Genomic DNA, 122,669 nt, shown 5'->3' on the forward strand with positions numbered 1-122,669 from the left:
CTTCAGCTCTTGAGCCTTGAGGAAACCTGTGACATTCTCTACATGCAAAATCAAAGCGCCAGGATTTCTTGTTTCACCTCAACCGCTAATGAGGAAGCATACAAATCTTCATGGATTGCAGAAGAGAAGGCCACCTAGCTTAAATGGCCTTCTGTCTATTTTTTTAAAGATCCATGGAGGTAGCATCACAACTTTTAGCTTTACATCATAGCTGAAAGACCTGCTCATTTAGGAAACCACGGGTTAGGAAAGCATCAGGCAGGAGGTGATGGGAAAACCGCAGTGTGAGACCCCAGCAAGCCACTGCTGCTCTGAGTAGACAGTATTGACTTGGATGGGCCAACTGCATATATATATATATATATATATAGTCTCAAGTGTACATTTCTTGGGCAGTAATGGCTGGGAGGGTATTCTTGGAAGAACATGAGTCATGCCGACCAGGGTCGGAGTAGACCATACTGGCCTTTATAGACCCAGGGTCTGAGTAGACCATACTGCCCTGATAGACCAAAGGTCTGAGTAGACCATATTGGCCCTGATAGACCCAGAATCTGAGCAGACCATACTGGCCTTGATAGGCCCAGGGTCTGAGTACACCAAACTGGCCTTGATAGACCCAGGGTCTGAGTAGACCATACTGGCCTCGATAGACCCAGGGTCTGAGTAGACCATACTGGCCTTGATAGACCCAGGGTCTGAGTAGACCATACTGGCCTCGATAGACCCAGGGTCTGAGTAGACCATACTGGCCTCGATAGACCCAGGGTCTGAGTAGACCATATTAGCCCTGATGGACAAGGCAGCTTTCCGGTGTGTTTGCTCACAATCCTGTTGAATATGACAGCAGAGCAGAGAAAGTTCACCGTGCTGTCTTGTAGTTTCACACTCATTTTAAAAAGCAAGACACTGATTATGGCGACCAAGGAATCGCTTAAAAGAATTTGGGCAAATCTACAAAGGTCTCACAAGCCAGAGAGTTGCATGACCTAGGTTTCCAGGGATTGGGATAATAGGTTTCAGTGCCTTTAACATTACCTCCTCTGTCACCCCCATTAAACCAGAATAAGGCAGGGAACATGGCGCACATGCAAAATTATGCAAATGAGCATAATCCACATACTAGTATACAGTCGCAGAATTTAGCTTAACCTGGCGCAGAATATGGATTTAAGGAGAGCACAGTCCTTGCTTGAGGGGGAAAGAATTATGGGAAATGAACAGAACCTTTGAATACAAGGCAGTTCCGTCCCATGGTTCAAAAACGGCTGGATTTCAGAAGGCAGGCAGATTTTTCACAAAGGGAAGCACTCCGCTCCAATCTCAGCTTCCTGCTCTCAGCCTGGAAGGACTGCGGGGCTAATAGATTCCGACGACAAAACAGCCAAGGCCAAGATCCTTCCAGCCCACCGCTTGCAAAACGGATTAATCTTCGCCACAAAACCCCCGTCCGCCTTTTACCGCCAATCACCATTACAATAATCATTGCTCCTGGCAGAGGCTCAGCATCGCCTCCTTTATGTTTTTGCATTTTAATCACCTGGTTCCTTAGCACTCACCCAGAGTTAAACACAATTAAAGAGCACTCGCCCATTTCTGCTTCCCGACTGGCTTTTTGTTCTCTCGGATCCGTAATATTTCAAAAAGAAAGAGAGCCAAGGATGTTCTAGTCCAAGGCTTACCTGATGAATAACTGAAAAGACACGGTCGCCGCTAAACCGCTGTCGTTTTGCCAAAGCCTCGTAAAGCCCTTAAATGGAATATCCAACGAGTAATTGTTTAACTTCCAGAGAACGGAAAGTGCTGGGTGGAGAATTCTCAACATGCGCTTCTTCTAATGGAATCTCTCGCGCACCGCCGTGACTCGATGCCGTCAGCAGCTCCACTTGCGTGCCGACAGCCAGGATCCCGTGGAGGTCAGAATGGCAGTGCGGTAGAAACGGACCACCACGGCTAGCAGGAAAGCAGGGCTGGCCAAAATGCCTCTCTCCAGAGGTCCACGGACTACAATTCCCATGAGCCCCTGCCAGCATTGGTCGTTTGGCCACTCCTGGAGAAGAAGAGTTGGTTCTTATATGCTGCTTTTCTCTACCCGAAGGAGTCTCAGAGTGGCTTCCTATCGCCTTCCCTTTCCTCTCCCCACAACAGACACCCTGTGAGGGAGGGGAGGCTGAGAAAGCCCTGAGATTACTGAAGGAGAGTTGGTTCTTAGATGCCGCTTTTTGCTACCCAAAGGAGTCTCAAAGCGGCTAACAGTAGCCTTCCCTTTCCCCTTCCCACAACAGACACCCTGTGAGGTAGGTGAGGCTAAGAGAGCTCTGACAAAACTCCCCTGCAACAATAGCTCTAATGGGACAGTGACTAGGCCAAGGTCACCCAACTGCCTGCATGTGAAGGAGTGGAATCAAACCCGACTCGATAGACGAGAAGTCCGCACTCCTAACCACTACACCTATCTGGCTCTTAACCAAGTAGAGCAATCGCCATTCTCAGGATGACATCGCCCCTGATTGGCGGAACAAGACACTGGTTGCATGTGAGGGAGCGCGGAATCAAACCCGGCTCACCATATTAGAAGTCCGTGCTCCTAACCACTACACCTATCTGGCTCTTAACCAAGTAGAGCAATCGCCATTCTCAGGATGACATCGCCCCTGATTGGCGGAACAAGACACTGGTTGCATGTGAGGGAGCGCGGAATCAAACCGGCTCACCATATTAGAAGTCCGCGCTCCTAACCGCTACAGCAAGCTGGCTCCTTTAACAAAATTAAAGTTGTTCTTATTCAGTAATATCGGAGCTCTCTCACCTCCCTCACAGGGTGTCTTTTGTGGGGAGAGGAAAGGGAAGGCAAATGTAAGCCGTTTTGAGATTTCTTTGGGTAGAGAAAAGCGGCATATGTTCTTCTTCTAATTCTGGGTATAAGTTTTACCCAGAACTAAATTTTGTTGATTGTAAAGTTACCACCAGACTTGAACTCTGTTCTACTGCTTCAAACCAACGCCTGAATCCAAGTTCTCCAGTAGGACCAACAGGCCTAAGAATTGCAGGGCAAGATTCGGCGCTGGTAACGGGGTTACAAGGACGATGCAGTAGGAACCTGCAAGGAGCAGCCGAGAGCAGGAAAGAAGCTTCACTTCCGCCGCACTTTCCGCAATAGTCAGAGAAGGAAGACCACCGGACCCCATTCAATGAACATCTCCATGTTTTATTAGTTACGGAAGTGCGCTTCGTACAAGGGATCGCTTTCGAAACTGTAGGAAGCTGGTTGATCTAGCCGGCGCCCAGTCGGAGAGTGAAATGACTTCCGCTTTCTTTAACCGAATTCCGCACAAACTAAAGATACAGGCCGGTTTTCCAATCCATCCTTTTCCTTCCAACTTTTCACGGGAACACAGAACGGGAAAACAGCCACAACGAGGTGAGGGGGGCAGAGAAGAAAAGGAAGGAAGTTTACGGGGAAAACAAAAAAGAGAGAGAGAGGTTCTAGTGGCTGCTGTTACGGCATCGGGGTTGGGCTGTTTTTGTACATTCAAAGCATTATTTATTGCATCAGGGAAAAAAAAAACAAAAAAACAGGGACCATGCACTTTTTCGTTTCTCGAATGTTCCGACAGAAAACTTTTTCAAGAGAGAGAGCTTCAACCTGCATTATTCTCGTCATTTCTAGCTACACTCCAAAGGTGCACCGATTCTACAGTTTTTCTTTTTTTTTTTAATATTTCTCTTTTAGTCGCATGCTTCTGCCTACGCGCATGCGTTTAGATAATAAATATTAAATACAGGAAAGAACGTTAGAGGGGGGGGGGAGAAACTAAACTGACGCTGGGAATTACTTTTCGTGGCCGGGCTGGCCGGTGAAGGAGCATGTCCGGGGGGGAAATAAAGTCTGAGGTAATTACGTTGGCCGCACCGGTTCGGCCCAAGACGCGCTCGAAATCCAGGGAAGTTCCGGGTTTTTTGTTGTTCTTTCGAAACAGAAAAGGAAACACAAAAATTCAAGTACACGAGTTGTTAAGCCGGGGCGCTACCGAATGCCAAAGGAGTCGTGGTGGTTTCCGGTGCTTGCCGTCGGGTTCGCTGCTGGCCTTGTCTCCTCTCCTCCCCCCTCCCCCTCCTGCAGTTAGTCTATTAGCCGGCATTCGCAGAGCTCCTTGTAGATCCGCTTTCGCACCCGGGGCATGTCTTCCTGGGAGAACTGAAAAGGCTGGTCTAGGGCGAGGCACTTGCAGTACTGCGGAAAGACAGGGAAACGTTAGGGGCGTCGGTCGCCGGGGGGCGGCTTGTCTTCAGGCGACAGAGAGTAGGTCTACCTGGAGAAAACAGCCACTTTACGAGCTGGACTCGATGATAGGGAAGCCAAAGTCTGGCTCTCCAGATGTCCGTGGACTACAATTACTGTGAGCCCCTGCCATGCTGGCAGGGGCTCACGGTAATTGTAGTCCACGGACATCTGGAGAGCCATGTTTTGGCCAGCCCTGATCTAGGCCTTGTTGTGCCCTCCAGCTCTACGCCCAAAATCTCCAGGTATTTCCCAAACTGGGATGTGCCAACCTTAAAGAACATACGTTTTATACAATCATAGAATCATATAGAGGGAAGGGACCTCCTGGGTCATCTACTCCAAACACTCTGTACTATGCAGGACACTCACAACCCTATTGCTCATCTACTGTAACTTGCCACCCCCTTGCCTTGAGCCTTCACAAAATCAGCCTCTCCATCAGATGGCTATCCAGCCTCTGTTTAAAAATCTCCAAACCCACCACCTCCTGAGGAAGCCTGTTCCACTGAGGAACCGCTCTAACTGCCAGGAACTTCTTCCGGATGTTGAGACGGAATTTCTTTTGAATTAATTTCATTGGTTCTGGTCCGTCCCTCTGGAGAGCAGGCATTTCACAGTCAAACTCTAACGGAAAGGGGAAGGGGACCAAAGAGAGAGCCTCGCTCCCCTGCTCCTTACCTGGAGAACGAAGACTCCACAGTCGCTATCGTTTTTCTGTTGCGGAATGCACTAGAAGGAAGGAAACGCAGAGAGAGTTAGCCGAGAATGGCCGCAAGCTTCCAGGGACTCCGACCTAAACAGGTAACAGGAACCGCGTTCCCTGTAAGCTCTTCTTCGACGATTCATACCAGGCACTGCTACATTTGCCTCCTGCCGTTCAATCATAACAGACGGGGAGGCAGAGCATTTGCTTGACGTGCGGAGGGTTGCGGGTACAATCCCCGGTATCCCTTGAGCTGGAAATGCTAGAGTCCTCTGCCCGAGACCCTGGAGAGCCACCACCAGCCTTAGAAAATGCTGATCTTGTTGGACCAAGAATCTGAACTAGCATATGCAGGACCTTGTCCAAATTAAGCCCAATGCCTCTGAAGCACGCGGGGGAGATCAAAGTGCGTCTGCACCGCATGGCCGGGGGCTCTGTGTTCAAAGGCCCTCCGACCTCCGCTGTTGATTGGTCGGGGTAATTGAATGTGGTGACATCTTTTTAGAACAGAAAATCGATTATGTCCTCCGAACCCAAGTGGCCCAATTTTAATGACTGACAGCGCCGGCGCAGAGTGGTAAGGCAGCGATATGCTGTCTGAATCTGTCTGCCCATGAGGTTGGGAGTTCAATCCCAGCAGCCGGCTCAAGGTTGACTCAGCCTTCCATCCTTCCGAGGTCGGTAAAATGAGTACCCAGCTTGCTGGGGGGTAAATGGTAATGACTGGGGAAGGCACTGGCAAACCACCCCGTATTGAGTCTGCCAAGAAAACGCTAGAGGGCGTCACCCCAAGGGTCAGACATGACTCGGTGCTTGCACAGGGGATACCTTTACCTTTACCTTTATCTGCTGTACGCGGGAATAATTTGTTCCGTGCGCGCCAGGGCAGGACGTGGCGACACAGAGCAATGTTCGTTTCCAGGCTCCCGGGTTTCAAGGTTGTTGGTTGTTGTTGTTCTAGGACAGGGGTGGCTAAACGGCTGCTCTCCAGATGGCCGTGGACTACAAGGACCATGAGCCCCTGCCAGGCAGGGGCTCATGGTCCTTGTAGTCCACGGCCATCTGGAGCGCCGCCCGTTTGGCCACCCTTAGGGCATACCTAAAAATTTAACGTGCGCCCTGACTCTCATTGTGAGCAGGAAGCTGTTGGGGAGACACTTGGATACTCAATGACCCGCTTTATGTCTTCCACGCTATTTCAGGAGAAAGTTTAGCATCTCCACAAAAAGCTGCCCTCTCTGCGCTTCGCACAAGATGTTCCTTTTCATCATGGCCGGTTGACAGCCGGCTGTAAGTAGCAGCTGCGTTGGGAGTGATGGCTCAGACTCCCGTCGCCCCAGAGGGGGAAAAGCCATCCTTCCGGTTTTTAGATCACCTCTCCAAAACGCAGCTCCTCTACTCGTAGAACACGTCGCCGTCTCAGAGCACGGGCTTTGGCGGTCAGGCGCGGGTCAGCCTATTATTTCTTATTACTATTATTAACCTGATTTATAGAAAGCCCTATCAAGTCAGGATCGGGGCGGCGTTCTACAATTGTCATACAAAATTCTGATGAAACCAATACAAGTATGAAACAAGATGCCAAGCGCTCCGTTGGAGTTCGTTTCCTGGGCCTTGTTTGTATCTCCGTCTTTCCAGCCAGCATCTGTGGGGGAAACTGGAGAGGGGAGCAGCCCTTGATTTTACCTCCTTGCCCCTGGTCTCAACCATGTGCCTGGGGGAAGGGTGCTGTTTTGCAGGCCCTGCAGGACTTTGATAGCTCTGTCAATCTGAGCTTCTGCCGGAAGCTTATTCCACCAGGCTGGGGCCACAGCCGAAAAGGCCCTGACCTCAGTTGAGGCCAGGTGCACTTGTTTAGGGCCGGGGGCCACCGACTTATCAGTATTCAATGATGTTAATGTTTTTCTGGGGGTGTTCGGGGAGAGGCGGTCCCTAAGATATGAAGGGCCCAGACCTCCATGATTCCTCTCTGCCTCTTCTTCCTCTCACCTTTACAGCAGCAGATAAGTAGATGGTTTTACTGTACAGAGGCAGGGAGCCCACGATCCACCAGGCACTAATGCAGTTTCTATGAGACCCTGTTCATTTTTTTTTTATTTCTTAATTTATATACCTCCCCTCTCGGTTACCCGTCTCCGGGTGGTTTACACAGTCTAAAAGACTCAATAAAACAATAGTGTATGACAGGGGTAGTCAACCTGTGGTCCTCCATGGACTACAATTCCCATGAGCCCCTGCCAGCGTTCGCTGGCAGGGGCTCATGGGAATTGCAGTCCATGAACAGCTGGAGGACCACAGGTTGACTGCCCCTGGTGTATGGGATAAAACCCCATTAAAATAAATTCAAATAAAATAAAACCCGATTAAAACAGACAGCTGCGAGGGTCCTTGCTAGGACACCTTGGAGGACCCATATTCAGCCTATGCTGAAATCAATGCACTGGTTACCAGCTTGTCTCCGGATCAAGTTCAAGGTTCTGGTTCTGACCTTCAAGGCCTTACAAGGCTTGGGTCCTACCTATCTGCGGGACCGCCTGTCTGCCTATGTCCCCCGTAGAGCACTCCGCTCTGTGGGCATGAACCTACTGTCCGTCCTGGGCCCTCGGGAAATCTGCCTGGCCTCGACCCTGGCCGTGGGGGTTTCTTGACGGCCTTGGAAGGGTTTCCTGAATGGGTGGAAGTTAATTAAATGTTTATATATTTTTAAAATTTGTTAAACGTTTTATCAGATGATATGACCATACATGGGGATGGGGGAACGAAGAGAGTTCCCTGGCCCGAAAACGCAGACTTATCCTTGCAGAGGCTGCAGCAGGTCTTTTTGGGGCAGGGGAAAGAGCTGGCAGGAGTGCTGCCAGTCGAGGGCGGTGGGACAGGTTCCTGCCACCACTCTCCCTGCCCTGAAAATGCCTGCCGCAGCCTCTCCAAGACTCAGTGTCTGTTTTGGGGGCAGGGGGGAGTCCTGGAGGGAACTCCATGGCTCCCCCCCAGCCCGAGAACGCCTACCACGCCTTTTGGGGGCAGGGGGATGACCTGCCAGGGTGGGGAGAAACGAGGATACTAGCAGCCGTTGTACTTAAACATACAACGGGCTTTAAAGCTAGCAATCATTATAACCATTCTAATAAATATTTGGATTTTAAACTAAAAACTTTCTTTTTGCAGTTCAACCATTAGGGAATGGGACCGTCAGCCTGTCGAAGTGAGTTTCTCTCTACTCAGACCAGCAGTGGGTCTTTCGCATCATCTCCTATCGGACCCTTTTTTAAACTGGAGATGCCGGAGATTGAACCCGGGGCCTTCCGTATGCCAAGCAGGTGCTCTGTCGCTGAACCACTCTCAGGGAAGCTGCTAAGACAGACCACCTAAATCCCCCCTCCCCCACCAATACTTACCTTTGTAACAGCCGTCTGCCAACCCTGAAGAAACTCAGGCTGATTCTTCTCTTTAGCTTCTGTCAGCAAGTATTTCCGGATGTTCTTTAGAAGGATAAAAAGAAAAAAGCGTCAGTCACCGTTGTCACACCGAGGGGCTTCAAAGGGAGAATCCAACATGAAAGTGTTGAAACCAAGGCTCATCGAAAGCACCAGTCCCATCTCTTCCCCCCCCCCCCCCCAAGGTCTGAACAAAGACTTGGCTTTGTGACAAAGTGGCATTGCGATTCTGGATGGCTTTCAGGTGGGGAGGGGTTGATGTTAAAATATTGGAAAATATGGGGTGCCTTCCATGGGGACAGAGCAAGACACACAGCTGTACGAGCCTGATTGGAGCAGTAGAAAAGAGAAAGGGTCCAGGAGTCCCTTAAAGCAGGGGTAGTCAGCCTGTGGTCCTCCAGAGGGTCATGGACTACAATTCCCATGAGCCCCTGCCAGCTGGCAGGGGCTCATGGGAATTGTAGTCCATGAACCTCTGGAGGACCACAGGTTGACTACCCCTGCCTTAAAGAGTAACCAAATTGGTGGCAGGGCAGGAGCTTTGCTCACTGCTGATCTGAAGAAGCTGCATCTTTAGTACCTGAAGAAGTGAGCGGTGACTCCCAAAAGCTCACACCCTGCCACAAATGTTATTAGTCTTTAAGGTGCCATGGGCTCTTTTCAACCATTTGAAAACGTGGTTACCTAAGTGCAATTACCTCCACTACATCTTGCTCACTGATTCTGGCTTAATTGAAAGAAGGCCTTTTGCCCCTTCTGAACATGGCATCAACAGCATTTATAAACAGGAAACTGCTGGCCTGGAAGCGGGAGAAGGGTTTGCTGCATTAAATATTCATTCAGAAATTCAGAACAATGGACCCTCCAGGGCTGAACAGGAATCTAGGGTTCCTATCTCACTGCAGATACCAATTGGCTGGCCCTAAACTTTTCTCTGAATCATGACTCCGGTGTCCCTTGTTGCTCTGCCATCCCTCTGCTAGCCAGGGCCGACCCTGCTTGACTTCAGAGATCTGATGGGGTCTAGCAAGATTGAGCAATCTATCCCAGGGCCTTTACGGTGCGATCAGATTCAAATATTGCTTGGGAGGGGTGGGGTGCCACTCAGTTCTAGCTGATCAGTTAAAGAGAACTGACAAACTGCTTCTAGTAAGGAGGGCCCTGAGAGTCACAGCTCAAAAACCCACAAAACTTGTAGCCGGCAGTCCCATAAATTGAGGGAGCGACTCAGCTTTGTGTTATGAAGTGTTTAAGAACAGAATGGTACAATGGTTAAGAGAAGCGGCTTCTAATATGATGAGGAGGGTTTGCTTTCCTTTTCCTCTGTCTATAGCCAGCAGGGTGACCTTAGACTAGTCACAGTCCTGTTAGAACTTCTCTTGCAGGGCAGTTCCCTCAGAACTCTCTCAGCCCCACCTACTTCACAGGGCGTCTGTTGTGGGGAGAGGAAAGGAAGGGGATGGTAAACCATATGTATATATATATAGTGTGTGTGTGTGAGAACAGACCTCTTACCTCTACGCAGAACTTAAAATGAATGCCTTGAGAGTCGTAAAACGAAATAATGCGGTTCGGGAGATTCACAGTAATGAGGGACCAGTGGACTTCCAGATGTATGGGAATTAACAAGAGAGTCTTTTTGAAGAGGTCCACCTGAGAGAGAAGGGGGGGGGGGAAGGTCAGCCCAATAATTACTTCATTAATTGGATCGTGCATATGAAGCTATACTTTAACAGTCCCAGTTCTCTCAAGAGCTCTCTCAGCCTCACCTACTTCGCAGGGCGTCTGTTGTGGGGGAGTGGAAGGGGAGGTGACCTTAAGGTGCTTTGAGACTCCTTCGGGTAGAAAAAAGTAGAGTACAAAAAAACAGCTCCTTTGACAGACTTATTCTCCAATCCCCTTAAAAGCTGCTAATTCCTTTGGCAGCGAATTCCACATTTTCATCCCTCCCTGTAAAGTGGTGTTTCCTTTTGTCCATCCTGAACCTACTGCCCGTCAGCTTCACTGGATACAGTTTCTAGTATACACTTCTACTTGCAATATAAGACACAATCCCTTTCTGAGTAGTGTGCTTCAAAACAGGGGCAGTCAACCTGTGGTCCTCCAGATGTCCATGGACTACAATTCCCATGAGCCCCTGCCAGCATTTGCTGGCAGGGGCTCATGGGAATTGTAATCCATGGACATCTGGAGGACCACAGGTTGACTACCCCTGCCCTACTCGACTCAGTTCTCCAAACTCAGCATTTTGGACGCCGAGTTACATAGCGGTGCCGGGTTTTACGTGCAAAATTAGCATTTCTGAAAGACCCACATGCAGCAAAAGCCGGCGAAGTAACACCATTCAGCGTCTACCCCACCGGGCAAGAACTGGGAGGCAGATGGAGAGCCGGAAACAGCCTAGGGCAAGCAACGCGGAAGGCTGGCAGCTTAATGGGAAGGGACACACATTTATTGCGAGGCAGGCTGCCTGCGTCTTTAATACTTAATGCTGCACACAGGAACTGCCGGAGAAGGCAGAGAGGACTGCCGGGACACAGTCAAAATGGGCCACAACTCTGAAGGAAGCAACCAGTTCTTCTGGCCCGCGCATGGCATGCATTACTGCACAGAGCACTTAGGTTGTTGAGCAGGGAATTTGGTAGCAATGACGCCCCTGGCTTTTAGCTGTCACGTCTGCAGAGAGAAAGAAGACGGGGCAGAAAAACAGCAAAAACTGAGCCGGGTTTAGTTTGTCATCGGCGTTCGTTGTTGGCAAGCCAAGCAGTGGAGGAACAGAACCTAAGTTTTCCCTGACCTCGTCTAAAGCTGACATTCTGAGGCACCTGTGCAATTTAAGACATCAAATGCACTGGGCGGCACATGGATTGTCTTCATCTTACCCCCAGAGGGGGGGAGAGGGAGATCAGGGGAACATTAGCTGTGACTCTGAACAAATCAGGATTCGGCCTTTCCTATAGCCCTGCCGTCCTTGCCAGAATTTTCCTCCCGACCATGAGGACTAGAAACCCCCCAGTACTTCTGGACAAGTAGAAATTGGCAGCACTTTTTCCTGGAATGCTTTACCTTGGGCAGTACTGCCAATTTGTAGGTTCTGCCTCTTTCCTGAGATAATTCACGGCAGGCAAGGATTCAAGAGCTGTACTGGCTGTAGCCAAGTTCAGTTTTACCCCCTCAACTAAATTCAAAGGACCACAAGCACGGTAACTGGTATTATTATTATTATTATCATCATCATTCGATTTATTCCCCGCCACTCTCTTGCGGCTCGTGGCGGGTTACAACATCTTAAAACCCCATTAAAATCCATTAAAACCACGACTACAATTCGACATTATTAGTTAACTAACTAGCATGGCAAGATCGGCTAATCACTTCCCCTCCCACTACTGACAGTCCCAATCCCGATCCCAGATCCCGGGGGGGGGGGGGGGGGGGCATAGGTGTTAGCCTTGGCCTCAACCGTAGACCTGGTGGAAGAGCTCCGTCTTGTAGGCCCTGCGGAACGATGGAAGATCCCGCAGGGCCTGCAGCTCTCCCGGGAGCTCATTCCACCAGGCAGGGGCCAGGACCGAAGAAGCCCTGGCCCTGGTCGAGGCCAGGCGTGCTTCCCTAGGGCCGGGAACAACCAACAGATTCAAGTACTGGGGCGTGTGGGGTTTTAGGCTAAATTGGCAGTAGGTAGGTAGGTAGGTAGGTAGGTAGGTAGGTAGGTAGGTAGGAAGGAAGGAAGGAAGGAAGGAAGGAAGGAAGGAAGGAAGGAAGGAAGGAAGGAAAAGAGGTCCCAACTCTCTCCTTTTCCCCACAGAATGAGAATAAAAGGCAATGGGAACTTTGACCACAGAGGAGCATTTAGGTTTTTTTATATCACCCGGCCTACCAAAGAGCTCTGGAGCACCTGAAAACGTGCACAGTTGATTGGTGTTACAATTCTCACCTTCAAGCCAACAAAGTTCCTTCAAACACATGGTGACGGTTCAACAACAGTGAGGAAAAACAACCCTACAATGGCTCAGTGGGAGAACACCTAGGTCCCGCATTCAATCCCTGGCATCTCTTAATTCAAAGTGCTAGGTAGCAGGGGAGGTGCTAGGTAGCAGGGACCTCTGCCTAAAACCTTGGAGATGTCAGTCTGAACTGACAGCAATGGATTTGATTCAGAACACGGCCTGCATACACACTCAGCGACACGCCAGTAACTAAGCAATATTACAACTCGGGTGCATGGGGAATGGTACGTAAGAAACGCAGGGAGATTATGAATGCCCACCTAAAGGAAATTCACCTGGGCCCTTGGCTGGCTTTTCAGCTCCAGGTGACAGGAGTCTTCCGTGAACTTTTGGGATTTGTGACCAACAAAATTATCCCCCCCCCCCCACAAAAAAAATGTATCTGCTGTCTTTGCATTTGCGGGTTTCTCGCTCCATTAATTCATTGAAATGGCTGTACACTACTCTGTATTCAAGGAACAAGGAGGAGAAACTGACACTCCTCGTGCGCTGGTTAATTGCATTTTAATGGGTTTGTATTGTTAATCGACTCCATGTATGTTAATGGGCTGGTACTGCAAAATGTCCCCTTGTCCCCGCTTGCCGAACAGCCGTGTCGTTTGAAAAGAACAAGTGCCGCAGATTTTGTCCTTGGGATGAAACCGAACACGTGTGGCATCGTCGCATGGAGAGCGCTGTGCCCCAGCGTACCACTGAGCAGGGCATGGACCGTTCACAGCTTGCCCCCAAGGCAGGAGGACAGAAAACTACGGGCATTCATCTAAAGCAGGGGTAGTCAACTTGTGGTCCTCCAGATGTCCATGGACTACAATTCCCATGAGCCCCTGCCAGCATTTGCTGGCAGGGGCTCATGGGAACTGTAGTCCATAGACATCTGGAGGACCACAGGTTGACTACTTCTGCTTTATAGAACCCTGCAAAATGGCGCTCTTCCACTGAGCATCTGATTGAGGTTCAGGCCGCAACGCCATTATTTATTAATTAAATATTTAATTTATTTATTAAATTTCTAGCCCGCCACTCCCAAAAGGCTTGTGGCGGGTTGCAAAAAGTGCATAAATCCCCCCATAAAATTACCCCCTAAAACAATCCCATAATCTATAAAATGCACAACAATCTATATAGAAAGAGTCCAAGACATAACGGTGCAGAAAAATACAACCAAATCCCCCCAAACTATCACCCCCCCGGGGGGTGGACAGGGGGTGCTGATCTTAATCTGCCAACAGAGTGACCCGGGGGGGGGGGGTCTAGATCTTCATCACTGTCGGGGCCTCCTGCCTACCCCAACCTTGGGGGTTACAGTTAGATGGGTATCCCTTCATCGGGCCATGCCTTTTGATACATATATTCCACCTTGTTTACCTGGCTCATTGGCATGTCCCTGTCCAGAACAAAGCAGGACAGCACGAGTAAAGGGAATAGGTTTGAGCCTAATTTGTAGAATTCTATCTAGATTTCTATGTCTATCGTATTTGGTATTTTACTGATGCCCTGAGACCCAGATTGGAGAGGGGCAGGTTAGGAGGAAAGGAAGGAAGCCGATACAAAAAAAAGGTTAAGCCAGGATCGAATTAAGAGACAGGAGATGCAAGCTCGGTCTCCAGGTCGCCTTGGCTACGAATTGCGGGTCCCAGCAAAATCCACGGCTCCGTGCTTCATGCAGAAAAGGCGGGGCAAATGATAGCACGGGCTCTTTTTTAAAAGACTTTCATGGCGCACCACGTGCATTACCATGGTGCCATCTTATAACAAGTAGGTCAAGTATTATCCTTTGCAGCGGGGAGGTGGAGGGGGGGGGGTCCAAGGCCGAGAGGTATGCCAGGGGCTGCCCAGGCAAGATCATGAGAGCCTCAGGTCCGGTCTCTGCCACCCCGTTATACGAAGACTGTAGAAACCAAACCAAAAAAGGTCACGCTGCCAAAGAACCAAAGCTTGCGGATGAAGCTTTATCCAGGGGGTGGGGAGAGAATGTTCCTATTCTGGGTTTCTTTTTTCTTAAAAAAAATAATAATAACAAGCATATGCCCCCGAAGTTTAATTAAAACCCAGTCGGGTGAAACACACATTTGTAGCTGAATTCGGGAGCCCTGACACAAGGCAGGGGAAAGCACAGAGCGATGTTTGAGCACGCGAGCCAAGTAACAAAAAACCCAATTTAATCTCCCGTTCCGCGCAGCAGAACTGTACCCTTTCCAACTGCGAAGCCCTGTTTTAACGGACGCTTACAAAGGAGGAAAGACTGCTGCTTTTTTCTTTTTTTAATCTCAAAAAGATTTGAAGACGGCCTAAGCGAGTAACCGGGGCGAGTTTCGCGGGAGCTGAGGAAGGCCAGACCTCGAAGGGGCCGGGGAGCCGGGTGCAAGAGCATCACTCCCACATTTCGGCATGCCTTAAACCCAGGCATGCGTAAGCGATGGGGCTGTTCAGATGCAGCCGGGGCTCCGGCAAAGCCTTTCGGTCAGCAAAGGCTGCAACACCCAGGACTTTGCTTGTGGTTTCAAAATCCACACAAAAATATCGGGAAGTCTGGCGTCAAAAGCCTCCCTATGCCGTTCCAAGGTTTGTGGGTACCTTTTTAGAGCCGCACCGATCACAGGACACAAAAAACGAGGCTGATAGTGCAAAATCAGGTAAAAACTTATCTTGGTACTATGTTAAATTTCCAGAAATTCCCTACGTGTTTCTCCAACAGGCTTCGTCTGGGAATCTCCATCTGGCAGCCATTTTTTCAATAAGAGTAAAAGACTGTGTACGTTCCACAAGGGACTTCTGGTAGGTTTTCCCCAACACCTTCTGCCCCAGCCGATTCTTTGGACTGGAGATGCCGGGAATGTACCCTGATACCTTTTGCACCCAAAACGCATCTTTCCCTAACAATCAGGTCCTCTCGGTTTATTATTCAACTGGAGCAGTATTATGCAAACTTCATTCGGCCTGCTTATACAGGTTGCAGAAGTCAGCTGTTCTTCTGATGAGAAATGCAGCGTGAATGACAGCATCAACCCTAGATAGCAGCGGGTGTGGGGTGTGGAGGGAATCAGAAATGTTTCTGTAAGACCTCGGGGCTTACGGAGAACATCCTGCATCCCTGTAGTTCCTCTTCAGCTGCCACAAAAAAGGGTAATGTTTGTGACGTGCAAGAAAATTACCAAATGGTACCTCCTTGGAGGTTAAGGGTAGGCGGGGGGGGGGTATTTTTTTAGTATTTTTCAAGTCTGGGTATACTGAACTCCCCCCCCCCCACAAAATAATTATTTTCCGATAGTCCCAAATCAAATTACTGGTATGGTATTTGTATTTGGTTTTTTTCGGGGAAATTCCAAATTTTTTCAGCTCCGTTATAACCAAAGGGGACCATTATAGTCCATGGTTCTGATGGGACTATAATGGACAATCAAACCGGGGAGCTGCGTGGGCTGTTTATTGAGGTAGAAACACCAAATTTACAACAAATTTACAACAAAGCTGCTGGTGCCGCTCTTCAAAGAACTCCCCCCACCCCAAGTTTGAAAAAGAATAGACCAGGGATGTCCAATTCTATGGACCCCCAAAGAAGGGGATTCCCGTCTTCCATCGGTTTCAATGGAAGGGGGAGAAAGGTTTAAAGAGACTTTTCCAAGAAGGAGGTCAACCTGGCACGTGTTTAAAGGGGCTGCAATCTCTTTAAACAGCCTTTAACTTCAACTATGTGCTGATTCCCGGAAAATCCCAAATATTTTCAGGATTGGCCATATCAGATAACTGAAAAATACGGGAAAGCTATTTTTTTCAGCTCGGATATAGCCGAATGCAGCACCCTATTGGAGACAGGTCAAGATGGGTGGCTGCGTCAGTCTGTTTGCAGCAGCAGAAAAAACCCGAGACTGGTAGCACCTGAAAGACTGACCAAATTTGTGGCAGGGTAGAAACCTCTGCCACAAGTTTTGTTAGTCTCCAAGGTGCCGCCAGACTCCTGCTTCCCCGTTCTTGGTTTCAAATTCATTTTTAAAAACGGTCCCAAACGTTTCTCACACACTTTAAATCTCTAGCCCCGAGAGTGCGTACCTTTTTAGTCCATCGTTTAACCCCGTTATATCCTTTGGTTACCAGCTGTCTGTGAAAAAAGCTGTTGAAGAAATGAACCTGCAAAGACAAGGTGAGAAATGACCACACTGATCCGACAAGGCAGAAGGACCATTTATGCACTGGAGGTTTCATGCCAGGCTGCAGGTTGGAGTTTTAGTTGTGGCAGGTTGCCCCACCTCTTCCTGCACCCACATGGGGGAGCATTTGGCCTGGTGCCCCTCACCTGCCCCCTATTTGTGCTCCTGCACAGGAGGTGGGGCAGTGAAGTTCCCAGGACATAAACGGTCGAAGTGACTCAGATCCCCAATCAGGGCCTTCGGTGCTGAATGGCATTCAGAAGGAATACCGGCGTTAACAGTCTCATAAAATAATTTTTACAGTTGCACGTGCTCCTTCCACTGCCTCAGCTGGGTGCTGGACTTTCCTACGGAGCCTTATGTCATTCCGGAGGAGCTCGGAGGGCTGGACACTGGCCCTCTTCTCCTCCTTGCAGCGTGGCAGGCAAACAGTGACTCAGCAAACTTCAGGGATGCGTGGGGCTTTAACTCGGGCTGCTCATGATCCTTGTCCAACATGCTGAATGCTGCAGCAGGTGAGACCTGCATACCAGCAGACAAGCCTGGATGTTGAAGGAGGGTCTGGGAGGGCCAGGTTCATATCCCCATGCGTGCCGTCAACACTCAGTGGGTAACCTTAGGCTGTCCACAGGGTGGTGGTGAGGAGACATGGAAGTGAGGAGAACGATACGAGTAGGGCTGCCCGCTCTGGGTTGGGAAGCCCCTGGAGACTTGGGGTGGGGGTGCAGCTGGGAGTGGCTGGAATTTGGGGAGGGAGTCTAATGCGAGGGAGTCCACCCTGTGGAGAAGCCATTTTCTCCAGGGGAACTGATCTCTTTAGTCTGATAATGACCTATAATTCCAAGGGATTCCCAGGTCCCACTTGGGGACTGGCAGCTCTAGATGTAAACTACTTTTGGGGCCCCACTGGGGAGAAAGGTGGAATATAAATTAATTAAATAAAGGGCAAAGACAGAGAAGAACAACAGATGGGCGTTTTATACCCCACTTTTTACTAGACAAAGGCGTCTCAAAGTGGCATAAAATCACCTTCCATCTCCCTGCAACAGACACCCTGTGAGGTACGTGAGGCTGAGAGAGCTCTGAGAGAACGATGAGTGGTCTAAGTTCACACCCTTTGGCTGCATGTGGAGGAACAAGGAATCAAATCCAGAATGGTGCTTGGTGGGGCTCATGGTATTTGTAGTCCATGGACATCTGGAGAACCACAGTTTTAACCACCCCCGCTGTGGGTTTTTCGAGGCAAGAGATGGACAGAGGTGGTTGGCCACTGCCTGCTTCTACAGAAGAACTCCATTTTGGGTTGGTCTCTCCATCCCAATAGGAACCAGGGCTTGACCCTGCTTAGTTTCTGAGATCTGACAAGATCAAGCTAGACTAGGTCAGAGGTAGGCAAACTGTGGCTCTCCAGATGTCCATGGACTACAATTCCCATGAGCCCCTGCCAGTAAATTCTGTGAAGATTCAAGGGAGTGTCAGGTGACAGTGGATGAGTGAGAGGGTTGTGAGTGTCCTGCATAGTGCAGGGGGTTGGACTAGATGACCCAGGAGGTCCCTTCCAACTCTAGGATTCTATGATTCTAACAGTCTTCAGGAACAGGACAAGTATGGGGTAGGGGTTAAGAGTGGTAGCTTCTAATCTGGCGAGCCGGGTTCAATTCCCCACTCCTCCACATGCAGCCAGCTGGGTGACCTTGGTCTAGTCACAGTCCTGTTAGAGCTGTTCTCACAAAGAAGTCCTTGTCAGGGCTTTCTCAGCCTCACCTGCCTCCCAGGGCGTCCACTGTGTGGAGGGGAAGGGAAGGCGAATGTAAGCTGCTCTGACACTCTTTCAGGTACAGAAAAACGGGGGGATCAAAATCAACTCCTCCATCAAAAGCAAAATTGTGAAGCTACGACTGACCACATTTCCAAATTCGCAGGACTCCCTTCCATGAATCACCAGACTAGAGGTAACTAGTTAGAATGATCCCGCAAGCCCTTTTCTCCGTCCGCAAGGTGATGTGCTAAAGCTCTTGACTCTGTACTTTGCAAAGATGGTAAAATTGTCCCGCCCGAGAAGGGGAAGGGGAGGGAGATCAGAACATCCGTTTTTGTTTTTTATTAATGGTAATGGGCAGCTCAAAGGACCCCAAAAAGCATTCTCCAAGAGGCTTGGATTTGCACGTCAGACTCTAAGAACAGATTCAAATGCAGCATATTTAATTGAGGCGGAATAAGCTCTCTTGGGACAAGGGTATCATCTCAGATTGTACGGATAACAAAGCACCATTTGAAGACTAAAAGATCGCGGAGGTGGCAGTAAATAACAGCAGCCCCCAAATCCCTTTGCTCCCTCAAAAGACGCCCGCCAATTAAAACACCCTCCAAAGCCCTGGCAAACAGGCAGCCTGCTGAAGAATGACAGGGAGGAGCCCCCTCACCTCTTTACAGCCCCTCCCACAATGGAAAAGATGGGCCACCCGAACTGGTAACTAGATGGTGGCCTGACAAACTGCAGTTGTTTCAGAGGGACACATGGGAGAAGACGTTTTCCAAATGCATGGGCCCCTGGTCGTGACCAGCTGGAGGCTCTCAAGCTTCCCCGCATGGAAATTATGCACACCCAAGCAGCCCTCCCGCTCTGCTCCCATAAACAGTGCCAATGTACTGTCCCCTCTGCTGTGGCACTTGAAGCAGTTTGACTGTGGATCGCGGGCCAAACAGGGGCCGGGCTGATCTCTACGGAAGCGCCTGTGGCTGAGCAAGGAGAATACATCACCGTGGGCAACGGAGTGACTGGCAGACAGCAGATTTTCTTCCACAGGCATGATTCTTAATAGCATGTTTCCAATTAAGGCAAATGCCATGCTCCGGTGAAAGGGACATCAGCGTTGTCAGACCTGCACTATTTCTTGTATTTCAGTGAGTACGTACATGAAATAAACTCGCTGGCAAGGTGTAGAGCCAGCGTGGGGTAGAGGTTAAGAGCAGCGGCTTCTAATCTGACAAGCCGGGTTCGATTTGCCGCTCCTCCACATGCAGCCAGCTGGGCGACCTTGGGCTCGTCACAGCCCTGATGGTGCTGTTCTCAGAGCAGTTCTGTCAGAGCTCTCTCCGCCCCACTCTACCTCATGGGGTGTCTGTGGTGGGGAGAGGAAGGGAAGGCGGTTGTAAGCCGCTTTGAGACTCCTTCAGCTATTGAAAGGCAGGGTATAATAACGAACTCTTATGAAAAGATGGGAATATGTTCTGTGCCCATTTTGTTCATTCTGCTGAAGTTGACACCACTTTTTCCTACCCCTACAGGCAGTGTGTGTTTTGTTTTTGTTTTTAAAGCGTGTTTACCTTTTCAGGAACTGCATCCATTATTAGCTCGCCATACATGTTGATGATCTGGAAAAAAACAAACAAACCAAGAATGCTTTATTAGGGAGAAAAGAGCACAAGAAAGGTTCGGCAGAAAGAACACAATGGTCCCCCCCCAGGAATTTTGCCATGGCAAGCGACTATTTGAGTCAGGAACTCAAAAGTTATAAAACAACATAAAATTTTAACAATTATTTATTAAAGTGCACCAATATTAGGTCAAAAACAAAGTAAAAACTATATTTAAAAAACTATACATCTCTAACTGCACATGAACAGACCTAACCCGCTTCGATCCTACTGGGTCTTCCTCAATTCCTTTAGTAATAAGCTAAGTGACTTCATAGATGGTCCCCTTAGAAATACCCTGACCTGAATGACCTAGACCAGGGGTAGGCAAACTGTGGCCCTCCAGATGTCCATGGACTACAATTCCCATGAGCCCCCCCAACACCCTTCTGGCATGGGCTCATGGCAATTGTAGTCCATGAACATCTGGAGAGCCACAGTTTGGCCACCCTTCCCTCCAGGGTCAGGGTGAGCCAGCTGAGACCTGAGGGTGCTTTCAGCCACATTCCTACTCTGTAACTAAGCACCTCCAATCGCATCTAAGCATTTTGAGTCAGCATGTGACCTGCTCTTCTGTGCCACAATGGAATGGAAATGCTTCCCTCCTATGACCCAAGGTTGGGCCCAGGATCTCCATGAACGGAAGGGTATTTCCATCAGCGGAACAGGACTTTCCTGCCTATTAGCTATTCATACGCTATTGCCAAAATTCCACAGACCCAGACTAGTTGCTATAACAGGATTTACATATTGCTTAAGTACACACAAGCAAGCTCCCATCTCCAGAGAATTTCACTTCTTGTTTTCGGTAATGGATGCAGACCATCCTGTAATGCAGCCACCGAAAGTAATAAAGACGTTATAATTATCGCTTTGCAGTTTTGTCTCATTTTACTTCTGCCACTGACTTTGCATTTGCAGGCTGCGTTCTCTCATTCTGTTGAGCAAAACTGTTGACACAGGAGGCCTTAATCCTAATAGGATTACATTTTTTCAGTTCTAAGACTTAGATCTTCATTCTCTTACTTGCCGCCATGGCAAAAGGCGGATCTCATTCGGTGCAGTCCAAGCCCTTTCCTTAACCCTGTGACAACCCAAGTATTCATTCACTGGCAGTCTTCAAGCAAAGGTTGGATGCACACTTTTCTTGGATGCTTTAGGATGCTTAGGGCTGATCCTGCGTAGAGCAGGGGGTTGGACTAGATGGCCTGTATGGCCCCTTCCAACTCTTTGATTCTATGATTCCCTGAACTAAAACCCATATAAATCAGTGCCATCACCAGAACCAATGGGATGAAATTAATTCAAAAGAAATTCCATCTAAACATCCGGACGAAGTTCCTGACAGTGAGAGCGGTTCCTCAGTGGAACAGACTTCCACGGGAGGCAGTGGGTTCTCCATCTTTGGACATTTTTAAAGAGGCTGTTCTGGCCCTGCTAGTAGACTTCCTGAGGGCACCCGGGTTTTGGCCTATGTAGCCTAGAGCAGGGGTAGTCAACCTGTGGTCCTCCAGATGTCCATGGACTACAATTCCCATGAGCCCCTGCCAGCATTTGTGGCAGGGGATCGTGGGAATTGTAGTCCATGGACATCTGGAGGACCACAGGTTGACCACCCCTGGCCTACAGTGTTAACTGGATGGGCCACTGGCCTGATCCAACATGGCTTCTCTTATGTTCTGATTTCTCTCCAGGCTTCGGGAACCAATGACGATTTCTCAAGATGACTAAACAGAAACTGTTAGAAAACTCTCACGCGCACCCTGGTATTATGCTGTGGTGACAACCGCCCAATGACTCCCTTCTTCCCTACCGGTAGTCTTAAGACGAACATCTTAAATGAGGCTTCAGTCAACCTAAGACAGGGATGAGCAAACTGTGGCCCTCCAGATGTCCACAGACTACAATTCCCATAAGCCCATCAGCATTTGCTGGCAGGGGCTCATGGGAATTGTAGCCCGTGGACATTTGCAGCATGCTCATCCCGCTCCCTTCTAAATTCTACTGTCCAATTTATACAACAAAGGCATAAGTGATAGACGGGGTACAGAGGCGTAATTTCCGCTGGACCCAAGAAACACTGCATGATGCCAACCAGCCAGCCAACCAAGGCACTGTATCATAAAGGTAAAATGTTGAAAGTGTGCTCTGGCCCTCTCCCTCTCTGAAGCAGCTCTGCAAAGCCTCCGTGAACTCTCACCTGGTCATTCAGCCAGTTCTGACCATCTAGCGTCGTCAGATCATCCATATCGAGCATGTGCTTATTGTAGAAGACCCGGAAACTGCAAGTGGAAGATTTGGGATGCCTCGTTTGATATTTCATGATTTCCTTCGTGATAAATGGCTTTCTGGAACAGAATTAAGGTGGCTGAGAGAGACAGATAATGCCGAGTTATCCCTCCCCAGCACACCCAAGATACATTTGAGTGTTTTAGCCCAGAGGTCTCCAACCCCCGGTCTGCGGCCCGGTATCGGGCCGCCAAGGCCATGGTACCGGGCTGCTAGTGGCCACGCCTGCCTTCCCCTCCCCCCCGCAGCGAGAGGGGGAAGAGGCAGGCGAGGCTGCTGGCACGCCAGCGACGCAAAGGCTCTTGCGCGGAGCCGCCGTGCATGCGTGTTTGCGCCCCCTGCTGGCAAAAACACACACGTGCAGCTGTTCTGTGCATGCGCGTTAGCGCCACCTAGTGGCCAAAACGTGCATGTGCGGCAACTGCGCGTGCGCGTTTACGTGCAGCTGCTGTGGCCGGGCCGCCGGCTCTCTCCCACCCTCGGAGGCGGTCCCCGACTAAAAGAAGGTTGGGGACCGCTGTTTTAGCCCACAACTATTGGAATGCTGGGATTGACTGAGCGACAGAAATACGCTTTCTTCCTTTCATCTTAAAATACATGCATAAATCGCTACCAACCTATGGGAGAAATCTTCGTTAAAGACTTCCTTTAATCTTCCCATGACGTCCTTTTCACAAAGGGGAACTAAGCTGCCGTATTTCTTCATGACTTCATCTAGGAATCCTTGAAAACACAGCAAAGTTAAAAAGATGCAGTTCGCCCCGTCCTGCTTCAAGGCGGCTGACATTCCAATGGATCGGTTCCCACAACTCGCCTCCCCCATCCCAGGAAAAGAAGAAGCGGCACAAGGTTAACGTGCAGGATCAACAGGTGGCAGCCAAGGCAGTGGAATGAGAAGACTGGGTTCAAAAGAAACTAGGAATCACTTCCTGGAGTTACCACACGCTGCAAGAGCAAACCCGGGATGGGCTCCATCTGCTTCTTTTGCAATTAAATCGCCCACCCCCAGCTCTTTACAACTGTAAAAGACAAGCGCCTAGGGAAGGGCACATCAAGGACCCAACCAAGGGGGTTGCACAAGGTGTGGATATGACTCAACAGACCTGAAATCTCTGTGCAGAACACTCAAATGTTTACAAAAACATAATTTTCAAATGCTAAAAGCGCGTGTGAATTCTACAACATTGCTGTTAATTGCTTATTTCAGAGGTCATTCTGCTGTCCACAGGAAGATCCAGATGAAGCTTCGGTTTGCCAGGTTCTTGTTTTTCCAGTGGGCTCGCAGAATTAACGTACGGACCAATACAATACAGCAGCCATTCTCAACTTTTTTACCATTGAGAAAGCCCTGAAACATTCTCCAGGCTTTGAGAAACCCCACAAGTGGCGCGATGGTGCAGAATACGGTTGGGAAGCAGAGCTGTGGACACGCCCACCCAGAGCCCCTCCCCTTCCCACCCCCTCCAGGCTCATCATTGGCCATTTTGGGACGGGGGGCGGGTCAACATGACCTATATCAAAATTAACTAACTCGGAAAACCCTTCAAGGGCCCAGAGTTCCACAAAACCCTTGTTGAGAAAGCCTGCGAAAGAGTTACAATAATAAAGTACAATATTTGGTACAAATACTGTGCTACGATTATGATTCGTAACAGTTTCTGTACTTCATCGTCCCGCTGTTGTAAGTCTATTGTGCCGCTCACCGTGTTCGTTTTGTGAGACAGCCGAAGAGGTGAGAACTTGGCGAAACGAAACGGATACAAGGGCACGGGGAAACGGCTGACCCGAAAGCATTTCTGAATTCAAAGCCAATGAATAAGGGAACGTGATTTCAGAGCGGACCGAAGCTCCCGTCTCAATATCCTAGCCTCAAAGAAACAATGAGAGGTCATAGAGCTATTGTGCCTGATTGCACCCCTGCTGTGCAGTATTTCCAGGCAGACGCACTAGATTCCAATCAGCACAACATTCACTGGTTTGGGAGGAGGAGATCACAACGCTTCTGACATCTGAATAAAAATGGGAGGTCCTGTTCACAGGCCGATACGTAAAAGGAAATTCAAAGGACCGGAGCGCAAATTGATTGCAATCTGGCCATATTCTTTAAAGGCTGGGAGATTATTGCAAGGGGGAGGGGGAAAGAAAGCATATAAAATTAATGACTTGCAAGAAGGAAGGTCAGATGATGGGCAGTTTCTCAGGATATAATGCTACGAGCTAGGATCCTGAAGAAAAAGTTTTTTTTTTAAACCCTGCTTTTCACTACCTGAAGGAGTCTCAAAGTGGCTTACAATCGCCTTCCCTTCCTCTCACCCAACAACAGACACACAAGTCTAACAGGACTATGACTAGCCCAAGGTCATTCAGCTGGCTGCATGTGAAGAATGAGTAGGGAATCAAACTTGGCTCTCCAGATTAGAGGACAGTGCTCTTAACCATGATGCCTAGTTGATCTCAAGTAAGTGTTTTCATCAGCTTCCCCCACATTGCCACGCATCTCAAAGGCCAGCTGGTTATCATGCTCATGGACTGGTTACAGCTACAAAGCCATCCACAAGACTTTTATGTGTAACTGTAACATCTGTAATCTGTAACATATATAAAACGCAAAAGGGGTTGTGGGAGGAGTTTTCGGACTCATCACCTACCTGATTGGCCGTTTGTTGACCAATCAGCCAATCAGGTAGGCTGTCCCGCCCCTGGCCACCTCCCCCTCCAACTGCTTCCACAAGGAAGACTAGCCACCAGCTCTACTGGCCTGCCTCCAGACAGTAAGCCTGCCAGAGACTGAGGGCTCAGAGGCTGGGACAACCTGGCTCGGTCCCAGCCTTGGCACCACCCACTGGCAGGGGGCATGAAGGCCCCGAAGGTCAACGGCCCTACAAATGCCATATGCTAGCCCAACTGGGGCAGCATCAGGCATACAGTTTTTACAGGGCCTCTAAGAGGCTGTAAACGAGCTGGCTGAGCAAGGAGAGAGGAAGGGAGGGAGAGCGTGACCTCTAAGGCTGTCCATGGCCCAAGATATGCCTGCCCCCTAACCTGGACAGCTTACCTTGCCCTCCACTTCCTGTCCGGGCCCAGTGCCGTCAGTGATGCCGGGGGGGGGGGGGGTGCTGACCTCCCCAGTCTCATGTGGGGCCAGAACCACCAGAGGCCTCCCTGCACCCTCAAGAGCGGGGCCGCCTCCCAGCCCAGCACTGTCAGGGTAGTTGAAGGGGTTGCCAGCCTCACCAACCCTACATGGGGCCAGGGCCGCCAGAGGCTTCCATGCCACCTCCCAATCGCTTCGGAAGCAGGGCTGGCACCAAGCCAGGGGCACTGCTCACTTCCAGCCCAGTCCCGGGCAGGATACGAGGCGAGGCCCTCTCTAAAAGACGTGCAGGATCAACCGGTGCAGGATCAAAAAGACACTCACAGCACAATCCGCTTTCTATGCACTGACTCCAGCTGTGAAACAATCAAGGCAGCACAACCGAACAATGTAACATTAGAAACCATTTACACAGCAAAGGGTGCAGCATCTGTTGTGTTCAAACAAAACCACCTGCTTTGCTTCTTGGAAAGAGAGGGACCTGGCCTCAATACCTGCATTCAGGGAGCAATGCTTAGATTCCAACGAAAGGATACGAGATTCTAAAAAAAAATGTCACGGTGGATCATGCACAAGATTAGCTAGCAAGTCGTATCTACCCAGGGGCGGAGAAGCGACTGGTGGAACATGGGCAAGCCACATGAATGACCCAGTCCACCAATGGCCGACGCACATGTGCCCATAACAACCCTATAAATGCAAGGTGTCCAAACCAGAATCAGCTCTGATCTAATCAAGTCGGCACGGATCGATCAATTTCAGAGAGCTCTTTTTAAAAAGCAAACCTGTAAAAATCGGGCAGTCTAAAACTCCACAGTGTCGTCCCCCCCCCCCGGGAGCTAAAACTGGCCTTGACCAGGGGCGGGGCCTTTTCAGCTTTGGCCCCGGCCTCGCAGAATGCTCTACCTGAGGAAATCAGGGCTCTCCGGGATCTTGCACCATTTCGGAGGGTGGGCAAAACTGAGCTGCCAGGTTGAGGCCAGGCCCAAAAATGCTGCCTTCTTCAGGTGAAACATACACCAATGGAGACCCCTCCAACTACTGAGAAGCCCTATAGGAAATTCAATTGTAGGTGGGGGGGGGGGCGGGTGTTTAATTGCAATATTGTATAGTTTTATTACATAATCATAGAGATGGAAGGGACCTCCAGGGTCATCTAGTCCAACCCCCAGCAGAGTTCACAGAATTCACAGCTACATGCCCACCCACAGTGCCCCCAATTCCATGCCCAGATGATGCCCCGTCCCCCAACCTTCGCCTAAGCTCATAAAAATCATCATTTCTGTTGTGGGGCTCTCTAACCTCTGCTTAAAAACTTCCAAGGAAGGAGCACCCACCACCTCCCGAGGAAGCTTGTTCCACTGAGAAACCACTCTGTCAGGAACTTCTTCCGGATGTTTAGCCAAAAGTTCCTTTTGAATTAATTTCACCCCATTGGCTCTGATCCGACCGTAAGATTTTACACTGTTGTGAACTGCCTCGTGTGGATAGGATGGGGCAGCCCAGAAACAAAATATTTATTAATTTATTTATTAAGAAAGAAAAACGGCCCCTGCCTTCTTTTCATAATCCACGCTTCTAATACTGGCAAGCCTTCATTTACTTTACACTTCATGCATTCTTGGTACGACGTCTATCCCCAAGCGGTAAGGAACAGGGACACGTTTCCGAAAGCAGCTATTTTCCCCCGTCTCTCTAGCCGCATCCCTGCATTGTGACCACATCGGAGACGCTACTAACTGGAACGAGTCACGAGGACTCGGGTTCCGCAGTGTCGCCACAAGGTGCCCTCTGCAGCCGGCACCCCACTGGAGCCGAAGCCAAATCAGCCACCCGTGAATTACGGCCAGCCAGGAAGGGGACCAAAACCGGAGGAATGAGCTACCTCCACGTAAAGGTGGCCAAGCGAAATAAGCTCCCCCCGCCCTCCATCCTGCTGCTGCAAGCACCAAATCCCATCTTCGTACAAATATAGCGGAGTACAGCAACCGAGAGGAGAGCAGCTGTGGGCCGGTCTTGAAGCGAAACCTGTAATAAGCATGGAATGAGCATATATACCACAAAGCCACACCGCCAATTGCTCGTCGCTGACGCAAGAAGCTCTCTGACTGCTCCTTTTGCCGCTCTTTTGGGTCCCTGGTTTCTGTCCTGTGCTTTCTCTGCGCGGCTCGTCGAGGGGGCTTTTGCAATACGGGTGGTCTAAGAGCTCTGCGCCAAAAACATCCGCGCTCCCGGGCCCTTCGACTTCCATCTGGCTGCAACTGTCCTCGTTCTGAACCAGCTCCGCAGACCCGGGCCCGTTGGCAAAGCTGTCCGGCGGCCCGGGATTCGTCTTGCAGGGCTCCAGAACTAACTCGTCGGCACCCATGACCCCGTGAGAATCCCCGTCGTCCGGGCCCGAAACGGAAATCTCTTTTTCCGACACGGAGATGACGACGTCGCCGGGACAGCCGTCCAGCGAGGAGGGGGCCTCCCCCATCTCCTCCTTGTGCGCTGCCACCTCCAGCCCACAAGAGGCCGCTCTGAGCGACTGAGGCACGCAGAGCTCGGCGACGCCATTTTGGTCCCTGGAGGCGAGGTCCTTATAGCGGACCTCGCTGCGCTGCGACGACCCGTCCCGCCCAAGGGACGCCTCTGGCAGACGTGTGCGGCTCTCCTCGACTAATGGTCCTGGCATGAGATTGTTCATATCTGACCAGCTGGGCGGGTTCCGGGGAGAGCTGCTGTCGGATCTCCAAGGGGGAAAGAAGGGACAGGAGCCGCCTGCAAACGCCTCGAGGGCCAAGTCCTCGTCTCGTCGATCCCGGGCGACTTTCTCCACCCAGCTGAGCTTGTTTTTACTCGACCTGCAAGCTTTCCCTCGCCAAAACTTAGAACGGCATTTGAGGATTCTAACCCGAAGCTTAACCATAGAAAGTTTCTTATACATCATAAATGGAGATCTGCTTTGTAAAGGACACAGCTTAAATGGAGGCCTTCCCCTAGTAGTCAAGAGGCCCCGGGTCCCGCTTGGCTCCGGCCCTTGGCAGCAGCACTTCCTCCTTGAGTTATTCAGAACGATGACTCCGTGGCTCCTGCCATTATGGCTCAGCCCAGCACCGTGAGCGAGGCTAACCTCCGTCACCCCTACAGCCGCGCTGTTGACCTCAGGGCGGTATTGCTTGCCCGGACAGAGCTTGGAGTCTGTTTGTGTTTGTGAGCCACGGTGTCCCCTATGCAGCAGCTCTCTTTGAAAAGGTTTGCTACTGGCCAGACTCTCCGCCAATAGAAACGGGCCTTTGGCTCTGCACCTTGGGAAGGTTCTCCAGGGCACTGCTTCCAGGAAGGTACCCTTTTCAGCACATGCGCAGGCGTCTGCATTTAGGAAGACTTCAGGAACCCAATTCCGCACAAGCCCCTTTGTTCCGCATGGCTTCAGCCGCTTCCAGCTGCCCGGCGTCCAGGTGCTGTGCTGCCGCCTCCTTTTAAGCAGAGGGAGACGCTTCCTTTGGAAGGAGCATGGCCTCCACCCCCCGAAGCCCACGGTCCATTTTCGGCAACAGCTCAGCAACCGACTTCTCCGCTGTAAGTTTCTTCTATGGTCTCTCATTTTTCTGCTGCATGGTGATCCTCAGGTGCAGCTGAGGCGGAAAGAAAAAGAGAGAGGCGTTACAGGCCAGACAACGCACAAGTTTAAAGTCAAAACAACAACAAGTTGGTTATTATATGCCACTTTTCTCTACCCGAAGGAGTCTCAAAGCAGCTTCCAATCGCCTTCCCTTCCTCTCCCCACAACAGACACACTGTGAGGTGGGTGAGGCTGAGAGTGCCCTGATATTACTGAAAAAGAAGAAGAAGAGTTGGTTCTTAGATGCTGCTTTTCTCTACCTGAAGGAGTCTCAAAGCGGCTCGCCTTCCCTTCCTCTCCCCACAAAAGACAACCTGTGGGGTGGGGGAGGCTGAGAGAGCCCTGATATCACTGCCCGGTCTGAACAGTGTTTATCAGTACCGTAGCGAACCCAAGGTCACCCAGATGGCTGCATGTGGGGGGAGCACAGAATCAAACCTGGCATGCTAGATTAAAAGCCCGCACTCCTAACCACTACACCAAACTGGCTCTCTCTCCTCCGGCTATGCAGCGGTCTGAAATCGTAGATCCTGACACGCAAAAACGTTTCTGAACGGAGATGCAGCCAGGGGTCTTGTATCTATAGCTTCCTTCTTGACCCTTATAAGTGCCGTGCCTGAATTGGCCAGACCAAAAATCCCCACCCCGCCCTGAGCCTCCGGGGAGGGCGGTATAGAAGTATGATAAATAAATAAATAAATAAAATAAATAAAATCTAGTCCAACCCCCTAATTATGCAGGACACTCACAACCCTCTCACTCCTCCACTGTCACCTGCTACCCCCTTGAATAAACGTATGCAGCAAATAAGGCTTGGAAATCCCCATGCAAATGCCACCAGCTCCTCATTTGGCAACCTGCATTCCTACGTTGGGCACCAACTTTGCCACGGCCTGGCATCAAGCCTCAGGAAAGCCATTTCAAACTTAGGGCCCATCTTCAGGAAACAAATGCAAACTCGGAAGTCACGGCAGGAAGCCCGAAATGCTATTTTCATGCCTGACTCTTTATTCTTCCGCTCTGGTCTCAGAAACCCAAGCGCTCATGGCCGCTCTGTCCATCCTGCCCTGGGCCACTGGTCGTTAGGAATGCAGCTCACTGCTGGCAGCCAGCGCACCGGTCCCATGGGGATGCGTGTAACCCAAGCGCCAGAAGGAGGAAAAGCCAAAGGTGGCTGCTGTTACAACTACAGACACAATCGGCCTGCGGCGAAAATCACCTTTGTGGGGCACAATGATGGCTAGCATCCCTTCCACCACCAGCAGCCCTGGGCAAAAGAGGGAATAGCTCTTAGGCACCACCGAATCGCTGCACAGAGAGCTTAACAAAACAAGTCAGAAAAATAAAGGACAAGGAAGAAAAGAAGAACAGGTAAGCACTGGGGCTGGAAGACACACGGGAAGCGTTTGATTGTTTCAGACGGGCCCTGCGATGGATGCTCCCCAACGGGAACCCCAAATGGCTGGCCATGCTCCCCCCTCTCCTCCGTTTTAATCCTTGCAGTCACCCCGTGAGACAAGGTGTGACAGTTTAGGCTGAATGAGTGGGACTAACCCAAGGTCATTCGGCAAGCTCCCACTCTGCTGGTGAGTTCAACTTCTTTAGAAGTTTTTAAGCAGAGGCTAGATCGCCATCTGACAGCAATGCTGATTCTGTGAACTTAGGCAGGTGGGGAGTGGGTGGGCAGAAGGGGCCATGCCGACGCTTAGCTCTTGATGCTTCGTTCTTGTGGCCGTTTCTTGTGTGCCAAGGGAAATGCTGATCACCACTTTAGGATCAGAAGGTGCAATTCCTCCAGCCCAGACTGGCCAGGGATTCTGGGGGCTGGGCATCATCTGGGCATGGAATTGGGGTTCCTGTGGGTGGGTAGGTAGTTGGGAGTTTCCTGCAATCTGCAGGGGGTTGGACTAGATGACCCTGAAGGTCCCTTACAATAGCGATCCCCAACCTGTGGGCTGCGGACCACATGTGGTCCGTTGACTCATTGGAGGTGGGCCGCGAAGGACGCCTTCTCCCCCCCTCCCCCGGCCCTTTACTTCATCCCCCCCGGCCCTTTACAACACACTTCGGGTGTCATTGTCTCCCATCACTCCCAGCGAATGCTGGCAGGGGCTCATGGGAATTTTAGTCCATGGACATGTGGAGGTCCGCAGTTTGACTACCCCTGACTTAGTCTCTCAAAAGGAAAGGGCATGCCAGTTCTCAGACAGCCAATGCCGACTACCCATTCCAGAACGCCCAGTGTACACCAAGCGCTAGATCAAAGCACAAGCAGAAGGGAAAGTTCAATGCATTGGCCTGTTTTCATTGCCCAAAGAACACAGAGCAGCACAGAGAGGAAACCTTCATGTGTGCAAAATTTCTGCATATTCTACAACTCACTGGAACCTTCCCACAGCTACAAAGCTCCAACACCTTCTTCCCAAGGAGCTGGGCATCCAAGCACAAGTTTCCATTTAAACCTGAATCTATGCCGTTAAGTATATGCCCCGAATTTTTTCCTCCTCATGTCAGGAATCTATTTTTCTACACTACAACGGCGGCAAGACTAGCCAAGAATTGGAAATCCCAAGATATACCAAAGATATTGACTCTTGGCGAGACAACCTTGCTGACCGGGCAAAAATGGCAAAACTTACATCTACGGTAAATCAGATGAAGAATTTCAAGAGCAGCAGAGCTTCTATTGGGACTATCTTACTAAATAAAGCGTGAAACAAGAAAGAAAAGAATGGGGGGGGGAGCAAGGGGAGGCAAAAGGAAGGGGGAATATCGTGTTTGAATCTTCTTCTTTATTTTTCTTTCTGTATATTCTTACAAAATAAAAAGATATATATTTTTAAAAACCAAAGTGCCCACTAATGCAGGCTGGTTTTTTGGCCCCGTTAAGGATTTAAGCAGCAGACATTTTGCGTGTGCCGGACCGCGCGTTCTGCAAACCAAGGCATACCATTCCAAGACCAACATTTGCTAGCTGGCCGCCTCGCCGGCACAAGCAAGCTCTAAAAGGAGAAGTGGCCGACTTACTCAGCACCAGAAGCCTGGGAATGTGAGGCCAGAGATCTGAGCATTTTAATTACGCAGAGCAACACAATTATGAAAATAGGGGGTGGGGGGGGAATCATAAAAACTACTTGCAAAAGATCTTTCTTGAGAGATTGCTGACTTTATGTAACAGGCTGAACACGTAAATACTCCTGAACTCCTAGCCTGAATTTATTTTTTTATTATTCACAAAATGTAATTTATTTATAATATAATTAGACTTATAGGATGCCTCCCCCCGGCCCAGCTGTCTTTGTGTGATGTACATCATGTTAAAATAACATAAAGTATCATAAAATAGACAGTAGAACTGGCCTAGTGTCCTTACTAATAGCCTCTCCTGCATTTTTTAAATGAATATCAGAGTATAGATGTTACAAGGTCCCTCAGATCCTCCACCTTTCTGCCCTCATCAGGGCCAACGAGGCAGCTAACAAATTAAACATCCATACTAAAATCTTAAAAAAAAAAAAAAAAGACAATTAAATTGAAATCTGTTCCACTTAATATTTCTGGTAAGGCCTTGGAGGAGCATTTCTCATGGCTAAAGTGCCACTCAGCCCTTAACATCCACTCAGGGCAGCTGTCCTGCCCCTGAGTGCTTCCTCCCACAACCGGCTTGCCTGTCTGTCCCCCACCCCTGACCACACCCTCCTCCTGCCACAACCCTCCAAGGCTCGGAGGCTGCAGATCCCTGCTGCCTGAGAGCTGCCCCTGCTGGTGAGTTCCCTTCCTAGGAGCCTCCAGCCTTTCCAGGTCCTGCGGGGAGGGAGAGACCATCCACAGAGTTCTTCCACCCCACCGCAATCTAGTGCCCGTTGTATTCCTGAATGCCCTTAGTAGTTAAGACAAAATGCACGTTGGGTATCAGTTATGTGCTATAAAGTCATTTCTGACTCAACGGCCTCCCAAGCATCCTAGCTCTGGCCTTGCTAAAGAGGGCCTTTGTAGTCCTTTATAGCAGTGGTCCTCAACCACTGGGCTGCAGCCCTGTGCCGGGGCGAAGCTCCCTCTCCCTACCATCCCCCCCTCCCGCAGTGAGAAACTCCCCAGGCCGCAAGCAAATTAGCCGATTAGCTTGCAGCCCGGCAAGCTTGTTTCTGCGGGAGGGGGAGGAGAGGGAAGCGCGGCCACCGGCGCAAATGCACATGCGCAGCAGGTCCGTGCATGCGCGTTTGCACCATGCGCAACCACAAACGCGCATGAACGGCAGTTTCACGCATGCGCGCAATTGCCGTGCATGCACGTTTGCAGCCGCACATGGCACAAACGCGTATGCGCGGACCTGCCACACATGCGTGTTTGTGCATGGGCTGCTGCGCATGCGCAGTGCCTGGATCGCCCTCCCCCCACCTCTCCGCAACCTGAAAAAGGTTGCAGACCACTGCTTTATAAGTCAACCCATCTCATGTTGGTGTTCTCTTCTCCTACTGCCTTTCAGCTTCTGGTATTTTCCAATGGCTCCCATATACTCATGACGTGACCAAAACCCCCACAGAAACAGTGAAAACATTAGCAAGGAAGAAAGGATCACTTTGGTGGGGCCTCTTTTGCCTACAATGGCTAGCTCAAATGCTTTACGGCACGATTCCAGGCATGCTTAAGGCACAAGGTACATGTGGATACCGTGGGACTTACTCCAAACAGACTCACACGATCAGCGCTGACTCTGAAAAGACCTGCCCTGGTGGGGTAACCAGTAGCCGGTTTCAAAGGACAGACGACGGGGCTACAGCACTGAGATTTGCAGCAGGCTTAACCTTTGCAAGCTTTCCTAGGCAAACTAAACGTGTCAGCTGGTTCTCGAAAAGCAAGGAGGGGGAGCGGCGTGAGAGGGCTCCGGACATCTGCTGCAGGCAGCTCATCCCTGTGCTGAAGAGTTTTAAGGAAACACCAAGAGGAGAGCCTGTTTCGTTTCCTATTCCCACAGAGCACCACCAAGAGAATTCCTGCCCATCTCCAAGATCTTACCTTGCAGAACCCATGCACTGGAGCAGCGGGTGCAGTGACCTCCGCTAAGAAATAAAAACTCGGATGTTTCTAACAACAGAAGTGTAATTTATGCACAGCGCGAAAGCTTTGGCGTGGCTGCAGAGTGTTTACCCGAACGCCTAGTACTGGAGGAGCTTTCATTCAGTTTTCTCTCCTGAACGCTCCACAGAATCAAGTTATCTGTGTCCTTCAGATCCGTTCTGGCCCTCCAAGCAGTACAGGGCCTTCTCTTCTGACCCTGCGCTTCAAGGTCTCTGCACAGGATTCTTTGCCAAGTCCAAATTTATTATAGTAAATCTAGTTCATCGATCTTGCATATTTATTTTGACTTGTATTAAACAAGAGCTAGAAAGGATCTCATGTCATTTTTATGTCCTAAAAGCAAACAAAATACTTTGACTGAAATATTCGATGGGGAATGTTAAATGTTCAAATCCGTTCTAAGCTTTCTAGAAATTAATACTTGCTAATAGGAATCAATGCAATGTCATACGTACTTCCTTTACACTGCTTAAATTTAAGAAAAGCATGATAGCACAAAAAAGCTGTAGACACATACATTTCAGCTGACTCAAAAAACTGCCCATGTCCATGGAAATGGTTGTCCATTCATCTATTTCAACAGGAGGAGACGGGAATTGTAGCTTCTGTTCTAAGCCAACCTGAACCGCCAAACGAATGAATAACCTCATATTTAATTTGAATGGCATCCAGGGGTAGTTAACCTGTGGTCCTCCAGATGTCCATGGACTACAATTCCCATGAGCCCCTGCCAGCAAACACTCGCAGGCGCTCATGGGAATTGTAGTCCATGTACATCTGGAGGACTTCACGTTGACTACCCCTGGTGTATGTGGTTTCATCCCTCAACCCATTTTTAAAATCAAAATACCTCCCATGTGTTCTCACGTAATTCCTAGAGATACTTACCTAAAAGCCTTAACAACAATTTTGAAACTGACGGTCTTCACTAACTTTGAACAGACACTAGTATAGCTTACTGTCATTTTGAGCTCAGTATATCCAAGGCTGAACTCAGCTTTCCTCCAGAGTCACCTTCTCAACAAATATCCATTGATCATCTTGTAGGACTGGCATGAAGCTGTGGGGTTTTTTGCCATGAAAATTGAATCACGTATCCCTTTAGACCAGTGGTAGTCAAACTGCGGCCCTCCAGACACCCATGGACTACAATTCCCATGAGCCCCTGCAAGCATTTGCTGGACATCTGGAGGGCCGCAGTTTAACTACCCCTGCTTTTGACCGCTGCAAAAATACAATGCTTTCCCTGTCCCTATTCACTTTCAGAACATCTTACTTTTGACCACCAAAACCACCTCATGTGGTCACCTAGATTCCTGGCCCGAGGGAAGCTTGCCTGGCCTCAAACAAGGCTTTTCGGTCCTGGCCCCAACCTGTTGGAATGAGTTCCCAGGAGAGCTAAGGCCCTTGACCGAACTATCACAGTTCTGCAGGGCCTATAAGACAGAGCTCTTCCGCCAGATCTTTGGTAGAGGCCAGGGCCAAGGATGATCACAGCCCCCCCCCCCCAAGCCAAACTTGAACATCTGGCTGATCCTCATACCCCCAAGGGGGGGGGGAGCACTGGAGGGGGGGGAGAGAGTTTTCACTGCTGCCAGAAATTGTGATTGTTATATGGGAGAGTTTTAATGAGGTCTTACTGGATTTTATGTTATTACCTGCCACAAGCTGCTTGTGGGAGTGGCAGGCTATAAATTTAAGAAAAACTAAACAAACAAACTTTGGAACCAAAAGTAATTCACATCTCACTGAACTCTGGCTTCCTTTTCCTCAAATCCCTCAGTTTGCTTCCTGTTTGCTCCTGGCTCAATACAAATCCCCTGCCCTTACCTTCCAAACCTTTCACGGCCCTAACCTCTTATCCACTGAAAATGTTTTCTGTGCCCCCTCCCTTCCCTGCTCTTGTGCCCCAATGGATCCTTGGCCATGAACGTCACACCTGCAGGTCTGTCGCCCTCAGATATCTGAAGGACCTCCGCCCTCTCTACCCCCTTTTGCATCCAGCACTGTGTTCCAGAACACCCATGTGATGCCACTTCTTTCCCATTGTTCAAATTACTCAGCACCAACCTTCCCTGCAAACACTTTGGCATGACCTCTCTTGCTTCCTTCTTCTGTTCAAGGACCCTGCACTCAGTAAAGAGCCATGCAATGTAGCTAACAGAGAATCAACCTCAGTCCATATCACGGTGCTAATATCTACAAATTTAGGTTCAAGACCCCAATGAGACACTTCACCTATGCCCAGCAAATGATTATTACTGTTTGGATTCTAGACCACCTCTAGGTAGTTCACAGCATATTAAAAAACCTAGGTAACAGTATTTTATTATGTTCCCCAGGAGGAAAGACTGTGTCCCTGCTCTGCAAACTCTCTTGATCCAACCCAGCTTATTATTTTGGATTGCCGGTTTCACATGACTCCTCGCAGTGAATTTTCTCTTCCCCATTTTTCTGCAGGGAACTGGCAAATGAAGAAGTTACACTTCGATTTCTGCAAAACCATCATTCTGCAGAGACCACGCTATGTGTGGGTGAATCCTTGCTGGAAGCATACCGGCTGGAGCCAAGATATTTCAAAGCAATTTTTGATGTGGAACATCTACTGGTGCGGTCCCTGTAACGGAAATGATAACGGATAGAACTTCCGTTGTCCCATCTTAGGGAGTGCGCCAGTAGAGGGCCCGCAGCAACGGCACCAGAGCACCGAGGCCCACTTGTTGCTCTGGCGCCGCCATGGTTGGCAGGTTTCAAAGGCCACTCCTGCCCTCTGAGGGGTAGGAACGGCCTTGGAAGACACCCGCCAACAGCTGCAGTGCCAGAGCAACAAGTGGACCTCAATGCTGGGCCTTGCTAGTCTGGCGCCATGGACACCAGACTCCCAAGACCACTCCCACCCTCTGGAGAGCAGGAGCAGCCGTGGAAGACTGGTGGAGGTGTAAGTGGCAAGCGGGCCTTGGTGCTGGGGCTCACTGCTCTGGTGATGCGGATGTCAGTCTTCTGAGGCTGCTCCTCGGTCTGCTGAGGCTGAAAATCCTTGTTGGTAGATTTTTTTTAATCCACTTGGTTTGGTCATATCTGTCATCTGTCAGTCATCTTATGTCAATAAAGGTATCATTAGCAACATGGGGCTTACTTCTGAGCAGGCTGGCTTAGGAGTGCCCTCACACTCATATACATATTAAAATCCTTAACATTCAAACTCCCAAAGAGATAATTTGGTGTAGTGGTTGGGAGTGTGGAATTCTAACCTGGCAAGCCGGGTTTGATTCCCCGCTTCCCCACATGTAGCCAAGCTGGGTGACCTTGGGCTTGCCACAGCACTGATAAAACTGTTCTGACCGAGCAGTGATATCAGGGCTCTCTCAGCCTCACCCACCTCACAGGGTGTCTGTTGTGGGGAGAGGAATGGGAAGGCAAATGTTATCCACTTTGAGTAGAGAAAATCAATTCTCTAGGAACTAATATAACTAATTAGCCATCTAACTACCCCCACACACACACACACACACAATTTATGCCATTGTTTCTTTCTCCGCCTGTTGGACACGGCAGATATGAAAGAAAGGAGTGGGAAAGCACTGCAAGGATTGGAAGGCGGCCCTTCTGTAGATCGCCCTGGTCTCAATCACAGGCCCAGTGAAAAAGCCCTGCTTTTCAGGCCCTGTGGAAGTGTAATGCACTAATCGCAGCTGCTCCTTGGTAAGCAAGATCTGGCCAAGTTTATCCATACTGTGATCACAACCAGACTGGGCTACTGCAATGTGCTCTCTGTGGGGCTGCCCTCGGAGATTACTGGAAAGTCAGTTGGTGCCAAGCCTAAATGAGAAGACATTACAGATACAAAGAACATATGGAGTCAGTAATAAAAGTTGCCCACTGGCCTCCAGGGACGATTCAAGTGGTGAGTTATTACACTGAGAGCGCGGTTTGTGTAAGTAAAGGAACGACTGCTCCAGTGTACGTCTGCCTGTCAGTTAAGATCTCCTCCTTAAGCCCTCCACTGTTTCAAAAGTAGGACGGATTCTACCAGAGGCAAGATCTCCTCTACAGCCATGGAATTCTCCCTACAGAGATCTGTCAAGCCCCACACTGGCTAGTATAAGCCGTGAGATGAAACGGCACCCTCCTCCCACCCTTGCTCCCAAGCCTTGTTCCTGCAAGGCCATGCAGATTTTAGTCTTAAGACATATATATTTTTAATAATTAATGATAGTTTCGTTAAATTTATTTCTCACCCTATCTCATGAGACTCACAGCAGGCTACAATAGGATGAGAACATGTACAGTTGTAAACAAAATAGGAACGCAAATAAATACAGTGAACCATAAGCATTACAATGAGTTCAACTGATTGATGACTCTTCTATCATGGGGGGAAGAGGAGGGATCACAAAGATGGCCATTTCAGTTGGTTCGTGGGTTCTGACAGAGAGGCCAGTGGATCGTATGTTTCACAGGGCTCAACTATAGGCCTTCCAGGATAGCTCTCTCTTACGAGCCCTGAGGAACTGTCTTGATTTATCATCTGGTATTGTCCTTTGTTGTTGTTGTTAGGTGCAAAGTCGTGTCTGACCCATCGCGACCCCATGGACAGTGATCCTCCAGGCCTTCCTGTCCTCTACCATTCCCCGGAGTCCATTTAAGCTCGCACCGACTGCTTCACTGGCTCCATCCAGCCACCTCATTCTCTGTCGTCCCCTTCTTCTCTTGCCCTCAATCGCTCCTAGAATTAGGCTCTTCTCCAGGGAGTCCTTCCTTCTCATGAGGTGGCCAAAGTATCTGAGTTTCATCTTCAGGTATTGTCCTTACCAAGTATTAATTTTACGTGCACTGGACGTTGCCTGGGAACCTTTCAGGATGACCGCTGTGGGATAAAAACTGTTTAAGTCTGCACTAGTGGCATTACACAAGGAGCTGGGGGGGGGGGGAGAGACTATTCTGCATTCCTTCCACTCTAGGCCACTTTGAAAGGCCTAGGCTTCACCTTGTGAAGAGCGCTCCCTCTCAACCCTACGTATATTTACAACAATGCCAGTCCTACAATTCAACAGGACTTCTGGACAAGCAACAGTCCTTATGACTCCTGAAAACACGCTCCACCATAATCACCGCCTTTTTTCTCTGCACGTCTTCCACCCATCCGCCAAGGCAATCTTCAAAATCACAACCATTAATAAGCAAAATAGCAATGTTCATTCAAGTCCATTGGTTAGACTTCAGATCTTGCAGGAGAACATGAAACGGGAATAGTTAAAGGGCAACTGAGTTCTCATAAGCAGCTTCAGCCTTTTGGAAACCCTGCCTTCTCCTCCCCGCCGCTTTCTGCGAGGAGCAGAAAGCAGTGGTTTAAATCAGGGGTGGTCAACCTGTGGTCCTCCAGATGTTCGTGGACTACAAATCCCATAGGCCCCTGCAAGTGTTTGCTGGCAGGGGCTCATGGGAATTGTAGTCCATGAACACCTGGATGACCACAGGTTGACTACCCCTGGTCTAAATGGCTCGGACCCATTTAAACCAAACAGCTGTGTTTTTTTTGTTTTTTGTGAAGAGCACAAAGCATGTAGTAAGCCCACGTTTTCTGATCTTTGTGGACTTATTATATATATATATATATATATATATATATATATATATATATATATATATATATATATATATATATATATATATATATATATATATATATATATATATATATATATATATATATATATATATATATATATATATATATATATATATATATATATATATATATATATATATATATATATATATATATATATATATATATATATATATATATAAACAATACAGATAACTCAGGAGTTATAAACAATAACAATACAGTGTCATTGCATCAAAACGCACGGAGATTCTTCAGTCGCCAAGCCCTGCCATCTAAACTGGCCAAGTTCGTCCAAAATTCACGATGAACTTCAGTTTGTCAGCCGGTTCATGCCCATCCCTACGCATAAGTTCACAAATGCTGACAAGCAGAACAAAGTACAACCCTACCCTGCCACCCACAAAACGGTCACTGATGGTGCCCCAGCTTACACAACCTATCTCCTTGTAACCTTCTCACGTGGTTATCGGGCAGCAAGTCAGTACGCTGGGTCCTTGCTAATTGAGATCATGAAGCGCATCAACTAGACGGCATTCCCTCACAAGATAGAGCTCTCCCAGAAGCAAAACTGAGAGTATATTTCGAAGAGGCAAGATTTACTGGAAAAGACAATAATACTAGGGAACATTGAAGGCAGCAGGAAAAGAGCCGCGATGAGATGGATTGCCCTGGCAGCCTTCAGTTTGCAGGAGTTACTCAAGCAAGGACATCAACAACAGGATGCTCTGGAGGTCATCCATTCAAAGGGTCACCACAAAGTCAGAAGCCGCTGCCTAACAAAGCTTCAGCAAGATCAGCAAGGGCTTCGAGCGATGTTTTCCCACCCAAACAAGCAGATTCACTCACGGGCGCAGCAAAAAGCGGTTTTCATGCAACTAAGAGGCAAACACACAAACAAGCTAAGCGCATGCCGTTTTATCAATGTGGGAAGCCGTTTACAATAGTCTGTGGAATCTTGGTGTAGTGGTCAGGAGTGCAGACATCTAAACTGGTGAGCCGGGTTTGATTCTGCGCTCCCCCACATGCAGCCAGCTGGGTGACCTTGGGCACTGAGAAAACTGCTCTGACCGAGCAGGAATATCAGGGCTCTCTCAGCCTCACCCACCTCACAGGTGTCTGTTGTGGGGAGAGGAAGGGAAAGTGAATGTAAGCTGCTTTGAGACACCAGGTAGAGAAAAGCGGCATATAAGAACCAACTCTTCGTATTTTCTTCTAACACTGCCCTGTAGTGCAGTGGTTTTTTTTCCCTCCTAATACCATGACCCTTTAATACAGTTCCTCATGTTGTGGTGACCCCCAACCATAAAATTATCCAGGATTTCTAAGTTCAGTTCTGCCTCTTGTCCCACCATGCCGATCTTGCTCTTTTCTGCTGCTCCAGACAGACGAACGCTCTATCGCGATCTACCTCACAAGGCTGTTGTGTGGATGCCCCCCCCCAGCCAAGCTGCTCGCCCTGCTGCAACCCTGTGAACGGGTCGTCCTACCCCCAAAGGTGTCCCGACCCCTGGACTGAGAACCACTGCTGTAGTGCAGCTTCATATCTACTGAATTCGCTTCTGTTCGACTGAGGCTAAAAAGAAGAAGAGGGGATGACAGATCACAACCTGTCGCTGCTCCCATGTGACTTCTTTACCTCACCAATATGAACGGCACACTCTCCTCTTCTTGGGAGAGGCCTAAAAAGAATGCAGACAAGGAAATTATTTTATGTGCAAACTTACTTTATGTGCAAACTGGTCCCCAGTTCTCACTCTTCACTTTGGGGGAAAGCAACAAGACAAGCAGACAGATTCTTTACACCAGGGGTGGCCAAACTGTGGTTGTCCTGAGGTCCATAAAGCACAATTCCCACATGCTGGCAAGGGCTCATGAGAATTGCAGTTCATGGACACCTGGAGACCCACAGTTTGGCCACTCCTGCTACACAGTTCTTGTACTCATCTGTCACCAGCTGAGCACATTGATACACACTCTGTGATGGAAAGTCCTGTTAAACAGTACTCCAGAATGACAGATCTGGATATGATAGAGCCTTCAATGCATCCTGGAAGCCTTTACTTCCATGGCACACTTCTGCAGGGCAAAACTCACGGTAATATATTTATAATTATCGTTTGCTCTTCTCCCCTGTGGGGACGCAAAGTGACTTGACGTTATTTTGTCCTCACAACACACCTCAGGGTGCCTGACTGTCCCAGGGTAATTCGCCAAGCAATCACAGCTAGCTGGGTAAAAGCATGGATGTCTCCTGGATCTTAGTCTAATGCCATGACCGCTATACCTTTACTCCCTTCATTTCATACCCGACCTTTCTTGCCAATGAGGACCGTAACTGATTTACATTGTTCTCCTCTCCTCTTAGGACCTATACCAGGGGTGGCCAAACTGTAGCTCTCCAGATGTCCATGGAGTACAATTCCCATGAGCCGCTGCCAGTGTTGGCAGGGGCTCATGGAAATTGAAGTCCATGGACATCTGGAGAGCCATGGTTTGACCTAAGGAGAAAAAATCAGCTGGAAGAAAGAAATGTTATTCTCAACTGCATCCTTAACATCACTGAGTTCCCTATAGCCAACAACATACAAAACGCAAGATGAAATATCGTTCAGTCCTTTTCCCTTCAGGTCCTCCTTTGGAGCGCATTTCCCCCCCAGAAAGCTTTTGGACCAAACCCTTTAATCCTCACCTTTAACAGTACCATGCCTGAAAGTACATTTCCTCATCAGTTATGACCCTTGCCTTCATTATTCTCATCTTCCACCAGTGAAAACTACGGGATATACGTTCCTGCAGGCAGAGAGGAAGGAAGCTAGCTGTTCTTATTTATTGGCTTACTTTATTTACATCCTTTCCTCTCAATGGGAACCCCCTCAATCTCCACGCCTCCATTTTATCCTCACAACAATCCTGTGAGGTAGGTCTGGCTGAGCACATACAACTGTCCCACTGTCTCCCAGCAAGCTTTCACGGTATGAGTAAAGAAGACGAAAAAGAATTGCATTTTGGTACCCAGCTTTTTACCATCAAAAGGAGCCTGGAGGCAGTTTACTATTGCCTTCCCTTCCTCTCCCCACAGCAGAAACCCTGAAAGGCAAGTCAGGCTGAGAGAGTTCTGAGGGAACTGAGACTGGCCCAAGGTCACCCAGCTGGCTGCCTGTGGAGGAGTGAGGAAGCAAACCCAGTTCTCCAGGTTAGTGGTTAAGAGAGTGGTCTCTCTTAACCACTACACATACAAATAGGGCTTTGAACCTAGCCTTGCCCAAATCCCAGCCCAACTCTTTAACCACTACACCATACTGGCTCTCTATCCCCTCTTGCAGAGCCCTACCTGCGGGAAAAGCAACGTGCAAATCAGCCTTACAAAAGCCCTTCTCTTCTCACCCGAGACGGCGACCCCGGGCTCCCATTCCTTCCCTTTCTCCTTCTCCAACACAAGGCCGCTCCCTTGGGCTCCATCTCAGCCCCCCTGCCCCGAGGCTGCCCCTGACCCTTGGTCCCTCCGAGGTAGCTGGCGGCGGAGGCCGTGGCCTGCCCGAAGGCGAGCAGCTGCTGGGCCACTGACCTCCCCCCCCCATGCACACCCACCCACAACCACGCCCCTGCAAGGCAGGCCACCCGCCCGCCTGCCTCGCCTCCAGAACCCTCCCCTTGCGGGAGGAACCAGACCCCGCGGAGGGGCGAGGCCTCCCAGCCTCAGGCCACTTCTACAGGCGGCCGAGGGGCTATAGAGGCATGTGGGGCCTATGGAGGAAGGGGGCGGAGGGCTATGGAGTCAGACCCCCCCCTTCCCTTCTTCCCCCCCCCCCCCCAGGGCGGCCCTACCTTTGTCGTTGGGCACATCCCGGCCGCAGCGCGCGCGAGTGAGCGAGGGCCCCGCCGCCCCTCCTCCTCCTCCTCCTCCTCCTCCTCCGCGGCGGCCGGCAGCGACTCGGCGACGCCTCACGTGGGCCGGGCTCCCAACCTGCGCCGCAGCGGCCGGCCCAGGGCGACGACGTCACTCGCCGGCGACGCGAGCTCCGAGGGGAAAGGCGGGGCGCGGGGGAGAACGAGGACGGCGGGGAGCCGGAGGCGGCTCCTGCGCGTGCGCAGACGAGGCGGTGGAAGAAGGGTTTTGTAAGGGGGGGTTCCCTTTCCTTGCGCGCCTGCGCGGTGGTGGTCGCGTTGCTAGGAGAAGAGGGGCTTCTGTCGTTGGGCCTGGCCCAGGCTTAAAGGAGCAGAGGTATCCTTGTCAGTAGTCGTTGGAGGAGCGTCAGAACAATTTGATTGATTGATTGATATTAATTGATTGCATTTATCGTCCACTCTGTCTTTGGAGACCCAGGAGGGGATTAATGTTAAGGGGTAGTCAAACTGCGGCCCTCCAGATGTCCATGGACTACAATTCCCAGGAGCCCCTGCCAGCGAATGCTGGCAGGGGCTCCTGGGAATTGAAGTCCATGGACATCTGGAGGGCCGCAGTTTGACTACCCCTGTGCTAATAGAATAGGGCAGGTTCCACTCACCGAACCAGAGGAGGCCCAGGGATTCCTACTACAGAGCTGAGAAGCCAGCTTGCTTTGTGAATATTGTTACATTTTTTTGTCTCATTTGGGCACCTGGAAATCTCATTGGAGAGCAGCATTTTGTTTTGCCTCTGACAAGTGGCAAATCCTGGGAGAATCCCCAGTGTTGGAGAAACGGCTTGCGAGACAGCTCGGCAACAAAAATACAAGGGAGGCCTCCTGCTATCAAGGTACAGCAGTCGATCCGTTGCCGTTTGGAAGGTGTGTGCTGTTATCCCCCCCATGTACAAACACCAACATTCATGCAGTCCAAAGCAGCTGCAGTTCAGCAGTGTTGGCGTACAAAGAAGAGAAGAAGACCCTGAAGGGGATAGCCAGGAAATTAGGTTGGATAGTGAAGTCAGCGCAGTCTGCAAATCATAATTACCTTAAACAAGGTGTTGAGAACCTGGGGTTAAAGTCCAGGCTCTCCAGCAAGCAGGCAATGTTTCCCTCCTCTGCTTTTTCTCACATTACATCTCCTTCTGCATCTAGAGGTTCCGCCGCTTCCGGGTTAATTCCATGCCTAGCTAGAGGCTACAAGCAACGAAGCTTTAAGGACTCACTGAAAAAGAATGAATCCCCACGTCCGGACAGTATATATTTGGGAGTCCTGAAGGAATTCAAATTCGAGATCAGAGTAGCCAGATCGCCTGCTTTGATGGGCAAACCTCTCCCACCCTCTGGCTCATTCCCCATTCAATGAAGCAACAGGGGGAAACTCGAGGCCAAAGGTGTTCCACAATGCTGGAACATCAGCCTTTGCGGCATAACCAGAAGAGACATCACCACGCTGCAGGGTGTTCCAGGATCCCGTCCAAAATTCTATTCCAAGAGCTGCATGGTCAGAGAAGCAAGTTGTGGAGGAAAGGCCCCTCAAGTTGCAGCCAATCATGGAATCACAGTCGTAAAGAACCTCCAGGGTCATCTAGTCCAACCCTCTGCAGAATGCAGGAAATGCACAATTTATGGCGACACCCCCCCCCCCATCCCCAGGGTTTTCAAGACAACCCTCATCAGGTTTACCTGGTCCCCGCCTGGTGGAATGAGCTCCCAGAAGAGCTAAGAGCCCTGACAGAACTTCTGCAGTTCCTCAGGGCCTGTAAGACCAAGCTGTTCCACCAGGCATTCAGTTTAGGTCAGGATATGGAAGGCCTAGCTCCTACTCCAGTGCTCCTCCATGGTAGCCTTTGGGTGGCTGGGAAAGGGGGTGTGTTTCGGTGGTTGGGGAGGATGGGAGGGGAAGAGGGTGTGTTTCGGAGGGTGGTTGGGGAGAATGGGAGAGGCATTTTTAATGTTATATCTTCGATTTCATTGTCTTAAGCTATGTTGTAAGCTGGAGAATGATTGAACGAATGAATGAATAAATGCCTGGAATTGAATTTGGATCTCTTGTGTGTAAACAAATACCCTGCCATTGAGCTGTGGCCTGACCCTGGGCCGTGAACAGATTCTCCTTCTTCCTCCCTGGTGGTACAGGACAATCTTCTGGTTCCACAACATTTATTGGCATCCATGCCGATATTTATTGACCCATGAGGTCCCTTCCAACTTTATTAGTCTATGACGATGATGATTCTATGTACCAGTGTAACATTAAATTGCTAGCAGACAGGGCACACAATCTTGTGATCCAGGATGAAAACGGTATCAGATAATGTTTACATGATTTTAAATGGAAACCATCAAGCTGAAGGGGGAAACACCCTAAGAGGGTACAACAGCCGTGAGAAGTCTGTCTTAGAAAGCCTTAGTACCACGTCTTCCGAAGTTCCTTGCAGATGGGGGAAATTATTCAGTTGGTTTAAATGCATGACGAGGAAATGCCCTCGAAAGTTCAGAGCCAAGTGGGGAATGTAAACGGATCAGGAGGTGGGAAATGCGTCGTTCCGATTTGTATGTGGAGAAACTGCCGAGAAAGAAAAATTTTTAAACGGATCAGCCAGCATGCAGAATGCATTTAAACGGGGTTATCAGTGACGTTTATTATCTCTTCAAACAGACAGACCAGATCTGCCGGAAAAGATGCTATGGCACCTGAGGTCTGCCGCAACGCTAAGCAATTACCCACATATTCCAACAGGGTTTCTTCCCAACCTACACAACACTAAAATAATGTTTAACCTCCCGCAGAGGGCGTCGAAGAAGAATGCCTTGACTCTAGCGACATCTGCTGGAGGATCCGTGTTATTGCATGGTCATATATTTGTTATCTTTTTAGCACCAAAAAGATATGCAGACAGGTGTTTAGAGCACAATAAAATCACTGAGTGCTTGCACTCAAAAGCTCACGCCTTGAATAAATCTTTGTTGGTCTTAAAGGTGCTACTGGACTCTGATTTTAAGGTGTTTAGAGCAGTTGCCATCTTCATGGGGTTGCCAGCCTCCAGGCAAAGGATCACCAGTCTCCAGATGGAACCTGGGGATTTCCTGCTATTGCAATTTCTCTCCAGTCAATGAAGATTAGTGAAAACGGCTGCTTTGGAAGGTAGACTGTATTGCAGGAGTGGCCCAGCTGTGGTTCGCCAGATGTCCATTGACTTCAATTCCCCACGAGCCCCGGACAGCCTGTGCTCTTGGGCCACCCCTACTTGATGGCGTTATGCCCCACTAAGGTCCTCCCCTTTTCCAAACATCATCCTACCCAGACTCCCTCTCCAAAATTTCCTGGTACTTCTCCACCCAGAACTGGCAATCCTACCCTCCAGGTAGAACCTTGAGATCTCCCACTATTACAACTGGTCTCCAGACAGTTCCCCTGGAGAAAGTGGCTGCTTTGGAGGGGGGACACTAGAGTATTATACACCACTGAAAGTCCCTCACTTTCTCCAGATTCATTTGCACTGCCTGCTTTTAATCGCGCTTGGCCTCCTGCAAGCTGCTTGACCTTTTAAAATATTATTATTTTAGAAAAAGAGAACCCCCATGGTGGCCACGTGATTCTTGTTGAAGAGAGAAATTGGAACGAGCTGACTTTTAATTTTGCGTTTTGCGGGAAACCTTTGGTAATCATTGTTCCCTGTGATCAAGGGCTCTCCTCCTTCCTCTGCAGACCCCCAACTAGCAGGACAGGGGAAGCAGATATTCAAATAGGCGTTTCAAGACTATAGAATCATAGAGTTGGAAGGGGCATACAGGCCATGTAGTGGGGCAGGTGGAGGGGGAGTGACAGAGCAATGTCACGTCCAGGTGAAGACTCAGGTGTGGCCAAACTGTGGCTCTCCAGAGTTCCATGGACTGATTCCTATGACCCCCTGGACCTCTGGAGAACCACAGTTTGGCCACTGTGACTCTTTGGCATCCCTTCCTGACCAAGTCCCTTCCCCTCTCCATTCAGGCTCCACACCCACACCAAATTTCCAGGAATTTCCCAAGCCTGGGTGGCAACCCTACCTACCAAGGAATTCCAAAATTTTCAGCTCAGTTCCCAGAACAGGAAGCACCGCCCCGCCCCCCCCCCAAAAAAAACATTTCCTCAAAATGTTTTCTGTAGGCACCAAGTGAAAATATTCTTCTTCACTCAAAGCTATGACTGTTCCCCTCCCCCTCTCTCTATTGATTAAACCGTCATAGCATCGCTGGGGTTTTGTGTCGAGTGTTACAGTTTAACGTTATATTTTGGGTTCCCTTTTTGTGTCTTGCTCTTAAGCTGAGAGTGCTATTTTTAGCAGGCCTTTCCCCTAAGCTGCCTGAGAAACCATCAGTTGGAGTCGGTGGCATTTAAAGCTTCCAGATCACTAAATACAGAAAGAATGTAAAAAAAAGGATTTATTGCTAGATTGGCTGCATTCCCTCACCTTCGCACCTTCAGCCGTAGCTGAATGGCTTTAAACCCATTTGTACGGAACTTTTGTTCCTAAATGGAGATCAGCCTCAAACAACTGTCTTAGAATATCTCTGTCCCTCTCTCTGTGTGTAGATATAGGTATCAAGTGCCGTCTAGGGATGGACCCAAACAAAAAATAATGCACATTCAAGTGGGTAGCCGGGCTGGACACTACTTAGCTTCTGAGATTTGACCAGATTGGGCTGTCTTGGGCCACCCAACTCAGGGCAAATGGCCCATGACTGTAGATTCAAATGGGTCACCATGTCGGTCTGAAGTAGCACAACAAAATCAGAGTCCAGTGGCACCTTTAAGACCAACCAAGATTTATTCAGGGCGTGAGCTTTCAAGTGCAAGCCCTCTTCCTCAGACTATGAACTCCCATCATGATAGTGGGAATACAAAGCAAAAGATAATCCTGTTAAATTAGTAAACTGTGTCACAACATCCAGATTCAGCCCTATGATAATTCTTTGCTAAAACAGCCAATCAGTCCCCTCGAATTCAGTTGTCGTTCACAAAAACATAGGATAAAAATAATCAGTTCATGACTCATGATATGCCTGGTTCGCGAATTACAAACCAACATACACTTTCAGCTGCCAAGCAAACCAGTTCAATTTGTAAGGTTTGTGACGGGATAGAGATTCCAAAGTCACAGGGGGTTTCTGACTGACTCTCCTCAACCTGGTCTCCCAGTTTGGTGAGGACTGGATTTATGCGGTCTGAGTTATGGCCCCCTCAAAACGATGCCCCCAAGAAAGTGGGTTTTGGGGAAACAACAGCCACAGGTTCAGATGGTTCATGAGTGTATAGAAAGGATCCTGTGGAAGTTTGACCCAGCAGAGTTACAGGAGACTTCCCGCAAAGCTCCTCCAAGTTCTGTCCCCCCCGTTCCTTTGAAATTTGGTAACCATTTTGATTCAACGCAGACAGTTTGGAATAGTGTCCCTTCACAAACAGCCACAGAATCCAAGTTCCTTCTGGTCAGCCTGTCACGAACTTGAGTTCACAAACTACAAACCAGACAAAATTCATCCTAAACTTTCATTTGTGAGCCAGTTTTTGTCCATCCTTTGTGTCAGGGGTAGTCAAACTGCAGCCCTCCAGATGTCCATGGACTACAATTCCCAGGAGCCCCTGCCAGCATTCGCTGGCAGGGGCTCCTGGGAATTGTAGTCCATGGACATCTGGAGGGCCGCAGTTTGACTACCCCTGCTTTGTGTTATCAAGTCACAGGCACTCCCAGCAAGAGGCTTTCAGGGAAAGTGTTGTTGTTGTTTACATTATTTCCAGCCACTCCTGAGACCCAAAAGTAGGCCTCAATTTCCCATTGCTTTTCTCTATAGAAGGGGTGGCCAATCTCCAGATGCCCATGGACTACATTTCCCAGGGGCTCCTGCTCTCTCTGGCAGGGGCTCCTGGGAATTGTAGTCCATGGACATCTGGCAAGGCATAGTTTGGCAACCCCTGCCATAGAGTCTACTTTCCAAACTGGCTGGTTTTTTTTTCCAGGTGAATTAACCTCTGTCACCTGGAGTTTACTTGTAATCCCAGGAGATTTCCAGCTACCACCTGGAAGTTCAGCAAGCCTTCTTCCAACTCCTTATTTTCTGAGATCTGATGAGGCCGAGCTCACAGCATCTTACCCCTTCCCGCCACCAATAAAAAGCACAATTGAGAAGGAACTTTACATTACACCCATTCTGGGAATAGTTTCCTTCTTGCTAGAGTGTATTAATAGTAGACACTTGAGCTTGGTGTTAAAAGGGGGTGTCTAAAAGTCAACTCTCCGGTATTAATAATCCCCCTCAACTGAGAATCTCGGCAGCTGATGACTCATTCCCCAAGCAGGGTCCCAAAGGTGCTATGATGTATTGCCTCAGTGCCGAGAGAGAAACATGAACTCATCATAAAAGAACACAGTGGCCACCTTGAGCCCAACAAAACATGCTCTCTGGTCATGGATCTTCCAAGGACAGCTGCTCCATGAGCCATCATTGCGATGTTGGGAACAGGCCGCCTTGGCTGCTGTTTCCTTTAAATAAGTGTTGTTTCCTTCGTAGCCTTCTGTGGATTAAAACAACAAGCGCCGATGTTTCTGGACGCAACTTCCAATTAGACAATGCAATGAAATATACAATTGTTGTCAACGGAAATATAGATGAATTAGGAGCCAAACATTCAGGAATACAATGGGTGCTAGATGGGGGGGGGGAGAATTCTGCAAACGGCCTCTCCCTCCCCCCAGGACCTGGAAAGGCTGCAGGCAGCTGTTAGGGAACTCACCGGCCGGGGCAACTCACACGCAGCAGGGATCTGCAGCCTCCGAGCCTCAGAGGGAAGTGGAAGGAGGAGGGGGTGGTCGGGTGGGAGACAGAAGGCGATTGGCTGGCCGCTGGACAGATAGGCAAGCCAGTTGGAGGAGGAGGCACTCAGGGGCGGGACAGCCACCCTGAGTGGTTGTTAAGCACTGAGTGGCACTTAAGCCATGAGACCAGCTCCTCCTCCAAGCCCTTACCAGAAATATGTTGTGTGGCCCTTATTTTCTGGCCCTTATTTTCTTTGCTGCAAGGGCAAATAATGACATTTTGTTAGGAACAAATGAATTAGTATCTGCTAACAAAAACACACGTTTTTCCTGGTCAGATTTATCATTTAGCCCAGGGATCCTCAACCTGTGGTCCTCCAGATGTTCATGGACTACAATTCCCATGAGCCCCTGCCAGCAAATGCTGGCAGGGGCTCATGGGAATTGTAGTCCATGAACATCTGGAGGACCACAGGTTGAGGATCCCTGGTTTAGCCCACCTAGTAGGCCAGCAAGAAATTTGGCCCTAGGATCTGTATACAATGGGCAAGTGAGAATGTAATGTGGGAGAAACTTCAACTTATTAAGAAATCTCTTGATAGAGTATTTTATATTTAAGGACCAACTTCAACTTATTAAGAAATCTCTTGACAGAGTATAAGGTCATACAACAGCTAAACAGAAACGCCAGAATGTCCCAATCAGCTGAGCATTTGGTATGTCTTCCGCTCCCCACCCCTGGCTTTGCCACTGTCCTGCATAAAATAGGCAGGGAGATTGATGAGGGTACTTGTGCAAAATCATTGCTTGTTAATAAAAAAGAGGGGACCCAAATAAAGTTCCCGAGCGTACGATTGGAGAACTAGGGAATATTTATGTATGAGAAACTCACCAGAAGGATATGCGGGTCAGGCTACAAATGAATAAAACGAAACAAAATGAAAGATGACGGGATCATTTCGTGTCGATGCCCCCTGCATTCCATGGTGATGCACTTCTTTGTGGTTTCTTTCTGCGAACATCTTTTCTGTTCCGAGCGATTCCAAGCTCAGGACGGAAGCTAAATGAATGCTAAAGAGGGGCAATAAATGTCCCTCCATTTGTCTCCCTCTCGAGAAGCCAAATGACCTTCTCTTTCACTCCCGAGCTCGTTCTCGCTTTTTAAAGAACCTGAAGATTATTCCATTCCCTCCTAATAGCGCTCCTGAATGGGAGACTCCTGACACTCAGCTTGCCTGTTATGTCGCTCGGAGAACGGCATCACCTCCCTTCCCCTTTGCTTTTGCTTTGAGGCTGATTAGCATGGTAATAAAAAGATTTGTCTTCTAATTGAATCTTCCGGGCTTTTAAGGGACCCTGGCCGTTCACAGTGGTCCCTAACCTTTTTATCACTGGGGACCGGTCAATGCTTGACAATTTTACTGAGACCCGGGGGGGGGGGTAGTCTTTTGCCGAGGGACGTCACTGCTGCCGCCTGAGCCCCTGCTCTGCTTGCTTTCCTGCTAGCACCCCCGGCGTCCCGCCGCCCACTGGGGGGCACTGCCAGCAGCAGCTGCACAGTGCCATGCCGAAGGGGAGACCCAGCCATGGCGGCCTCTGGAGAGCGCCAAAGGTGAGCCAGTGGCAGAGTGGCAGGGCAGCTCCCAAGGCAGTAGCCGGGGAGGAGGACGAGGGGGAGCTGCAGCCCGGTACTGACTGACCCACGGACCGGTCCCGGTCCCCGGACCAGGGGTTGGGGACAGCTGGACTAGATGTTTCCACCACAGATTTTTCCATTCCTCAGATTATGAACTCCTTACATGACAGGGAATAAGGAAGGAGTTCATAGTCTAAGGAAGAGTGCTTGAGGAAGAGGAAGAGGAGGAGGAGGAGGAGGAGGAGGAGGAGGAGAGTTGGTTCTTATATGCCGCTTTTCCCTACCCGAAGGAGGCTCAAAGTGGCTTACAGTCGCCTTCCCTTTCCTCTCCCCACAACAGACACCCTGTGGGGTGGGTGAGGCTGAGAGAGCCCTGATATCACTGCCTGGTCAGAACAGCTTTATCAGTGCCGTGGCGAGCCCAAGGTCACCCAGCTGGCTGCATGTGGGGGAGCGGAGAATCGAACCTGGAATGCTAGATTAGAAGTCCGCACTCCTAACCACTACACCAAACTTGCACTCGAAAGCTCATGCCCTGAATAAAACATTGTTGGTCTTAAAGGTGCCGCTGGACTCTGATTTTGTTGAGCTACTTCAGACTGACACGGCGACCCATTTGAATCTACAGTCATGGGCCATTTGCCCTGAGTTGGGTGGCCCAAGGTAGCCCAATCTGGTCAAATCTCAAAAGCTAAGCAGGGTCCAGCCCTTGAAAGTGCTTGGATGAGAGACCACCAAGGAAGTCTAGGCTAGGGGGCTGCTATGCAACCAACTCCCTCTGTTCATCTCTTGCCTTGAAAATCCTATGGGATCACCATCAATCAGCTGCAATTTTGACGGCACTTTCCACTACCAAGGTTACAGTTTGAAATGCACGTTAAAAGTTGACAGAGTTTAAAGATGAAAAGGAGGAGGGGAGCACTGGCTGCTCAAAGAATAAATATTTTTATTGGGAAGAGAGGAAACGTAAAGAAGAGTGGAGAGAGATAATTCTAACAGTATAGCTGACTGCGGTACTGTCGGCGATCAGGGAGGAAGAGTGTTCAAAGGAGCAGGAACCGAACCAATTTCTCACAGTCAGGGTAGTTCAGCAGTGGAATAGGCTGACTAAGGAGTTGGTGAGCTCCCCCTCACTGGCAGTCTTCAAGCAAAGGTTGGATACACACTTTTCTTGGATGCTTTAGGATGCTTTGGGCTGATCCTGCGTTGATCAGGGGGTTGGACTAGATGGCCTGTATGGCCCCTTCCAACTCTATGATTCTATAATTCTATCAGGACACAAGGAGAGATTGAAGTGTGCATGCACATGAAAGCTCTTGCCTTGAATAAAACTTTGTCAGCCTTCATGGTGCTCCTAGACTCTAAATTTGTTCTGCTGCTTCAGAACAACACGGCGACCCACTTGAATCTAACAACAATACAATGATTTTCTTTTAGACGTGTCTTTTGTCTGTGGCTTATTTAAAATTTTAATTTGATAGCTCCACCAAGTAAACGACTTCAGACATTTCCCAGGAGTAGACCTGCCGAGTCGAAGTTGATCAGATGACCCAGTTTGAAAAGAGATCATGGCAAGCCAGTGAAAACCTTCATGATCGTCTCCCCATCTATGAAAAGCAGCCTGCAAAAAGAACGTTTTGGAGATGTTCTGGCAAGGAAGGCAAAATTCAAAGGCTGACCAGAAGTTCAGCTGCATTTCCGCTTCTGCTGCTTGCGTCTTTCCGCTTCTGCTGCTTGGCCTTCCATTCTGCCCCATCCCTCTCTGCCAGAGGAGCAACTAGAAACAGCCAAGTGTTATATGAACTCTTGGTTCTTTCTCTGCAACTACAGCAATGGAACCTCCAGCATAAGGAGCTGCATCTCAGATGGTAAAATGATGGATACCCTCGGCGGAGAGTCTAATGGAAGTATCAGGCCTCAGTTATTTTTTTTTTTTAATCCAGGTAAAAATATCCTCTTTGAAGGAAACAAGCAGGGAAGATGATGATGATGATGATGCAAGATGGAAAGGATTGTCAGAGCACGTCAAAACAGTCGCTCATCTTTAATACCCTGTTTCTCTTTATGTTCCTAGCGAGCATCGAGCCCTCCGATGCTGACATCCACCAGGAGTTAAACTTCATGCCTGTACGTAGGCTGAAAGGCAGCCAGCTTGTGTATCATCTGGAGAGGGGAGAAGATGAAAAAGTACATCTTGTTTCCCTGCTTTTGATTTCATGTGTCAAGCAGTACTCGGAGATCTCGCCTCACATGATAAGAATGAGCTCCAGAAGCCGTTACGGTTTGTTTTGCTTGATGCATTATAGTGCCTCGTGCCATGCTCCTCGGTCCCAATTCAGACATGACAATGACCCATTGCTATTACCACTGCACTTATAAAAAAAATAAGCCAAGTGGTTTTCCAGTGGGCTTTTTTGCATGTTCACCGTCCTCACTTTTAAGAGCCTGTTTCTACGAGAGAAGGGGGACTGTTCCATGAGTGCCTGGCTCCCTCTAGTGGTCAATTCAATACAGTATAGATTTGTGTCCAACGTAAAAATCTAGCCATAAACCTGTGAGATACTTAATTGGCCACTAGAGGGAGCAAAACTCATGCAAATCAGGGGGGAGAAATGAAGAAACTTACCAGTGAGGGGAATAATAATGCAGATAAGCCAATAGATACATGGAACATTTCTGCACCAGTTCCACTCCATCTTCTTAACAGCCAGCATTACCTGAGCAGTGATAGGTCCATGGGTTCAGAGACCTAGGCTGAATGTGCACTTACTTTATTTATTCCATTGTGGATCCTGCTGAATTCTGATTGACTTGAACTTGGCTCTTCCTGTATCCCCCCCCCCATTTGAAACAGAAAGTGTTCTGCACTGGATTGGGGAAGCTTAGAGTGGGGAGGGGAGCCAAGTGCAGCAGGAGTCTCTTTCTTACTTTTCTTGAACGGGGAGTGGGGGGAGAGAAATGGAGACAGCAGAGGAGGAGGAATAAATCTAAGAGGCAAATCTCTGCTGAGTGAAGTTAGGGCTTCTGGAGTGCAGTCACTTTAAGACAAGCCTTGCAACTGGGAACCAGGAAGACCAGGATTGACTCCCTGGCCAATCAGGGAAGACTGCTTTGGCTACAGTGTTGGAGGCACAAGGCAACGAGTTAATTCACAAAAAGCAGAGACCTGCACATTTACTCATGGCGGTTTTTGAAATATTGAGGCTTATATCCACTCCAGGGGAAAAGGTAGGGTCACCACAAATCAGTCATGCCTGTTGGAGAGGGAAAATTTAAAGTGCTCAAAATCAAAATGCAAATCAAAGTCAGTGTAGACAGCAGGGATTCACTCGAACTGAGACTGGGTCAAAAGCCCCGTGTAGACTACACCTAGGAGACGGGGAGTTAATTTCTCCTCTTTATTGTGTCCCCAACATAATGGTACGAGAAGCCACTGAACTAAAACTGAACCCACCAACAACCTCAACTTATATACAAATTCAGAACAAAAGATCTTCCTGCCAGCAGGCACTATAGGTCAGCTTCACTTTGAACTGACTGGCTCTGGCAGACAAGATCTGACTACAAGCTGGCCAATTGCATTCTCAGGGTCAGGGGTAGTCAACCTGTGGTCCTCCAGATGTCCATGGACTACAATTCCCATGAGCCCCTGCCAGCGTTTGCTGGCAGGGGCTCATGGGAATTGTAATCCATGGACATCTGGAGGACCACAGGTTGACTACCCCTGTTCAGGATTATGAACCTGCCCCGGACCTCGGCAGGACTACAGGCACCACAGTCTCTATGGCACTGCACTCCGCTGTGGTCCCTGCCCACACCCCCCAGGCTCCTTCCCCAAATCTCTATGAGTTACCCAACCTAGAGTTGGCAATCCTACCCCCTACCCCCTCCCAACCCCCTACGGGCAGCCTGATATGCATGGGAGGAGAGCCACCCATAACAACTGAAAAGGACTCTGGTCAAATCTGTTTCATTCTCACCGCCCGGATAGCTGGGCCCCAAAATTTGGAGTTCCCCTCACCCTTCAAGGCTTCCTTTTTAAAACAGAATGTCAGACAGTTGATTAAAAAGTAAAAAAATATGCTGCCTCTGGGAGAACTATTTCTAGCCAGCCGCGAAGTACGTGTTTGACAATCAAGTAGATAATAAATATCCCTCTTTTTTGCCCACATTAGACTGAGGAGCAGAGCTTAGGAAAAAGCCAGTGGAGGGCCTTTATTCCTTCCAAACGATGAATGAAACTAGTAAATCAACACAAGCCTGAATCTATCCATTGGATTCCTCCAGAGAGAGAATAATTTTTTCCCTCCAAAGATAGCTGTCAGGAACGCAACATTACCAGGGGCATAAACCCTTCATTGTTTTTTGCGATAACTCAGGAGCTAGCAGGCTCGCGTTATCCTTTGGACGAACGTGCTGTGCCGTATCTATTTTATTTTTTAAATGCAGTCAGCCTTGCCAATCCAGCTGTTATTTGTTGATTTTTTTTTTTAAGGAACTGTTGTAAGAATCATAAAAGTTATTTATTTGCTCCTGACAAGGTTGTTTATCTTGACATTCAGTTCTTCGCTATCTAAATCTCCCTCCGGACTCTTTGAGAAGCTGCCTACCCACTGGGGTGGCTCCAGTTCCATCGGCTTGGCAGGTGCCAGACGATCTGATCCACGCAAGGAATATTGCAACTCAGCTCAACTGCGAGTTTCTTTGGTGCGAGTGTTATTTATTTTTAAGTGTTCTACCTACCTTTCTATTCCTCTCCCTGGGAGCATGGCGCATAATGCGGGAGGAGGCACAGAGACACCGCACATGGGAAACATTGTTAATGATGCTCACCCTTCCGCATTTGGGAATGCATCTGTCCATTAGTCTCTCATCTTGACATTTTTATTTCCTTTGCTATGTTTTTTCCTCCGGAGTTGGACCCAAACAAATGATTCACCTTATAAACTTAGCTTGTTATTCCTGTTAAGGCCCTTGAATCTGTTGAATATTTTCATGGTGCTGTGTACTGACGCATGGCCCACCCTCTGCCTCTATATGTGGACATGATTCCCGTTTCATTGTCTTTGAGGAAATGTGCTGTGCACGTGGAAGCCTACAGCCTGAATAAAATTTTGTTCATCTGAAAGGGGACCATGGACTCAAGAACTGTGCCTGGCCCAGCAGACTCCATGGGAGGGACGGAGGGATCAGATCTGATTCTCCCGATTAGAGGTCACCACGGTTGATTGATTGGTTTGATTTATTTCCTGGCGCCCCCGAGACTGGCTCGTGGTGGGTTACAAACATCCAATAAAAACCCCAGTAAAACCCCATTAAAATGGACAACAAATACAGTAAAACCCAAACAACATGGTAGAAATTGGTCCAAAGAAACTCCCCCATTCCCCACCTTTATCTCTGGAGGGATGGAAAGAGGGGTCAGATCATAAGACTAGCTGCGGTGATCTTCCTCACTATCCCGGCCTCAACCATAGACCTGGCAGAAGAGCTCCATTTTGCAGTCCCTGCGAAAGGCCGGAAGCTCTCAGGGCCTGCAGCTCACCCAGGGAGCTCATTCCACCAGGCCGGGGACAGAACCAAAAAGGTCCCTAGCCCTGGTTGAGGCCAGTCTTGCTTCCCTGGAGCCGGGGACTACTATACCCCACTGGCTACGCTACAACAGACACCTTGTGAGGCGAGTTGGATGGAGAGAGTCCTGAGAGAACTGTGACTAGCCCAAGGTCACCCAGCAGGCTTGATGTGAAGGACAGGGGAATCCAACTGAGTTCTTCAGATTAAAGGCCAGCACTCTGAAACCACGATACCATACAGCAGGGGTAGTCAACCTGTGGTCCTCCAGATGTCCATGGACTACAATTCCCATGAGCCCCTGCCAGCGAACGCTGGCAGGGGCTCATGGGGATTGTAGTCCATTGACATCTGGAGGACCACAGGTTGACTACCCCTGCCATACAGAATCCCCCCCTGACGTCTTGCATCAGTTTGGTTGGCCTTAACCAGCAGTACTACATGTGTTTTGTGCTTGTTTTTCCATATCGAGAGGTCAGAATCCCGAGTTAATTCCTCCTCAGCTTCAGCTAAATGCTTCCCGACCTGGATTCCATTAGCGTCTTAATTATCCGCTAAACGAACGGACCTTTCCTGTGTGGGTTCAGCGTCAGTCAGCGCTGCGTCTGTTCTTGATCACGACCAAGCCAGTTTCGTCGTGGGGTAGAAAGGTGGGTCCAGGCGATGGGAGTTTCACTCCTATTTATAGCAAAGCCCCCCGCTGGACGCTGCTCCCAAAAACGAGGTCAAGGGGGTTTGCCACCTTCCTGAAAACCGAATTCTTCCTAAAGCAGGCAGAGCGAAAATGTCACAGGAGATTATGAGGCGGGTGCTTCACAGGAGATAAACAGAAACCACAGGTTCATGCGGATTGCTTTGATCCAGGAGAAGACGCGGAGGTAATCCTTGCAGGTTGCTTCATGCCCCGACGGCTTTTGGGAACTCTTGTCGAATTGCAGATTCGGCCGGCTTGTTTTCTCCTGACCGAGGTTAAATCTATATAGTTAATCCATCAAAGAGGGCAGTGCCTTGATGTGTTGCATGGAGGCTTGGGTCGGCTCTGAGACAGCACAGAGCAAAAGACACCATGGATTCCCTTTTTAAAAATGCACATCTGAGGCAGAATCCAGGCGTTTGCAAGTGTTGGCCTGTCCCTAGCCGGCCTGTAAATTTCTTGCGCATGTTTGTTCAGAATATGGCGACTTCTGCTGACCCAAGGACCTCTTCCATCAGTGACCATGGCCCTGGCGTCAGAGGAACACCCTGTGACCGCAGGACAGAGTGGGAGGACCAAACCTCTTCATCAGCTTCTTAACGCACCTCAGAAGGAGTTCCTCACCTACAATTGTAAGCCAAATTGACCAGTTGTCTTGCCCACGTGCAGAGATCCGGGTCAAACTCTGGTTCTGCTGTGGCCTTTTTCCTCTGGCTTAAAGTAGGATTGTGGATTTAGTGCCTATAATATTTGGAATGATAGAGTTGGAAGGGACCACCACCTTCACAGAATCAGCCTCCCTGTCAGATGGCTCTCCGGACTCTGTTTAAAAATCTCCAAAGAGGGAGAACCCACCATCTCCCGAGGAAGCCTGCTCCACTGAGAAACCGCTCAAACTGTCAGGAACTTCTGTTTGGTGTAGTGGTTAGGAGTGTGGACTTCTAATCTGGCATGCCGGGTTCAATTCTGCACTCCCCCACATGCAGCCAGCTGGGTGACCTTGGGCTCACCACGGCACTGATAAAACTGTTCTGACCGAGCAGTGATATCAGGGCTCTCTCAGCCTCACCCACCCCACAGGGTGTCTGTTGTGGGGAGAGGAAAGGGAAGGCGACTGTAAGCCACTTTGAGACTCCTTCGGGTAGAGAAAAGCGGCATATAAGAACCAACTCTTCTCCTTCAGTAATATCAGGGCTCTCTCAGCCTCACCTCCCTCACAGGGTGTCTGTTGTGGGGAGAGGAAAGAGAAAGCGAATGTAAGCCTCTTTGAGACTCCTTCGAGTAGAGGAAAGCGGCATATAAGAACCAACTCTTCTTCTTCAGAAATATCAGGGCTCTCTCAGCCTCACCTCCCTCACAGGGTGTCTGTTGTGGGGAGAGGAAGGGAAGACGAATGAAGGCAGATTTGAGACTCCTTCTGGTAGAGAAAAGCGGCATATAAGAACCAACTCTTCTTCTTCTTCAGTAATCTCAGGGCTCTCTCAGCCTCCCCTCCCTCACAGGGTGTTTGTTGTGGGGAGAGGAAAGGGAAGGCGAATGTAAGCCGCTTTGAGCCTCCTTCTTTTTCTTCTAAATGACGTCTCATCCCCAGGCGACAAAGATCAGTTAAGGGGAAAGTGGGGGAAAGCAAGAGTGCCACGGGGTTTCAGAAAGTAAACTATGACAAGGAATTCAAAATGTATCCCACAGTGCTCTCAGGTTCCTATAGCACACCGGTTTCATTCGTTCTAACTGGGCAGGTGGGCCTCTGAGTGCTTCTCCTTGGCCTCATGAGCCAGAGAGATTATTTGATTACAGTGTGCAAACAGCTCTAAGATTCAAAGTTAACATTCCCTGTGTTCACAATTGGCTTTCTTCTACTCGCCTTTTTCAGCTGGTGTGGCAATGTGGGGGAGGGAATCAAGATTGCGGCTATTCCCGGAGGACTCTCAGGGTTGTGACTGTGTGGCCGAATTCGCTGTAAGGGCAAGAAGAACGCACTGCTGTACAAATTGGCAGCAAGCAGACGCTTACAGAACTGGAACATTTGTGTGTGTTTTTAAGTTATTTGGTCTTGGAGTTTTCAGGAGCCTTACCGGTAACAAAGTAGAATAGCACTAGCACCACCTTCTGCTGGAAAATCAGTACTGCAGCTTACTAAATCGTGTGTGTTTTCATAATGGCTTTTGAGCCCCTCCTTGTGTTAAGTGCTGTCACCTCCCTTCCAACTGATAGTGAACCTATGCACTAATGAATTAATTCTGTTGCTCAGCCTTGCTCAAGACTTGCAAATGGAGGGCCATGGCTTCCTTGACTTATTCGACCCATCTCCTGCCGCCTTTCATCTTTTTCCTAGCGTTCTTGTCCCTCTCGGTGACTCTCATCTTCTCAGGTTAGCCTCAGGTTAGCCATTTTAGCTTCTAGGGGGAGTTCAGGCTAGATTTGACCTTGAAGGGACAGATTTGTCTTATTTGAAGGTCCACTGGTTCTGTAAAATTCTCCTCCAACAGCACATTGCAAAGGAATATACTTTCCTCCTGTTGGCTTTCTTCATTGACCAACTTAAATACCCACGATTATTATTATTATATTTATTAAATTTATATAGAAGAAGAAGAATTGGTTTTATATGCTGCACTTCCGGATGGAGTCTCAAAATGGCACGCAATCACCTTCCCTTTCCTCTCCCCATCACAGACACCCTGTGAGGGAGGTGGGGCTGAGAGAGCCCTGATATTACTGCTGGTCAGAATAGCACTATCAGGGCTGTGACAAGCCCAAGTTCACTCAGCTGGCTGCATGTGGAGGAGTGGGGAATCAAATTCATCTCACCATATTAGAAGCTGCTCTTAACCAGTACACCAATATGGCTCAGGGCAGCTTAATCAGGAACTTCTTCCAGATGTTTAGGCAGAATTTCTTTTGCATTAATCTCATCCCATTGGTTCTGGTCCGTCCCTCCGGGGCAAGAGAGAACAACTCTGCCCCATCCTCTACATGGCAGCCTTTTAAATACTTGAAGATGGTTATCAGATCCCCTCTCAATATTCTCCAGGCTAAACAGACCAAGCTCCCCCAACCTTTCCTCATACATCTTGGTCTCCAAACCTCTCGCCATCTTTGTTGCCCTCCTCTGGACACGCTCCAGTTTGTCTACATCCCTCTTCAACTGGGATGCCCAAAATGTCTCTTTCTACACAAAATTGTTTCTCTTCTAAACTATTTTATTCTTTTAAGTATCCTGGTGCTCTGCTGTTTGGTGTAGTGGTTAAGCCAGTTTGGTGTAGTGGTTAGGAGTGTGGACTTCTAATCTGGCATGCCGGGTTCGATTCTGCGCTCCTCCACATGCAACCAGCTGGGTGACCTTAGACTTGCCACAGCACTGATAAAACTGTTCTGAACAAGCAGTGATATCAGGGCTCTCTCAGCCTCACCCACCTCACAGGGTGTCTGTTGTGGGGAGAGGAAAGGGAAGGCGATTGGAAGCCGCTTTGAGCCTCCTTCGGGTAGGGGAAAGCAGCATATAAGAACCAACTCTTCTTCTTCTGTGTTTGCAGATTTAAACTCTGCCAAGCAAAAGGAGACCATGAATTCCTAGAAGTTTGTGCTCACAAGAACAATTGTGCAAATGTGTACAAACGTACCTGTAAACGTCAGCACCAAAGACTTGGTCCGGCATTCCTAGGAGTCCCATGCTATCGAGTACCCTGTCATTTCTCCAATTGTATTCCTATCCTTTTGTTGAAATCTCATCATTCCAAAAGTATGCATAAAATGTGCCTTAATGTGATTACACCTTCAGCAAGGCACATTACTGGAAATGTAATCATATTAAGACCAATTTTTTAATGCATACTCAATAGCATTAGACGCCTGGTGGTAGTTTTGCTCGGAAACTTACCCAGCGATGAGAAATACTGTAGACATAGGAATGGTCTAGAAAGTATCGATGCCCGCCAAAATAACAATTGCCAAGAACCGGAAAAAGGAAAAAAAATCCCCAAATGGCAACATAAAAACTGGGGCATTGCACGGCAATGATAAAACTTACCAAAATAATTTGTTTTCCAGGAGGACAACACGGGCCATATGCTTATTACAATTTGAATTTGATTTGTTTGCCATTTAAAATGACAAATATGATCACGGCAGCAGCGTGCATAACTTGCCCACCCGCCCTTTTGCAGACCCGGATCCCTTTGGCATTAATTTCATTTTAGAAAGGGATAGCACAAGGGCTCCCTTCCTTTTAAATTAAATCAGCTAGATCCACAGAAGTGTATTCAAATAGCTGTTGTGTACCTAGTAATGGAGCCTAGCTGTCAAACAGACACCTTTGAGCCAGTGGGGGAAAAAAAACAATCCAGGTTCCTTCCATTTACACTGAATGAAGCAACAATGTTCAATGGTTATTGATTTCTGAAAGTGTTAAGCATACAGGAACTTGTGTCATACTACTAGCGTGAGCTACACAGCTACTACATATATATATTATATTTTTATCTCTATCTATCTATCTATCTATCTATCTATCTATCTATCTATCTATCTATCTATCTATCTATCTATCTATCTATCTATCTATCTATCTATCTATCTATCTATCTAAAATATTATATTTATATACCGCTCTGAGCCCCCGGAGAGGGCGGTATATAAATATAATAAATAAATAAATAAAATAAATCATTCTAAGTGTGCATAGGAGTTATCTCCTTGAATGGGATGCCTCTCTTTGTCTTAACCTGGGAGCTGCCCCCTGACTCCTCCTCTCCCTCTCTCACTTTGTCCTCTCCCTCACTTCACATGGCCTTCTCTGGAGATCCATATCTCTCCAGGGCTGATTCTGCACTTACTTTGTTTATTCCGTTTTGGAGCCTGCTGAATTCTGATCGATTTCAACTCGGGTCTTTCTCTATCCCCCCCCCCCCCAAATTGAAACAGAAAGTGTTTTGCACTTGATTGGGGAAGCTCGGGGGGGGGGAGCCAAGCACAGCAGGAGACTCTTTATTTGAACAAGGGGGTGGGACTCTTGTCTTCAACAAAGGGGTGGGAGAGTATTGGAGACAACAGAGGAAGGGGAACAAATCCAAGAGGAAAATCTCTGCCTAGAGAAGTTAGGGCTTCCATAGAGAAAAGTGGCATATAAGAACTAAGTCTTCTTCTTCTTCAGTAACATCAGGGCTCTCTCAGGCCCATCTACAATATAGGGTCCCTGTTTGTAAGCGATTTTGATACTCCTTCGGGTAGAGAAAAGCAGGGTATAAAAACCAACTTTTTTTCTCCAACAGCTGCCACCAGATCCTTTCAAATAGAGATGCTGGGAATCGAACCTGGGGCCTTCTGCATGCAAAGCACATGTTTTACCCCTGAGCCATGGCTCCCCCTGTGTATTAAGTAACCGTCCACGTGAACATGGCCTAAGCAGTTCCTGCGGAGGGACAGGAATGCCAAGTTTTGTCCCTTCTTGAAATGTTCCTAGTGTAAGGACAAACAGTGTCTCCGGATCAGGTCCTCACTCACGGCCAATCGATATCACTCAAATCATGCTGGAAAAATCCAGGCTACTTTCACCAATATACGTGAAGTTTGCCTGAGTTGTGAGTTAAACTGTCACCAGGGGTAACGTGATAAGATAAGAGACAAAATTGGCTCTTTGTCCGTTTGCTCACCAGGGTTCACCGAGAACGTTTGGAGCAAACTCTGAAATAAAGAGTCCCAGAGCTGGAATGACTAACGTAGCAGGCTGAATTCTGGAGCTCGTTCACCTTGGTGCACATCCAGATGCCTTTCAGGAAACTTCCACTGATACTTTTCAATTAGAGGTGACATTGCTGAGCTTAGAATCCCAAACTATGTCTTCAGATAGTTCATGGGTTTCTAGTTTCATGAGGTATACTCTGTTTTCTGATATCAGTCCCCATTGTTCCTGTTTTGTATCTCTTTTAATAATAATAATCTTTGTTTTGGAAATGCCTGCCGCAAATTTTGTTAGCAACGTATTTCTTCAGGACTCAACTCCCTTCCCAGGGCGTCTAGAAGTTAAACCTCTGAGCAGATGGGTGAATGCATCTTGTCCTATAGCACATGCCGCTGATTGCACGCACATTGAGTACCAAGGCTCCATGCAATGTGCTCCCTGTCATTTCCCTGTGCCTGGAAATTTTTAAACAGAGGTTGGATAGCCATCTGATGGAGATGCTGATTCTGTGAAGATTCAAGGGGGTGGCAGGTGACAGTGGATGTGAGTGTCCTGCATGGTGCAGGGAGTTGGACTAGATGACCCAGGAGGTCCCTTCCAACTCTATGATTCTATGCTATTTGTTAAACCATTGGGAAAGTACTTAAAACAGCAATTCCACTATTAATCAAAAGGTGTAGAGATTCTTGTGGTGGTGGAAATGCTCTCAAGGTGCAGCCAATCTATGGGGCAATAGATGTTCAGAGGGGATTTGCCTGCCTCTCTGTAGTGACCCTGAACTTCCTACCTCTCAACAATCTGTGTGCCTAAATCCATATAGGATTCTGTGTGCTTTTCCTATCCTAACCCTGCCTTGTATCTCAAAGCATGTTCCAAGTGCAATTCTGCATATTGCAATGTCAGGACTCCCATCCCAGGTTCTAACCCGGTGGTCCCCAACCACAGGGCCGCGACCCGGTGCCGGGCCGTGATGGCCCTGGCACTGGGCCGCGGCTCCCTGCCTCCATAGGGCCTCACTGCGCATGCGCATTTGCACCATGCACAGCCGCAAACGTGCATGCACAGCACTCCCACATGCGTGTTCACACACGTTTGCGGATGCACATGGCACAAACATGCATGCACGACCCGGCCGCCGGCGGTCCGCAGCCTGAAGAAGGTTGCGGAGCACTGTTCTAACCAAAATCGATCCGGTTGAGATCTGATGAGAGCAGGCTAGCCTGAGGCATCCAGCCTGCACATGTCAGAAAATGCACTTTCAAAGTGCTTTTGCTACCGAGCCCATTTTGCACACATTGGATAATGCACTTTCAATGCACTTTAGAAGTAGATTATCCCGTTCCGCACAAGAAAATCCAGCTGCCAAAGGACATTGAAAGTGCTTTCAATGGGCAGAAGTTCTCAAACAGGGAATGAAAGCTACCCGCGACAAGCCGGACAGAGTCTTCTGTCATATGAAATGAGGAGAGAGGGGATGGATAAGCCACAGGCCCCTTATTTTAAAGACCTTGCAATCTGAGTATTGACCTTCAGTATAAACTCAGCTTCAGGTATTCAAGTGGGAGAAAGACTGGGAGCTCAACCCTTGCAAAGTTTCAAGCTTTAATGCATCCCACAAGGTCAAGCCCATGCCTTTTAAAAATAACCCGAGAAGACATGGGGGAAAGAGAGCAGAATCAGCACTCAGTGTGTGGGGCAGGAGACCCCCTAGACTTCTGCTGCAACAACCTGCCCATGAACTTGGGATGCCGTTACATCAGGGCCTGTTGACTTTGGCTCTTTTTCAAAGGAATAAATGGGTTCTGTTGACTTAAACTCTGTTCCTACGCCCTCCTCTGTAGAACAAAGCCCCTAACCTTGAGCACGTTGGATGCCTTTGGTCTAGACCAGGGGTAGTCAAACTGCAGCCCTCCAGATGTCCATGGACTACAATCCCCATGAGCCCCTGCCAGCGAATTCGCTGGCAGGGGCTCATGGGGATTGTAGTCCATGGACATCTGGAGGGCCGCAGTTTGACTACCCCTGGTCTAGACAAAACACCCCCCACATACACACCTTTGCCTCTCTCGCTTACAGTGTATGAGCAAAAATTCCACATTTGACTCAGGGTGATTGCTAGTAACGGCGAAATTACCGACCACTTTTCTGTTAGTATTCTCCAGACAGTGCGCATAATAACTTTGAGCGAGAAACTAGAAGTTTGCATGGGCAGCGGTTAGGAGCCCAGGACCCCTGTCTGTCTGCAAGGCAGAAGCTTGTACGCCAAGCTCCCTTCATTCTGCTACACCTTAGCACGGTGGTTCTCAACCTTCCTGATGCCGCGACCCTTTAATACAGTTCCTCATGTTGTGGTGACCCCCGACCATAAAATTATGCCAGTGTTCTTTCACAGAAATTGAACCAAAACTGACCCATGGCATGAAGATCCATGGTTCATGATTGTGTAGAAATTGGGTTTTTTTCTGGGGTTTCTCAGTTCAGTTCTGCCTCTGGTCCCACCATGCCGATCTCGCTCTTTTCCGCTGCTCCAGACAGACGAACGCTCTGTCTCGATCTACCTCGCAAGGTTGTTGTATGGATGAAATGGAAGAGGGGTGATGTCAGCCACTTTGGGACCTCTTCGGAGAGAAGGGTCCTGCCACAATCCCTGTGAAAGGGTCATTCGACCCCCAAAGGGGTCCTGACCCTTAAGATGAGAACCACTGCCTTAGCTAAATGTGGCTGAGCCAGGGAGCTTACGCAGACAGGTTTGGGTGCCAGAGGTAAGCCATACTTGCTCTAAGTCAGATGTCAACCTCAAGCAAGAGGACTCTGACTATTGTAAAGGTAAAGGTAAAGGTATCCCCTGTGCAAGCACCGAGTCATGTCTGACCCTTGGGGTGACGCCCTCCAGCGTTTTCTTGGCAGACTCAATACGGGGTGGTTTGCCAGGGCCTTCCCCAGTCATTACCGTTTACCCCCCAGCAAGCTGGGTACTCATTTTACCGACCTCGGAAGGATGGAAGGCTGAGTCAACCTCGAGCCGGCTGCTGGGATCGAACTCCCAACCTCATGGGCAAAGCTTTCAGGAGGCTGCCTTACCACTCTGCGCCACAAGAGGCTCTCTGACTATTGTAGAGTAACGTAATTAATTGCAATGGGGGCCTGATCAAGCAACCTCTCTTTCACCTGGTAAAGTCTCAGACAATGGTATAATGGTCTCTGGCAGGTTGCTAATATCCCTGATAGCCTTCGGCTACATTTTCCACACCTGCGTCTGTTCTTTCTCTGATTTCTTCCCTGATTTAATCATCTACCAGCCATTTCCCCATCCAGATGACCCACTCCATTTTTAGCAAATCTGGTAGACATGATGAGTTTGGACTTCTCTGCCACACCCATCACTTATTCAGGTATGAATGCTCATGTTGCAACCACCTGAAAACATCCTTTCTGTATTAGAAGAAGAAGAGTTGATTCTTATATGACACTTTTCTCTACCCGAAGGAGTCTCAAAGCGGCTTACGGTCGCCTTCCCTTTCCTCTCCCCACAACAGACACCCTGTGAGGGAGGTGAAGCTGAGAGAGCCCTGAGATTACTGAAGAAGAAGAAGAATTGGTTCTTATATGCCACTTTTCTCTACCCGAAGGAGTCTCAAAGTGGCTTACAGTCGCCTTCCCTTTCCTCTCCCCACAACAGACACCCTGTGAGGGAGGTGAAGCTGAGAGAGCCCTGAGATTACTGAAGAAGAAGAAGAATTGGTTCTTATATGACACTTTTCTCTACCCGAAGGAGTCTCAAAGCGGCTTACAGTCGCCTTCCCTTTCCTCTCCCCACAACAGACACCCCGTGAGGGAGGTGAAGCTGAGAGAGCCCTGAGATTACTGAAGAAGAAGAAGAATTGGTTCTTATATGCCACTTTTCTCTACCCGAAGGAGTCTCAAAGTGGCTTACAGTCGCCTTCCCTTTCCTCTCCCCACAACAGACACCCTGTGAGGGAGGTGAAGCTGAGAGAGCCCTGAGATTACTGAAGAAGAAGAAGAATTGGTTCTTAGATGCCGCTTTCCCCTACCCGAAGGAGGCTCAAAGCGGCTTAGATTGGCCTTCCCTTTCCTCTCCCCACAACAGACACCCTGTGAGGGAGGTGAGGCTGAGAGAGCCCTGATATTACTGAAGAAGAAGAGCTGGTTCTTAGATGCCACATTTCTCTACCCAAAGGAGTCGGCCAGAACAGCTAACAGGACTGTGACTAGCCCAAGGTCACCCAGTAGTCTGCATGTGGAGGAGTGGGGAATCAAACCTGGCTCACCAGATTAGAAGCCACCACTCTTAACCACTGCACTGCTGGCACTTCATGAATGTAAGCACACATAGATACCTCATGAAATCAGGGCCTTCTGGGACCTCAGACAGTCCCAGAAGTCCTGTACAATGGAGCTGTCTCCAGAGGCCTATGGTTGAGGGCAGGAAATAACATTAAGAGGTTGCTGGCCTCCCTGCTCAAGAAACCAGCTGGCCAACTGACTCCACTAACCATCGACTAACCCCCCTCAGAAAGACTGTAAAGAGAACTGTAATTTAGAACTGATTGAATTTATCTATGTAATTTGTTGTCTTGTTGTTTAGTTTTCATGTTACCCAGCCTGAACCAATCAGAGGCGGATATAAAAATATGATTGTTGTTCTTATTATACTGAGTCAGGCCCTTGAATCATGATCAGTATTGGTTACTCAGACAGGCAGCAGCTCTTCAGGGATTTCAGGCAGAGGTCTTTCCCATCCCTCCTGCCTGGTCCTTGTAACAGGAGATGCCAGGGATTGAACCTGGGACCTTCTGCATGCCAAGCAGATGGTCTTCCACTGAGCCACAGCCTCTCTCCTTGGCTCTCCAGGGTCTCATGCAAAGGTCTTTCCCATCACCTGCTGCCAGGTCCTTTGAACTGGAGATGCCAGGGATTGAACCTGGGACCTTCTGCATGCCAAGCAGAGGCTCTGCCACTGGGCCACAGCCCTTCCCTCAATTCAGTGAAACTTGTGACCTGACTAATTTTACAAGTGAGACGATCAGAACCAGGTGATCATGAAGACAATCATTCTAAAATCCGAGAAGAATTGATCATGTCAAAAGCGATTTACTTTGAAAAAACCATCAGAATGGTTTAGAGTGGGAAGCAAAGCAGACCAGGGGCTGTTAAGATGAACAGAATAACCAAACTTGACTTCAAGAATTTCGCCTTGGATTGATGCCTTTCCTACACCAAGCTAAAACAATATCCCTTTTCCTAATGATCCCGAACATTGCTACATGAGCCGAAATTTCCACTGAGTTGTCCACATCCGCCCCCAAGATTTCTTTCCTGCTAAATCCCTAAAGGATCGTTTGTACACGTACCCTTCCCTGCTAGCGACATCGGATCATGCAGAAATTGAACCCTTGGGTGACTTCTTTTTTTTTTTTTAACTCTCTTTTTTTGCTGACGCCATCTTCCTTTTTAGCACACTTTACAAATTTCCTCTTATCTAACGAAATCAATTCTGCTCCGATGTCCCAATGCGTTGACCTTTCCTCTTGTTTGCCCACACGTCTTGGACTCCGGACAAATATTGCAGCCCTCCGTTTGTGGAAACCTTGGTCGTGGCCTCTCCTATAAATGGGGGGACCTGCCGGGTTTCCGTCCACCAACCGTTCCGGCAGAGCTCACCTCCTAGGTCTTCCGCGCAGTGAGCCATGAAATTGTTGGTCCCCCTGCTGCTCTTGGCCCAGCTTCTGAGCTGCAAAGCTGGCCTTGTTCTACCAGGTCATGAAGAGCTTCTTCCGGTTCTTCCCCACAATATCGAAAAATATCCCGATTGTGACGGCCCGGAGTCCGAAGCAATAGCAGCTGCGGCAGTGCAGCATATCAACAAGCACCTGAAGCACGGATATAAATTTGACCTCAACAGGATCGAAAAGATTGTTCAGCTTGAAAGGGTAAGTGCTGAACGGGAAATAGAGCACCCCCCTAAGAATGCACAGAAACTGAGGCTTTTACTACCGCCGTAGCCCCTAATTATGGCCAATCCAGAAGGCCTACTCCTGGAGGAAGCTGTCACCCATTTCAGTCGGTATGCCAATGTCCTATCCAGAAGAACACAGTTTTTTATACCCTGTTTTTCACTATCCAGAGGGGTCTAAAACCCGCTTCCAATTGCCTACCCCGCCTCTCCCCACAACAGGACACCCTGTGAGGGAGGTGAGGCTGGGGGAGCTCTGAGAGAACTGCGAGTGGCCCAAGGTCACCCACCTCGCTGTATGGTGGACAAGTAGGGAATATAACGTCCACATCATCTTGGTTGGTGTAGTGGTGTAGTGGTTAGGAGGGCAGACTTCTAATCTGGCGAGCCGGGTTGGATTCCTTGCTCCCCCACAGGCAGCCAGCTGGGTGACCTTGGGCTCGCCACAGCACTGATAAAGTTGTTCTGACCAAACAGTAATAACAGGGCTCTCTCAGCCTCACCTCCCTCACAGGGTGTCTGTTGTGGGGAGAGGAAAGGGAAGGCAAATGTAAGCCATTTTGAGATTCCTTTGGGTAGAGAAAAGCGGCCTATAAGAACCAACTCTTTCTTCTTCTTCTTCTCCTTCTTCTTCTTCTTCTTCTTCTTCTTCTTCTTCTTCTTGCCTTCCCCAGGGAAATATCTGCCATAACACCAAAGGTAAATCCACCTCTCCCCCCCCCCGCCCCAATTATTTGGATGGGTTGGGATAGTGGAATATTTTAAATGTAAGATATGATTTTAAAGTTCAATGCATGTATTGACTTGGGCCTCATGGGAAGGCCAGGCTAGAAAAATAAAGATTGATTATTTATCAAATAAATTGTAAAAAACCTACAAGATCTGTAGTGTACAAGTCTTTGAATGACAAAGCTTCCTCAGATGCCTGTTGGAATATATGAGCAGAGCTTTGACCCTTGAAAGCTTCTAATTTGCAAGTCTTATTGCTCTTTAAAGGTAAAGGTAAAGGTATCCCCTGTGCAAGCACCGAGTCATGTCTGACCCTTGGGGTGACGCCCTCCAGCATTTTCTTGGCAGACTCAATACGGGGTGGTTTGCCAGTGCCTTCCCCAGTCATGACCGTTTACCCCCCAGCAAGCTGGTTACTCATTTTACCGACCTCGGAAGGATGGAAGGCTGAGTCAACCTTGAGCCGGCTGCTGGGATCGAACTCCCAGCCTCATGGGCAAAGCTTTCAGACGGCTGCCTTACCACTCTGCGCCACAAGAGGCTCTTATTGCTCTTTAAGGCAACACAAATTGAGTCCAATAGCACCTTTAAGATCGACAAAGATTTATTCAAGGCGTCATCTTTCATGTTCAGGCATACTTCCTCAGACCATGCACACGAAAGCTCACATCTTAAATAAATCTTTAGATTCCAATGAGTAGCCATGTTGGTCTGAAGTAGCACAATAAAATCAGAGTCCCATCTTTGTTGGTCTTGAAGGTGCTATGGGGTTCAAATGCTATGGGTCCTGCAGACCAACACGGCTACCCACTTGATCTGCTCTTTAAGGCATGGCTGATTTCGAATCCAGCTCTTCTACGGCAAACTTGCTTCCCTGCCTGAAGCGTTATCGTTACTTTTGGTCTCCACTCTTATTGGGAAAGAATTCTGGATCGCCCTGCTAGCGGTAGACCCGTTAACACATCAACAAAATGTAACCACGCTAGAGAAACCCAGCCACGTCGCTCTCATGATCCCTTTTCTCCCCACTCTAGAGACCACATGGAAAGCTCGTGAAACTTGAGCTGGATTTAGTAGAGACCAAATGCCATATCGTGAGCCCAACGCCTGTTGAGAATTGTACCGTCAGGACGCGGATGGAACACGTAAGTGTCTGCCTTTAAGCACACAGGCTCATGTTAATGGTTTTTCACCCAACCATGTTCCTTTCCGTCAACTCAGGGGTGAGCTGGCTTGGTAGCAGTTCTCCAAGGGTTTCGGCCAGAGGTCTTTCCCACCACTTGCCTGGTCCTTTGAACTGGAGGTTCCAAGGATTGAACCTGGGACCTTCTGCATGCCAAGCAGAGGCACTGCCCCATCTCCTTGGCTTTCCAGGGTCTCTGGCCAAGGTCTTTCCCATCACCTCCTGCTTGGTTCCTTGAACTGGAGATGCTGGGGATTGAACCTGGGACCTTCTGCATGTCAAGCTGAGGCTCTGCCACTGGGCCATGGCCCCTCTCCTTGGCTTTCCAGGGTCTCAGGCCCATCACCTTCAGTCTTGCTTTGGCTACTTTTGTATTAGATCTGGCAGTTCATTGCACATGGATCCCTCTTGGGTTATCAAAAAGCATCCAGAAGTAAGCAGGGAGTGGGAAGATGACCGTCGCTGTAGTCAAGATCACCAAGGGACTACTCCTAGGCTGCATGGTTTTAACTGACCACCCAGGCATGTCTCTATTTCAGTCATCTGAGGCATGGCACACTTGCCTCCTGAAAAGGGGAAAGGGAAAAGGGAAAAGGGAAAAGGGAAAAGGGAAAAGGGAAAAGGGAAAAGGGAAAAGGGAAAAGGGAAAAGGGAAAAGGGAAGCCACTTTCATTTCACAAAAAAATAAAATAAAATTCCAGCTTGCTCGCCTGGAGGCATTTCATAGAATCATAGAGTTGGAAGGGGCCATAAGGGCATCTAGTCCAACCCCCTGCTCTACGCAGGATCAGCCCTAAGCATCCTAAAGCAGGATTTATTCCTGCTTGCTATAGGTGACCCGTTGATGTTTCATGAGCATTTGCTGTTCGCTTTCTGAGGCCGCCATCACAATGTCACTCCAAGCATGCCTGGGTGTGATAAACAACCATTCTGCACACGTAGGATAATGCACTTCCAATGTGCTTTTGCAGCTGGATTCTCCTGTGCAGAACAGGAGGGTCAAATTCTGAAATGCACTGAAAACGCATTATCCAACCCGTGCAGAATGGGCCAGGATCTCACAGTGGGAAGTCCCTGCTAATCTTGGTTCTCTAGCACGATCTTCGGCAGAACTGCAGCCTGTAATTCTCTGATTTTGCACCTCTAGGCCGTCGAAGGGGACTGTGATGTTAACTTGATCGAATCTCATGGAAAATACAAGGTGGTGCATACAAACTGTCACTCCGAACCAGGTAAAGGAACATATTGTGGGATATAAAAGTAGCTAATGGTGGGGACCATGACTGGTCATGACTGGGGAAGTCACTGGCAAACCACCCCGTATTGAGTCTGCCAAGAAAACGCTGGAGAGCGTCACCCCAAGGGTCAGGCATGACTCGGTGCTTGCACAGGGGATACCTTTACTTTACCTTTAATGGTGGGGATTTCTACGTAAAGGCCATAGCAGGATCCTAAATATATGGAAGGTCTGAAGAGATTCATGCTTTTACGGGTCAGAAGGATATCGTTAGCTGGCTTGCTGTAGTGGTGAGGTGGCTTCTGATCTGGAGAGCTGGATTTGTTTCCCCATTCCTCCCCCTGCAGCCAGCTGGGTGACCTTGAGCAAGTCACAGTTCTCTCAGGGCTCTCTCAGCTTCACCTCCCTCATAGGGTGTCTGTTTTGGGGAGAGGAAGGGAAGGCGATAGACAGCTGCTTTGAGACTCCTTTGGGTAGGGAAAAGCAGGGTCTAAAAACCAGCTCTCCTGAATCCTCACCTCCCCGTCCTTCTGAAGGCATCACAAATCTATCAGAAGCAGGGATGGCGGCCAGTGTCGTTCATTTGAAAAATGGCAGCTGGTCATATGAATAAATTTAAGGGCCTCCCCCTGCAGAACCAAGAAGGGAATCAGAGTCCCTCCAAATGGCAAAGACTGGCAGATACAGTGTTTAAGAGTTTTAATGTTTTTTCATAGAATCATAGAATATCAGAGTTGGAAGGGGCCTCCTGGGTCATCTAGTCCAACCCCCTGAAATATGCAGGACACTCACAACCCTATCGCTCCTCCACTGTCACCTGCCACCCCCTTGAGCCTTCACAGAATCAGCCTCTCTGTCAGATGGTTCTCCAGCCTCTGCTTAAAAATCTCCAAAGATGGAGGACCCACCGCCTCATGTTATAGCTTTTGTTTCTGTTGCTGAGTTGTTGTAAACCTCCCCTAGATGGCTATGGCGAGAGGGGCAATCATAAAAATCGAATAAATAAAATAAAATAAAGAACAGAAGAAACTGCAGTTGGACAGATGTGACAGGGGGTAGCTCTAGGAATCACTGTGGTGTAAGAGGACATGACAAACAACAATAGCTATTTGGGTTGGCTTAGCTTGCCAATCTACCTTGGGAACTCGCCTGGCCTAACCCTGACCTTGGTGATAAGCAAGGCTTCTATTCTCTCCTTATTTCTATAGATTCAGCTGAGGACGTCAACAAATTATGCCCTGATTGCGCACTATTGTCCCTTCTCAATGACACTGAAGTAGTGAACACGGTTCATACTGCGCTGGATGAGTATAATGCTCTTAACACCACTCATGACCACTACAAGCTCCTTGAGATTTCTCGAGGTCAACACTCGGTGAGTATCGAAGCCAGGATCACGGCTCCATTGTCTAACACAGAGTTCTGACAGTCAACATGGCAGCAGGGACCAGTGAAAGATTGCGGTCTGCACAGCTTGCGTACTTAGGGATTCCAACCTCCACGAGGGGCCTGGACCTCTCCTGGAATAACAAATAGGGCTGCCAATTGTGGATTGAAAAATTCCTGGACAATTGGGGTTGGAGTCAAGGGGGGTAGGAGGTTTGAGGAGGGGAGTGAACCCTGGAGAATATAATGCTATAGAAGCTGCTCCATATCTAGTTGGTTGTTACCCAGCTAGAAAATCAAACATTGCGGCAAAATGTTCTGGGCCCATAACCCTGTTGGAATACTTGGTTACTAAGAATTTGTTCGGTCAAAGAAGCATGATATTGAATACAACAAATAAATCTCCCAAGAAAAACTTGCCTTATATTATCTGTATTATACACGCAGCTCTCCAACAGGTCAAATGGCTGTTTTGCAAGCATTTTGCTCCCTCTAGCAGTCAGTTCGGCATATCACAAGTTTATGTCCTACGTATCTCCCAGCAGATTTAAACTGCAGGTTTTTATGTCTGACTTTAAGCTGTGTGATATTGAATCAGCCACTACAAAGATCAAAACATGTGCAGGTCAGAAAAAGCCCCAGAGAAACATAAACTTCCAAGTGAGGAAAATGAGAGAAAGCCCACAGCTAAGTTTGCCAGATAAAAAGGAGAAACTAAGACTGAAGATTCACAATAGCAAAGAACTTCCACTGTTTACAACATTGCTTTCTAGACCATCTGACAGACTAAAACATGTAGTGGAACATCTGTTTGGAACGCAGAAGGTCCTGGGTTCAATCTTCACCATCTCTAGTTTTAAAAAAAAGATCCGATAGTAGATGACATAGAATTTCTGTTCTGCTGCTAAGGGAAAGATAAGATGAACCATTTAAAAGTTGTATTGCTAACTTAGAACCTAACTGAGGATCTATGTAGCTTAGGAACCTCGCTCCCAGTGAGAAAGAACTATTGACCCACTTACAGAACGGTGGGGAGGGATTGGTATTTTTATTGTTCACCATCTTGTTTATGTATTAAGGGGTATTTTAGGGGTTGTATTATCTTTTTATTAGTTTTGTAAACCACCACTGCGAGACATTCGAGAGTGGCAGTATATAAATATAATTAATTAATTATTTCAAAAGCTAGTGATTGCAGTGTCAGGGGACAGAGAGAGGCTCACATCGAAGTTTATCATGCCTAAAAGATGGCGTACGGGTCCCACCCATAGCTCCGGGGTCTCCCACTTGTCATTCATAGAATTCGCGGCTTTGATTCGTCCCAGGTCCTTTGTACTTTCCCAGCCAGAGGTAGCTAAGGTGCTCTTTGCTGTGTTCCCAGCACTTGGCCAAAAGTGTCTACGCAGAGTTTGCCATCGTCAACACCAACTGCTCGGCCCAGCATGCAAAGGAGCATGAGGAAGACTGCCATGTGGAGACCGGCGAACACCTTGTAAGTGACTTGTAATGATGGTTAGGTAGATTGTGCATGGGTGGGCTGAGGTTTATGTTGGAGCTTGGCTCTTGTGGTCCTTTCTCACATTCCCACAAAATGCCAATTGCCACTTTGGGATCAGAAGGCAAATTTCTTCCAGGCCAGACTGGCCAGGGATTTGGGCCTCCGGATCCTAGTCTACCCGTTCTTGACTTTTTTGCCATCGAGAAACCCCTGAAATATCCATCAGGCTTTGAGAAACCCCAGAAGTGATGGAATTGTGCAAAATATGGTTGGGGAGCAGAGCTGTGGACACGCCTACCTGGGGCCCCTCCCCTTCCCACCCCCTCTAGACCCATCATTGGCCATTTAGGGAACAGGAGGTGGGGATGGGTCGACGTGACCATTTATGATCATATCACCTTATAAATGTTCAACAAATTTAAAAAATAGATTAAAAATTCAGGAAACCCTTCCAGGGCAATCAAGAATCCTCATGGTTTCATAACACCCTGGTTGAGAAAGCCTGTTCTACGTGTAGTCTGCATGGGGCTTTAACCCACTCCCGGCTCGAATAAATCCCTCCCGTCTACACTGAATTTGATTTCCACTTTGATTTTGGGCACTTTAAATTTTCCCTCTGCAACATGTATGATTGATCCAGAGTGACCCTACCTTTCCACCACGATGTCCGCAAGTGGATATAAGACTCGGCATTTGAAAAATTGCCATCAGTAAGTGTGCAGATTTCTCCATTTTTAGAATTAACTCCCTTCTCCATGCCTCACAGCAAAGCAGTCTTCCCTGATTGGCCAGGGCATCAGTTCAAAGACTTCCTGGTTCCCAGTTGCAAGGCTTGACTTAAAGCGACTGCGCTCCAGAAGCCATAACTTCTCTCAGCAGAGATTTGCCTCTTGGATTTATTCCCCCCTCCTCTGCTATCTCCAATCCTCTTCCCCCACCTTCAAGAAAAGAATTAGGCTCCTGCTGCACTTGACGCCCCTCCCCACTCTGAGCTTCCCCAATCAAGTACAGAACACTTTCTGTTTCAATGGGGGGGGAGGGGGAATAGAGGAAGACCCGAGTTCAAATCGATCTGAATTCAGGAGGATCCACAATGGAAAAAACAAAGTAAGTGCAGAATCAGCCCTTACTTGACACATTAACCACTCACCTCATGTCATCAGCTCTCAGGAGTTAGCTGCAACTCCACAGTAGAACAACAAGAAGCAGCAGCCTTTAGACTCATTTGTCGGTTTGCTTTCTTTTTCCAGCACTATGGCTTCTGTACAGCATCCTTCCACAAGGGCATGACCCCGGACTCTGCTGATCAGCACGATGTGCTGTGCACCATCTATGACCATCAGGTACCTACTTCCAGCCGAGCTTTGAACTAGGGGTGCCAGCATCCACGTGGGACCTGGAGATCTCCTAGAATTATCGTGTCTCTCCAAACTCCATGGATCAGCTGCTTTGGAGGGTGGAGTCTATGGCATCAAAGCCCTGCTGTGGTCCCGTTCCAAACCCTGCCCTTCTGAGACTCCGACCCCACCCCAAATCTCCAGAAATTTCCCAGCACAGAGATGGAAGCCCTATGTCAGGGGTTGTCAAACTGCGGTCCTCCAGATGTCCATGGACTACAATTCCCAGGAGCCCCCTGCCAGCGAATGCTGGCAGGGGGCTCCTGGGAATTGTAGTCCATGGACATCTGGAGGGCCGCAGTTTGACTACCCCATCTACACCCTGCCCATCTACACCCTGCCCAGCAACACTGGGACAGAGATGGCAGGGAGGCGTGCCCATGAGTAGGTGGGCGGGTTAGAAGGGGAGGTGCGAGCAGGAGGCCTGGGGGTGTGAAGAAGAGGGGAAGGGGCCTCTGGGCGCTCCCCCGTTCTGCACACATTAGATAAGGCACTTTTCACGCACCTTAGAAATAGATTTTCCTGTTCTGCCCAGGAAAATCCAGCTGCAAAAGCACAGCAAAGGTGACTTCGCCAAAGTTCATGGAAGGAGTGCGTTTGGAATCTCGGCCTGCTCATAATTATTTTCTTTTCCAGCCTGGCGTCAGCCACCATCACTTGACCAAGGAACACCTGGAAGGGAAACTTCAGCCAGCCGGACGTGGCTTTGCTCACCTGGACCTGGTCCATTCCCACCACAACACAAGCGGTTCCCACTCCCACTCCCACTCTGACGAGGTCGTCGCTGTTGAGCAACCGGCATCCTTGGTGAAGAGGGCAATCCTTCCGGTTGTGCAAGCCTGTCCTGGCAGGTACCGCCATTTTGACCTCTGAGACCTGCAGCTGGACCTGGTTTTGGACGAGAGGACCTGGATGCAAACCCATGAGGGACTGTAGAAACCGTGGGACCAACCAACTCAAGAGGGAAATCACTTCTCTAGAGCTCTATGTCGTCAAATTCTTAAATCCACAGAAGCTTTCACCCTGATAACATATCTGTAGCCTGCAAGCATCTACTCTCTGTTACCGTAAGAACTGTGTGTGCGTTAGGCCAAGCTATTGTGCCTGGCACAGATTTCGGCATCTTCCCCCTTGGCTGCATCTCTGTTTTTAGAACAAGGCTGTCATGCTTATAACCAGGAAACCCCAAATAGAACAGATCTGGGCTGCTCTGGCTGAAATCTTAGACACAGGAGGAGAGCCGAATGAAAGCTCCCTTGGTCCAGGGTGGTCTTTCTCCTACCTCCTGGCTAGCGGAAGAAACGAATTATAGAATGAGATGCTGATCTCTTGAGCTGTGATGAGGACACGTGTGGATGTCCCTTCAGGGAACAATCTGTTGTTTTGCTTTAGCAGGGCCATATGTACAGTGTAGGACCACAGGCACCCCGAAAAGCATATCAGGCGTAGTCTTTAACTCCATGAATTATGATTCTTTCCTTCGTCTTTTTTGGGGAACATCTGGAAAAGCAATATCAATATCATTGCTGGAAACTAAGAGAACCAAGCACCAGTGCTTCGTAAATAAAACATTCCAATCAAAAACCCCTCTGACGTTTTCGTTTCCTTTCTGGTTATGGTGATCATAGAATCATAGAGTTGGAGGGGGCCTCTGGGGTCATCTAGTCCAACCCCCTGCGCTATGCAGGACTCTCACAACCCCATCGCTCATCCACTGTCATCTGCCACCCCCTTGAACCTTCACAGAATCAGCCTCTCCGTCAGATGGCTATCCAGCCTCTGTTTAAAAATCTCCAAAGATGGAGAACCCACCACCTCCCGAGGAAGCCTGTTCCACTGAGAAACTGCTCTAAGGCACAGAAACGGAGGTGCTAGAAATTGGGGGAACTCAGAAGGCACATATAACCTCTAGTACAGGGGTAGTCAACCTGTGGCCCTCCAGATGTCCATGGACTACAATTCCCATGAGCCCCTGCCAGCAAACGCTGGCAGGGGCTCATGGGAATTGTAGTCCATGGACATCTGGAGGACCACAGGTGGACTACCCCTGTTCTAGTGCACCCGTGATGCCCCCTGCAGGACATTCTTCCTATGCTGTTGATTCGTGCATAGAAGAGATCTTTCAAACGCCAACATTTTCTGCTCCATTATCACGGCGGCTGCAGGAGATGTCTAAAATTCCTAAGAGCCTTGGGGGGGGGGGGGGCTTTGTTCCAGTTGGCTAGTATCCGTTTTGCCCCTCACACCTCCAAGGGTTCGTTCTCCAGGCTCCTCTCTCATGGTGAGACTTCTGGAAGGTCGGGATCAACTAGGGTCGCCACCTCCGACAAAGGAGGTTCCTGGATGTTTAGAAACTCAGACTGGGGAGGGTGGCTTTTGGGGAGGAGTGGAAGCTCAACAGAGATAGGACTCCAGGTGCTTTCTTCTCCCCTCGTTCCCGTCGCCTGCCACCCTTCAGTTGGGCAGCGGGAGGAAATGCCCTAGTGAAATGAGAGGGGGGGAGGCTGGGTCCTGCGGGGGTCCTGGAAGTGATGTCACCACACTGGATAACATTGCCCCCCAAACTCTGTGTTTAAATTCGAAGTGGGGTGGTTGTTTGGACATCTGAAAAGGCATGGGGCAAAGTGAGTGGCTCAGCCCACTGCTCTGCAGGCCCAATCAGGATCAGGCCCTTGTGGCATTTAGAAGTCACTTTGAAATGGAAGTGGTGTCTGCGTGATAAAGAGGAGGGAGCCTCCCCTCCCTCACAGGGCGTCTGTTGAGGGGAGAGGGAAGGGAAGGCGACTGGAAGCCACGTTGAGACTCCTCCGGGTAGAGAAAGGCAGCATCTAAGAACCAACTCTTCCTCTTCACCCAGCAAGCTTCCATGTCAGAAAGGGAGTTCGAATCTGGGACTCCCACACCCTAGCCTGATGCTCTGGCCACTGGGCTGTGCTGGCTTTCCCTGGGGCCAAGGGACCAAGCCCTATGAAGATAGGTTGAGGGACTTGGGAATATTCAGCCTGGAGAAAAGGAGGTTGAGAGGGGACATGATAGCCCTCTTTAAGTATTTGAACGGTTGTCTCTTGGAGGAGGGCAGGATGCTGTTTCTGCTGGCTGCAGAGGAGAGGACACGCAGTAATGGGTTTAAACTTCAAGTACAACGATATAGGCTAGATATAAGGAAAAACATTTTCACAGTCAGAGTAGTTCAGCAGTGGAATAGGCTGCCTAAGGAGGTGGTGAGCTCCCCCTCACTGGCAGTCTTCAAGCAAAGGTTGGATACACACTTTTCTTGGATGCTTTAGGATGCTTTGGGCTGATCCTGCGTTGAGCAGGGGGTTGGACTAGATGGCCTTTGTGGCCCTTTCCAGCTCTATGATTCTATGATTCTAAGTACTATGTGGCCCCAATAGTTTCTGTGGCAAAGGCATATCAGGATATATCATTAAAACATGACACGGTGCCATAACAGTTCTATCATCATGCTTCAAATGATCTTTTTAACCTCCCAGGTGCAGAGGGCACAAGAGAACTCACTCAAGCATGGGAGGGGAGGGGAGGGGGAGGGAGGGGAGGTGCAGCAGAAGCAGCTGGCTCCCTAGCTTGTGGCCAAGTCCATTAAGGCAAGAGGGGGAAACGCGCTGCAGACCCCTCCAGAGCTCCCTGCAGACCCCCCTCCAGGTCTCCAGACCAGAGGCTGCCATTCTTAACCAATACACTGAGCTGGCTCTCCAAGAAGTGGAAATGGAAAAGAATACCAACTCACTTGCAGAACTGAGAAGCCACGATGCTACCTGGTTGCGAATAAACTTTCAGCTGGATCCAGACTAAATTCTCCAGTGGCAGACTGGAAATTACCTGCCAATATCACCCACTCTCTCAGGATCACCCGCTGATCTCCAAACAATGCTCTTCCTGGGAGACAGGGGTCCCTGAGGAATGACAAGAGGGAATCAGCAGATATTGCCAATTTAGTTTGGATCGGGACCAGTGGAGAGCTTTAATCTGTCCTCCAGTTAGCTGGCTGCATCTAATCTAAGACTCCAAAACTCAGTTTTGCATGCTCTAGGACAGGGGTAGTCAACCTGTGGTCCTCCAGATATTCATGGACTACAATTCCAATGAGCCCCTGCCAGCATTTGCTGGCAGGGGCTCATGGGAACTGTAGTCAATGAACATCTGCTGGCATTTGCTGGCAGGGGCTCATGGGAACTGTAGTCCATGAACATCTGGAGGACCACAGGTTGACTACCCCTGCTCTAGGCTATGTTCACAAATGACAATTTGGGGTGGGGGGATCTCCTCCCCTTGCCACAACACACCGCTGTATACATTTGGCTTAATGATTTTCTAAATCATAACATCAGCAAATGATCCATCATTAGCACTAGTGAGAATACCCTAGTTAGAATCATAGAATCATGGAGTTGGAAGGGACCTCCTGGGTCATCTAGTCCAACCCCCTGCACTATGCAGGACACTCACGACCCTCTCGCTCATCCACTAGTTCTCACTGTTATTCTGCTGGGCCTATGGTTTGGGCCAGGAACGTAACCCCCTCAACATCTGATCGGATGGCCTCCCCTGAAGAAATCCACCGGAACACCAAGGGAATACACTTCTGCCCCAAAAGGATGCCCCTCCCCTTAATATTTCATTAGTTGCCAGATGGGTTAGATTTTGAACTGTTTTTAATGTAAATTATGATTTTAAAATCGTATGTATTTATGAATTGATGTTAGCTGCCCTGAGCCTTATGGGAAGAGCAGATTAGAAAAATAAAGGTTTGTTTTATTTATTTATGGGACCGTCTTTTCCCCTATAACCCCTCAAAGCATTATGATCCATCAACATCAAAATCTGCTCGGAGTCTCCAGCCCGAAGGAGGTGAAATTGGCCTGGACCAGGGCAGGGTCTTTTTGGACCTGGCCCCAGTCTGGTGAAATATAATCCTGGGAGATGCAGGAGTCCTGTGGGATCTAAATCAGTTCCGCAGGGCCTGTAAAATGGAGCTATTCCACCAGGCTTATGGCCAAGGCCTAAAATAGAATAGCATCCACCAATAAAGCTGGCCTTACCGCTAGAGGAGGAGGAGAATTAGAAGATCAGTCCCATACTAATCGCCCCCTGTCTGGGAATATTAATTGGGGGCATTCAGGAATGTAATGTTTTAATTGTATCTATACATTGCTACCACCCTTGTGTGTTATAGAAGGGCAGGTTAAAATCAAATTTATTATTATATTAGAAGAAGAAGAGTTGGTTCTTATATGTCGCTTTTCTCTACTCAAAGGAGTGTTAAAGTGGCTTACATTTGCCTTCCCTTTCCTCTCCCCACAACAGACACCCTGTGAGGTGGGTGAGGCTGAGAGAGCCCTGATATTCCTGCTCGGTCAAAACAGTTTTATCGGTGCCGTGGTGAGCCCAAGGTCACCCAGCTGGTTGCATGTTGGGGAGGAATGGGGAATCAAACCTGGCTCACCAGATTAGAAGTCCGCACTCCTAACCACTACACCAAGTTTATATTATGTGGTTGTTTGTTTATTAAGCAGATGCTGTGGCCCACAGAGCCAGCCTGGCGTAGCGGTGAAGAGCGGCAGCTTCTAATCCGGAGAAGCGGGTTTGATTCCCCATTCCTCCTCCACATAAAGCCAGCTGGGTGCCCTTGGCCTAGTCACAATTCTCTCAGAGCTCTCTCAGCCTCACCTCCCTCACAGGGTGTCTGTTGTGGGCAGAGGAAGGGAAGGTGATTGTAAGCCACTTTGAGACGCCTTCGGGGAGTGAGAAGTGGCCTATAAAAGTGGCCTATAAAAACCAACTCTTTTTCTACTTCAATCCCATCAAATCTCAGAAGCAAAGCGAGGCCAGCCCTGATGACTATTTGGATGGGAGGCCACCAAGGAACTTGCTTGCCAGAGTCACGCGATGGCAGCTCTCGCCCGAATGCCTCTTGCCTGGAAATCCTTCCATGGTCCCCCCAAGTCAAACGCAACTCGATGGCCCTTTGCACCCACAAAACCCAAGGACATGGCCTCAGGGTGGTTCGTGCGCCTTGTCAATGACCTTTGGAGATCTCTCTTCTAATCATTGACTCGATATTTGCAAGTTGCGTGAGCAGGTTAAAGGTGATGGTCAGCCCGCGGTGACTGACCTTCGAAATATATAAAGGATCCGTTTCAGATGCCTGCCCTTCCCTGCTGGCTCCACACTCCCTCTTGGTGCTCAGTCCGTTTCCAGAATGGTGCTCCTCGTTCCCTTTCTGATCGGGACCCAGATGCTGTGCTCCCTGGCTGGTTATCTCCCCCTTCCTCGAGAAGCTCCACCACATCCTCCCGCCAAAATTCTGCCCGCAAACTGTTCCAGCCCTTCCGTAAAGACAGCTGCAGAGCTAGCCCTGGACAAGCTGAACAAAGATCGCAAAACAGGATACGTCTTTGGACTCCAGAGGATCTTTGACGTCCAAGAACTTCAGTGGGTGAGCAGCAGATTGTGCTTATACGGGCTTGGTCTTTGCATTTCAATTCAAGGCAGCCATCTCTACCTCTGTCGGGGACGGGCACAGGGAAAGCTGATCCTTGAGTCATCCTGCCGACCAAGCCTAGCACCGAATGTGGTGGTCTCAATCCATCCAAGCTCCTGCCACATGCTCCTCCCCTCCCTGTTAGGCAGTTTTATGTAGAAGGATAACCGGTAACCTGTAGAGCCCTATTATGTTAGAATCGTGGAATCCTAGAGTGGGAAGAGGGCATTTCAAGAAGGGCACTTCAAGAAGGACGTAGATAAAATTGAAAGGGTACAGAGGAGAGCGATGAGGACGATCTGGGGCCAAGGGACCAAGCCCTATGAAGATAGGTTGAGGGACTTGGGAATGTTCAGCCTGGAGAAAAGGAGGTTGAAAGGGGACATGATAGCCCTCTTTAAGTATTTGAAAGGTTGTCACTTGGAGGAGGGCAGGATGCTGTTCCCACTGGCTGCAGAGGAAAGGACGCGCAGTAATGGGTTTAAACTACAACGATATAGGCTAGATATCAGGAAAAAAATTTTCACAGTCAGAGTAGTTCAGCAGTGGCATAGGCTGCCTAAGGAGATGGTGAGCTCCCCCTCACTGGCAGTCTTCAAGCAAAGGTTGGATACGCACTTTTCTTGGATGCTTTAGGATGCTTTGGGCTGATCCTGCGTTGAGCAGGGGGTTGGACTAGATGGCCTGTATGGCCCCTTCCAACTCTATGATTCTATGATTCTATGATTCTATGATTCTATGATTCTATGATTCTATGATTCTATGATTCTATGATTCTATGATTCTATGATTCATAGAGGCCATCTAGTCCAGCCTCCTGCTTAGTGCAGGATCAGCTTCAAGCATCAAGGATAAGTACCTGTCCAGCCGCTGCTTAAAGACCACCAGTGAGGGGGAGCTCCCCACCTCCTTAGGCAACCCCTTCCACTGCTGAACTAGACTCACAGACACCTAGAGTGGGAAGGGGCCACACAGGCCATCCAGTCCAACCCCCTGCTTAGTGCAGGATCAGCCTCCAGCATCCAGGAGAAGGATCTGTCCAGCCGCTGCTTCAAGACTACCACGTAGTTTAAACCCATTGCTGTAGGTCTTATCCTCTGCTGCCAATGGGAACCTTTCCCTTCCCTCCTCCAAGAGACAACTTTGCAGGTACTGAAAGACAGCAATCACCTCCTCCTCTCATTCCCAGGTCCCTCTGCCTTTCCTCCCAGGGCTTGGTCCCCAGGCCCCGGATCATCCTTCTCACTCTCCTCTGCCCCCTCTCCATTCTGTCCACGCCCTTTGTGTTGCAGAGATGTGGCTGATGATGTCTTTAACTTAACAGAAAGGAAACCGAGTCATAAATAACGAGAACTTCGAAACGTATGATTCCCTAAGGTGCTCCTGGGCTTTGAATCTGCGGTTAGGGAGACTCATGCAGAAGCTTTTGGTCATTGTTAAAATCCATGCAAAGTGCTTCCACATAATGTGTTCAGTGTAAAATGCTCATGCTGCATTTCCCCCCCCCCCCTTTCTTTGGCGCTGCAAGAAATTTTGTCTTCTTCCCTTTAGCAAGAAACTGGGAATGTCTATTACCTCACTCTGGATGTGCTGGAAACCCGGTGCCATGTCCTGAGCAGAAAGACCTGGAAGGACTGCGAGTTCAGATTGCCCCATGAATCGGTATGTGTTTGTTCTGCTTGGCTGAGGGAGGGTTTCAGAGCCGGGCTCATTGGCGCATTGATGCAAGACAGCTAATTATTCTGCAAAAACAAGGCGATTTCTTCAGCAAAACAGATTTATTTTCTGACCCAGCCCTCTGTTCTCCAAGAATGCTTCTCTTAGGCCCATTATGCACGGAAGGAAGGTCCACATTAGGGGTTGAATGGCGGCGGCTAAAATCACCAATTCTGCACACTGCAGGCGGCAACCGGGCGCAGGGTCAACATATGCCGCGGAAGAAAGTGGAGCTTCCCAGGACCAGGGCACAACCAGAAACGGCTCTGGAGTAGCCGTGTGCATAATCGGATATTCTGGGTTTTGCCGCCATTGCGTTCCGTCCCGTGTGTAAGCGGTTTGCTTCGCTTCTTCCTCCACCCCTTCTCCATGCCGCCGTTTCAGCGGCTGTGCATAATAGGCCTTAGGGAACAGCAGGAGATGGGTGTGTGCGTGTGCTTGTTTGTGTGTGACTTTCACAGCTGCATGGGACTCGAACCCAGACCCCCCTCATCCCGCTCTGAAACTCTATGTCACATTCGCAGGATGGAGCAAAACTCTCGCTGCATCCTCATCTGAGCCTCAAGGCATTTCAAATTGGAATTCCTGAATAGATTTATAATCCCTGACATAAGGCAAAATAAGGTAAAATGGAAGATATTAATGACAACTCCGTCCTGCAAGCTGGGGGTTCCCGTCATTTCACGGGACAAAGAGTGTGAAGGTCACTTTCTTCAGCAACATGGGAGCCATCCGCTAAAGAAATGTGCTCTGCAAACCTTGGCTCCACTGTTTTTTTGTTGTTCTAGGTCTATGGGCAGTGCAAAGCTACCTTTTACATCAACAGGCCGTGGAGGATTCTTCACCTGTTCAACTACGACTGCGTTTTACAGCCACGTAGGTATTCTTTTTTTAATACACGCAATGGCTGGAGTGAAAGAGGGCTCATGCGGGCGTCCACACTTCCGTCCCCTTAGCAGTGTTTAAAACAGGGGTAGTCAAACTGCGGCCCTCCAGATGTCCATGGACTACAATTCCCAGGAGCCCCCTGCCAGCGTTCGCTGGCAGGGGGCTCCTGGGAATTGTAGTCCATGGACATCTGGAGGGCCGCAGTTTGACTACCCCTGGTTTAAAAGAAAAGAAAGGGGGAGAGAGGGCACCATTTTGAGTTCACCCTGAACAGTTTTTAAGGGAATTGAATTTTGCGAATGCATTGCAGGATGGAGCTCAGTGGGGATGTGATACCACAGAGTCCACCCTCCAAAGTGGCTGTTTTATGTGGTCCAGAGGCCAGCTGTAATTCCAAGAGAACTCCAGGCCTCACCTGGCGGCTGGCAACTATAGGAAGCAGCATCGGGAAAGCAGCCGTGAAAGCAGGAGGCCCCTTAGACCAGGGGTAGTCAACCTGTGGTCCTCCAGATGTTCATGGACTTCAATTCCCATGAGCCCCTGCCAGCAAACGCTGGCAGGGGCTCATGGGAATTGTAGTCCATGGACATCTGGAGGGCCGCAGTTTGACTACCCCTGGTTTAAAAGAAAAGAAAGGGGGAGAGAGGGCACCATTTTGAGTTCACCCTGAACAGTTTTTAAGGGAATTGAATTTTGCGAATGCATTGCAGGATTTATACCCCACTTGTCTCCAGATCCGGGATCCAAAAGCAAGTTTGATTCCCCTGACTTTTTTATTTTCACATAATCCATTGCGAGAAGGTTTAGGCTAAGCAAGAGTGAGTGAGCAGGCCCAAAGTTTCAACCGTTCTTGGGGTCTTCTTCAGTGGCTTACCCTACCTCTCTAGGAACCCAAAAGGTTGAGCTGGGGCAGAATATATTTTAAATATTCAAATGCAAACATTTATTCCAATACATGTGTACAGATAATACTTAAAAACATCCACATCTATCACACATTATTGCACAAATCCAAAACATTTTGACACATGGATAAAGGACAAGAAGCCAGAAAAACAAACGCATTTCAAGCATTCTTGGGGTCTTCTTCAGTGATCCAATATTTAAACACACTCATGTGGTGTAATAATAATGGGGACTACAAGGTGGAAAACATTCTGAAATAGATAAAAAAATAGACAGTTTGGTGTAGTGGTTAGGAGTGCGGACTTGTAATCTGGCATGCCAGGTTTGATTCCCCACTCCCCCACATGCAGCCAGCTGGGTGACCTTGGGCTCCCCACGGCACTGATAAAACTGTTCTGACCAGGCAGTGATATCAGGGCTCTCTCCGCCTCACCTCCCTCACAGGGTGTCTGTTGTGGGGAGAGGAATGGGAAGGCGACTGGAAGCCACTTTGAGACTCCTTCGGGTAGAGAAAAGCGGCATATAAAAACCAACCTTCTTCTTCATATTATGCAATAAAAATCTGTTCACTTTTTTTTTTAATTTAGGTCTGTGTATAAATACATAGGATGATGATGACTCATATTAATGAAGAGGCTCCAACAGGAATAAAATATATCCAAATATATCTCTTGGAGATCCCCCCATATATGGTGGCACTTCAAAGTCCCACCATATATATATATGTTCTCAACTGATCTGTGAGAACAATTCTAACAGGACTGTGACTAGCCCAAGGTTACCCAGCTGGCTCCATGTAGAGGAGTGGGGATCCAAGCCTGGCTCTCCAGATTAGAAGCTGCTGCCCTTAACGACTAACCACCAAGGAAGGGTCAAGCAGAGTAATAAAGGTGTAGGATTGACAACTTTGACTTGCGAAATTTGGGGAGATTTGCGGATGGACCCTGGAGAGGATGGAGCTCAGTGGGGATGTGATACCACAGAGTCCACCCTCCAAAGTGGCTGTTTTATGTGGTCCAGAGGCCAGCTGTAATTCCAAGAGAACTCCAGGCCTCACCTGGCGGCTGGCAACTATAGGAAGCAGCATCGGGAAAGCAGCCGTGAAAGCAGGAGGCCCCTTAGACCAGGGGTAGTCAACCTGTGGTCCTCCAGATGTTCATGGACTTCAATTCCCATGAGCCCCTGCCAGCAAACGCTGGCAGGGGCTCATGGGAATTGTAGTCCATGGACATCTGGAGGACCACAGGTTGACTACCCCTGCCTTAGACAGAAGGTCAGCAGGAGCCACATAGAAAAACTGGAAAAGCCCACAGATGCCCATTCCCCACACATAGGACAATGCACTTTCATTGTGCAGAACAGGAAAATCGACTTCTAAAGTGCATTGAAAGTGCATTATCCATTGTGTGCAGAAGAGGCCCAGGTCGTGGGTGCTGAAAAGCCATTGCCTGACTGACATTCTCTCTCTCAAAATAGTCCCAGCGTCTGTAATAGTAAGGATGTGCCCTGACTGCCCCACCCCCAGCGACCCCACGGAGTCCAAGTATCAAGAGGCGGCCGCTCTGAGTCTTGACAAGTTCAACACGGAAAGCAACCACATCCACCACTTTAAGCTCGTCAACGTCACCCGAGCATCGTCGCAGGTAACCGGGAGACTGAGCACGGGCAGTGTGAGATTATTTGATGGGAACATTCGGGACACCGTGTTGTTGTTCTTGTTCTTGTTGTTTAGATTTATTACTCGCCTTCCCTCGAAGGCTCAAGACGAGTCACAACATTGGCAAAACCCCAATAAAAAACCCCGAACCAGAATAAAAACGACAATACAATACAATATGCCCAACCCCCTTGGAGATCAGATGTGGCGGTAAATCACCGGCGTGCTGGCGCGCACAAGCATGCGTGTGTGAAGCTGCCGCGCCTGTGCGTTTGCGCCCACTGGCATGCCGGCACCTGCGCCTCTCCCCCCTCGAAGCGTGGCCCTCGCTGGCACAGCGAGCACCACGCTGCAGGGGGAGAGGGGTGTGCCTCCCGTCCGCCCTCCGCAGCCCAGTACCGAGGGTTTTACGGACCAGTACCGGTCTGCAGCCCGGGGGTTGGGGACCCCTGCCCTTCATTCTCCAAGTACCAATCTGTTGGTATTCCCTGGCCCCAACAATATCAGTCTAGCTTTGACCAGGGCCAGGGCCTTTTCAGCCCTGGCCACGGCTGGGTGGAATGAATTGCCCAAGATCAGGGCCCTAACTGAGCTTTCACAGTTCTTGAGGGCCCTTCCACCATCCCTATGCTGGTGGGAGGTCATTCCACCAAGTGGGAGCCAGGACTGAAAACATCCTGGCCTTGGTTAAAGCCAAACATACTTCTTTAGGGCCGGTGACCACCAACCGGTTAGAATTTGCAGAGTGCCTACTCATTTTGCTGTTTGAATGTTTTGTATTGTTTTAGCCTCTTGACGTGAAGCGAATGAATGATAATAAAAATAGCCTTTAAAAGTAACATACAAGAATGTTTACATCGAAGAATTTCATGGTTTGGATCTACTTACAACCCCCGTCACAAGCACACACAATTAAAAAACAAAAACTGGCATGGCAAAGTTTTGTTCGGTTTTGGAGGGGCAGGGGTTTGTGGCGCGTTCCTGCTTCCTGTCCCGGACATTGCCTCTTTTCCACAGTGGGTCATCGGTCCTTCAAACTTTGTGGAATATGTCATCCGGGAGACAAACTGCTCCAAAGTCCGGCCTGTGGAGAACATCTCCAACTGTGAATTCCTCTCAGATGAAAAAGCAGTGAGTATTCATGCTCCTTGCACACGATATGCGATTTCAGAGAGACGTACATCTTGGGCACACTGGGACCATCCATCTGTGAGTATTCATCCCACTACCAAATGCACAACACAACCCATAGGAGCTTTGTGCCCACCCTTCTAAGTCCATTGAGCTCAATAAACAAAGGTGTGTAACTCCACTCTGGACTGCCCTGTTTACAACTTTAAAAATTTTCCCTATCTTTTATTAACCATAGTTGGAAAAGAAAAAGAATTGTTGTTATACCCCACTTTTCACTACCGCAAGGAACCTTAAAACGGCTTCCAATCGCCTCCCCTTCCTCTCCCCGCAACAGACACCCTGGGAGGTAGGTGGGGCTGAGAGAGCTCTAGAAGAACTGCTCCATGAGAACAGCTCTGAGAGAACTGTGACTGGCCCAAGGCCACCAAGCTGGCTGCACGTGGAGGAGTAGGGAATCAAACCCAGTTCTCCAGAAGCCGCCACTCTTAACCACTTCACCAAACAGGCTTTCTCAAATTATTGAGAAGGCGAGAAAGTGTGGGGGGGAGGCAAAGGGTCAGCAGGGGAGCAGAGAAGAGAGCACCTGGGGACAGGGGACGGGCAAGAGAAACAAAAGAAATGGCTGTGACACACAAACACGCACAGCTGTGCAGGTCCCCAGTGTTAGATCTATCATTACAAAGATTCTGATGAAATACAGAAAGTGGTAGCCAGACTGTGGCTCCCCAGCTGTCCATGGACTGCAATTCCCATGAGCCCTTGCCAGCTGTCCATGGACTGCCATTCCCATGAGCCCTTGCCAGCATGCTGGCAAGGGCTCATGGGAATGGCAGTCCATGGACAGCTGGGGAGCTACAGTCTGGCCATCCATTGTGCTCAACTTCTCTTCAACCACAGGTGTGCCCCACGGAGAGTTGTTATGGGGTTGGAAAGGCCGTGGGGAGGAGGCCTGGCAAGTCTGAGGGGGAATTCTGTGCTATGGGTACCAGGTGCACAAAAGGTCCCAGACATCAATCGTGGCATGCAATACCTCTGGGCTTCAGCCAATTTATAAATGAACACCCAGAATCTCAGTCAATTTGCATTTGAACGGAACTGTTCACTAGTTTGCTGACGGAGGGGATCTTTCTTTTCCTAGGACGTGGGGGTATGCAACGGCTCCATGGTAAACAGTATGATCGAACATCAAATGTTTATCAGCGCACACTGTGAACTCTTCCACCCGCAGGTAGGTGGTTCTGTCAACCAGATCTACTGAGAATATCCCGTAACGTAATAAGATGGCCCTCCCCTTACCTGGATAGCCCAGGCTAGCCTGATCTTCTCAGGTCAGCAGGGTCAGCCCTGGCTAGAATTTGGATGGGAGACCACCAAGGAAGTCCAGGGTCATGATGCAGAGGTTGGGAATGGCATACCAACTGGGAACGCCTCTTGAAAATCCTACAGGGTTGCCATGGGTCAGCTGTGACTTGACAGCATGTTCCACCAACCAAATAACCCTTGTTTAGCCCGTTGGTGGCAATCCCTGAAGAACAGGTCTCCTTCTAACAGAACATGTTATCTCAATATCATGTGGGTATGTTTTGTGCTATCAGCCACAGGTTCATGGGAGACAACCCACTGGGAACAAGAAACCTGGACACCAGGATGATCATGAAAAACATGAGGATGACCATCATTCTGAGGGCGGAAGACAAAATGGCGGCCATACTGAGGGCGGAAGACAAGATGGCGGTCATTCTGAGGGGGGAAGGAAAGGACACCATGATGGTCATTCCGAGTGCAGGAGGAAAGGACACCATGATGGTCATTCCGGGGGCAGAAGGGAAGGGCACCATGATGGTCATTCTGGAGGCAGAAGGGAAGGGCACCATGGTGGTCGGTCAGAGGGCAGAAGAGAAGGACACCATGATGGTCATTCTGAGGACAGACGGAAAGGACGCCATGGTGGTCGGTCAGAGGGCAGAAGAGAAGGACACCATGATGGTCATTCTGAGGACAGAGGGGAAGGACACCATGGTGGTCATTCCGAGGGCAGAAAGGGAGGACACCATGATCATCCAAAACATGGGCAGAATCCCCCCACTTCTGACAACTGTGATATCTCAACACACCTGGAAAAGACAGTGGGCCATGTGGTGGTCCTTCCTATATCCAACCCTCATGTCTCCCTCCACTCCTTACCCGACATCGAAGCTGAGCGTTTAGATGGCGTACCTATTCCACCACAATCAGAGACTCCCAAACTCGGTCCCACCCAGTCTGAAACACACGGTGTGCCGGATACGAGCCGTCCACTGGACGATCCCACAGCGCATCCAACCTTGACAGACCCAGCCCAGCCGGTCACCCCTCCTCCGTTCCCACAATGGTTTTCGCAATCGGATTCCTGCCCAGGAGAAATCAAAGTCTCCGTTCTCGGCCTGGACACTTTGCTGCCCAAAAGACCCCTCGAACTGTCGCCAACTGCCCCTGGGTCCCAAGACAAATCTAAAGTGAAAAACTGAAAGGATATTCGGACTCGCGGCCCTCTCTGTACGCGGGAAGCCTTGTTCAGGGAAGGTAGGAGAAGGTGGTTCTTGGGTTTGCTCATGATGACGTCTCAAGATTTAGTATGAAATCATGTCCGAGCACCAGAGGAGATGCCGTCAACCCGTGATCGACGCATGGCCTGTGCAATCAGTTCACTTCCCCCACCCCCAAGTCGATTCCCACTTGTTATATTTCCTGGGTTGTTGGGGCCACACCAGATATAAGTGGAATTATTTCCCCATTGCATTATTCACATGTCTTTTGACTGTGTTATTCGTATGCCCTGTATAAGGGGCAGGGGGCATCTGATTTCTCCACTGAAAGAATGTGGATCAGTAGCCTTGGCAAGAGGATACCATAAAGTGGTACAGGAGGAAGCTGGAATCTGTAACTTATCGATTCTTGTGCTGCGGGAGTGAGCAATAAAGGACGTGATGCTGTATTCTACTTCCGGGTGATAACAGAAGCGTAAAACAACAGGAGCATCAAGATTCTAGTGTGGAAAGGACCAAAGTCTCAGTTACTGTATTGCTGCAAACCTCTAAATAAAACAGTTTAATCAGTCTGTACATTCGTATGTCTTAACCAAGCCAAGAGAATCAGGGACTCAGATTCTTCACCCAGGAGTTGCACGCGTCTAAAAAATAAAATCAGAGTCCAGTAGCACCTTTAAGACCAACAAAGATTCATTTGAGGTGTGAGCTTTCGAGGGCAAGCACTCTCTGAGGAAGAGTGTCTGAGGAAGAGTGCTTGCACTCGAAAGCTCACGCCTTGAATAACTCTTTGTTGGTCTTAAAGGTGCTACTGGACTCTGATTTTATTGTGCTACTTCAGACCAACACGGCGACCCATTTGAATCTGTGCGTATAAAATGTGCATATGAATTATGGAGCCAAAGGACTTATATAGGAAGGCTACAGAACACTCTTGGCTAATCACAGTGCATATGAATGTCCGCGGCGTTGAAAGCATTTGGCACGTGTTATCTCAGTAATCTGACAACAACCCTCCGAGGTAGGCCAGTGAGATTTTTCCTCCTTTGTGTAGATGGGAATTGAGGAGGGGAGCCTGAGGAAGGAGCCTGTCTCATTCCATGAGACGACAAACACAAGTTGGGTTAAGGGTATTGCTACGTGACTCACATTTCAGACCTGATTTAGATTCGACTTCAAACCAGCTGTGGAACACAGCACAGAGTCAGAAGGTGCTTCTACCTTCTCTCCCCTCCATCGCACTGTTAGTACCTGGGGATCCCCTGGAATCTCAGCTCAGAGATCAGCCAGCTGGGTGACCTTGGGCTCGCCAGGGCACTAATAAAGCTGTTCTGACTGAGCAGTGATATCAGGGCTCTCTCACTTCAGTAGCCAAAGCAGGTGATACTGAGGTACCTGTGTAGAAGTACAAAGTGGCTGAATCCAGTATAGTAAGTTGACACACAAGGAGTACTCACTCTTCAGCACAATATCTGATTCATAGTTCTCAACGCATTTCACTATACAGCGCTTTGTCAAGGGATTCTACAAACTTAGAAAAGGAAATATACAGAACAACAATTAGCACTGAAATATAAGACAAAATTGAAAGAATGGCATGAATGCAGACCAAAAAAAAATGGCATTTAAACAAAGTCATTCCAGAAAATTACTTTCATAGCAGAAAAGCTTGGGCAAAATGAATAATAGCTACAGTACATACATTTGTACAACAATAATAATAAATACAAAAGGCCTACCTGATATATATTAGCCTGATACGGATTTGTCCAGAGTCTAACCTAAATGGTAGCCAAGCGGCCTAATCAGGGTTCCTTTGCCCAGCCCCCAATTAATCACACTGAGATAAAAACTTTTAAAATGTTTTTACTGTAGAAGAAATATAGACACAGGAGTGTTCCCAAATCTGTGTCAAAGAATAGGATGACATAGTGTTGAATATCCTTTCCTTGGAGGCTGGGAGAGATGATGTCCTTACGGGTCAGGCCAATAACCTGGGCCTCCTCCCCCACTATGTCCTCTCTTGTGACCACCCCACATCTCCTGGGCCAGCCCTCCATAAGCTGCCGACAGGTCCAAAAGGCTGCTCACATGCTTTCCTCCCTAATCTCCAATTGTTTACATAAGCAGTAGAGACAAGCACTTCTTCCATTCCTCCTCCAGCTTTCAGATAAGAACAGTTCGACTCCAGCTATAACATAAACTTTAGTTTTGTGAGAGAGCTTATCAAAAACTACATTCCAGAGAGGAACAGCCTGGTGTTCTGTAGAACTAACAAAAATTTAGGTTTCCTCAGCTGTAGCAATAACAAATCATGTTCACATGAGGGAAGAGACAAAATCACCTTCTCCTCTTCTACCTCCGATATGTCACATGAAAGACTTTTGAAAGTCGAAAATAAACAAAATGTTTTAATTTAACCTAGGGGAGAAAAGGTCAAATGGAATCAGGGGGAGGATGTATGAGATAAAACTAAGGTAGTTTTGAAATCACACTAAACCCAGATAATTTGTTACCAATAAGTAACTGTTTCTGCTATTCAATAAGTTCTTTCTTTTCACTGAGCAGAGATTACTTCTCTAGCCTAGAAGCAATTCCCCTTTTTGACTTGAATGGGGACCCTCCTTGATCCACCCAGTCCTTTTGCCTTTTCCCAGTCCACAATCAGGGCTAAACTATGGCCCATTCTGCACCAGATCAATGTTGCAAATTGGTTTCGGAACGAAAAAGCGCCATTTTAAATAGTGGAATTCATCGTTATGCATACCTGCCTTTGTAGTGGAATCCAGTTGCGTTTCAATCGTTTCCCACAGGTTTCCGGTCTCGGCAAAAATCGTTATCCAGGAAGCAATATTTGCCGAGCTTTGTCCCATCCCTGGCCGTCAATCAAACGAGCAGCCAATGGGCAGCCGTTATCATGCTCCTGAAAAGCCCCTTTCCCTTTAAGGCAGGTTTAAAAAAAACAACAAAACAAAAAAACACACGTTGCAACAAATATGCCTTGATTCGTTGCAATGGAGAGACCCATCTAGCTAGCAGGTGGCGTGAGAGCTGCCATTTTATCGTTGCCATACTCCCCTGAGTGAGAAAAAAAATCCCCCTCCCCCCGTGCACGGGCGCGATTTTCAGCCGAAAATAAAGGGAACCAGCAAACGGGGCTGTGTGGTGCTTGGTGACTTGGCAAATGAGAACAAGATGCAATTTAATAAACATAAGTGTAAAGTTCTGCATCTGGGTCAGAAAAATGAAAAACATGCCTACTGGATGGGGGATACGCTTTTAGGTAACACTGTGTGTGAATGAGACCTTGGGGTACTTGTGGATTGTAAACTAATCATGAGCAGGCAATGTGATGCAGCGGTAAAAAAGGCGAATGCCATTTTGGGCTGTATCAACAGGGGCATCACATCAAAATCACAAGATGTCATAGTCCCATTGTATACGGCACTGGTCAGACCACACCTGGAGTACTGTGTACAGTTCTGGAGGCCTCACTTCAAGAAGGACATAGATAAAATTGAAAGGGTACAGAGGAGAGCGACGAAGATGATCTGGGGCCAAGGGACCAAGCCCTATGAAGATAGGTTGAGGGACTTGGGAATGTTCAGCCTGGAGAAAAGGAGGTTGAGAGGGGACATGATAGCCCTCTTTAAGTATTTGAAAGGTTGTCACTTGGAGGAGGGCAGGATGCTGTTTCTGTTGGCTGCAGAGGAAAGGACACGCAGTAATGGGTTTAAACTTTCCAGAGGGTGAATCCACTTTTTGGGATTTCCCTGGAAGCGCTACAACAAAGCGCTTTTTGCAGATCGGTTTCAGGAATGTGGCAGATTATGTACGACGTTGTGCATAACTACATTTTAGTAGCGATTACAATTTGCCACACTCCTGCTACAATGAATCTGTGCGGAATGGCCCTATCGCTTCTTCAACTATCACTTCCCAACTGTCATCTCTTAACTAAAACTCTCAACTTGAATCACCTGTCAGTCAAAGGTTCTCAGACTCTGTTAGGCATCAACCCTTAACAGTCTGCCACAGGGTGTTACAAATCCAGAGTAATCGGTTCACTAAGAATTGGTACGCAGCACTTTCAAGAACGCCAGGAAGGGAAGGTGGCAATTTGGAGCCTTATTCCTCTCCTCCCAGGTGAGGCTACACCAAGCCAGGCAGAACTTCTATATACCAAGCTGACCATGAGTGTCTTTGGGTGTCTTTGGGCTTCAGTTCACTGAGTTGATGTGCATGATCTAGAAAGGACTCCTGGGGAATGGACACTCTCGGTGTGATCCTTTGAGGAGGTCCACAGAGAATATTAACATGAAAGCCTAAGGAGAGTCCTTTCCACACACTCACAGGTCACCTCTCACTTGGAGTTTGAGCTGCTACTTTGAAGGGCAGTTGTGCAATTCCAGCCTAAAAGTTGGCCCACCCTACAGGCTGCCTACCTTTCTAATCATTGACTCCCTGTTTGTGAATGGCATGACCAAATTAAAGGTGAAGGTCAGTGCCCGGTGATTGCTCTCCAAGTATATAAAGAAATCGAAATCCATCTCAAATCCCTGCTCTTCCTTGCAGGCTCCAAACTCCCTCCTGTTTCCCCAGCGATCTCCAGAATGGTGCTCCTCGTTTCCATTCTGATCGGGACGCAGATACTGTGTTCCCTGGCTGATTCTCCGCCTATTCATCAGCTGCCGTCGCGACCACGACCGCTGCTGCCACGGCCACCGCTACCCCCCAAGCACTATCCACCACCACCTCCTGAACGGTGGATTTCCCCAGGATGTAACTCTTCTTCGATAAAGGCAGTTGCAGACCTGGCCCTAGACAAGATGAACAAGCACCGCAAAACAGGGTATGTGCTTGGACTCCAGCGGATCTTCGATGCCCGTCAACTGCAATGGGTGAGCAGCAGATACGCTTCTGTTGGGGTGATTTCTATTTTTGAATTTCAGTTCAGCTCTTCCATTTCTAAGACAGTTGGATTGGGTGGCACCTTGAAAACCAACAACACTGTATTCGAGGTTCGAGTTTATGGGTGCATGCACACTTCATCAGATATTCGTCGGCTATTCGTGCGCACGCAAGCTTATACCTCAAATAAAACTTTGTTGGTGTTAAAAGTGTCCCTGGACTCAGACTTTGTCCAGCCTTTCTCACCTTAAAGGTAAAGGTATCCCCTGTGCAAGCACCGAGTCATGTCTGACCCTTGGGGTGACGCCCTCTAGCGTTTTCATGGCAGACTCAATACGGGGTGGTTTGCCAGTGCAGTCATTACCGTTTACCCCCCAGCAGTAAGCTGGGTCCTCATTTTACAGACCTCAGAAGGATGGAAGGCTGAGTCACCCTTGAGCCGGCTGCTGGGATCGAACTCCTAGCCTCATGGGCAGAACTTTCAGACGGATGCCTTACCACTCTGCGCCACCTTGCTGAAGGCTAAAGTTGGAGTCCAGTGGCACCTTTAAGAGCAACCAGATTTTATTCAAGGCATCACCTTTCCTATGCAGGCACACTTCCTTCAATATTTGTCAGATATTCACCAGGTATCTGACGGCGAGTTCATACACATGGAAGCTTCTACTAAAGCTCTGTTGGTCTTACAGGTGTTACTGGGCTCAAATTTTGCGCTGTGGCTTCAAACCAACACAGCTGGATCTAGGACTATGAGATACCGACATGGGGAAAGTGAAGCCATGGGCCATCCTATCAAGCAAGCAGACCACCCATGGCTTCCAGGACACCTGCTCACCTGTAGGAGGACAATCTCTGCCCTGCAGAGCCATAAAATATTCCAGAGAGGGAGCAAATGCTAAAGGCGAAGGAAAATACTACTTCACAGAGAATTCACTGCCAGACAATGTAGTGATGGCCACAGGAACAACAAACAGGGGTTGGGATAGATTCGTGGGAGATAAGTCTTATCAGTGGCTACTCTACATGGTGGTTGAGGGGAACCTCCACATTCAGAGGCACTAAGCTTTGGAATCCCAGAGCTAGGAAGCCACATCAGGGGAAGAGCCTGGCCTCTGTGCCCTGTTGTGGGCCCTCCAGAGGAACTGGTTGGCCAAAGTATGATGTAAACCTAGATGGGGACAAACACCCAACCTGAGAAAACAAGTCAGGAACCCGAAGGTTAAGCAGCAAATATATATTAAAATTAAAATACAATGGACATTGAAAACAACATAAAAACTGTCTGTGCAGTATTGCTCATACAGGCTCAGTGGTTGCACATGATCTGGCCATAGACCAAACGTGTGTCCACCAACCTATCTGCTCCCCTAAGAATACCGTATTACAATGAGACCTTGTTGGTGGCATAGGAATCATAAAACACGAAGCTCACGATGATATGTAATTATTTCAGAACTTGAGCTCACAGTCAAAGATCAAAGTAGTTGAAAACCACCTTTCCTTCCACGCCCCAATCCTGAGTGTGCATCCTCATTTGTAAACCAAAAGAAAGTGAGATTTGTATTTTAGTTTTAATATAAATTGGCTAGCTACTGTGTGAGACAGGAGGCTGGACTAGAGAGACCTCTGGATTTATCCAGGAGGGTCCTCCTTATGTTCTTAGGAAGGCCTCAGCCTCTCTGCCCAGTTTCTGGCCCTCCAGAGGAACTGGTTGGCCCCTGTGTGAAGAAGGATGCTGGACTAGGTGGACCACTGGTCTCATCCAGCAGGGCACTTCAGGAGTCCAGTGGCACCTTTCTGAATTGAGAATCTCTCTCCTGGTAGGAGTTGAAGAAAAGACCTGGGGGCCATTGCTGGGATAGGCTCCTTGGTATCCCTTAAGATCAGGAGCTTGTGATTCTGAGGTTAAGAAGGCATGCAGAACATGTCCATGAGGATATCCACGCTGCGTACATTCATATCATCTGTTTTATGCAAAAAGTGGTACACGTTGGCTCTGCTAATTCTGCTACTTCTTGTGCTACAAGAAACTTTGTCTTCTCTTCTCTAGCAAGGCACTGGCTTTGTCTATTATCTCATTTTGGACGTGCTGGAAACCAAATGTCATATCCTGAGCGAGAAGTCCTGGAAGGATTGCCAGTTTAGACACGCACATGAGACGGTAAGTATTGTCCGGCAGGTGAACAGAACTTTCCTGCCCCCAGACCTTTATTTCTCCTCCTCCTGAACACACCTGTTGGAGGACAGGGACAGGGAGAGTGTGAAGTGCAAATGGTGAGTCTAAAGATCGAAGAGACAGTTTAGTATCATGGTTAAGAGCAGCAGCCTCTAAAGTGGCCAACAGGGGTTTGATTCCCCACTTCTGCTCCAAACAGGGTGACCTTGGGCCAATCCCAGTTCTCTCAGAGCTCTCTCAGCCTCACGTATCTCGCAGGGTGTCTGTTGTGAGGAGAGGGAGGCCGCTGAAAGCCGCTTTGAGTCTCCTTTGGGTAGTAAATAGATCTCAGCAGGAGAATAGTAAACCTGGGCACATGACAGTTTGCTTTCCAAACATGAACAACAAGGAACAAGCCAAGGAAAAACAATCTCAGGACAATGTATAATATCTTCTGCAAATGAATTACATACTAGGCCCAATCTATGCAACTGAGCTAGCCAACCTCCAAATAGGTCCTGGAGAGCCCCAGAATTACAAATGACTTCCAGACAACAGAGATCGATTCTATGGGATAAAATACCTGCTTTGGGAGATGGACTCCGGTGCATTGTGCATGAAGATAGGTTGAGGGACTTGGGAATGTTCAGCCTGGAGAAAAGGAGGTTGAGAGGGGACATGATAGCCCTCTTTAAGTATTTGAAAGGTTGTCACTTGGAGGAGGGCAGGATGCTGTTTCTGCTGGCTGCAGAGGAAAGGACACGCAGTAATGGGTTTAAACTTCAAGTACAACGATATAGGCTAGATATCAGGAAAAAGTTTTTCACAGTCAGAGTAGTTCAGCAGTGGAATAGGCTGCCTAAGGAGGTGGTGAGCGCCCCCTCACTGGAAGTCTTCAAGCAAAGGTTGGATACACACTTTTCTTGGATGCTTTAGGATGCTTAGGGCTAATCCTGCGTTGAGCAGGGGGTTGGACTAGATGGCCTGTATGGCCCCTTCCAACTCTATGATTCTATGATTGTAGCCTGCCCTCCCCTGGCACCACCCCGCAAATCTCCCAACCCAAAGTTGGCATCCCTAGCACCTTAAGACCTTTGCACACTCACTCTCCAAAACAAGGAATTAAATTTCTGATCTCTTGGTTCACTTATGATCCCTCACTGGCAGAGTTATCAGTATTTACACCACTGAGTCTACGGACAGAAAATCAAACCACCTACCCCCTGCCCCCGGAGCATCTGCCAGAACACTGAACTTCCACTTACCCCTCCTCTGTGGTGACCATCTTTGCAGTGATGTACATCTAGGTGCCATGTATTTTAACAAGCTGGTGTCTAGCGGCAAAGGGGCCATTTTGCAAGGATGAGCACAAAGTGAAATCTGCAGTGAGGAAGAGGAAGACAGTGGCAGCACAGAGCATAAGGGGGTAAGAGGTGAGGTCGGGGGGGGGGAGGGCAGGTGGCAAAAGGATCAACAGAAGACAGGGCATTGCTCAGGCTAATGAAACCAGGCCCAGCTAGGCAATACTCTTCTTGACTTCCCAGCTTAGCTAGACTTTCCCCGGGTTTGCAGGAGCCCTGCATGAGGTTCCCTTTTTTGGCGATCGCTAGCCAGGTGTGGTTTCCCCAGAGAGAGAAAGACAGATGACTGAGAGATAGACTGGGAGAAAGAGAGAAGGGTTGGGGGGGAGAGGAAGACTGAGTAAAGAGACCTATGGTAAATTCAGGCAAAATAAGGTGCAGGGGAGGAAATTACAAGAGGGCTCCATGGTTCAAGTTGGTATTGAAGGCAAGGGCTGGGAAACTTCGAGGCAATTTTCTTGCGTGATGCAGGAGTCATCTGCTAAACAAATTTCCTCTGCTGACATTGGTTCCCCTGTTTCTATCGCTCTAGGTCTATGGGCAGTGCAAAGCGATCATTTACATCAACAAGCCACGGAGAATTGTTCACCTGTTCAACTACGACTGCGCTTTACGCACAAGTAGGTATTTTTAAAGATATAATTCTAGTGGTTTGAGTACTTCCCAAGCACCAAGGATATAGAGCATTATCGCCCCAGAGTGAGTGTTCCATTGGCTCATAACCACTGATGGGCTTCTGCTAAATATAATAGCATAAGAGAAGCCATGTTGGATCAGGTCAATGGCCCATCCAGTCCAACACTCTGTGTCACACAACAGCCCAAACTCTGGTGCCACCAGGAGGTCCACCAGCAGGGCTAGAACTCCAGAAGCCCTCCCATTGTGCCCCCCCCCAAGACCAAGAAGACAGAGCATCACTGCCCTAGACATAAGACCATAAGAGAAGCCATGCTGGATCATGCCAATGGTCCATCCTGTCCTGTGGTGACCAAAACCCAGGTGGCTTCAGAAGGTCTACCAGCAGGGCTGGAACGCCAGAAGCCCTCCCATTGTGGCCCCCCAAGCACCAAGAAGACTGGATCAGGCCAATGGCCCATCCTGTCCAACACTATGTGTCACATGGTGGCCAAAACCCAGGTGCCTTCAGAAGATCCACCAGCAGGGCCCTCCCACTGTGCCCCCTCCCCAAAGCCCATGTAAGAAATGGGGTATAAGCATCAGATTGGCCATATTGGCCATATTGCCCTGCAAAGTTCTGATCAGGCTGACATCATATCTGTGTTTTTCTAAACAGTTCCCCCAAGAGTGATTACTCAAAGTTGCCCTGACTGTCCGACCCCCGGTGACCCCACGCAACCCCACTATGTGGAGGCAGCAAAGAAGAGCCTTGCCAAATTCAACAAAGAAAGCAACCACACCCATTATTTTAATGTCCATGATGTGACCAAAGCACAGATGCAGGTAACCTGGAGATTGGGTGAGGGCGATGTGAGATTATTTGGTGGGATCATTTGGAGCACCACATCCAGACCTGGTCTGCCAATGACCATTAGCCATGGCAGTTCAAAGTTCAGGGTCAGGGGCCATATAGATGGCCCCTGACCATCTATATGTCATGACAGCGTAATACATGAGAGCGTAAGAGAAGCCATGGTGGATCAGGCCACGTGATTCAGGCCCATTCATGGTGGATCAGGCCATGTGGATCAGACCCATTCAGTCCAATAGTCCGTATTACTCTACACAGTGACCAAAACCCAGGTGTCATCAGGAAGTCCACCAGTGGGGCCAGAATTCCAGAGAAGTCCTCTCACTGTGCCCCCCCCCAAGCACCAAGAATATAGAGCATCACTGTCTCTGAAATAAGAACAGAAGAGAAGCCATATTGGATTAGCTTAGTGGACCATCCGGTCCAACACCCTGTGTCACGCAGGCCAAAACCCACGTCCCTCAGGAGGTTCACCGGTGGGGCCAGAACTCCAGATGCCCTCCCACTGTTGCCCCCCAAGCACCAAGAATACAAGGCTCACTGCCCAAGACAGGGGTAGTCAAACTGCGGCCCTCCAGATGTCCATGGACTACAATTCCCAGGAGCCCCTGCCAGCATTCGCTGGCAGGGGCTCCTGGGAATTGTAGTCCATGGACATCTGGAGGGCCGCAGTTTGACTACCCCTGGCCCAAGACATAGGGTTCCATCTGTCCATGGTGGCTAATTTGAGAGCTAGTTTGGTGTCGTGGTTAGGAGTGCGGATTTTGGGAACCATTTTGGATATTTTCCTACTACAGCGAGAACTGTACGGGCTAAAAAAAAATGGAAAACCAAAGAAATACAATTTACAAATGGCAATATAATTTTACAGCGCTGGCTGGTTCCGCTCAAGTAGTAAATGATCGTGAACAAAATTGCCCCCCAGATTTTGACACGGAGTCGAGTTTGCGGAAGATATATATCGAACAAAGGCTCAAAACAAAAATACAGTTATGAACATTTGATAAGGCTGTCTCTATCGCCTCGAGAATAAGGTATTATACAATGTTTATATCACGGGTAGTCAAACTGCGGCCCTCCAGATGTCCGTGGACTACAATTCACAGAAGCCCCTGCCAGCAAATGCTGGCAGGGGCTCCTGGGAATTGTAGTCCACGGACATCTGAAGGGCCGCAGTTTGACTACCCCTGGTTTATATGATGCAATATAGGAGACTAAGATAAAGGTTAAGTATTACTTCTCTGTGAGGAAAACTTGTTGAAAACAGTTTTGTACGATTCTGGGCAGTGTGAAATTGCGGCTCCGGGGACTGCTTCCTTTCACTAACAAGCCATCCTGTTGCACCTTTTCCACAGTGGGTTGTCGGCCCTGCGTACTTTGTGGAATACATTACCCGGGAGACTAACTGCTCCAAAAGCCAGGCTGCGGCTGACCTCTCCCAGTGCCAGTTCCTCCCAGACGGAATTGCAGTGAGTATTCATCCAGTTTGCATCAGTAATATGTCTAGCAGTGATCTCAGGGTTCTCTCAGCCTCACCTCCCTCACAGGGTGCCTGTTGTGGGGAGAGGAAAGGGAAGGCGACTGTAAGCCACATTGAAACTCCTTCGGGGAGAGAAAAGCAGCATATAAGAACCAACTCTTCTACTTCTTCTTCTTCTTCAGTAATATCAGGGCTCTCTCAGCCTCACCTCCCTCAAAGGGTGTCTGTTGTGGGGAGAGGAAAGGGAAGGCGACTGTAAGCCACTTTGAGACTCCTTCGGGTAGAGAAAAGCGGCATATAAGAACCAACTCTTCTTCTTTTTACATAGATGTTGTGATTTCAGCAATCTCCATCATAAAATGTCCAGAATTCCACCCTTATAATATAGTCTATTATGTCGAATGTAGTCTACGCGAGACCCATGAGAATGCACTCAGGCTGAGAGAGGGTAGGATTTTGGAGCATAAATCTTTTAACACAGGGCTCCAAGAGAGAGAGATTTGGACACATTTTATAAGCATGAGCTCTTTCTTTATAATTTTTTTCTACCAGCTTGTAGTCCCCATTACTATATTACATGAGTGTATTTAAATATTAGACCACTGAAGAAAACCCCAAGAATGGTTGAAATGTGTTTGTTTTTTTGTATCAGGTCATTTATCCATGTATCAATATCCTCAGGATTTCTGAAATAGCGTGAGACTAATGTTGATCTTTACGTTTTTGAAAATAGGTGGAATAAATATTTGTATTTTAATATTTAGTATATCCTTCTGCTCTTAACCTCTAGGGTTCCTGCACAGCAGTGGCTGTAATGATCACAAATGTGCCAGTAAAACAGTGGGGTGGCATGGCCAGCCGGTGCCCTGGAGGGCATTCACCAATAACAGTGGCATGCATTACCACTGGGCCATGGATAATTGAGCACCAAAACCTTGATGGGGTGAATTGCCCACTTGAATCTATTCTTTGAATATTCATGTTGGTTGACCGAGGGGATCTTTCTTTTCCCAGGATGTGGGTGTATGCAGAGGCTCCGTGGTAAACAACCGGTTCGAACTTGAAGAGCATATCTCAGTAACGTGTGACATTTTCCACCCACAGGTACGTTGCACACACACAGAGAGACCTCAAATCTGTTGTTGATAACCAGTAAGAATGGAAAGTTAGCTGGTGCAAGGAAGAGTTAGTAGTCATGGGTCACATTGGTACCAACGGCTTTTGTTTTAATTCAATAAGACCTTAGAAAGCAGAGGGTAATCACTAGGTTGAAGTAGACGTGAACTATAAGCATTTCATGAAGGTGCGTGAAGCTTCCTTATACTATATCAGACCCTTGGTTGAGGTCAGTATTGTCCTTACGGATTGGTGGTGGCTCTCCACAGTCACAGGTTGAGGTCTTTCCCATCACCTCCTGCCTGGTCCTTTCAACTGGGGATGCTGAGGATTGAACCTGGGACCTACAGCATGCAAAGCAGAGGCTCTTCCCATGAGCCAAAGACCTTCCCCCATTGGCAGGAGACATTTTTAGGAACTTGTGCACATGAGATAAAGTTCCTACCACAGGAAGGAGGGCCCTGGAGGGCCCAAGTCCACCCTGTCCTGTGGCAGCTGCACGGATCAGGTCCAAGATTCTGACACTGATCTTTAAGGCCAGGCTGGATTATGTTGATTTTTGGTGGAGGGTTCATTTGGGCGTGAAATTGGGTAACTGTGGGGGAGGCAGGTAGTTTTGAGTTCCGGTATTGTGCAGGGGGTTGGATTAGATGACCCTGGAGGACCCTTCCAACTCTATGATTCTATGATCCACAGTCTGGGTCCCACATATCTGCAGGACTGCCTATCTCCTTATGGCCCCCCCCCCTTCCACACAGGGCACTTCGCTCTCTGGGTGCAAACCTGCTGGTGTTCCCAGGCCCAAGGGAGGTTCGCCTGGCTTTGACCAGAGCTGGGGCCTTTTCAGTCCTGGCCCTCACCTGGTGGAATGAGCTCCTGGAAGAGATGAGGGCCCTGACCGAATTTCCCAGTCCTGCAGGGCATGCAAAATGGAGTTCATCCACCAGGTCTTCCATTGAGGCCAGGACAATTAAATTATGGGTCCCTTCCTGAAACAGCCAGATCATCAAGTATTTAAAAGGGTGCCATATGGAGGATGGAGCAGAATTATTCTCTCCTGCCCTGGAAGGACGGACCAGAACCAGTGGGATGAAATTAATTCAAAAGAAATTCCGTCTAAACATCCAGAAGAACTTCCTGACAGTGAGAGCGGTTCCTCAGTGGAACAGGCTTCCTCGGGAGGTGGTGGGTTCTCCATCTTCGGAGATTTTTAAACAGAGACTGGATAGCCATCTGACAGAGAGGCTGATTCTGTGAAGGTTCAAGGGGGTGGCAAGTAGATAAGCGATTGGGATGTGAGTGTCCTGCATAGTGCAGGGGGTTGGACTAGATTACCCATGAGGGCCCTTCCAACTCTATGTTTCTATGATTCTATGATCAGCTAACGCTTCAGTCCTTTGAGGTACTGGGCCAAAGCCTTTGGGGTGGGGGGTTACCTGTCACTGCTATGGGTGGGTTTTAATTGGTTTTACTATTTTAAGGGACTTTTATTCTGGGTATATGTGTTGTTACCCACCACAAGCCACTGTATGGGAGTGACGGCTTTATAAATCCAACAAACAAACCAATAAATAAATAACACAGGATGGCGGTGAATTAATCAATAATAAACGTGTTCTCTCAATAAAATGTCGGTGTGTCTTGTTGCTAATCAACCACAGGTCGACGAGGGACACCGACCTGGCAAAAGGGAACCCGGAAACCAAGATGGCGCTGAAAGCCATGAAGGAGACGGTCATGCGGCATCCGAACAGAATAGAAACCACAGTCGCCACCAGCACCACCATCGTGAACACCACCATGGGCATCACTCGCATGATCACGCAGAACACGAGGAGACACCCCACACGGATGGCGTCTTCGAGCTTACCACGCCTCTGGAAAAGACAGTGGGCCAAGTCAAAGTCCTCCCGCCCATACATCTTGACCAATCACCATCGATCGAACGTGGCCTATCAGAAAGCGTTCCGGTCCTTCCAGAATCAACTCAGCCGGCCCCTGTCCCTAACTTGCCTGACATACACGGTGCTCCCGAGGGGAGCCGTCCACTAGACGAGCCGGGCTGGACCAGGCCAGTCAGGCCAATGGCTCCTCCTCCATTTCCAGATGGGTTTTCCGAGTCAGATTCTTGCCCAGGAGAAATGGAAGTCACCATTTTTTACCTTGATTCCCTTCTGCCGAGAAAGCCTGCGAAACCACACCAAGTTCCAACCTAATGAAAAAGTAGAACATTGAAAGGCCGGGTAACTTCCGACTCACTACGCGATCAAATCATGTTTAGGGGCAGGAAAGGGAAGGTGGTCCTGGATTCTGCATCATGAAACGTCAAAGATGTAGCTAAAAGGAAGTCCTTCTTCATTCAAGGGGTCATTAGCCCGTGGAAGTGGTGGTGGCTTCAAGCAGAGACAATTTCAAGAGGGAATGGGATTAATGCATGGGGGAAGCATTACTGCCATTCCTGTGGCAATGAGTTCCAAGTGTTAATAAGTTCTTCCTTTCACCTGTTCTAAGGGGACTGGATCAGCAACTGGAGCAGAGGTCCATCCCTGACTGTGAGCCACAGATGTCTAAACAGCGCACTGTCTGGGGCAGGGATGCTCCGTCAAAGCCCTCCCTCCCATAAATCTTGACCAATCACCATCTGTCGAAGGTGACCTATCAGAAAGCATTCCGGTCCTTCAACTCAGCCGGCACCTAACATGCCGGATATACACGGTGCTCCCGAGGGGAGCTGTCCACTAGACCAGGGGTAGTCAACCTGTGGTCCTCCAGATGTCCATGGACTACAATTTGCTGGCAGGGGTTCATGGGAATTGTAATCCATAGACATCTGGAGGACCACAGGTTGACTACCCCTGCACTAGATGAGCCGGGCTGGACCAGGCCACTTAGGCCAATGGCTCCTCCTCCATTTCCAGATGGGTTTTCCGAATCAGATTCTTGCCCAGGAGAAATGGAAGTCACCATTTTTTACCTTGATTCCCTGGGGCGTGTTTCTGGTGTCTGGGAGACCACAGTGGGAAGACTTCTGGAGTTCAGAATCCCCAGACCAGACCCCAGGATTAAAAAGATACATTGAATGGATGGAGCTTAGCTTAACCTAAAATATCCTAGCCTAAATCAAAGCATTAATTTGTTTCTGTAGTTCTGCTGAGGACGAAGCTTGAGGTCGGAGGCAGGATCGGAAGCCTGCACTGTATTGACCAATGTGCGCTAGATCCCATCAGCAGGATCCATTCAGTCTAAAGTGAAACTGACCAATAGCGTGCACTGGCTGGAAGATCCATTTTGAGGCTTTTTTATACAAGTTGGGGTTGGTTGTGGGGTTTTTTTGGTTCCCTTTCTGCCTCTTTGTACCACCATGCTGGGGTCCCAATAAAGAGCTGAAATGAACTCCCCGCGTCCTGGTCTGTGAACCCACAGAACTAAAAAACGGCATAAGCACAAGTAGCATCTGATCTGATCTGAAACGTAGATTCCCTTGCCCTACCTCTGAATCATAGAATCATAGAGTTGGGCCCTCCAGGGTCATCTTGGCCAACCCCCTTCAGACTGCAGGGCATTCACAACTACCTGCCCACCCACAGTGTCCACCAATTCATGCCCAGATGATGGGGTCACTGAGAGCCCAAAAAAGGAGCCATAGGTATAAAACGATGGGGAGCAAGGAGCTAAGGTGGGGGAGAGTCAGGGTTCAGCTCCCTTCTCTCTTTCACACTTCTGCTAAAGCAGAGGCAGACTTTTCCAACCTCTTGACCATGGAGGAGTCCTGGAAGTGATGTCAGCTGCCCATGCCTCCCTGCCACGCCCCCGGAAGTGACATGTCACGTGGAAGTGACATCAACACCCAAATTAATACACAGGCTCGAGAAGGACAGCAGGCGGTTTAAAGTTGGAGTAGGCATGCAGGGTCTACCCCTTCCCAGGTGGGGAGACCACAAGAGAACTCCCTCATGGGAGGGGGAGGGGAACAATAGCTTGTATCCGAGTACATTAAGGCAGGAGGGGAAAGGCCGTGGACCTCCACCAGAGCTCCTGCGGACCCCCAGAAATCCACAGAACTGCTGCTTTGGAGCAATCATTCTCAACAGGGCGGGCATATGGTCCCCCTGCAGAGCCCTGAGACATCTGAAGCACAGACTGAAAAACGTAAGAAAAGGAGCCCAAAGGCTGGTTATGGAACCAACGAAACACCATTTTGTCACATATTTATTTATATTTATTGATTTATTTATATTTTGACTTTTAGCTCGTCACACACAAACATTGGCTCTTGGCGGGTTACAAACTATCATTTCCCACTGAAACCCCATTTAAGCCCGTTAAATCCCCCGGCCCATTCCAATTATCGGTTAACCAAGCAGCACACAGTCCGTAGCCCCCCCGTCTCCGGATGGTGGTCCCTGCCTGCGGGTGGTGGGGGTGGTTAAGCCAACATCAGTAATTGCTAGAGAGTTCCACCTCTGTCAAGGGAAAGAACAAGAAATCTCTAAATTCTTTCCTTTGTGTGTTCTTGAATTAGTGCATTCAAGGAAAAAATGAGCGCAGATGCTTTTCTTGGTCAAATGTTCTAGAAATCCATCTCACGCATATAAGACAAGCTGGTTTGTCAGGGAGTGATCATGTGGCTGAGTGTGGATGCTGTGACACAGTTTACTAATGTAATGTAACAGGATTATCTTTTGCTTATATATCCCTACTGTTATGATGGCCAATTCTTAGTCTGAGGAAGAGTGCTTGCACTCGAAAGCTCACGCCTTGAATAAATCCTTGTTGGTCTTAAAGATGCCACTGGACTCTGATTTTATAATAGAGAGCCAATTTGGTGTAGTGGTTAGGAGAGCGGACTTCTAATCTGGCATGCCGGGTTCGATTCTGCACTCCCCCACATGCAGCCCGCTGGGTGACCTTGGGCTCCCCACGGCACTGATAAAACTGTTCTGACTGGGCAATGATATCAGGACTCTCTCAGCCTCACCCACCCCACAGGGGGTCTGTTGTGGGGAGAGGAAAGGGAAGGTGACTGTAAGCCGCTTTGAGCCTCCTTCGGGTAAGGAAAAGCGGCATATAAGAACCAACTCTTCTTCTTCTTCTTCTAATAGACAAGGTGTGTGGAGTCTAGTTATTTCACTCTTTGCTTAGGCCTTCTTTAGCCTAGTTCAGGGGTAGTCAAACTGCGGCCCTCCAGATGTCCATGGACTACAATTCCCAGGAGCCCCCTGCCAGCATTCGCTGGCAGGGGGCTCCTGGGAATTGTAGTCCATGGACATCTGGAGGGCCGCAGTTTGACTACCCCTGGCCTAGTTCATTGCACAAGTGGCCCGTCTCCTGCAAGGGACCCTGCGTCCTGATAAGAGCTCCTAAAAGTGTCATGGCCAAAAGAAGGTTGGGAACAGCTGCTTGTATGTTGACCAATTCTGGTCCTCTTCTCTGCTGTTTCTGCCATTCCCGGAAATGGGCTGATTCAGCCCTGGAAGAATGGACAGATGTTACCCAGACTGGAGAATGGAGAACCAGCTGGTTTTTCGGGCGAGCTGATCGCCTCGTAGAAGAAAACCAGAAATTATGCATCCAAAAAGTCAATTAGAAGAAGGATAGAAATGATATTTAGCTTAACGGGTATCCTTGTTGCGAATATATTGTTTATTCTGGAACTGGGCCTTGGCGATTGCAGACTGCATCTGGTTTCTCTCCTGCCCAGCGGAGCAAACTGGTCGGATCCAAACTTGGCCAGAGGAGCAAACTGGACGGACCCCCAGCCCCTTTGAGCAAACTGAAAGAGTCAATGAACTTGGCTCCCCGCAAGGGTGTTTTGCAAGCTGGACCCAGCTGTTTGACGGCACCCCAAGAAATCACCTCTGCTCGTTTGTTGTTAATCATTCCTTCTTTGTTTGCTCTTCCTAGCTAAAAGCCATTGCTTTGTGGAGGCAGAAGCTGCCATTCATAACAACTGGAAGGGCTTTTTCTGATGTAAACTCGGCAAGGGGGGAAGCACAGGGGCTCTACCATCCCGTAGGACTAATGGAGCTGCTCCCGGCCTTCGTGTTCTGCGCCATTTTGCTCTGTTCTAACGCCCAAAGCCTACCTCCTGTGGATTCTGCAGACTGCAAGGAGGTGGAAAAGGAGGCCGGGGTGGCCCTCGACTTGATCAATAAACACCGCAAGGATGGCTACGTATTCTCCCTGCTGCGGGTTGCGGATGCTCACGTCCAACAAGCCGTAAGTATCAGTGGTGCCGCGGACGTGAAGGTTGGTTTCTCCAGCTTCTAAACTACAACGATATAGGCTAGATCTCAGGGGGGGAAATTTTCACAGAGTAATTCAGCAGTGGAATAGGCTGCCTAAGGAGGTGGTGAGCTCCCCCTCACTGGCAGTCTTCAAGCAAAGGTTGGATACACACTTTTCTTGGATGCTTCAGGATGCTTAGGGCTGATCCTGCGTTGAGCAGGGGGTTGGACTAGATGGCCTGGATGGCCCCTTCCAACTCTATGATTCTAAACTGACATTGAGTAGCCCAGATCTGGAGATCTCCTGGAATTACAAGCAATCTTCAGGCTACCCAAATCAGTCCCCCTGGAGATCTTGCTTATGGCAGGGCCCCGTGCTGAATAAGTCATATGTTTGGTGTTGGTCATGTGCTATTTGGAGCGAACATGAGTGTTTCCGGCAGCTCTAGAGGGAATCTTTGTTTGGTTGGCCATGCTGACTCTCAGCAACCCTGGCCACACCAAGCACCTTCTATGCAGAAACCATTCAATGTGTTTCATGTCTTCTCCCCAGGAAAATGCATTCATCTTTTACTTTATCCTCGATGTGCTGGAAACAGACTGCCCTGTCATCTCCAGGAAACACTGGGAGACCTGTGGATACGAGCCCTTATTGGGCACCTCGGCAAGTAGCAGTGTCTTCCTTGCTTGTTCACGCGTGATTGAGCTATTTCGTTAATATAGCAGAGCTTTGGCTTGTCACAGCCCTGATAGTGCTGTTCTCACAGAGCAGTAATATCAGGGCTCTCTCAGCCTCACCTCCCTCACAGGGTGCCTGTTATGGGGAAAGAAAGGAAACATGGTTGTAAGCCTCCGTGAGACTCTTTTGGGTAGAGAAAAGCAGGGTATAAAAACCAACTCTCCTTCTTAACAAGTTCACTATACATTATTTTTCGATACCGTATTTACCAAGATACAGTTTGGATCCCATACCGATTTAGTGTTCAATATATTTTGCATCTCTTTATGACCCATAATCTAATATTTCCTAGCTTTTTGGCAAGTCCACCACATATGATGAAATGATGCATTTAGATCCTGACATTTTCAACATTTCCCATAACTCAGCTGCTCTTGCTATGTTGCTACATTGATTTATTTTTAACTGAGATGTCCTTACACGTATTGGGTCAGTAAAAAAAGAAGCCAATTATTATCCAATAGAATTATGGATTGTTTTCTTCGGAAATTCAACTTGGATCGCATACCTGTTCTTTTCCTTCCTCAGGACTTTGGGCGATGTAATGCTGTTATCTACGTAGATCGAGCACTTCAAAGATATAGACTGTATGGATACAATTGTACTATGAGCCCAGGTATTCTCATATTGTCCATGAGGTGTAGGGTTGGCATACCCCCTGGTGGAGGTGAAGTTGGCAGACCCCCTGGTGAATGGGGGGGGCAGGCCCTGCCCCACAGCCACTGATCAGCTGACCGGCAGGGGGACTTATCTGGAGAAAGAGGAAGGCCCAGGCCTCTGGCCTGAATTGCACAAGAATCGGCAGTGTTGCATAGCACTAACAGCTCTTATTTTATAGTTTCCAGCCTCCAGGTGGTAGCTGAGTGTCTCCCACTATCACAGCTGATCTCCAGGTGACAGAGATTGTTATTATTTATTTAATTTATATACTGCCCTTCCATACTGGCTCAGGGCGGTATTTACTGATTCCAATTCACCTGGAGAAAATGGCCACATAAGGTGAACTCTATGGCATTATGCCCCATTGAAATCCCCCCCAAATCTTGCCCTCCTCAGGCTCCACCCCCCAAAATCTCCTAGTATGTCCCAGCCCTAAACCTACACATGCTCCCTCTTCACAACCATCTCTGTGGACTCTGGCTCCTTCTTGAAGTCCGGGACTGTTCTTGATTTGGGTTGCCAACCTCCTATTATACAGAGATCAGACAGAGGTCACTTCAATGATAGAATTGGATTCTAAGGCATTATACTCTATTGATGAAGTCCCTCCTTTCCCCATGCTGTCCAGGTATTTCCCAGCCCAGAAATGGCAGTCCATCTGACAGTCCATCTGTACCCCAAGATCTTGCTCCCCCACAGGCTGTATTCCTCATTTTTGTTACCTAGATGTAGAACTCTGTATTTACCCTTGTTGAATTGTGTCTTGTTCACATCTGCCCCCTTTTGTAGTATGTTCAGATTATTATTGTTATTGTTGTTGTTGTTGTTGTTGTTGTTATTATTATTATTATTATTATTATTATTATTATTATTATTATTATTATTATTATTATTATTATTATTATTATTATTTAATTTTTAGACCCAGGCCGCGTATAGCCTTAAAGGTCAATACCAACACCTTGAATCTGATTCGGAAACAGACTGGTAACCAGTGCAGATGACAAAGCACCGGCTGAATGTGGGCCCTCAAAGGTGTTCTAGTGAGGACCCTGGCAGCCGCATTTTGGACCAGCTGTAACTTCCAAGTCAAAGACAAGGGAAGGCCCACGTAGAGCGAGTTACAGAAGTCTAATCGGGAGAGGCGGGAGCCTATTGGGAGCCTATCGGGAGAGGCGGGAAATAAATCTAATAATAATAATAATAATAATAATAATAATAATCTGGAAGTGACCGTTGCATGGATCACTGCGGCCAGGTGTTCCGAGGGCAGGTAGGGCGCTAGCAGCCGGGCTTGGTGAAGATGGAAAAATGCCGTCCGAGCTACATTGGTGAATCTCATTGAATCGATCTTCTGGTATGTTTGCTGCTCCTCCCAGTTTGGCGTTGCTTGCAAATTCAATGAGTAGTCCCTCTACCCCCTCATCCCAAATAGTTTATACAAATATTGAAAAGTACTGGGCCCATAACCAAGCCCTTTGGCACCCCCCACTGCTCACCTCCCCCCAATCTGATGAAACACCATTAAAAACTACTCTTTGAGAATGGTTTTCTGACCCCTACCTCCTTAACTATCCTACAGTCCAGCCCACACCCTTCAATTTACCCAACAGAACGCCTGTGCGACGTGGCTGATAACCATACACTTTTCACAGTGCCACCAAAATTCTACGAGTGCCACGAATGTGATCAAAGGATCAAAGTCTTGGAAGATGTCAAGGGGTTCGCAGCAGATGCAAAGAGGATCTTGGAACTGTACGGTCAAAAGAACAACGAGACTGACCATTTCAAGGTTCATCAAGTCACCAAAGTTTTGTTAGTGGTACGTATCGAAGTGAGCTTCAAAGATGCTTTGCTGGAACCTCCCTGGGATATATATTTATTATTTAAATTTATATACCGCTGTTCCTGATCGGGCTCACGGCGGTTCACACAATAAACGAATAAAAACACAATAAAACCCATAAAAACCTGTAATTACAATTACTAAAGGTGACAAGACGGCAAGCGAAAAAACTAACTAAACTCAACTCCTTAACCAGCCAGGGCCAGCCTTCTGACTGTCTTACTGGTGAGAGTGGGGAGACAGATCTATTTATTAGCAGGTGGACAGAAGGACATGGGGGATCTCAGATTGAATAGTGGGCCAGGCTACTGGCAATTGTTTGTAATTGGATGGGCTTACCCACAGTGAACAATATCATATGTTACCAATGGCTGCCCATCCAGTGCTCTACCATAGATTTTTTGCATTTCTTAGCGACGTGTGAGGATTATTTTAATGGTTTTTCACCTGCTGTGTCTCAGATTGGCAGCAAGAAACAAGAGTTCTGTGAGGGATCTCCCATCAGGGCTTGTAACCTTACCCTGCGGTAATAGGCAAACATTGGCCAAGTGCACCTCAATTGTTTTTAATAAATTCAGTTATTCTTTTCCGACTCATTTAAATCTATTCAAAACAGGAAGCAAGGGGTCATGCTGAAGAGGAAGCAGGCAGTTATACTGTACATCGTGTGGAATTTACAATCAAGAAGGCCAGGACCGACATACTAGCATTTCTTCATGGTACTCAAGCGGTAAGTACAGAGCTGGAAAAGGTGCAGTGAACATGAAATCAAAAGTGCAAAACCACTCAGTGAATTACAGCAAATAAGTTCTGGGAAAGATAAACAACCTTATCTCGGCAACTTTGACTAGATATACTTTGTGCGTTTGGGACACATCTCTCTTTTTAAAAGCTAGCAGCAAAGGCGGAAACCATATTCTATTCTGCACACGATAGATAATGCACTTTCAATGCACTTTAGAAGTAGATTTTCCTGTTCTGCACAGGAAAATACAGCTGCCAAAGCACATTGAAAGTGCATTATCCCACATGTACAGAATAGGCCCGAGTTCCCAGTTGCAAAACCAAGGGGCAGTTGAAGGGCTAAGAGTTAAAAGAGCTTTCCCTTCACAGCCCCAAGGCAAATTGAGGCTGCTGCACAAGATGGGCCATGAGCATTTTATCTACAGAACATGAGCTTTCTCTGATTTGTTTGAGCTCTGGAATTCACTAGGTTGTCAGCTCCTCCCCTCATCACGAGATTCACTGAACGATGCTCTTTCTCAGCTTTATCCAACTCGCAAGGTTGTTGTCGAGCTCAACATGTGGGGATTGTGTAGGCCAGCCTAATAGTGACGGAAAAGTAAATATGTAAACACATTGTCGTTCGAGTAAATGCATGGTGCAGTTGTTAAGACCGGCAGCTTCTAATCTGGCGAGCCAAGTTTGATTCCCCGCTCCTTCTCAGCTGAGTGACCTTGGGCTCATCACAGCTCTGATAGTGCTGTTCTAACCAAGCAGTCCTGTGGTGGGGAGAGGAAGGGAAGGTGATTATAAGCCAGTTTGAGACTCCTTCGGGCAGTGAAAAGCGGGGTATGAAAACCAACTCGGCTTCCTCTTCACACAGTGATTTATGTGCGAGAACCTTTGCAGAAAGCCCCAGATTCATTACCTGGCCTTGGAGACTTCCTTTCCACTAAGCACGAGTCTTTCTTCTCTTAAAGGAAATTACAGAACAGGGCTGACCCCAATTAAGGATGTTTGGCCATGGACTTCCTGCCAGTGGAGATATTCAGAACTTTAAAAGAGTTAATAATGGAGTTAATAAAGGCGAGTCAAAAAATGCCTCTGAATATTGCCACAAGAACCCCCTTCCCCATCCAAGCTGTTTTCTCACGCTGAAACTGCATGGAAAAACAACCATCCTTAGCTCTTCTTCAGTGGCAAGGCAGAAGCCTTTCAAGCCTGGGTTACAACTACCCCGCAGGGTGTCTGTTGTGGGGAGAGGAAAGGGAAGGCGATTGTAAGCCGTGTTGAGACTCCTTCAGGCAGTGAAAAGCGGCATAGAAGAACCAACTCTTCTTCTTCTGCAGTAATATCAGGGCACTCTCAGCCTCACCTCCCTCACAGGGTGTCTGTTGTGGGGAGAGGAAGGGAAGGCGATTGTAACCCACTTTGAGACTCCTTCAGGCAAAGAAAAGCGGCATATAAGAACCAACTCTTCTTCTTCTTCAGTAATATCAGGGCTCTCTCAGCCTCGCCTCCCTCACAGGGTGTCTGTTGTGGGGAGAGGAAGGGAAGGCCATTGTAAGCCATGTTGAGACTCCTTCAGGCAGTGAAAAGCCGGGGATCACAACCGACTCTTCTTCTCCCCAGTCTGTAAAATGGGAAGAGTGACTGCAGTGATTAGTGGTCTCAAAGGGGCCTCCCAATAAGGATCGCCTTTGATGTTTCAAAGCTGTCTCTACATCCCTGCTTGCCCTCAAAGAGCTTCCCCCAGCATCCGTGCCTCAATCAACGCAAGAGATCCAATCTGTTTCCTTTCCCTGCACAGCGGACGGGATTCTGTAGAGGAAAAGTGCTGAGTGGCACAAGCGGCCTCGAGGGGGTTGAAGCAGAGTCCTGCGAAATCTACGATGTCCCAACACAGGTAAGCGGACCACTTGCTCTAATTCATTGCATTGCTCTATAGAAAGTAAGGTAAAGGTAAAGGTAAAGGTAAACGTAAAGGTAGAGGTAGAGGTAGAGGTAGAGGTAGAGGTAGAGGTAGAGGTAGAGGTAGAGGTAGAGGTATCCCCTGTGCAAGCACTGGGTCATGTCTGACCCTTGGGGTGACGCCCTCCAGCGTTTTCATGGCAGACTCAATACGGGGTGGTTTGCCAGTGCCTTCCCCAGTCATGACCGTTTCCCCCCCAGCAAGCTGGGTCCTCATTTTACCGACCTCGGAAGGATGGAAGGCTGAGTCAACCTTGAGCCGGCTGCTGAGATCGAACTCCCAGCCTCATGGGCAGAGCTTTCAGACTGCATGTCAGCTGCCTTACCACTCTGTGCCACAAAAGGCTCTAAAATACATTATAAAGGTAAAGGTATCCCCTGTGCAGGCACTGGGTCATGTCTGACCCTTGGGGTGACGCCCTCCAGCGTTTTCATGGCAGACTCAATACGGGGTGGTTTGCCAGTGCCTTCCCCAGTCATGACCGTTTCCCCCCCAGCAAGCTGGGTCCTCATTTTACCGACCTCGGAAGGATGGAAGGCTGAGTCAACCTTGAGCCGGCTGCTGGGATCGAACTCCCAGCCTCATGGGCAGAGCTTTCAGACGGCTGTCTTACCACTCTGCGCCACAAGAGGCTCCACTATAGAAAGTAGATGTGTTTAAAACTGGTTACTGGAGGATAGCTTGAGATGAAGGATAGCGTTTGGGGTCTCAGATTTGCATTCAGAGTTACAGCTGCAAATAAAATATGGGAAAACTTCTAAGTAATGCATTTTTTTTGTTTCTTGTTCTTCTTTGTGACACATGCACATTTCAATGATGCGTCTCTTCTTGGCAGCTCGAGAAACACCCCTTCCACACTCGTCCCCACAATGATTCTGGGGAACACCATCACCACTGCAATGTTTCTAGGCGTGGATGCAAAGACTCATGGCACAGACATCATCACCATGACCACCATCACCGTCCCAACGACCGTCAGTCATGTCATATTAACTTCCCGCCTCTTCCCCATCTCCCCCACCACCACCACCATCATCGTCGTCCTTCCCATCACAATCGCCGTCCTCCACACACCCCCCACCACCACCACCATCACATTCAACATCATCACGGACACAGAGACTGCCCTGTAAGCCCCGTGGATCATTCTAATTCCTCTAAAGAGAGCCAAGGAAAAGACTACCCAGGCTTTCCTCCTCTCCCTGGGCCCCATCACCCTCCTCCACCCCCGGGTGGACCACATCACATTCCTCCTGGTCAACCATGCCCACCACTAGCTGGGTCTCCACCTCCTTCTGGTCAACCATTCCCGTCTTCCCCTCATCCTCACCATCAAGAAGAATCCAATTTTCATCCATCACAACGATGTCCCTGTGGCCCCCGGCGGAGACACCACCATGACCACCGATGGAACAACACACATGGAAGAAGAGAAGACCCCTCCTCAAAGGACCATCATTCATTTCAATCTCCCCATTCTTTCCTTGAGGGTGAAGTCCATCGCATCCCACTGGCCAACGAACATGATGTTCTCCAGGCTCCCGGTGCAGACTTCTTTCCCCCTCCACATGACAAATTTGAGACAGCAGTCATTCAGCCTTTTCCCCTAACCCCTTCAAAATCACAATCATGTCCTGGAAATCCCACATTTAAGCTACCATTTGACCTTCTGTCTTTGTATCCCCGTCCACCTATGCACTGAACAGATTTCCATTCAATGTTAGCATTTGGAATCATGAATGTGTGGCTAGGTTGACATCCAGAAGGTGGTGTTGCTGTCTCTGAACCACAATCCAGAAAATAAAATTACCTGTGTGCCGAAACCACTGTGATTTCCTGAATTTCTCAATATAGAGAAAAAGGGATACATGTCATGAAGTCCCTTAGGTTATTTCTGGACAACCGTTGTGTGATCCTTCATGTCTTTCTTGTTGAACATGTAACGATAAGAAACTGCCTTATACTGAAAGATCCTCAGTTCACTAGAATCAGTATTGTCTGCTCAGGCTGGCAATGGCTCTCCAGTATCTCAGGCTTTCTCATCATCTACTTTTAGATCATCAGACACTTTTAACAAGAGGTATCAAGGACTGAACATGGGGCCTTCTGCACGCCAAGCAAATTATCTGCCACTGTGCCACAGCCCCTGTCCTTGTCTCCTTCAAGGTTGGACTATATGCAGTCAGCCAAGCTTCCTTCCTTCGCTAGGAGCTATTTCCTTTCGTTCCAAGCCTCCTGGAGAATTAATTTTAAAAATAAGGTAAAGGTATCCCCTGTGCAAGCACCGAGTCATGTCTGACCCTTGGGGTGACGCCCTCTAGCGTTTTCATGGCAGACTCAATACGGGGTGGTTTGCCAGTGCCTTCCCCAGTCATGACCGTTTACCCCCCAGCAAGCTGGGTACTCATTTTACCGACCTCGGAAGGATGGAAGGCTGAGTAGACCTTGAGCCGGCTGCTGGGATTGAACTCCCAGCCTCATGGGCAAAGCTTTCAGACGGCTGCCTTACCACTCTACGCCACAAGAGGCCCATTAATTTTTTTAATTTTAAAAATACTGACTGGTTAATACTGCGAACTTCAGAGTCAGCATAAAATAGGTATGGTAGTGGGTGATTTTCTTTTTTAAGTGTTGCCTATGTTGGCGTTATTTAGACACACACTGTTTAATTTTTCCCCGATTCATTATAATTGTGGAACACATTACTTTAACACCAAGAGTTACCTCTGCCCTTCCCTTTACCACTCTTTGAAAAGCAGCACTGAATTAGGAATTTATTGGTTGCATTTATTTATTTATTTATTTATTTATTTATTTATTTATTTATTTTTACATTCAATTCCTGTTAAAATAATCAGTGACAGAGGCCCTCAGTTCATTGCCAGGTTCTGGCAGGAGTTTCTTGAACGGTTGGGGATGGGTTAAGCTCCAGCTATCGCCTGGAAACAGATGGACAATCCAAGCGTGCCAATCACCTGTAGGAACAGCATCTGCAGTGATGCAGTAACTTTTAATTAAATTAAATTTTAAGATTCTGCTTATAATCATACAATGCATAACAACAACCATTGAAAGGGAATTGCCAGATATCCAGGCTGGCTTCCAATGGGGGCTTGGCATTTGTGACCATATAGCAAATTTGTGCTGCATGGTTTGCAGAGACATGCCTCACTGTGGGTGCAAATTAGTTTTAAAATACCTATTTATACACTGGACTTCTCCATTGGGAATTTTGAATCCCAAAAGAACTAGCTGGGTGATACAGGAACTGGACTAAGATCTGGAAGATGTGAGATTGAGTCTCTGTTTTGCCATGGAAACTCACTCAGCGACCTTGAGCCGGCCATTACCTTCTAGCCTAACCTACCTCACAGGGTTGTTGTGAGGACAAAACCGAGAAGGGGTGAAGGAGATTGTAAGACACTTCCGGTCTCCCACTGCAGAGAAGCGCAGGGCATCAAGAGCCCAAGATTTGGGAGTTTTATCATTAACCAGATCCCATCCCAAGCTGGCAGCCTGCCGAATGATACGGATAGCTTGAACTGCAGGTGGACGGTGTCCATTTCATAATACTGTAGGTTTTTTTGAAAACCCAAAGCTGATGTTTGGATAAACCCACAAGGCTGTTTGTAATGTCAACAGGACGTGACCAAGAGTTCTCCTAACTCAACGGCCCGTTTTCTGGTTTTGCTTAATTATTTCTCCCCTGAACAAAGCTATCCTCTGTTTCGTTTCTGCCAGCAAATACACTTTCGCTCGGACCAGATTTCAAAAGAGGATTTTTTTTTCCCTTCAGCCATAGAGGTCTTCCTTCTGCTAGACCTCAGGAGTTTTCAGTGCCAAGCCAGTTCTCTCCCTGTCTTCACCAAAAGATGGCCAACAGTCCCCTCTGAAAGTAACTGCTAAAAGTAGAACAGAAAGGAAACCCTGAAGTAGCTAAAACCAAACTTTCGATAAGAGCTGTACTAGTTTACTCTTGACTCATAAGGACTAGCAACTTGATTCATCGGTAATCTCAGGGCTCTCTCAGCCTCACCTCCCTCGCAGGGTGTCTGTTGTGGGGAGAGGAAAGGGAAGGCGCTTTGAGACTCCTTTGGGAAGAGCAAAGCGGCATATAAGAACCAACTCTTCTTTTTCTTCTTCAGTACTATCATGGCTCTCTCAGCCTCACCTCCCTCATAGGGTGTCTGTTGTGGGGAGAGGAAAGGGAAGGCGAATGGAAGCCACTTTGAGACTCCTTCGGGTAGAGAAAAGCGGCATATAAGAACCAACTCTTCTTCTTCTATTCTGACCGAGCAGAAATATCAGGGCTCTCTCATTCTCACCTCCCTCACAGGGTGTCTGTTGTGGGGAGAGGAAGGGAAGGTGATTGTAAGCCGCTTTGAGACTCCTTCGGGCAGAAAAAAGCGGCATATAAGAACCAACTCTTCTTCAAAAGGGAAAGAAGCACTTGACGCCTAACTGCAACCAAACAGGAGAACCTTTGCAGCTTTTCAGCTTCAGTCTGCATAAATAGCATGACAAAGACAGCCTCGGAAGATGGGGAGGAGGGACAGGAAAACTGAAGTGTGAAAGAGATTGGGGGGGGGGGCTGCAAGCAATCAGCCCAGCAGAGTTATGGTGACCCCAGGGGGGTGCTGCATGACAGTGGCCTTATTCCACTTTAGGGCACCTTCTCTGCAGTCCAGCCACTGTTGCTGTGGCCTTAACAATGAAGGACCTGCACATCAGACACCACGCTTTGGAAATCACTGACCCTCCAGATTTTCCATTCAGCTCTTGCCTTTTGAACACACATCTGATTTCTCCTCTGTTTACTGATATCGCTGGGAGTGGGCCTCCGTCTTTCTTTTTACGGTTTGAACCATTTTGTCCAGCCATATCCCAGCACCAGGAATATCACCGAAGGGCAGAAGCAGACACGAGACCAATCTAGTCCCCTCTTGAAGTGGCCTTAGCTTGCCGCTGCCCGCTGCTTCCTGCAGCAATGAATTCTCTGTGTTCATGACTCTCGGGCTGAAGAAGTACTTGATTTGTTCTAATCTCGTGTTTCGTCTTGTGTTTCCACCTGAATTCCCAGAACGACAACTCACCCTCTTGAAAAATGAAAGCTCACTCTTCCGGTCCTCATGTTTAAGGTTAAAAACAGCGCAGAATAGCTTACAGTCATGCAGTCTTCAGTAACGTGGGGGTAGTCAAACTGCGGCCCTCCAGATGTCCATGGACTACAATTCCCATGAGCCCTGCCAGCATGGCATGGGCTCATGGGAATTGTAGTCCATGGACATCTGGAGGGCCGCA

The 122,669-nt window shown here is 48.6% G+C and overlaps 4 protein-coding genes across 7 annotated transcripts; 3 read left to right on the forward strand and 1 right to left on the reverse strand.

Moving 5' to 3' along the window:
• Positions 1–3,187: 3,187 nt before the first annotated feature.
• Positions 3,188–43,671, reverse strand: SENP5 (SUMO specific peptidase 5). 2 transcript variants are annotated; one of them, XM_077348259.1, is made up of 11 exons: positions 43,521–43,662; positions 42,385–42,485; positions 27,436–28,997; positions 22,901–23,006; positions 22,195–22,342; positions 19,905–19,952; positions 16,480–16,557; positions 9,938–10,075; positions 8,384–8,467; positions 4,964–5,014; positions 3,188–4,234 (listed from the first exon to the last, which is right to left on the reverse strand). In XM_077348259.1, exons 3-11 carry the CDS (start codon positions 28,964–28,966, stop codon positions 4,124–4,126), a joined length of 2,295 nt encoding a protein of 764 aa, XP_077204374.1. In that variant the 5' UTR covers positions 28,967–28,997; positions 42,385–42,485; positions 43,521–43,662; the 3' UTR covers positions 3,188–4,123. The 2 variants fall into 2 exon arrangements, with proteins under 2 accessions (XP_077204374.1, XP_077204373.1); XM_077348258.1 differs by lacking the exon at positions 42,385–42,485 and having other exon boundaries at positions 43,521–43,671.
• A 25,935-nt stretch (positions 43,672–69,606) lies between these two features.
• On the forward strand, positions 69,607–78,947 carry AHSG (alpha 2-HS glycoprotein). Its single transcript, XM_077348260.1, has 7 exons — positions 69,607–69,908; positions 71,695–71,805; positions 72,991–73,075; positions 74,289–74,455; positions 75,848–75,958; positions 77,215–77,307; positions 77,998–78,947. Exons 1-7 carry the CDS (start codon positions 69,666–69,668, stop codon positions 78,232–78,234), a joined length of 1,047 nt encoding a protein of 348 aa, XP_077204375.1. The 5' UTR covers positions 69,607–69,665; the 3' UTR covers positions 78,235–78,947.
• A 4,564-nt stretch (positions 78,948–83,511) lies between these two features.
• Positions 83,512–108,594, forward strand: LOC143842761 (uncharacterized). Its single transcript, XM_077347916.1, has 14 exons — positions 83,512–83,818; positions 85,415–85,525; positions 86,368–86,455; positions 88,850–89,016; positions 90,048–90,161; positions 91,303–91,392; positions 91,760–92,669; positions 97,184–97,590; positions 99,651–99,761; positions 101,649–101,736; positions 102,411–102,577; positions 103,961–104,074; positions 105,100–105,189; positions 106,863–108,594. The coding sequence occupies exons 1-14, from the start codon at positions 83,582–83,584 to the stop codon at positions 107,415–107,417; spliced, it is 3,249 nt and encodes a 1,082-aa protein (XP_077204031.1). The 5' UTR covers positions 83,512–83,581; the 3' UTR covers positions 107,418–108,594.
• Positions 108,595–111,075: 2,481 nt separating this feature from the next.
• Positions 111,076–119,191, forward strand: HRG (histidine rich glycoprotein). Of its 3 annotated transcripts, none has more exons than XM_077348262.1 (7): positions 111,076–111,420; positions 111,982–112,092; positions 112,696–112,783; positions 114,483–114,649; positions 115,290–115,403; positions 117,111–117,302; positions 118,204–119,191. In XM_077348262.1, exons 1-7 carry the CDS (start codon positions 111,223–111,225, stop codon positions 119,068–119,070), a joined length of 1,737 nt encoding a protein of 578 aa, XP_077204377.1. In that variant the 5' UTR covers positions 111,076–111,222; the 3' UTR covers positions 119,071–119,191. The 3 variants fall into 3 exon arrangements, with proteins under 3 accessions (XP_077204377.1, XP_077204379.1, XP_077204378.1); XM_077348263.1 differs by having other exon boundaries at positions 111,091–111,420; positions 117,207–117,302; XM_077348264.1 differs by lacking the exon at positions 118,204–119,191 and having other exon boundaries at positions 111,077–111,420; positions 117,029–117,153.
• The last annotated feature ends 3,478 nt before the right edge of the window (positions 119,192–122,669 follow it).

The sequence above is a fragment of the Paroedura picta genome, chromosome 8 (genome assembly GCF_049243985.1).
Source record: "Paroedura picta isolate Pp20150507F chromosome 8, Ppicta_v3.0, whole genome shotgun sequence".
In the NCBI taxonomy this organism is placed as follows: Eukaryota; Metazoa; Chordata; class Lepidosauria; order Squamata; family Gekkonidae; genus Paroedura; species Paroedura picta.

Coding starts and splice junctions, on each gene's coding strand:
- SENP5 (XM_077348258.1), bottom strand. CDS start 28,966: ATGAGAGACCATAGAAGAAACTTACAGCGGAGAAGTCGGTTGCTGAGC. Junction 22,343..22,900: donor AACGAAGATTTCTCCCATAG/GTTGGTAGCGAT, acceptor ATTCTGTTCCAG/AAAGCCATTTATCACGAAGG. Junction 5,015..8,383: donor GGCAGACGGCTGTTACAAAG/GTAAGTATTGGT, acceptor CCTTCCTTCTAG/TGCATTCCGCAACAGAAAAA.
- AHSG (XM_077348260.1), top strand. CDS start 69,666: ATGAAATTGTTGGTCCCCCTGCTGCTCTTGGCCCAGCTTCTGAGCTGC. Junction 69,909..71,694: donor AGATTGTTCAGCTTGAAAGG/GTAAGTGCTGAA, acceptor TCCCCACTCTAG/AGACCACATGGAAAGCTCGT. Junction 74,456..75,847: donor TTTCTCGAGGTCAACACTCG/GTGAGTATCGAA, acceptor CTGTGTTCCCAG/CACTTGGCCAAAAGTGTCTA.
- LOC143842761 (XM_077347916.1), top strand. CDS start 83,582: ATGGTGCTCCTCGTTCCCTTTCTGATCGGGACCCAGATGCTGTGCTCC. Junction 85,526..86,367: donor TCAGATTGCCCCATGAATCG/GTATGTGTTTGT, acceptor TTGTTGTTCTAG/GTCTATGGGCAGTGCAAAGC. Junction 99,762..101,648: donor TTAGACACGCACATGAGACG/GTAAGTATTGTC, acceptor CTATCGCTCTAG/GTCTATGGGCAGTGCAAAGC.
- HRG (XM_077348262.1), top strand. CDS start 111,223: ATGGAGCTGCTCCCGGCCTTCGTGTTCTGCGCCATTTTGCTCTGTTCT. Junction 111,421..111,981: donor ATGCTCACGTCCAACAAGCC/GTAAGTATCAGT, acceptor TCTTCTCCCCAG/GAAAATGCATTCATCTTTTA. Junction 112,093..112,695: donor AGCCCTTATTGGGCACCTCG/GCAAGTAGCAGT, acceptor TTCCTTCCTCAG/GACTTTGGGCGATGTAATGC.